Source organism: Paramacrobiotus metropolitanus, unplaced genomic scaffold (assembly GCF_019649055.1).
Source record: "Paramacrobiotus metropolitanus isolate TYO unplaced genomic scaffold, Prichtersi_v1.0 Parri_scaffold0000168, whole genome shotgun sequence".
Lineage (NCBI taxonomy): Eukaryota > Metazoa > Tardigrada > Eutardigrada > Parachela > Macrobiotidae > Paramacrobiotus > Paramacrobiotus metropolitanus.
The window spans coordinates 50,340-184,021 of NW_026570388.1; the positions used below are offsets into that span (position 1 = coordinate 50,340).

Consider the following 133,682-nt stretch of genomic DNA (forward strand, 5'->3'; position numbering starts at 1 on the left):
TATTGATGGTGGCCATGAACTGGTCATAAGTCGCCGAAGTTGACACCTCGTGCCCGTGGGGCCGAGTGCCTGGCGATGGCCGGCGCTGATGGGACTGGTCATGAGTTTTCGGGACGGCCGTTTGGCCGCGCCCTGATAAGCGGTCAGAACCCGTGTTACGGGCCCGCATGCGGTCGAAGTCGCGTTCCGCCTTCTTGTCCAACGCCGTTTGGCTAAGGATTGGCGGTTGAGTTCCTGCGCTGCTCCAGCCGGGTTGTCTGTCGCCACTGCGGTGCATATAGAGATCGTGGATCTCTATCTGTTCATGATCCCTCAGTAGGGGGATCAGATGGCGTCCATTGCGGCTGGTCATGTGGCAGTACGCATCAAAGTTGCCTCTGACCACTTCCAAGTAGAAGCAGTAGGCTCTTTCCGCTTCGTCACGGAACCCGGGCCGCAAGTGATATGCGCAGGGGAAATACTCCCGTCGAGAGTTTTCCCTCCGGCCGGACACGTCCAAACTGTTGAGTCGGCAGTCCGCGCATCCCGAGTCATACTTCTGCTGAGGAGTTAGTCCCATTCTCTGCGGTAACAGAAATGAAACATGCAGAATGCTGGTGAAGTCCGGTAGGACTGGTCCCTATGGTTATTACGCCCTATGATTTTACGTCCCTATGCATTTTACAACCCGTCCCCCCCCTATGCCCTATGCAAGTTCTATGCCGGGTCACTGGTGGTAGGACTTCCGCTTCTGCTTCTTTTTGGTGGAAGCTAGAGTGGGTGCGTCAGCAGGACGAGGGCCATAACGGTCAGGTGGGTCTTGCCGCTTTCGGTAGCGCTGCTGGGCCTCTGGCTCATCGACCGTTTGGTCGAGCCAGCCTTCGCGCAACATCTTCTTGACGACATGTCTGACGTCCTCGAAGATGTGGAATAAGCCTATGGTCCGGCCGTCGCCCGAGGCGTATTCCGTTCCATCTACTAGTTGCGGGTGGTGCGCCATGTAGTAAAGCTGATAATGGCCCAGCAGTTGGTTGGCAATTTCTCCACGAGTGAGGCCAAGTGGGTACGGTGTGGTGGTCAGTACCGTGAGAACAGCGTTACGCCATTCCCAGTATCCTTGAGGGGCTGCGTCACGATTTTCCGGTGGGAACGTGTAGAAGATGTCGCCGTTGGGCATATGGGTCCGCAGGATCACTCCCTCATTGTACGCCATTTGGACGTACTGCCTCACTTTGGATTTGGAGAGCCATGGGCCCTCCCATTTCTCGATGAGCTGGAAGGCCAAGTCGCCTGTGGCGAAGGTTGTGCCCGTTTGGGACAACGCCTGTAGGGCGGCCTTCACGTATACCCATCCTTTATCCATGTTGGAGATCTTCATCTTCTTCGATGGATCTCCGCCTGGCCATTTCCTGGCCACCTTTGGTGGCGGTGGCGAAACATAGCCAATGCGTGGTTTGGCTGGGTGTGGATCTGGCAGAGTATGGCGCACTTCGCCCGAGTCCGATTCTGGGGAAAACGTGTCCCTCACTTGTCGGACAACTGGGTCGGGCGGTGCTGCGCTTCCGCTGGATTGGGCGCTTTCCATGCTGCCTTCGTGTTCTTGTTGGGCGCCCTGTGCGCCGCTCTGGTCCTCCATGATCTGGTCACCGGTAGGTGCCTGATTCTCGTCGCCTGGAGGGATTTCCACGCTATGGTCCGGTGGGACATTGATGGTCAGTTTGCCAGGGCTTTGGTCATCGTCATCAGAGTCTTCCGAGTCGGACTTCTTTGATGCCATGTCCTGGTCCTGTTCATCCTCTTCTTCATCTTCTTCTGAGTCCTCTGGGTTGGAGTCCTCAGAATCCGAGTCAGAAGGTGGCGGGGTCGGTGATTTCTTCCCGCGCCCCTTCTTGGCCGTAGTCTTTCGACTCTTCACTGAGGTGGCTGATGGGGCCGGTGAAGGAGGCCGGGACCGGCCAGCTGCGTTAGGCAGCGACACAGTGTCCCGTGGCGAGGGCCGTTGGCCTGTCGCACGCATCTGCGCCTCCTGCTGTTCCTTTCGGAAGGCGTTCTCCTCCGTGTTACCGATGGTCTCGGTGGCTTCTCTTTGGGCAAATTCTTTGGGCCAGGCAGTTTGGCCAGTTGGGTCATGTTATATGCCTCTTTGGCCCTGCCTTTCAGGTCTTTGGCCTTTGCTCCAACCGCTTTCCGTCTGCTCGAGTCCCATCTGGTGCCAATGTCGTGTGACACGTACAGAGACCGTTGGGTCTTCTGTGGGATAAATCCCGGGACGGCGAAGCGTAATGGTTCGGCGCGGAAGGCATTAGTGGTTTCCAGGTCGCCATCTCTGACCCATGCTAATATTTCGTTGATTAGCTGGTCACTGAGATCCCATGGGTTGGTCGATCCCTGATAGTAAAGGGCGTTGATTGTCCTGGCTATGTCCATCAAAGGGGAGCCTCTTGGGTCATGTAGGTACCCAATGGCTCGGCAGACCTGTTGAAAGGTGGTGTCCCTGCTACGGGAAAGTCCAGATGGCCGGTGGGCCACGTGGATTTCTGCCATGCTGGTCCAGTCACGATGTGTGCGAACCAGCAGTCCTGTGTCCAGGATGAGAGTAATCACCCGCCGCATAAAGGGTGCCGTCAGTGTGCGGTCCGCGGGCGGGAGTCCTGTGAATTCTTCGCCGTGTGCTATACGGGTGCGTAAAACACTGACGAGACACTGATAAAGATCTCGACCCGTTTCCCTTCTCATGATTCTGGCCAGTGCCACCCATTGTTCAACGTAACCCGGTGGGATTTCGATGTGGGTGGCTTCTGGTCCTGGGTCGGGAAGTTCAGCTTCATCATCCCAAGGTGATGGGAGTATGACTTCCTCCGACTGCGTATCTTCGTCAGGGAGTGGTTCGAAGTCTTCGTCCTTGTATCCTTCTGGGAGGGAAGGTTTTGGCTTGGGTTGTGCCAAAGGTTGTGATGGCCCTGGTTTGCCCGGACTGTCCGATAGGATCTGGACATCTTCGTCGCCTGACAGCCGTTTCTCAAGCTGGGCGATTTTGGCCTCACGAGTTTTCTTGGCCTTGGCCTCTTCTTTCTTTTGGCGGTTCCTTTCGGCCTCAGGGTTTACTGGTGGCCGCGATGTGTCCGCCTGACTCCCACTCGGTTGAGGGGATGTTGGACGAGAGGCCGGTTTGGCCCTCTCGGGTTTCTTGGCTTTCCTCGACTGCTTACCCCTTTGAGAGTTGGCCGAGTGAATTACTTGTGCGCCAAGTGCCAAGTCCTCTAATGTCCCAGATATGGGAAAGGATACTGGCTGGCCAAAGGGAATGTTATCCACTCTGGCTGGCATAGTGGTCAAGACTGTGGGAACAACGGCCGTTGGACCTGTTCCTGCTTGACTCTGGTCTGCTGGTGCCTTTGGTGGTGTTTTGGCCTTCGATGGTCCCGGTGTTGGCTCAGCTTGTGGCGTAACCACAACTGGCCCTGAAGGGGATATGTCCATCGGTTCTGGCTCTGGAGGCGCTTGCGTCTGAGGTGGCACCACTGTCGGTGCGTTTGACGATAGCCGTTCGGCCATCTTTGGGTCCTTCTCCGGTGAGGGGAAGAGACGTCTGCGCCTTCGGATCCAGTAGTCTGATATCATTCTGAGCACCAGCCGGCGGAGCATGTCGGTAAACATCTCGTAATCTTCCGACCTATTCTGGTCCTTAGCCTCTTGTCTCTTTCTGATGAGGTAAGGGTACTGCCGGCGGTCATTGTTCTCGGCATGGGCCACAAGGTGTCTCTGCTCCGTTGGAGTGAGCGCACTCATGGGCATCAGGGCCGAGTCAGCTTCCACCTGTTCGGTTGGAAGCTCAATGAAGGTTTTCGCCGGTTCAGGGGCCACTGGTGCTGGTGGCGGAATCCGTTCGACCGTTATGGTCATGACCGGCTGTTGAGGAGGAGGCGTGGTGTCCATCTTCTCCTTTTCCGGTGATTTGCCTGGCCGGCTCGGTGTGAACCGGGGAGGCGGTGGTTCAGGGGCCGGCATACTTGGCATGCGCGCCGGTTGTGATGTGGCGCGGCCAGGAGAAGTCCGTTTCTCGGGAGACCGGCTTTTGCGAGGGGATCTCCTCGGTAGAGGAGATTTATCCCTCACGGTCTCGTACAGGACGCGTTGGACGTCTTTGTCCAAGTCTTCTTCGTCCTCGCTGGACAGAACGCCGTAGTAGGCTGCCGGGAACTGAGGAATTTCCTCGTCACTTTGGACCTCCTCCGATGGGAGTTGGTCTTCCACTGGCTGACCTGGTCTTGGGCGTGGTTCCACTGTCCAAGCTCTCGGGTTGATGTGTGGCCCTCTGATATATATTGCGTGCTCGATGATTTCGCCAGGCAGTCTGCGCTGGCGAAGGGCCTGGCTTTTGCTTCGCATAGCCATGAGTCTGCGGATGAGGATGTTCCGTTCCTGGACCAGTAATTGACAGCTCCGGTAGGTGCGGTCAATCTCGTGTTCGGTCAAGGCTGGATCGCCGGCGCGTATCCGCTGGCGCATGTTCTCTTCCGTGAGGTTTAAGCGAAGATCAACTTCTATGATCTCGCTTACCAGTTCGTTATGCGGGTCCATCTGATACTGGCTGGTTGGGCCCGGTGGGGTCAACCGTATACGATGCCTCGTTTGAGGCTCGTCCCGCAAAGGTGCCGTTGTTCCCGATGGGATTGGCCGCTCCTCCGGTGGTGAGAGCACTTGGCCCTGTCCAGGGAACTTCTTTGGTGGTGACTTCTTCTTCTTGGTCGTTAGACCACGAAGAACCAACGTTGGTTGGCTAGTCGCAGGTTTAAGTATAGGTGGCCCAGGCCTGGTAGGGCCAGGGCGCTCCGAGTCCCCTGTTGGGCCACTCCCCGTTGGAGGAGTGGGCCTGCGGGTTGGGTTCAGCTCCAGGTCCATCGGTGGTCCTCTCCATGCTGGGAGTGACCGTTGTGAAGGTGGCTCCTCTGCCTCTGGAGGAGTCCGTTTCTTCCTTATGAACCTGGGCGACTGTGGGCCACCAGTTGTAGCTGGCGTGGCCGTTCTTTCCGGTGTGGCTGGCTTTCCTCCGGTCGATTTCCTGTCCTTTGGACGGACGACCAAAGTGCCGCCTGATGTATCGCCTTCAATTCGGTTTGGCGTGGGCGTGGTGTCAGATGAAACCGTTGGCTCATCGACTGCCATTGGACTTGCCGGTGCACCATCCGGTTGGACTGGTGCTGGCTCAGATTGGGCCTGTTTTTCCGGCGAGAGCTCGAACGTTTTGTCGAGCAAACTCACGTCCATCTCCGTGTCCTGTGGTGGAATTTCCATGCTGATATCCGCGGTAGCGGTTTCAGCAGTGTCCACAGGTTGGCTTGATGTTGGCCCAGGCACGGTTGGCGCTGGGGCCACTGTTGGGGCTTGGACCAAAGTTGGGTCCGCCGATGTTGAGGCAACTGGTGCTTGCACAGTGGTCGACGCCGTTGGCGCGGCCACTGGGTCTGGTCGCCATTCATTCACCGGGTCGAAGTCACCGGGGCGTTCCGTTGTCGACGGGCCAGGTCGTTGGACCTTCCAGTAATCTTCGACGAATGTGCGGAGCCATCTTATGGTGTGCTCCACAACAACCAACGAATCGCCGGTAGGCATCGTGTTGTTCGGTGTAAGTTCCCGGAGCAAGGCTACCCGATGGGATAAGCTTTGCTGCTGTTGAGTCAGCCGGACCGCTTCTGGGTCGAATGGGCTGAGGTCCCGTATGCGGTTGAACAGGCGACGATATATGTCCTCAGCATCTCGAATCAGGGTTCTGACCCGTATTGCCACTGGGATCGTCATCTGGAATGTGCCTGTATCCGCTCCGGTTAATCTTCGGCGCCGGGCCTCTTGTTCCTCTTCGAATTGTTGGCGAAGATTACGGCGGCCGGATTCGGTGGGTTCTGCCAGTTGGATTATACTGGCAATGGCGCCGGTTCTGGAGGTAATGGGGTTAGCCGTTGTGGCTCGCATGATGAGTTCCAGGCGCTCCGCTATTTCTGGCGGTGGCTCCAGTTGATGTGGCCTCTGTTGGGTTCGCCGGTCTGGCGCGACCGTGTGATCTGGCGGAGCCATTAGCCCTGGTACAGGGATAGGGGCGGGCATGTCCAGCCATTCGATGTCGCTTTCAGTGTCCGCATCCGATTGGAGCGGAGTGGCTGGCCGACTAAATGCTGGTCCCGCCGCAAGTGTTTCGTTAGAAACCTGCATGATGCGCCTGTATCTGTCTCTCAGTTCTTCCGCCGGTCGACGGTCTGAGGACGAGCTTAGAAGTCCGGGGTGGACTCCGCGTGTCGCCTGCCCCGGTTGGGGTGGAGGCAGCACTCGTTCGAGTGCTTGGTCGATTAGGCCACGCTGATATCTTCGGTTAAGGGAGTCGCGCGTTTGTGGTCCGGCTGTGCCGGTGTCCAATGGCTTCTCCATACAGCGCAACATGGCCTTTCGCAGCCGAATCTGGTATGCCAGGAGGCGTTGGAGTTCTGCTTCCAAGGCGACTCTTCTGCGAATGGTTGCTATGTCCGTGCCGGTAAGGCCACGAACGACTGTGCGGATTTCATCCGTTAAGGCCTCTGCCGCCTGAAGTTCGCGGTCCAAAGGCATTAAGTCCAGGTTGGCCCGTAAGTCATACGGGGATGATGCTGGTTCGCGCTGTTGCGAACCAGTGGCTACTGCTGCGTCGGTCGGCGCAGGCAGGGCCACTGATGCAGCTGAAGTTTCTCCGGTCGTGGCGGTAACCACGGCTATTGGGTTCAGCGGCTGTGGTGGCGCTGATGGCGCTGGCGGAGGGCGTGGTGGTGGTATGGCACTTCTTTGCCGGAATTCATGCGCCATCCTGTGCTGTTCCAGCTGCCATCGCATTTCGCGGGCTGCCTCCAGCAAGGCCGGACCGGTTTGGTCGTGGAACGGTAGTATTTCGTGCTGGGCCCGCCGGAATGCAATTTCGTCCTTGAGTTCGCGCGCCAAGCGTCTAAACTCATCCTGGTCCTTGATGATCCGCATGACCAAGTCACGTTGGTGAGGGTCCTGAATGTTGAATCCTCGGATCATCTGCTCCAGTTCCTTAATGGAATTCTCTACTTCCGCAAGGTTCTCTTGCAGAATGTAGAGTGGGGTTCTGCCATCGGCCAATGGTTCGTCCGGTGGCTCCGAGTGCAGTGATGGCGTTGACACCGGTTCAATCATGTCGTCGATGTCCGCAATTAGTGGTGGTGGCGGCGATGACACAGGTTCTGTCGGTGGGACAGTCTGGTCACGCCCGGCCAACACCGGGTTTGGTGCTGGCCCTGCAGTCGGGTCCGGTTCCGTAAGGCCGAGTTGGGCCGCCATTGCTGGTGGGACGTCTTCTGGCCGGTGGTATACAGTGTATACGCCATCCACAAATACCCGTAATGGGAAATCGCGCATGTCACGATTACCCGATGTGGTCGGCTGGGATGGCTGCGGCTGTTCCGTTCGGAATGCCTCCAGTCCCGGTTGTGGGGCTGGTATACTGGAGTCTGACGGTTCTTGAACCGTAGGTTCAAGTTCTTCCGTAGAAGAATCATACGGCGGTTCGCCGTATCCGCCATAACCGCCGTAGGGCGGTGGATATCCATAAGGTGGTGGCGGATATGCCCACGGTGGTGGGAATCGCCACTGGTTCTGGTCCGGCTGCGGCTGGTTCGAAGGTCCAGGCGCAGGATACGGTGGATATCCGTAGTATGGGTTGTAGTATGGGTGAGGAGGGTAGCGTGGCCTCGGCCCAGTATGGGCCGGCGGAGTCTGGACCGTTGGTCCGACTGCTACCGTAGTTGTGGCTGGCTGGTTGGCCGATTGACCACCGTACAAAATTGGTCGCGGGCCGGTTGGGCCCCGCGGCATATGTCGGACCGTTCGGCCCGACGAAGAGCTGGGCTGACTGCTGGCTGCTGCCGCATTGACCAGGAGTCCGGTGTGGTCGGAGAATGTCCCTGGTGGCCAATATTGCGGCGGGATGGCCCGAGGTGGCATGGGCTGACTCCGCGGTAGCGGTGTATCAGCCCGGGGTCCGGGTCCAACTGACATGTTGGCCAGCTGTTCAGCAGTTAAGTTAGCTCTGATATTCGGTACCTGTACACTCGGTGGCCGGTTGGACGACCGAGTGGAAGATCTGCCAGACCGGGATTCCGGTCTTGAGTAAGGATGTGATCGGCCGCTTCGGTCGGAGTCGTCAGAGCGGTCGGTGCGTCGTCGTCCTTCCATAGTTCTGTGGGGACACTGTTGCGAGACCAATTGCGCTACGTTAGACTCCTACCTAGGGTTAGTTTAGCGTTGTAGGTTAGCTACTTCTAAGCTACCTATATCAGATAAGCAACCGATCCATTAAAGTTAAGGTTAGTTAGTTAAGGTAACGGGCCTGCAGCGTTGGCTGTGACCCCTATTAAAATTTAAGGCCTATGCTTAAAGTCCTTTAAATTAGGCCAATTAAGTTATTTTAAGTCATTCTGTCCAGCCTTATCAACCGTCTTGTCCAATACGCCCGGTTGGAGCGTATTGGCCTTCTGCTTTTTGCTGGTTAAGGTTTTCTCTGATTTTTCTCGGCCCACAGTTATGCGGGTGAGAAGGTCTTTGTCTGCCTCATCATCAGCGACTCTGTCCTCTTCTAGGACCTGCTGAGCCGTAAGGGTTGCCTTCGGCTTTTTAAGGGTCTTTAGCTTTTTTGGCTTTTCAGGCAGGCTCTGACTTGGTAGACTTGGCTTAGGTTCAGGTTTGTCAGGTGCGGCCGTTGGTTTATCGGGTCCCGCGGGTACTGACTCTGGGTCAATGACGGCTAATGGCTGGTTCTGGAGTTTGGTCAAGGCTGGCGTTTCGAAGTCCGGTTTGGCCTTCCGAGGCCGGCCACGGCCACGTTTCGGGGCCGGTTCTTCAGGTTGTGGTTCGGGCCCTTTAAGGCCAGGTATCTTCAGAGTCTTTTGCTGCTCTTCCACGAGTTTCTTGGAAGGGCCCTTTCCGGGCTTTTGCTTCTTCAGCAGCTTCTCCAGTTTGGTGGTTGCACCTTCCGACTCTGTGGGTTCAGGTTCTGCGTCGCCACCCTTCTTCTTGGTTGAACGGGTGATTCGGCGACTTGGGCCGTCCGGGTTTAGGTACGGCTTCAAACGGTCGACACATACGGTGAGTTCTTCACCGGTGTCTCGCTCTCGGATCCAGTAAGTGTTTGGCTTAGGAATTCCGAGAATGATGTAGATGCCCTCATACTTGTTTGGATTGGTCGGGTCATCCACCATGTTCTTCAGGGTGACCAAGTCCCGCTTCTTGAACTCGGCCTGGGCCTTCTTTTTGTTGTAGATGGCCGCATCCCGTAGGAACCCTTCTTCAATGCGCGTTTTCGCGATTTCATGCGCCCGGTTCAGGCGCTGCTGCATCCTCTCGACATAACGTTCGTTAGTCGTAAAAGTTTCTGGGACGTTGGTCCCAGCGAGGACGTCTTGCGGTATGGTCATTTCCCGTCCATACAGCATGTGGTATGGCGAGAATCCAGTGGTGGCGTGAACGGCACGGTTCATGCCGGAAATCACGTAAGGTAAGGCCCGGTGCCAACGATGTTCATCGCCAGCTCCGCCAAAGCCGCGAATTCCGTCCCAGATGGTTTGCATCTGGCGTTCGACTTGGCCTTGGCCCTCCGGGTGGTAAGCGGAACCGAACGTTTGTTCGATGCCGAAGATTTTCGCCACTTTGGCGAAGGATTTTGCCGTAAAATGCGTACCCCGGTCGGAGTGCATTGTGTGTGGCATTCCATATTTGAGGACAACTTCCTCGACGAAGAACTTCTCGAACTCTTTGGCCGAGTTTGTTTTGGTCGGCCGAGCTATGGTGAACTTCGTCATCTGGTCGACCACTACGGCGATGTATCGGTATTTCTTGGTTTCCGTCACCGGTAATGGTCCTTTGAAGTCGGCGAAGACGCGGTACCAAGGCGCAACAGCGTCAGTCGGCTGCAGCTTACCGTAGGTAGCTCGCCGCGGTACTTTGCCGAAGATGCACGTCTGACATCGGTCGATGTAGTCGTGAATATCGCTGCTCATACGGTCCCAGTAGTACCTGAGCTTGGCGGCTTCAATGGTCTTGCGGTATCCAAAATGATTCCCTGTTTTTCCATCATGGAGGGACTGGATAATGTTCTTCCGCATGAAGAGTGGAATGACAAGTCTCCGTTCGAGCTTGGCATTGATTTCGGTGAGTCGGTAGAGCACACCTTTATCCATCTGATAATGTTCAGGAAGTTTGGACCTCTTGTCCATTTCGGTCTGGTGTTCCAACTCATAGACCTTCTTGGCCAGGGTTGGATCCCGATGCTGCATCCGTCGCAGTTCTTGCGCGGTGCGGTCCATTACTTTTTCTGGACATGGCGGGACTACGGGGTCCGGTTCGTCCGGTTTGGGCGCCGGAACATTGATGACCCGTATGTCCGCCGTGCTGAATTCATTCCAATCGCTGATTGCGTTACAATCAGGAAGGAGAGGCGTGTCCCAATCATTTGTGGGGTCCTCATCAGTAACCTGCAGCCTTCGCACCTTTATGATGCGGGCTGGAATCTCGTCTTTATAATCCTCGAAGTTTGGGACCTGGTCCAATTCTTCATGTGGGCCCTTGTCGTCGTCCCGTTCGAGTGGCCATCTGGACAACGCGTCGGCGTTGTCGCAGAAAGTGCCTGGCTTGTACTCAATGGTAATGTCCCTTCCCTGTAAGGCAAGGGCCCATCGAGTAAGACGAGGGTTGATGCCGGGCCGGTTAGACTCGCATCTCAGCAGGTTAGTCAGAGCTCTGTGGTCCGTCCTTACGGTGAAAGGTCTATGGTCGATGTAATGCTTGAATTTCTGGACGGCCCACACTACGGCTAGACATTCCCATTCAGTCACACCGTAGTTCTTCTCAGCTCCATGTAGGACACGACTCGCGTAGGCGATTGGCCTTGAGTCCTGGCTGAGTATGGCTCCGATGCCAGCGCCACTTGCATCACATTCGATGGTGGTCTTTTTGGTGGCATCGAATTTGGCCAATATAGGGGCTTCCGTTAGGGCCTTCTTTATGTCGTTGAACTCGGCGGTGTGGGCGTCAGTCCAGTCGTCCTTGACCGAACTTTCCTTCCGCAGGAGTTCGTACATCTTGGAGGTCTTCTGAGCGTAGCCCAGAATGAACTTCCGGTAATAGTTGGCGAGTCCAAGGAACGAGCGAAGTTGCCGCTCGGTCCTGGGCGGTTGTTTCTCGGCGATGGCCGCAACCTTCTCTGGGTCAGTGTGGACACCGTCCTTGCTGAGGATGTGTCCCAGGAATTGGAGTTTCTCCATTCCAAATTCGCATTTCGACGGTTTTATCGTGAATCTGGCATCCCGCAGGCAGATGAGCGTATTTCTGAACGCTTGCCTGAATTCGTCGAAGGTTTTGCCGAAGAATATCACGTCGTCGATGTATGCGAAGACGCCGCCTTTCTTACGTGCTGGCGCCATAATCTTGTCCATTGTCATTTGGAATGTGGCTGGCCCATTGCAGACGCCAAACGGCATTCGTTTGAACCGGTACATCCCTTCGGGTGTCACGAAGGTAGTATAGTCCATGGACGCTGGGTCCATTGGGATTTGCCAGGATTCCGGACTGACAATCTACCTTGCCGTAATAGGCGTTTCCTGCACACTGATCCAGAAGTTCGTCTGGATTGGGCAAAGGATAGTTGTTCTTCTTGGTCACCGAGTTCAGCTTTATGTAGTTAATGCAGAACCGGGTGCCCATGGTTCCGTCGCCGTTTTTCTTCGAGGCGAGGACCACTGGGAAACTCCACGCTGCCATGGACGGTTCAATGACGCCTTGGTCCAGCATTTCCTGGACGTGCTTATTGATGAACTCGCGTCCCTTCCAACTCGTTCGGGTTGGGTTCATTTTGATGGGTGCAGCGTCGCCAACTTCTATGACGTGGGTCACTCCCTTCACGTCGCCATAAGGCTTTTTGGACGTAGGGAATATGGCCCTGAGTTCCCATAAGTCCTGACGGAGTACAACGGTTTGCTCCTCGGTCAGGTGGTCGCCAAAATGTGCGTTGGCGATGTGGGCGCGGATTTCGCGTTCCACTTCAGGGTCTTCCTCTCCGGTTTGGAGGGAATTGATCCGGGCGAACTCTTCGTCCGTGGCCTCCTCATATGGCTCTACTCGGCCCATGTCCGCTCCTTTGCGGAGTATGTGGGTTTCCTTCGAGTAGTTGGAGACCAATATGGTGAAACTTCTGCCGTCATGCTGGACCGGTCCGTCAAGCATGGCCAGACTCCGTTTGGTGTCCTGGCTGCCAAGATACATGAGTTTCTGCCTTGGGTCAACGGCGAAGTCGATACTGACTTGGACCGGTGTAATGGACTCCGGTAGGAGCTCCGTTTTTACACTGGCCCGGACTTTGGCATAGTCAGTTATGGTGCGCTGTCTCTTGGGATTGTGTCCCGCTTCCTTTGGCCATGGTAGGGCGCTGGCGTTTGGTATGGACCAATCCACGCCGTCCTCTCTGATGTCTGGCTCATATATATCACTGTAGTACATATGGCCAATTCTTGCACCTTTACGGAGGACTTGGTCGCGTAGAGACTTGTTCTGGATCTGGATCCATGCGTACTCGTCCTGACGTGTTTCTACCTCCGCCTCGACCGGTAGGAGTTGGCGGTGTGGTCGTCTTAACGAGTTGAAGTGGATCGGACGCTTTGGATCCATGGTTCGGTATGTGCGGACCTTAACCCAGCAGGTTGAGTAGGCTGGTATGGTGTACCGCTTATGGACGAAGACAACTTCTTTTTCTTCTTTAAGGCCATCCATTTGCCGTTGCAGCCTGGTTCGGCGAACGGTTGGTGCTTCGGCCCGAAGTTGGCGAATGGTTGGGTCGTCTTCATCATCACTAGACTCCTCCGATGATTGGTTGTCGGAGTCAGTGTCCGGTGAGTCGCTTGAGCTTTGGACGTCCGAGTCGGTAGACTCGGGTTTATCGTCCTGCTCTGGCTTTGGCTCGCCTTTGTCCTCGTTAGAGGTTGGCTCGCCGCCGGTCACCGTTGGGGCCGGTTCAGTCAAGAGATCCGGTTCTCGGTTCTCTGGCGACTCGGTTTCGGCTTCCTGTTCTTCAGGTCCGTCCGGGTCTGCCGGTGTGGTTGGACGGTCCCTGTTAGGGAGTGGCGAGGCCGGTCGGCCTCCTGTCCACCGTTGAGCAGCACGGGTCTGGATGGCCCGTATTACCGCTTCAACGCCGTCTCCACATAGAGGACAAGTCAGTTGGACTTCCTCAGGTGAAGGGTCCTGCTTTTGGCTGGTGTCCCTCTTATGGCCTCCCTGTTCCGGGTGTGGGCCATCGTTGAAGCGCACTCTTGTCGCGATGTGCGGTGCAGCTTCTGGCAATGGTGCCGGTATGGTCCTGACGTTGGTCACGGACAAATCATACTTTGGCCATATGCTGGCGGTTACGCCAGGGTGTTGGGCCATTTTCTTGTGAAGCTGTATGATTTCGTCGAAGAGGTCAGGGCACATTCGTTTGAGTGCCTTCGGCATTTCCATGTGGTACTCCTTGTATTCCCACACCAGGGCTAGACGTTCGTCTTCCCATAATGATCCCTCTTCGTGGAGTTTGTCCATTTCTTGGGCAAACGGTCCATATTCGGCTCCGATCTGCGCCCACGTTTGTGGCACGCCTTTTTCTTCGAGCCAGCCCTCCTCTAGGGCAAGGAGTCGGTCAGCGCGGTATTGGAGGAAGTTTCGTACTCCGATGAACCATGTTTTGTATCGCTGGACCAGGTTCTCCTTAGTTTCTCTGTCAGGCACCGGTCGTTGGGCCGGTGCCTCTGGTATCGGGATAGTCTTTACTATCCCGTGATTTGGCTTGAGTATGCCAGAGCGAAATTGGTTCATGTAGCGCTCGATGGCGTTGTGGACGCGCAGTTCCCAGACGAGGCTGTCAATGGTGTCCAGGCATTCCGAACAGGTAGAAGCTCGGACAGTCGGGTCGCGAAGCCGATTTATCCTCACTTCATTGTCGGATCCCGGTGCCTCTGGTATCGGGATACACTTTACTGCGTCCCAAACGATTTCTTCGTTTGGCTTCAGAATGAAGGTGAACTTGGAGTGAGGTAATCACATCCGAGTAAAACTTGCACGTCCGATGTCGTCGGTTGGACGAAGAACGTGTGGTGGCTCTTATATCCCTGCAGTGTCACCGGTACGGTGCAGCAGTGAGAGACCACAAAGGCGGTTTGACCGCCAACACCAAGGATTTTGGTGTTCCGTCCTAATGGCTCAGTTTTGATGCCATTGGCGGTGCAGAATTGCTGGGTGATGAGGGATGTCTCCGCTCCAGTGTCCAGCATAGCGAGCGTGTGGACTGGTCCAATTTGGACTGAGTGTGTCCAGGCTCTGACGGACTTCGGTTTACGGTTCTCGTCAAGACCAACTGTCACTTCCCGCATCACCGGTATAATGGGGATTAGCGACACTGGTCCTGGGTCGTTAGAAGCATCCATGGGTGTTGGGAGCTTCTGTTGAGCGGACTCTTCCCGTTGGTGCGCTGCCGTTTCTTTTAGTGTGGAAAAGGCAACAGTTCGTGGGGTTTGTGTAGAAGTCCGTGAGTTGTTAATTGTCCGCGCTGTTGGTGCGGATCCGAGGGGTCGTCCACCGGTCTGGGGCCAGCAGGTCCGGGGACTTGACGCCTCAAGGGGTTCGGCTGTCCACTCCTCTGGTGGATCAACCTCGCTGTCCGTATTTTGTACGGACCATCCCTCCGGTGCACTGTCGGATGAGGATGATTCTGACGCCGATCCGGGGTACGTCATATTCGTGGTGCGACGTCTCGCTTTGCCACGTGGTCGGTTGGCCTGGACAATAGTCCCGGCTCCGAAGAACGACTTGGCCGCTGGTTGGACGGCTGTCGGTTTGGCCTCAACTCTAGGGCCAAATAATCCAGGCGCAACCTCTATGCGTCCTGGCATGGCCGCAACTCTAGGGCCATGTGGCTTAGTCGCTGGTTTGGCGCTAAACCTGGATCCGCCGGCGGCTGGTTTGGCGGCCGGGTCCGGATCCGGAGTTAATAGAACAAGGGGGTTAGTTATGTCCGGCGGTTTGGGTTCCGGTAATAGGTCAGGTGAGTTGCCGTTACTCCCTGACCTTAAGCGTTTCCCGCAGTTGGGCTGGCCCGGTTAGAGCCACTGCCGTTGCCGTTGGGCTTCAACTGCTGGTCGGTCAGCGGCGGTAAGGCGGTCCGTTCGGTCGCGGGTGTCTGAAATCCGCGTGGCCCGCCGCCGCTTTGACGGTTTCCGCCACCGGACCCACTTCCTGATCCGGTGGACGATCTGCGGTTGCCATTCCCCCCAGTACCACGTTGTGGTCGGGTTCTGGGTGGCACCAGGCCGAAGCGGTTGGGATTTTGTGCCCCTGTCGGGTGTCCCTTCATATACCGCTCGCGCCAATCCAGGACCCAATTCCGGTTGGGATTGTCCTGGAGGTTCCGGTTGGCGTAGCCGCATTCGCTGGTGTTGTGGTTTCCCCAGAGACAAAAGTTGCAAGTAATGGCTTTGTCCCGGGCCCACCTCTCGAACATTCGTTCGATGCGGTCGATATATATATCGTCCGATTTACGAGCCTCCGCGGAGTTTTGCGCTTGGCTTTGGCCTGGTTGGCCTCCGCTGCCTCCTTGGCTCTGGTTGTTGCGTCTGGGGCCGTTGTTGTTGCCGCCTCGCTTTCCGCTGAAGCTGGCGTTTTGGCCACCAGAGTATCCGCCTCTTGGCGTTCCGCCGCCATTCCCCTGGCTATAGCCGTAGTTAGCCCGGTTCGGGCTTTGGCCATAGCCGCCACTACCACCGTTGGGTGATGTGGACCCACGTTGTGGGTTAAGGTTCATAGCCGCGATGGCGGCGTATGATGGATCCACCTGGGGTTGTGGTGAGATCATTTGATGTGGGGGATAGTATGTCGGTGGGGTTGGTTGACGCGGTACGACTTGGGCTGGTGGCGTGGGTACGGCCGCCCGTATAACCGGGTAATCTTGGCCCGCCTTCCCGTCGTACTGTGGCTTTCCTGACGTGAACTGCCGGATGTAGTCCCGAAATTCTGTCGGGGACTTCGGCAGTCGAATGTCCAGGGCGCGGCGCAGTTCAGGCTCATGCACGTTGGTTTTGAGGAAGTGCAGAGTCATGTTGTCGTCCAAGTTGGCGCGGGCCTGGAGAGTCAGGATGTCGTCGTAGTATTGTTCCGGAGTTTCCAAACCGTGTCGATAGAAACGGTGTGTGATATCACCCAGCGCGTTAGCTTGCTGGTTGTCGTCTCCGTAACGATCCTGGAACTTCTGGAGCCATTCGTCGACCGTATAGCCGTCACCTTCCTCACGGCTGCTCTGGCCCATGTACCACTCCTTGACCGGTTTGGTCAAGGCCCCATAGATTCGGCTCATGAAGTCAGGGTCCGGCTTGTTTAAGTCGGAGGACTGCTTACAGATCCGTCGGACCTGTGCAATCCATCCCTTGACCATGGTCTTGTCGCCGTCAAAGGGTGGTATGGCGGTACGGTTGTTGGCCTTTGCTGCGGCTTTCGCGTAGCGGTCGATGGCCTCCAGGTTATTGAGTGGGGGACTGGCCCTTGGCGAAGGTGCAGGCGTTATCTGCTGTACCACCACTTGTGGTGGCGGCTGCAGTGCCTGTGACGCTGGGCCGGGGATGTATTGGATGGCTCCGTTGGAAGCCAACCATCCGTATGTCCCATTGGGTAGCTGGACCAATGTGGGCGCATTCTGGCCCTGGTTTGGCTGAGTAGCCGGTCCGGGTGGTGCCGCGGCCGTTGGGCCGGCACCGGGTGGGTGGGGCACACTTTGGCCCTGGGGCTGGCCCGAGGACACGTTCTGGCCCGGGGGCACACTTTGGCCCGGTTGTGGCTGGGCTTGGCCGGGTTGGGCTGCCGATGAGACAGGAGGGCCAGTTAGGCTTAGTTGGCCTATGAGTGGCAATTGCACCGTTGGTGTGCCACTTTGGCCTCCCATCTGTCCAAACGAGAACTTTGGGCTCGGCGGGTGTGACCCGTTTGGGTCCGCGCCAGAGGTGTGAGCCTGGCCCGAGCCAAAGTATGAGCTCGGGTTAGGGTTCAGGTTCGGATACAGTGAGCTTGACCCGAAGGATCCGTGGCTCGGCGTCTGGTTCTGAGACGGCGGCTGGTTCAGGCCAAAGCTGAATGGCCAGGTTGGCACAGACGGTTGCGTCTGTGTCGCTGGCGTCACTATGGTCGTTGGACCCATAGTGGCTGAGGTAGTTGTCGGGACCGGTTGTGGCGGCACGGTTGGTGTCGCCGTTGATGATCCCTGGTTAACGGGGCTCGAGGGCGCCGGTATGGTTGGCCCAAGAGGCGGTTGTCCCGTTGATGGCTCCGTTAGGAGGACATTAGCGTGGTAACGCTGCTGGTGATACACTGGCTGCTGGTAGAACCGTTGGTCCTGCCGCAGCGCATCGTCGACTTTGGCTTGTCGACGCTGTGTATCCGAGTCCGGAAAGGTGTGGTATGAGGGTGGTTCAGCGGACATCTCGGAATGTAAGTTCTCGAGATGTGATTTTTCCGCATCTAAGCAGGCGTTCTCCGTGCTTAGCCTTTCCAGGTCCTCGTTGAGTTCAGTTATGCGTTGGGTGGCCGTCTGGTAGTCTTTGACCAGACTGGCATTGTTGGCCTCCAGGTTGATGATCCGGTCATGTTGGCCCTGGATCACCAGTTTGGCTTGGTTGAAGGCCTGCTCCAGTTGGACAAAGTTTTGTTGTCCAATGGCGCTGTTTTGCGCCATTTGGGCCCGAGCCGTTGACTCGGTCCGGAGCTGGTCCTGGAGTGCAGCGTTCTGCTGCTGAAGTGCAGCGTTTTGCTGCTGGAGTTGCACGTTTTGTGCTTCCAAGTGGCGGGCCGTTAGGTCCCACTGTCCTCCAGGTTGGGTCGCTTGCAGCAGAGTTTGGTGGTTCTGGTGCAGCATATTGTAGCCGTTGCGCAGGGCGTCGATCTCGTCCTGCAGGTTGGCCAGATCGTCGGTTAGGCGATCGTTTTCGATTTGGAGACGGTCCGTCTCCTCATCGGTTTGGTCAATGGTAGCCCTGGCCTGCATCAAGTCGTTCTTGGCCTGGGTCAGCTCGGTCTTCGTTGAGGCGAGCAGAAATTCCAGCCCCGCCACCGCCACTTCAAGGCGATGCAAGTCCTTGTTGAGCTGGTCTCGCTCAGCATTGGGACACGGGGCCAACTTGAGTCTGGTAAACTCAAGTTGGGTCTGGGCCTGTAGGGCCGAGACACGTTTAGCCTCTGCATCCGATTTGGATGCGAGGGCCTTGTAGTGGTCGATTTCCTCCTTCATTAGCTGTTCGGCTGAGAGGGCGACTTCATTGGCGGCGACAAGCTGTTTGGTCAGGTCCCGCACTCTGGTCCTGAGGACTTCGATGTTGTCGATGTCCTCGGGCGGGGTTGCCTGGATCAGCTTGTCTGGGCTGAATGCGGCGCGGCTCATGTCCAAGGATGACCGGTTCAGGTCAATCCTCATTGTGGTCCTGGTCAGATGTCCCAGGTCCAATGGTGGAAGGTCCGGGCCCGGTTGGGTCCGGCCTGGCGCGCCGATGACGTCATTGGTCGGTGACGGCGTTGCTTGGTTCGAGCCATTGGCTTCGAACATGATTGGTGACTGACTCATGAGCGGTTGGCCCTGGTCATGTCCCTTTGGACCAGGCTTTTGGCCTTGGCCCTGCGCCTTGCGCCCACCTGTGGTCACCGTTGGTGCCTCAGGTTGGATCTGGTCCGAGCCCGGTAGGGTTGGACATGATGTCAGATCCTGGGCCACAAGGTTGGACCGGGCCAAGTTATTGGCACCAGGTCCGACTGGTGTCTTATCCTCACCTGTGGCCACCGTTGGTGCCGCAGGTTGGACTTGGCCCGGGCCAGGTGTGGCCGGTTGGTGCGCCAAGTCCTGAGGGACACTATTGGCCTGGGCCGAGTTATCAGCACCAGGTTGGCTGTCCTTCGGCGAGTTGGCCGCGGACAGCGCCTCACGCGCTTCCAGGAATGTATCGTCCATGGTGGCGTCAAGGCTTTCCCCGCTTGTGTCCAAGTCGGGCGGCAGGATTTGTTGGTCCCGCCTTTCTTTGGCCTCGACCGAACTGGTTGAGCTGGTCGAGTTTGGCTGGTCCGGGTCGGAGTCAGCCTGGCCGGCGGTGCGAAAGGTATATCGCCCCGCCGCGCCGCGCACTGAGTAGTTTTTACCCAGTGGCTTCTTGTAGTCATTGGTCTGGCGCCCGTCCATAGGACTGAACAATCTCCGTTGGAGTTGTTCATGGCTGGTGTATGGTAGCACCATGGCCAAGGCACTCTGAGTTTGGCCCATGGTAGTGGGACTTAGAAAATTTCTTGGTCTTGGTCTTTGGGTCAGGACCGGAACGTTGGCTCAGGTCCGGATCGCGGGTCGATGCTGGTCAGGCGTGCTAGAGCTCAGGTTTAGCGTTAGCTTCCTATGGCCCTATGTTACGTTACTGACCAGTGTGACGTCACGTACTTAGTGGTCTTGCAAATAGCTCTACGTCACGAGTAGCGTGCCGTGAGCAAAAATCAAAAAACAACGTGACTCATTACGAGTCTTATAACATAGGGAAGTTTCCCAAACGCTGTGATTGGTCGAATTTTATGCGGAAGTAGACCACGCTGACGTCACGCGACTTTTCGCGAAATTTCTGGCTGGACAAAATGGCGGTGTTTTTACGCCAAAAAAATTGATAAAAAATCAGAGATTAATTTTTATAAAGTAAAAATAGTCGGTTTTAGGACTACTTTTTACGAGGATTCCGAAAAAGCTATTTTTAGGCTGATCGGATCACAGGTTATTGATTTTTGAAGTTAACGGTTACCGGGAAAAATTCGAGTTCTACGAAAGTTCCACGAAAACCTACGACGCCACAGCAGGTCTTACCGGATTTTGTCGATCCAAACTGCTGCTCCGTCGTCCAATTCACCCTCTTCTACCGTGAGGGCCGCAGCGTACCCGGTGGGGCGCAATGGATTGGTCAGCAACGTACCGAACGCAGTTTTTGCGCCGGGAGCCAAGCTGCGGGGGGCCTACTTATAGGCCGCGACCCGGATCAACGCAACCCGGTGGGGTGCTTATTTGGTCAACAGCGACGTACCGAACGCAGTTTTTGCGCCGGGAGCCAAAGCTGCGGGGGGCCTACTTATAGGCCGCGACCCGTATGATTAAATCCGTCGCGTAGCAGGCTTCCAGTGAAGCCTGTATGATCAGGAAGATGAGGTCGCAGGATCACAGGACTACTTTTAGTCGCTGTGGCAGGACTACTTATAGTCGCTGCGTAGTTCGACCGAAATGTTGCCTCCACTGGGGTTCAGAGGTTCGCGGAATGAAAACCGAACGCATCTGCTACCATGTCAGATATGACACAGAAGCAGAGAGCAAAAAGGGAGCAAATATCTCTCCTTTATTGAGAATCAATAAAGCAACCCACAAAAACAGCACAGAAAAACCAATGCGGAAAAGCTGTGGTGAAAAGTGGCTGCCAGCGAGCTCGGTGGAAATCGTGATAATGCCGCGGCATGCAGCAGCTGAATCACAGCTGGTACCGCAAAGCATGGGATCGCTCGTAAGCGCTGGGCCACACCTCCAAAGTGCATAGCGAACGCTGATTGGTCAGCGTAGACAAAGTATACGCTGAGTTATCAGCGTATATGAGCGGCACGGATGGCGTAGCCATACGCGTGCGGGCGACAGAGCAAGCCACTAGAGGTGTCAACCAACTCGTGTGAGCGGTCTCTGACACTACTAAATTTTACGCAATTTGGGGTGTGTAATTTTTGTAGTTAGTTGGTTTCATAAAAATGTAGCGGAAGTATCGCCAAAGTGCGTTTTAGGGACTTCCGGTGTGTTTTTTCGGGATGAAATGCACATGATCTGCAGCATAAACATGAAACATTTGCGCGAAAAAAACTGTTTTTATTGCGTTTTAACTGCACCTAGGAAGCCATGATTCTGCGTTCATAACAGATGGAATATAATCGATACCAACACTCTACCCGGAAGATAGACAGATTCTAAAATTCAAAAAAATAATAGAAAATTTTAACGTAGCTAACACACGTTTACGGGAAAATATAATCACGGAAATCCGAGATAAATTAATTGTGTAACAAAAATCGACTATACGCCGTAAAAATCTCCGGGGAAACCTCATCAAAAAGTTATAATTAATCCATAACTGGCTTTAATTTCCAAAAAAATCCCTACTTTACTTAAATCCATCGAGTAAATGCTCGACGCAAAATACAAGGATTTCCTGCCATTATTCTTTCAGTAAGTCTTCTGCGCCCGCCGCCCTCTTCTGCTTCTTCCGCGGGTTGCTTACGCATCATCACGCGGAACTTCGAGAAATAGCTGCCGATAGTTTGACCCAGACTCTGAGGAGGTTTCCCCGGGCATTTTGCTTCGGGCAACTGACCAAGAAAGTCTGCAGAGTAACCAACTCTCAGCTGATAATAATTAGGAAATGAATATCTCTTGCATGGATTTCCTTAATTTATAAATTTGTAACATACAAACTTACGCCCAATAGCGGCAACCAACTTCGGATGCATCTTTGAAATCCCGGCGCGCGGTGAAGGCTTTTTTTCAGCCAAAAATCGCTGTACACCTTCTTCACCACCCAACAAAAATGCCGCCAGGTTGCAAGCTAAATTAGCTTTGGACTTCCAACGGCTCACTAGTGACTGGAGATGCGGATATTCAATGTACACCCCGGTATATGGAGCCAGTTCTCTTTTCTTTTCACACTGTACCAAATAAGGATACCCTGAAAACACATAATCCTGGATTTCCATGTCATAACTCAGAACTAATCAGACCGCAACAAATTACCTTTTCCTGTCGGTGGCTTTTTCGGCAGTAAATCTGTTCGGTAAAAAATTATCTTTATTCAGTAGTTTAAAACCGCTATTGGCCCAAAACAAGATTGCAGTATACAAAGTCTTTCTGTTTCGTACTTACCGCTGGAGCTGCCAGATGATGACAGAGGCTGCGGAGATCGACTGCGCCTTTTCTTATGCTTTTTGCGTTGTTTGCGTTCACGTTCTGGAATAACAAATATTACTACGAAAATAATTTAGGAAATCCCTGCTTTACCTTCGGCATGGCGCTTACGTTTTGCGCGACTTCGCTTTGAACCTGCAATACATATTTTACGAGTTAGTAACCGTAGTGTTCTCATTAATTTCTAAAAAATCGTACTTTCTTCCGAATCGCTGGATGAGGACGAACTGCTGTCCCGCTTTCTTTTCTCTAAATGACGGTCGAACGGATTATGAACTGATTTGCGAAAAACTGTGTGTAAATACTTTTATGACGGCGCTTGGCATCTTGGTCGTGTTCCTCCTTATTTGGTGGTGCAGAACTGTCATCCACATTCTTGCTTCCTGGATTGGCCGTATACACCATGATGCGTTACGTACATATTTACATTAATTACATTGTGACATTGTTTTACTAACCAGCGCTCTGTTTTTCATTCAGACTTAATCCAGGAAATCCTTGTTTTTTTTCTGCAAATGAATTAACAATGTGGTGTGTACACAAGCACATGCAAAAATGATGGATGTACTGTAGACTGTAGTGAACAGCATTACCTCCGCTCTTTAAGCTCGCTGTAGCAACCGATTGACCAAAGGCGCCAGCAGCTACGCGCTTTAAACAGAGACAGTTAACAACAGTTTAATAATTTCAAAACTCTGCTACCTCTGGAATTTTCCGCATGGAAGAGGCGGGCTCTGGAGGAACTGCTCGAATGCCACCATTGGCGACTGCCGTATTCCGTTGAAGAGCCTGCGTTTCCTTCTTGTTAGCCTCCGTTGACGTAGTCGGAGCAGACTTTTCCTACAAAATTAAAAAAAGTATTTTTACGCGGATTTCCAGAATTACCTTAATCACATAAACCTCTTACCCAACTTCTTTCCAGTTTGTCTTTTACCGAACTAGCTTGAGACACAGAATTACAAACTGCAAGGATTTCCGCGGGATATGGTCGTCCGTTATAGGACGTCAAAATACGATCGTAGTGACTAAATCCGTCCGCGGCAATGGAAAAGCGTGTTAACACATCTGGATAAATCGGGTCAACGTCGAATTCCAAAGCCGATTTTAACGCAACGATGTTGTCTCCTTGAAATCGGATGACGAGTGTTTCTAGAAAAATTGTTATTCTGTTAAATATTATTGTTTTTGGATTTCCAAGCTAGTTTTCACATCCATAAAACTTACGTTTTCTCTCCGTCAGCAGTTGGACGGCTTTTTCGAAGTTGTCGAGTGGTTCCACCGGAGACCCTTCTTTCTGCGGAATACAAAATAATTAACAATATATCAGAAGAAACATTCAAAAAGCTTCAAAAAAAACCTGGAAATCCTGGTCTTTTTCGTTTCTGCTGGGGTTCCGATTTTCCTCTGCGTCACCTAAGTGAAACTGGCAATAAAGTTAACCCGACAAAGCAAATCAATCGAAATATTAGAAATTAGTGGGACGATTCCTTTAAACAATGCTAAAAATTAAATAAATTACTTAATACCCAGTGAAAAACAGCAACATTGTATGCAATGACAAGAAACTTACTTTCCGTGGATTTCCCTGAAGAAACGTTTGCTTCTGCAACCTTTCTCAACTCTTTCATAGGAACCATCTTGGGTAGAACGGGTTTTTCAGGTGTGGGAGTGGTAGCTGGAAACTCGAAAACAATAAATCCCACAAGAAAGCAGTGCTGCCAGATCTTTTATTAAGGAATTCCATTTTTTATTATTTACTGTTTTTCAAACAAGAAACGTTCAAACATCCAAGTTTTTTACCTTTTTTGGCCTCTTTTGGCATTTCTTTGGCGGATTCATATTTTGCTGGCGGTTTTGTACGTCGGGCGGGACGCTTGACTTCAGGAACGGCCTTGAATTTTTCTGAAAATCAGATAAAGCTCAAAGTTTCGAAGGAAAGGTCGACCGAAAAGTGTCAGAATTACCAGAGTTCGACTGCTTCTTTTTCCTGCCACCAAAGGGTTGAATTTCTTGGATTTCCTGGATTTCTTGTTCGTTACCTTAATAAAAGTTCACGTTTTTCAACAATTTAAACCTTTCTTAAACATTCATTTACCATTTTTGGACATTTTCAGCTGCTAGTAAGTTAACAAAGGCGTACAGAATCATTTAACGAAGAGAAAAGTGGGAACACTTTGAGCGCTCGATGCTCAAATAACTTTCGCTTGCAACGGTTGCGCAGCTCGCAGTCCGAATGAACGCGAATGAACGCCAGATGCGCAGCATCTGAAACGTTTGAACTCGTAACCAATCATACAGAGTGGGCGACGTCCGCTGTGACGTTGTCATGTTTTTACGCTTTCCAGCGATTAAGTGCTGCGCAATGTTAATTACGGTATAGAACTTGAGTTTTTCGAGTTCTGGTTTTTTTAGTTTATCCTAAATCAACCCGACAGTGATACCTGAAATTTTACAATCATGAGTAAAAAACCAAGAGTTTTTTATAATTCGTATCTTCGTGATCCTAGTGAGCAGATAACTGCGCGTCAAAAGCGACAGATTGAGAAGAGCCGTGAAAAAACCCGTGTTGCAGCAGCGGAGAAAATTATCGATTCCTTTCTGCCTTTCGATAACTCAGGGATTTCCCAGCAAGGTGAAGACTCTTCGAGTGAGTGCGGCAGCGAATCCGACTGCGAATCCATTGCCAGTGATATTGAGACAGACGCGGAATGGACAGATAACGAACTGGGGGATGATAGTTATGCGCAAAGACTTGAAGGCGAGAGGTTAAGCGCGCCGTTGTACGAGGGATCGGCCATATCGCTCGGGGAATATGTCCATCTCCAACTGGCTTTTGCGCGACGCCATAACCTGTCTCGACAAGCCACAATCGGATTGTTTCAGAAAGACGCAAAAATCCTTCCTGTTTCTGGTCAGGATTTCCCACAGTCGTGGTTCAAACTGGCGAAACTACTTACTGGATATTTACCGGATTATCGCGTTCATTACTTCTGCTCCGAGCATAATTGTTATCTTGGATTTCCAGCTTTAGATGAAAATGAACTACAGTTTCCCACTGATCACCAGATGATTAATATCAAAGATAAGTGTGTTAAGAAAATGGCCTACTTTACCTATGTGTCAGTGGCAGAAACTCTCAAAATCTTCTTGAAAGCAAATCATCGAAAAATCCGATTCAATCCGACCGAAAATGCAGCCGGCGAAATTCGGGATTTGACAGATGGATCCATGTATCGCTGTTGCCGACAGAATTTTGGGATGGATCGCCCGTTTATTTCCTTGTCTATTCACTTAGACAATGCAACACCTCATAAAGGGAAATCCGCGAATAAGAATACCTGTTATGTTGGACAGTTTACAATCAATGAGATGAGGCGCGTCGATCGCCAGCGGCATGTTTTTCCTTTCCTGATTTATTGCGGTAAGGATAAAAATTGGTATCAAATCTATCATTCTTTCTCAGTAATCAGTGCCGTTACTTAAAATTAGGACTACCGTGTTATAACAAAAATTTCAAGTTATTTAATTCTCGGCAACATCAGTTGATGGCTAATCGTAATTGCAGGACGAAAGATGCCGCCCCGTGACACATTACTTGCTCCTTTCATTGATGAAATTAATCATCTTATGACAAATGGACTACTTTGTGAGATTCAAGGAAATCCTACATTGATCACAGTGTTTCCGGTCTTATTTCCATGCGATACTGTTGAAAGAAATCGTTTGATGGAAGTGAAAGGCCACACTGGATACTACAGTTGTACGACTTGTACTCAAAAAGGCAGCCTCTCGGGAACGCTTATATTTGAGTACAGTGACCAGCTACCTTTACGGAATCATCAAAAGCATATGGAATTAGCTTTAATGGCCGCCAACTACGACAAGAACCAGAAAAAGAAAATGGAGGATAAGTTGAAGGGTGTAAGGGGGATTTCCGTTCTGTCTGCCCTATCACTCCCAGTTGTGAATTTCCCCAGAAGTTTTACCTCGGATTTCCTTCATTTGATTTGCGAGGGCATTTATAAGACTATGCTGGAGTTTTGGATTAATAATGAATTCCTGGATATCCAAAATTCGGATTGGTCGCTTTCCCTTTGTAAGCCACACTTGTGTGTAAAAAGATTGGTTCGCTCAATAATGGACTATCACAGCCAATTTGACGGCGGTGAGTTGTTGTTTCTTCTTATGTTTTTTGGCCCAGCAGCATTTCACGGAAATTTGGATAAAAATCTGTATATACATTATCTGAAGTTGGTCCGTATCTGCCATTTTTTGTTAAGTGATTCTCTGCCAACTGCGTTGCTTTGCGCGCTTAACATAGAAGTGCATAATTTCATCAAGGATTTCCAACAGCTTTACGGAAAAGAAAAGATGGGATCGAATGTCCATCAGCTGCTCCATGTTGTAGGCCAAATGGAAGACTGGGGCCCGGCAAACCATTACTGGACGTTCCATTGTGAATCCAATATTGGATGCATCATGAGACGCTTACATGGAAGTCAGCATTTGAGTAAAGAGATCGCGAAAACATCAACTTTAGCGCTCTGTGAGACCTGCCTGGAAAGCTATTTTGGAGGCGGGAACACAAACGGACGAGACTTGTTTCTGAGTGGACTGAAAAACACGCAACAGAAAAAGGGCGCCATAATTGTGTACTCAAATGATACGGTTGCGGTTCTGAATGGCGAAATCATTAGTGAAATGTCTCTTCGAAAAAGATTTTTGGATTTCCATGATGTGGCGTTGAAATTACTGCATGAAGCGGTTGGGCAGGATGTTACCGTGATCGGGTTTTCAAAATCCTGTGTGGTCAATGCCGGCTTTACCTGCAAGGCCGCAAACACCGAAAGCTCAGATCGAAATTCGTCCTTCATTTTTACGAATGCGAAAGAGATTGTCAAAGTGGAGTGGAGTGTAGCTGCAGAAGACCATACGGGACAAGCCAGTATTTTTTTAATTGGAAAAGTGCACAATTATAACCTCTCAACGCTGTTTTTAAAAGACAGGGATTTCCCGGTTTTTTTTGAATTACTTAATGTTTCTGAGTATACTGCAGTACTTTCAACTAATGCCTTGTCTGCTGTTATGCAGTGCAGCAGCGGTGCTCGAGTTACTGTGGCCAAAATCCCTAGTTGTTTACATTTAGATCTGTGAATTCTTAAATAAATAATAACATCGAATTCAAGTATTTTATTCATTCAGCGAAAGTTTAGTTCAAATTTCTCAAGACAAAACAGGAACATTCCATGCTCATGCGAATGAGCAGTCCAAAGATCAATCACTATGTAAAAGTAATCAAACCACGAGCACTGTACAGCAGACTGCGTGACCGTTAGAACTAAAGTGTACAAACAATATCTGGACTTCCCCGGGTGGATAAAAATCTTATTTCAGTAATGCATTCATGGAAATCCACGCAAAAATGATTTCACTATCAAAAAGGTGCAGTAACGCCTATTCAAATCAATGACAAAACAATCCCCCGGAAATCCTTGAACTATTTGTAGTGAGACGCCAGTTAACACATCAATCCATGGATATCCTAGAAATAATGATTTTCGTAGTAGAGAGTCATCCGCTCTTGCCACACCTGAAATATAGCGAAATATAATACCAGAACAACACAGTGTGAAAGAAAACGTGGAGTGAAAGGTACTTACGCTTCCCCGGCTTTGCACGCTTCCGCCCGAGTGGACTGTGTTGGCGCTTTCAGTGCTTACAGCCGTGGCAGCACTGTTGCAAGACACCACTGTGGTCAAGCTGTCGGCGGACGTTTCGGTGTCAGCGGAGGTCACGCTTTCATTGGACGCCACACTTTCCGTGTCGGAATCCTCGGATTCATGGACAACCGCCTTTGAAGGGCCAGCCAAGCGCCAGGAGAAGTAAACGGAGTGGACAGGACGGCCCGGTTGGACACTTAAGATGTACTCCGTGGTCGGTGGCACAACCTGCCGGCCGTTCTTGTAAACGCCTAACATCATCGTGGAAATCCAGGGTCCTTTGGGCTTACGAAAGTTGGAGCCGATAGCGACACGGCAGTCGTAGACAGCTTTGATACTGGGGCAGACAACTCTATGCTTCCAGTAGTTCACGTTATCGAAGTCATCATCATGTCCTCCAGTCAGCCATGGCACGCCGCACTGCTCACAAGCTCGATATTCCTCCTAAAATTTTGGAAATCCATTACTATAATTAAAACATTAAAACTTCATCTACGTACGCCCTTGTGGCTGGCTTTGAAGTGAGCCAAAAACATCCATTGAGTTCCCTCGAAATCACATCCAGTGCATTTCCATACATGTGGAATTTCAGGCTATAAATAAGAAAACTGAATTTTCCCCTGTTTATTGAATAGGTAACTATCAATTAATGATAGCGTCAAAACCAATTATTAATATAACAAACATTAGTACAAATAGTTTACCATTGTGCGCGAGTCATGCAGACGCAGCTTTGTCATGCGACGAGTATCACGGAGCAGACGGTAAACGTTTCCCAAAACCGCTGAGGGAGGCCCTACAAACACCTTGCTCCCTCCCTGTGCTAGTTCTTCACACAATCGTGGATATCCCAGGCTATTAAAATTTTAATTTTTAACGTTACTTTAATTATTAAAGAACACTTATATGCGTATTACCTATCGGCGATTTTCATAGCAACCGGTCGCTGACCCAGTAAAATCAGTGGAACCAATACTGAGGCCACATGCTGTTCCACATTGTAGTAGACGGGCTTTGATGTGCCAACGAAACCTTCCAATTTTTTCCCACAATATGATTAACTTTCATCAAGTCCATGCCACGAGGACACACCATCTCTTCGTACAGGCTAATGTCAAAACCACCACGCAGCAGAAAAAGCCCGAACCGCATAACTTGAGTGTCTTTCATATCACCGCATGAAAAGACTTTGTACAGACATTCAGGGATTTCCCGGATTCGCGTGACGTCTGAATAAATGTAGCTGAAAATACACAAAACATGTATAGTACCAGGAAATCCGCGCAATTAATAGTAAACCATAATGTCAGAAATATTAACTGATACAAACTCATCAAAGTCAATGAATTTGCTACTTGCGTAAAACGTGCAGTACTGCAAAAAGAAGAAAGTCAGGTAACCAGCCTTTTCAGAACTCACTTGAAAACCACTTCCAGCAGTCGCAAGTGATACACCGTGTCGTAGAACACGGCGCTTCCTGCCTTCAACGACTCAAAGAATTTCGGAACAACCTTCTTCAGCATGTGCATCTTCAGTTGTACAGGCTCCTTCAAAACCTGGCGAATGCGCTCCTCAGCGAGATTATATGCCTTTTCCGAATTAAATACAGGATTATTCTGGAAATCCATGATTGAATGGACGTTGCGTCCTGCTTTCGCTATTCAAACGTTCAAAACAGTCTGTGACCGTCGGAAATGAAACCCCAGTATCATAATGATATAAACATTATTATTACTAATGTTTCTTACCGGATTCTTCGACATACAAGTATGCCCACGGAGACTTTTATAGTATGCTTTTTTAATGTTTAAGTATAAGTATAAGTTTAAGTATAAGTATAAGTATAAGTATATATAAGTATAAGTATAAGTTTAAGTATAAGTTTAAGTTTTAATGTTTAAGTATAAGTTTATAAGTATGCTTTTTTAATGTTTAAATTTAACTATTAAGTAGTGTACCGGCGCTTGCAGTTGCAGTTATTGTTATCGTGGTGGCTATTGCCCACGGAGACTGTAACATAGTGGAGGGAAATCCGAGTTTCACCATATCAGCGCCTGATTCGATGACGGCCCAGTTAAAGGGCAAATCCAACACTATTTATAAAAATGAATTCAATGTATAAACAAAAAATTAAACCTGGCAAATATACATACAGGGCTTTTTCACGGTGTTTGCTGACATAAACACTCGAGTAGTGCCGTAGAAACGACCGCCAGGTTCTTCACGCTCATGATCACTATCGCTATCCATCGTGCGCCAGATGTTACGACAACTGCTTTTAAAACCAGACAGTTTCAGTAAAGACCAACAATATGGGTAACTAGAACCGAAAAAATAGTAAGTTTTAACATAAAACCCGGAAATCCAAATCTACAAGAGTCGAACTTTTAAGAATCAAAAATGTAGAAATTCACCCGCGAACCAGGAACTAAAAAATGAGGTTATGCAGAACTCAAAATTCCACGTGCGGAATGATTGCGCGTATGGTGCTGTCGCCACAGGGCGGACGCAACGCTATCATGCGGGCTGTGGTTTCACATGTTTCCGCGATTATTTCTTAGTTATTTAAGTTATTTTTAGGCCTTAGTTTCTTAGATTTCTGAGGTTTTTTAGTTTTCTTAAGTTTTTTTATTTTTCTTAGGTTTTTTATTTTTTAGTCTTCTTATATTCTTTAGTTTTTTCGACTGTTGTAATAATTATTATTCTCTGACGGATGCAAGTTGCCGTCGTCAAGACTGTTTTACGGCGAATTGTCTCGTCGTCGAAATGGCCCCGCGACGAAATGTCTTGCGGTGGGATGTCCTCCCGAATAAATGTCCCGCGACGAAATGTCGCGATGCGAAATGTCCTTGCGGCGCAATGTCTGCGACTAAATGTCCTGCGACTAGTTGTCCTCGGCGAAATGTCGCGGTGCCTAATATTGTTATGGTTTTATTACAGAGACTTTGGTCATCACCGGCCAGGTTCCTAGCCTTCTTATTCATATTCAGAATTCCAGTAATCAGAATCAGAGTTTCCGAATTCAGACTCAGACTTTTAGCATTCAGAATCAGACTTTTAGCATTCAGAATCAGATTCAGACTTTCAGCGCAGGCCTTCTAATAACTATTTACGCATTGATGCAACGCTCTAGTTGGGAGACACAGCGCAGTAATGCCACCAGTCTTCTTGATTCCATCGAGTGTAACAACTCTTCCAGACTTTTTAAAAAAGCTTTAGTCTAAAAATTACTCGTACCCAATCGGTGCTGCCAGTTATTGTACACGTTTCGCCAGTTGTTGTACACATTTCGCGTTTCCTGAGCAGACAATGAAATATTGATTCCACCGTCGCCGGTAAGTCCAGCCCTTTTAAGCAGTCTTTGGTTTGGTAACATGACCGTTATATGCCGGTCTTAATTCTTTGTACTTATGGTTAGGTTAGATTTTAAAAATGAAATGGGGAATATCAAATATCATCGCTGCTAACAAATCTCTTATCATAACCCATAGATAGTATTAGACACCGAGAAGCTCAAGCAATGGTAGATTCAAAAGCACATTATTCACACATCAGCTTCATTCTTTCTTCTTATGAATATCAAAAAATCTTGGCTCTGGGAAATAGCTTCTAGTACGGATTCTTAGGAGAACAAACATAAGGAAACCAAAGAAAACAGAAATCTGCGGCAGAAGCTATGAGAAAAAATTTGCGATTTCGACAGCTGAACGGAGATGGAAATGAGGATTGTGTTTTGAGGATTAATCCTGTTTTTGTTACAAACTGGTGAAGTGACTGGCTTGAGCTAATAAAAACAAGGATTGTATTGCTGCAGCTACGATTGCGGGTCCATGCCGTCACTGAGCGCGACCGTTGTCACTCGGTTTAGCTGTTGCACATCCAGACGGGCCACGTCGGACAGCTGCCACTTCCGGTTGCGGAACGGATTGGAAAGACGCGGATCGGCACTCTGATAATTCAGCAGCACCTACCAATTCAATTTCCTTTCTAACTTTTTCCTAGGTTGGATAAATTTTTACTCATAAAATCAAACCCAAAAAATTATAAATCTTTCAATGGCCTGTTAAGATCCTAATGGTGTGTGGTTACTGCAGTACGATACAGGTAATAATGTTTACCCAAAATGCACAAAAAAACCCGCTACATATCCGGCTCACACCTTACCCGGATAATTTCCGTTTTGACTTGTTTACGGGGCTTCTTGAGCAGGCAATCGACGATCCTTTCCGCTAAATTCGGCAAAGCCGGTGGTTTTTTTAGAATCAAGTTACGCTCAACCAGCTCCCACAGCTGCGTCTCCAGCTCGGCTTCCGGCTGGGCGTTCAGGGCGTACAGCGCAATAACCGCTAGCACCGCGCCGTCCCCGATGCGGCACTGCTTCCACACGACGCGATCGCACGACGCCCATAACTCCAGCATGTCCTTGATGTCGGTTGCGAGAGTGATGTCCGGGTCAACGTCACCGCCGAACTCGCACTGGTAGAAGATCAGCGCCGGGAGGCGGACGGCCTGGCGAATGTGGCCGATCAGAACGGTGCAACGCAGACACCGAAAAGATTCCAGATGCGAGATGACCACCGTCCGCGTGCGGCTGGTGACGCATTTCAGCAGACAGGACACCACCCAGTGCATCTCCTCGTGCTGCGGACCGTCCGGGAGGTCGGCGGCGCGACCGGACACGCGGACGTCGAGGAAGTAGTCGTCGGTGGTGAGAAGATGGTTCCAAAACGAACAGACACGCCGGCAACGGATGCGCCCGATGGAGTCCAGCGACTGGAAGACTTGCACCACTAGTTCAACGTGCAGGGTTCTTAATCGTCGAATGACACCAGTTTTGCGCTTTTTATTCGGTCGATGAGGTGTCGTCATCTGATGGTCGGCCAGCGGTGGCGGATGGATGGTGTCTAGGGTACTCTTCGATGCAGTGAACACTTCATGCTGCACAAAACTAAATGTTTTTTAATGCTTAAGTTATAACTATGTGTAACAGCGAATGTTATTCAGCAACAGACATTACACACTTACCTGCCCAGATGGACACTAATTAACATGGTTTAAGTTTTCCACATTGAAAATAAAGCCAAAATCGTTATTTATGGTCTTATGGCACGGATAAAATAATTTGCCACGTGATGGTGATTTCATACCGAATTGTGATGATTTCCGCTGATATCGCAATTTTGCTGCAGACCGTCTCACGAAATTAAATAAGTACTAGACTACTAGCACTCTAGTAGGAAAATTAATACCAGTGTAAATACCACGAACTTGCAATTTGCATACCAGTGCATCAGCATCCAGGGGACTGCCAGTGCGACACTGCAAATAGAGCAGTTCCCGACTGAGCACCGTCTTGCACAGAACATCATGCTTGGCATGCAAGTTATGCTGGAAGATCTTGGCGAAAAGTGGGGATCCTGCGGACCAGTATCCATCTGGCAACGGGCAGCAGCGAATAACGAAGTGCTTCTCCCCAATCCGCCGCTGCGCCAAATCCTCCTCGGACAGTGGCACCCGCACTTGTTGGCAGAACAGCACTTCTCTGACGGTTCCGCCTGGTAACTGCACCTCCACCAATACCGAATCATCCTGGCAGTAATCTTCCAGAGCGACAATCGTTCCTGGATACCATATCCAGGCGGCGTCGGGTGCAACGCGCAGAAGTACTTGCGCGGCGTCCCCTGCATGCCAGCGCCATGGGGGTCTGTATTTTAGGTAGGGGTGGTCGGTCGCGCGGAGGCACTCGAAGATATTCCCGTATGGGATGAACTGCGAGCTGCAGCCGAAATCCACAACCAGACCGCCGTCTATCACGTTCAGCACGTGGCCGTGCTGCAGCTGGCCGTCGACCAGGACGTCCACGGCGTTCCAGGCACACACGTCGTCTTGGTACACCAACATTCCGAGGTTCGTTGTTGTTGGTTTGCTACTTGTAACTTGTTGATGAGAATCTCAGAATTCCGTCGGCTGACAGAAATATCGCCCACGGTGCAAGTTATTTCTTGATCATGCTGCTTCGTAAATCGCAAACTTTGCTACGAAAAAAAAAATTAAATTAACGCATATTAAATCTTCTGAAGTTCAAAGAAGTACTCACAGGCTCACAGCAAAGTATTTCCAACTTGCATGTTGCATTGTTGCGCAATAATTGTGATTCACTGCGGCGGTAGACACTAGGCAGGTAAAATCGGAAACCGGACTTGAAGACAGTTATTGCGGTTGCCGCATTCACCCGCACTGGTGCGGGTGCTAAGTTGGTATTTTTCTTCATCTACCACCAGATCTTCAATCTGGTAGATTTTTCAGTAGCTAGATCTGAGCTACTGTACTTGCTGTCCTTTTGCTCCCGCAGCAGAATTGCTGCGGGAGCATCTGTAGTGTATTGTGGCCGATAAAGTTTGCAGTTGTTTGTCGAGTGTTACGCATTTCCGCTTACCACGCAGTGTACAACGCTGCTCACTCAGCAGGATCGATCCCGTTTCGGTCCCCGCCCGTGGATCTCTCCCAGATCTACCATAATATTGCCTTGAGCTTCCAGCTGTAACGTTGTTGTTGTCGTTTTCGATAAAATACGAGTACATTCGAACTGTCAAAATATTGCGGAAATCTCTGATTTGGGACTTCTCCGATGTCATGCAATAGACAACAAGTTAGCAGGTATTCATTATTGCTGGCATTTCTGAGCAGAGCAAACCCTATACCTTTGTGGATGGCTTTGATTTCGGAGTAATACTAGCATTCAGTCAGAGCAGCCGACCGTACACTGAACTACGATATCAGCAAGAATGCTGGAATATCGCGGCTGGTTATTCAACTGGAACTCCGTGGACGTCCTGATTGACGGCCTGCTCCAGCACGGTGAGATTGTCAACCTGGCGGAGGGCGGTTTGATCATTGATTTCGGGTGCGCAGCGCGGCGCTCACAGTTCGTCGCATTCGGAACGGTGTTCCGCTGTCAGTCCCAACAGCAATCCTGGCAGAAACTGCAGGGGGAACTGCAGGTGCTCCTCCGCCCGCGTCTTAACGCGGCCTGGAGCTGGTACCCGGGAAACATTGCCCCCCTGCATGGTTACGACTATGACGAAGCGGCATTCGTGCAAGTGCAGCTGCCGTACGGCACCGTCGAGGGGCTGGTCGGCAGCAGGTTCGCTCAGTGCTGACGGACGGGGAGTCTAAGGAGCGCCAGCGTGTGAAGCCCAATGAGTTTGTCATCCGCGCTTGTCCGCTGCCCCTCGCCTACTGGTCGGATGCCACCGCGCAGCTCGGAGAGATGCTGAAAGTGCGAGTGAACAAACGCTACTCGGTGCTGTGCACGGCGGTGCTCAGCCAGACACTGCTCTATCTCCAGGAACAGTATGGCACTCCATTGACACCGGAGCAGTTGGTACGTAGTACGTACCGCGAGTGGCATAAACTCAAGGGTTATTCGATGCGCTAAACACGAATCTGTAGTCAGATTGCGAAAACAAATTTACCGAAAAAATTTACGAGAAAAATGGAAAACAGTACAAATATTCCATAAAAATTAAAAAGAATCTGAAAACTGATATGATATCTGAGTGATATCTTTAACAAAATTCAAAATTTGCACCAATTATTTTTAAAAATTCCAGAAATTAAAAACCTAAATGCTGATGTTTTTACAAATATTTAAAAATCCACTGAGTATTTTTCACAAATCCCGAAAATAAAAAAAATCTGAGCAACGATATTTTAAAAAAAAACATTTCGAATTATTTGCGTTCCTCTTGGCTTTTCAACCCTCCCCCCCCCCCTGCGGGGGACTGAAAGTAAAACAAAAACCAGGGGGAGGATCGAACGCTTATGTCATCCGTGATAACTGAACGATGATGGTTGTTGCAGCAGGAGGAATGTGATGAAGCTAAGCATGAGCAAATGCGGGACATGTCATTGCCGCCGCCGGCACAGCAAGCGACAGGCTGCCACGGTGCGCTGCGAACAGGCGGTAAAAAGCGCAAGGCTGCCGGGAAGCCCCGCTGTCTGCCGTTGCCGACTGAACTGCTCCTTGAGGTCTTCCAGTCGCTGGACTCCATCGAGCGCATTCGCTGCCGGCGTGTCTGCCACGCGTGGAATAGCATCCTCACCACTGCAACCTACTTTCCCGACGTCCGCGTCTCTGGCCAGGCCGGTTATTATGAGGATTTCTCCTGGGACGGGACCTACTGGATGCTGGCCTGCTTGTTCAAGTGCATTACCAGCGCCACCAAGATGGTGGTGATCAGCAATCTGGACCGCAATGGTTTTTGGCACGTGGCGGTTCCCATTAAGCGCGTCTTCAACGAACACCGGCAAATCCCGCTGGTGGTGTTGTACAAGTGCGAGCTGGACGAAGATTATGAAGGGGTCCCGGATCTAATTGAGCGTTTGGCTTACAAGGTGTGGAACTGCTCGTGTGCGAGAATGATATGGAGCGGGGGCTGCATTTACTACGACGGGCGGACCGTTGGTGTGGGCCAGCGTATGTTTACTATCCGATCGCGGGCCGACGCTGAGGTGCAGATGTGGGATCTCCTTGAGAATCTGCAGGCTGCCAAGGAACCGCTCAGTGTGCAAGCTGTGTCCGAATGGATCGCGGACTGCTTGGCCCACCAGCGTTCCACAGAGATTGGCGAAGTTTTATGGGTACGTCAGCCTAATATTCACTAAGGAAAAAAGCGTTACTTTTATTCCACCTCGACAGTTGTACTCCTGAGTCCTCCACAACCATCCTTCCCCCACAAACCGTACAAATGTACAGACTATACCACATCAAATATCCATAATCGAACAATGTGCTACTGTTTATTCGTACACGAATGGTAGTTTATAGAACGACTACTAAATGTTTGATGTTTGTAGAGGCTGAACGAGTACCAGAGTCCGGATCCGCGCCCGACTTCTCAGTATCGCGGTGTGAAGTGGACCGTGTCCAACATCGCGGATCTGGATGTCAGCAAGCTGTCCACACTGACCGTGACGGTTTTGAGCGATTCCATCAAACCCGACCCGGTCACAAATGCTGTTCAAAGGTGTCCGTGTCGTTTAGTGACGTCGGCGATGTTTTGACTTTTGCTAGTCGCCACATGTTAGAACGCAAGAGCGGTCATTCGTTTTTGTGAGAGAAACTTGTTTTGACCAGAATTTTATGTGAATTGCAATTGCTAATAAGAAATTTGGTTATGGAGAGCTTACGTGTCTTCTTGTAGCGAAAACATAAGAGTGAGTTTTGTACATGCACAAATTCCACCGTCAGGAATTCCGCCGGACTTTTGACTTTGGCCGGCAAAGGTCATACAAGGACTGCAAACAACGATATCCGTTGAATGGGTAGTTTCCGTGTTTTGAATGGTAGTGGATGACTATTCAACGCCATTATCACTCGCAACACCAATTCCGATTGTAACCCAAGGTCTGTAAACTGTTTTCCATACCACACTCTGTTTCGCTAGCGGATGACGTACTTTGGAAACATATCTATTGGTCAAAAGTGAAACAGTTGACATGCAAAAAAAATAGAATTAGCGATGTTCATAAATTTGCCTCCAAGTTCACTCTTTATACGAACGTAGGTGCTTGTGCAAACCGCCGAAAAACCGAAGATTTTTCGTTCCACGTCGAAAACAACAACTCTAGACGACCCCAGCCGAACCAGCGTTGCATTCATTTCATCCGTTATATTAATTTTCTGTTTGTATACGGTAAAACAAATTTCCGTCAGCCAATCTGAGGCTCTCGTTTTGCATGCATGGCCAGTACCGTATACCAATTTCCTGTGTTAGCGTGGTGCTTGCATCGCTGTTGCCCTTTTCCCTACCAACCAACGCTCTGGTCGACTTGCACGGCCGGGGGCTTACTCCGGTTTGTCAAGTTTCTCAAAGACGTCGCAGATCCAGGTTCTGCGCGAGCTGCTGAGTAAGGACGGCGGCTGGGAAGCCTTCGAGATTCCGTGTACGTATCACCGCGACGCCGTCCTGCACAATCTGCAGCGAAAGTATGACGGCACGATCAACTGCAGCAGACTGGTGGAGTGACGGAAGAGCGCGTGCCAGAGCCGATGTTGCGCTTTTAAGGAGCCTATGAAGGAATACCTGCGTGCACTGGCGGGACGCGGCGTGACCACCAAGGAGCAGCACATCCATCTGCGTCTGCGCGTTCAATGAGGGCGATAAGCAGGAAATGAATGACAGCATTAATCAAGCTTAACCGTTTTTCATGCAGCTTAGCGTGTTCTTTTCTATACAAGGCAAACGCCATCTCTTTCCCCTCCCTGTGGTACCGTTTATCTCTTTCCCCCGCTGCATCGCTGCCGTGTGTGAGCGCACACGTGACACATTTCATTCAGCTATTTCACATGTAAACCGGTTTTGCGGCTGCGGCAGATTACGCAACTGATCCTGGGCACAGATAAGAGCGCTGTGCCGCCTGTGAAAAGGCTGAATCAAAGCGTCACGTGTGCGCTCACACACGGCAGCGATGCAGCAGGGGAAAGAGATAAACGGTACTAAAGGGTGGGGAAAGAGATGGCGTTTGCCTTGTACTTCAAATGATTTCAACGTACTGCGCCGTGGTGCAGTGGTACTGCCTACGCGGATCTAACGACGTAGCCGTGGTTCGATTCCCCCATCGGTGCATTTTTCGGCCGTTTCTCGGTTTCCCTCGGATTGCGCCCTGCTGATAAGTGAAAGGAGTACTCGCAGTCGCAGCAAAGTGCATTTTGCTTGTTGGCAGTTGTTGCACGATATACAGCAATTTACAGATTTTTGTTACAACTTTAAGGGGGGCAGCACGTCAATTCGCCGACCTACAACTCGCTGCCCGACAATTTGCTGACCGACATGTTGCTGATTTACGCAGCTCGCTGACCGACAACTTGTTGACCGACAATTTGCTTTTCGGCTGAGTTGTTGACCGACGTTATGTTGAAACATTTTTGCTGATCGACCACTTGCTGTCAAGTTCGGGACGTTGGTTTTGAGTTTTCTTAACTTTTTGTTGTTTATTCTAGGTTTCATGGGTTTCTCAGGGTTCTTAGGTTTCTTAGGTATCTTAGGTTTCTTAGGTTTCTCCAGTCAGCAAATTGACGGCAGCAAGTTGTCGGTGTTCACAAAAAGTCGTTCAGCGAAATTTTGTTCAACGATTTGTCGTTTCAACAAACTGTCGGGTCATCATTTCGTCGGTCAGCAAAATGTCGTCAGCAAGTTGTCGGTCAGCAGGATAGTCGTCAGCGAGTTGTCGGTGTCCCACTTTAATGGGACCACTAGCAGTAGAAAGCTGGTTGGGAAAACGGGAATGGTTTGAAAAGTTTCTTTCTTTATGATGTGATATACATCGTTTTGTGTGTTTTTTTTCTAGAAAGCTTGCATACCGAAACATACTGATAGAAAACTTCAAAATGTTCAAATTAAACGCAAAAAAAATACTTTTCAAAAAGTGTTTTTCGCATTTACATGGAGTGCATTCCGTTGGACAACATTGAAGTCTCGGTATTTGTGACGTAGTGGCATGGCAACAGTGGTTGCCATTGTGGCTGTTAGATCATAGATGTGCTGCGATATTTAGTCTGCGTTTGAGCAGCTCCCTGGCTGCTAATAAATATGCGCCAGGTCGTGACAGTATTATTGTAAGCTTTCTAGAAGAAAACACAGCGATGTGTATCACATCATAAACTAAGAAACTTTCTCATTCAGCTTTTTAGTTTCCAAGTTTTTTCTGTGTTTGATAAATACCTCGGTCTAGACACAGGCCAGAGAGGATCGCGTCACACCATTGTGTACCAAAATCCTCTCTGCGTTCAGTCAAAATTGTGAAAGCATGTATCTGGCTATCGTTTTCAAACCATTCCCGTTTTCCTAAACCCGCATTCTACTGCTAGGGATCCCCTAAAACTGGCAAAATCAGGAAGCCCAACTTGAGCAGGTAGCCGTAGCACGGGGCGGCAGCCGTAGTAACAGACTGCAGTATTGGATTCCTGTTGCTGTGACGTTGTGTTGTGGTTTTCAACAAATCTGAACTGTCAAAAGAATTAAATTTTGTTATATCTGTGGTTTAGGAGTTCTCCAGTCTCGTCCAATTCGTAATTATCATTGTTAATAATTATTATTGCTTGCATTTGTGGGCAGATCAAACCTTTGTGGATTTGGTTTTAAGGGAAGTGGCCCGGTACATGGTACCAAATTCGTGTACATGCACAAAAACTACACTTTCGCGCACTCCCAAACACATTTTTGTTTCGGTTTATGACATTCTATAGCCAGAAGGTTTGTATACACTGGTGTGGAAACCGCTTGTGCGCGCAACATCCGGTTCGGGAGTTATGGCTGTTAGAAAATTCCAAAAAGTTTAAATGCATTCAGGTGTACCAAAAGTCTCATTATGGGCCGATCTCCCTCAAATTTTGCACGTAAATGCGCATGTCCATGAAGATCGTTTTTACACCGATCCAGACTTCCATGATTTTTTTCAATTTTTAAAACGAATTTTAAAATTTTTGAAATTCATTTTAAAATTTGAAAAACATGCTAGAACAGTGGATCGGTGTAAAAACATTCTTCGTGGTTATGTGCATTTACGTGCAAAATTCGAGGGAGATCGGCCCATAATGAGACTTTTGGTACGGACGGCGGAACACCGCCTACGGAGCGGTGTTCCGCCGTCCGTATGAACAGAAATCCTGGCAGAAACTACAGGGGAAACTGCAGGTGCTCTTACGCCCGCGTCCGAACGCGCCCTGGAGCTGGTATCCGGGGAAGTTGGTCCCTCTCAAGGATTTCTATTTTGAGGATGCGGCCTTCGTGCAAGTGCAGCTGCCGTATGGCACCGTCGAGGAGCTGGTCCGCTGGGAGCAGGTACGCTCCGGCTCAGTGATGACGGACGGAAAGTTTAAGGAGCGCCAGCGTGTGAAGCCCAATGAGTTTGTCATCCGCGCTTGTCCACTGCCTGTCGGGTACTGGTCGGAGGCGAGCCCGCAGCTCGTAGATATCCTGAAAGTTCGAATGAACAAACAGTACTCGATACTGTGCACGGCGGTGCTGAGCCAAACACTGCTGTATCTCCAGGAGCAATATGACACTTCACTGACAGCGGAACAGCTGGTAGGTACTGCAGAGGGCATAAATTCATAGATATGGCCGACTTCTGTACTCCTTAAATTTTTCGAGGCATGTTTTTTTGCTTGTACCCGGCCACAGTATCCTGCCGTATTGACGGTATCCTCTACGTATCCCTCATGTATCCTTATAATTTTTTGACGTCTGTTCGACAGTTGCCGTATCCCTCCGTATCTACAGTATCCTCTATGTATCCTGCTGAATGCAGGTTAAAGGATCATCAGCAACTGTAGTATCCCAACGTATCTTATCATTATCATATTATTATTATTATCGAACCAACAGTAGCCAAACACACTATAGGGAGACTTTTAAGGCTGTTGGAATTTATTTTTGGTGTTTTGAAAATTTTATACTTTTTTTTTGGTTTTTTGAAATAAAAGTTACTCATCTCACATCTGGGAATCGAACTCAGGCTATATCTGTACAGTTCAAAAGCCGAACGTGCTACCACCAGGCTATGAGCAGATTAACATAATATATAATTATTATTATCGAACCAACAGTGTCCGTCGAGTATCCAGATAACACTTACCGGTACATTATTTTGGGATGCACAAAAGGATACTGCAGAGATACGGTGGGATACTACTGTAACTAAAACAAAGTAGAAATTTGTGGAATACATAAAGGATACGCAGAGGATACTGTGGAATACGGTGGGATACTGTGGATACAAGTCATACAACCAGGCCCGTCTTTAGCTTTGTGGGAGGGGGGGGGGCGCACCTTTGTTCTCCAAAAAGATCAATGGCGCCAGTTGCGCCCGTTCCAAATTCGCCTTTTTTTAACATGTACGGTCCGACGCCAGTTGCGCCAATTGTTTTCGGAAAGAGGGGGGGGGGAGTTTAGCTAACAGACAGGAACGGGGATTACTCACTTCTCTTATGTTATTCATAAGTATTGACGGGTGTGCGTTGTTTCAGCAAGACGAATGCGATAAAGCGAAACAAGAGCTGACGAGCGGCGGCTCGTTATCGACACAGCAACGGCCAATCGGTGTGCTGCAAACAGGCGGTGAAACGCGCAAAACTGCCGGGAAGCCCCACTGTCTGCCGTTGCCGACTGAACTGCTCCTTGAGGTCTTCCAGTCGTTGGACTCCATCGAGCGCATCCGCTGTCGGCGGGTCTGTCACGTGTGGAACAGCATCCTCACCACGAAAGCTTACTTTCCCGATGTCCGCGTCTTTGGCCAGGCAGGTTATTATGAGGATTTCTCGTGGGACGGGACCTACTGGATGCTGGCCTGCTTGTTCAAGTGCCTGACCAACGCCACCAAGATGGTGGTGATCAGCGATCTGGACCGAGGCGGATTCCTGCACGTGCCGACGCCTATTAAGCGCGTCTTCAACGAACGCCGGCAGATCCCGCTCGTGGTGATGTACGAGTGCGAGCTGGACGAAGAATGTGAGGGCGTGCCGTATCTAATTGGCTGTTTGGCTCGCAAGGTCTGGGAGTGTTCGTGTGCGAGAATGATATGGAGCGGGGGCTGCATTTACTACGACAGGCGGACCGTTCTTGTGGAGCAGCATACATTTACTGTCCGATCGCGGGCCGACGCTGAGGTGCAGATGTGGGATCTCTTTGAGAACCTGCAGGCTGCTGAGAAATCATTTGATGTAAAGGCTTTGGCGGAATGGATCGCGGACTGCTTGGTCCACCAGCGTTCTAGAGAGATTGACAACGTTTTATGGGTAGGAGCCTAGTTGCTTCTCAATGTTGCAGTTGATAAACCCTGAAGCAGTACGTCAGCCAATGTAAATATTTGGCTGCTGATCTATTGGGTTGGCGATCAGCCTTAACCATGGTCCACGATGTTGGGCTGTTGGGATGAAAGGTTGGCACGACCGGCAACGGTGTGGTGGTGTGACGTAAGAACATAACAACGGAAGGTCACGGCATGTTTACTGTCAAGGGAATGAAGACAAGGGGCAAGGTTATAAGCAAGGGTTTGAGCAAGAGGCACCAATTGATGCAAGCTGTAGCAAGCTGAGTACAAGACTGAATTCTAGAAATTTATGAGGAGAACTAGCCGGTAAAGGACTGAAATTCATAGCCCGTTGGAATGATGCATCATAACTGGGTGGTCTTATCGGTGTTATAAATACTACCGCTACAATATGTAAACAGCAACAAAAGATAGTGCAGCAATGTATAGACTACAGAGGTCTATTTAGATTGGAGTATCGATAAGTAGAGTTTAACAGAACCACAACCAAATTAGTTCTGCCTTCCTTTCATTCCCACTTGCATGGCCATCGGACAGAAACACTTAAGCATTAGAATTTATTACACCGTATAGGCATAAATGTCGTCACGCAAAGTAATGTGATCATAAGGATACTGCTCATTCCTGTACAATCAAAAGCATTCTGCAGCCCATTGTCGAAAAAGCGTGCATGCATTAGTCGTAACATAGTGCCGAGCACACTAAACGATCGGGGAATGTCGGATTATTCTAGAGACTGAACGAGTACCAGAGTCCGGATCCGCGCCCGACCTCTCAGTATCGCGGTGTGAAATGGACCGTGTCTAACATCTCGGATCTGGATGTCAAAAAGCTGTCCATGCTGACTGTGGCGTTTTTGAGCGAGTGCATTAAACCCAATCGGATAGTAGCTGATAAATGCGAACTGACAGCAGCTCCATCCAGTAGGTAATGGTTTTCTGCTCCCACAGTGGAAAATAATCCTTCAGTAAAGCCTCGTAAACTTCTTCCTATCAAGTGATCCATGCTTTCAAGTTTTCTATTTTTGTTCTGATGTTTAAATTTTGAATCATTTAAAGTAGTTTCTACCTGCACAAGTTCATTGTTACCTGAATTGACCATTGCGGAATAAATAGTGTTTGATTGATGCCGATAAGGCTGGTTTTTAACTGCTAGAATTCAAACGCTAGTTGTTGGTCGCATCAGAACTGGCATATGGTTCACAACTTTATCCGATCACAAGCACAATAGAAATGCGGGCTGCAAGTTAAAGCAGCATGAGCACACTGTGCAAGTATCAAGACGTAAAATTCTAACCTCGATTTCACCAGACTTAAGCCGTTAAAACAAGGAAGTACAAGAAACCCACAAACTATGACATGCGATATGGCTAACGTAATATGTAACATCACCCTGATGAAAGTGAAATTCGCAGCAAAACAATCGTAAACAGCACGAGTGCAAGAATTCTCGCTTGAATATATTGGAGCAACTGGGAAGGAGTTCACACTGATGTATATCAGCGGAAAGCGAAGAGTGTGTCGTCGCGTACAAAGACAAGATAACGGTGTTAACGATAGCAGAATAATGTGAACACGCTGTGCAGTGCCGGTTTTGTCGGTCGAAAACATGCAAGAGATGTTTAGGGTTCATATACCTAACAGCTAACTGCAGACGTGGAGAACTTGTCCTTTTCCACTTTCTGTAATGTATTTGTTAATGATAATACAAGGTTGTTGCTCCTTGAAATGATGGAGCGTCTCCTTTAAGATACGAAACAGATGACGTGGGATACATTCAGGATACCCAATTTCCGCTCTATCTGTATGTCCTGGTTAACGTCGTTAGGTAGATCGTTATAGACAACAATTCCAAAGTCATAGTTCGTTGATAACGGATACAAAACGAGAATGTACATTCAATCTATGAGTAAAATAGAAGAGACTGTAAAAAGACCATTTACTGCTATGCCGCCTATAGGCTATTGAGAACGACATTCTTCTCAAAGAGACCCCACAGCTGTGTTCAACTGCGAGCGGCCAAAATCCGCCAACAGACCGTTGTCTATTACGTTGAGCATGTTGTCGTACTGCAGCCGGTCGTTGACGCGGACATCCACGGCGTTCCATTCCCACTCGTCGTCTTGGTACCCCAACATTCCCAAGTTCGTTGTTGTTGGTTGTTACTTGTTGGTAGAGATCACGTAGCGCGTTCCGTCGGCTACTAGATAATATCGCCCGCGGTCTACGTTATTCCTTAATCATGCTGCTTCACAAACCTCGCTACGAAGAAAATAGTAGTAACGCATACTATCGGTACATCTTCTGAAGTTCAGGAAGTACTCGCTAGAGTCGCTACAAAGAGTTACAATGCATGTGGCCTCTCTATAATTTCAAATTTGTGCTTCTGCTCAAGCAGGTAAAATCAGAAACCGAACTGGAGCAGGTAGCCGTCGCACTGGGCGGCACTACTGACTTCCGGTTGTGACGTTAATGTTGCCGCTTTTGATAAATTCGAACTGTCAAAATAATTGTGCAAATCTGTGATCCGAAGACTGGGGCTTCTCCAGGCTCGTGCATTTAGCAATTACTGTTATTAATTTTTGCTCCAGTTTCTATGCAGATCACAAACGATATACAAACTCCATTTATCTTTGTGGATTTCGTTTGGGTAAATCTAGCACGATTGGGTGAATCCATCTCCGATGAGCCGTGTAGCCTGTACGAAAAACAGACACTGAACCACTGAAGTTTCTCGCAACTGTAGAATGCTGGAATACCGAGGCAGTGTATTCGCGTGGAACGCCGTGAACGTCCTGGTTGACGGTCTCCTCCAGCACGGCAAGATCGTCAACCTGGCGGAGGGCGGCCTCATCATCGATTTTGAATGCCAAACGCAGCGCTCGCAGTTCGTCGCGTACGGGCCCGTGTTCCGCTGTGATGTCCCACCTTGCCACTGGCCTCCCCACGAGAACGTGCAGGTGCTATTGCGGCAGCACCCGGACGCGCCCTGGATTTGGTACCCGGGAAAGTCCTTCCCCTTGGATAACTACTACTTTGTCGAAGCGGCATTCGTGCAAGTGCAACTGCCGCACGGTACTGTCGAAGAAATGGTCGGCTGGGATCAAGTACGCTCAGCGCTGAGGTACCGGAGTTCTGAAGATTTGCGGCGTGTGGAGCCCAACGACTTTGTCATCCGCGCTTGTCCCTTGCCCGTCACCTACTGGTCGGATGCGAACCCGCAGCTCGAGGAGATCCTGAAATCCGCAGTCAACCGACGCTACAGGGTACTGTGTACGGCCGTGCTCAGCCAGACCCTGTTGTATCTCCAGGGCCAGTATGGCACTGCGTTGACATCTGAACAGCTGGTACGTACTCTGTACATGCATGCTTTCAATGGCGGCGAACATTCAAATTGGCTAAACTGTATGGGAAGTGGTTGGCGAATTATGGTGATCAAGGGCTTTACAGGACTGGTGGAATGGTGGTGTCAGTTTTAAGTTTTAACCTTCATGTATTCAAGAGGGGTCAGATTTACACTCTGTGATGTCCTGGTAACCCATGACTTTGTACTAGTAATTATAACCTTGACCACCGGTTTACATGTATTTAGACCTATCACAAAATCAGTCAATAAATATGCGAGCGAGAGTTCACGACACACTCAGATGTAAATTTGACAGTGGAGTCAACGAAAATTTTTTGAGTTTGTAAACCCCGTATTGCATCGATCGAATAAAAATCTATCTTAAAAAAGCTGTCCAATGCACGTTATCGCTAAGCGCATAACTTATGCGCTAAGCGATAAAACCTAAGGAACCTAGGAAACCTCCACATTTCTACTTATACGGCATAAGTATAAATGTGGAGAATTCATTTGTCTTAAGAGGGACAAATTTATAATAATTACATGAAAACCGTTGACTTTGAAGTAGACTGCCATTCGTTCGGTAATAGTTCCGCCAAAAACGAAAATACTCTCAAGTAGCATATTTTTTAGTTTATCGCATGTACTAGTAGTGAAATTTAAAATCGTGCATTTTAAACTTTAAAATTTAAAATGTCGGAAAACACACATTTTAACGCACTTGTTTTGCAAATAGTGCCTAATGCCAAATGTGGCCTCAGCTGGTGTAGCATACTGTCCTTCACAATGGTACGAAGCGGTAATTTATAAAATCGGGTTCTTGCTATAAATTAGTTCCCCTTAAGTCATGCAGTTTCATAACCACTGATTGACGTGAGTTCTTTCAGCAAGGCGAATACGATCTGGCCAAGCAAGAGCAGGCTACTGGCGGCTCATTACCGGCGCATCCGTTGACAGACTGTGAGCTGGACACAGCCAGTAAAAAGCGTGAGGTTGCCGAGGAGCTCCGCTGTCTCCCGTTGCCGACCGAACTGCTGCTAGAGGTCTTCCAGGCGCTGGACTCCATCGGGCGGATCCGCTGTCGGCGAGTCTGCCACGTGTGGAATAGCATTCTCATCAACGCAGCCTTCTTTCCCGATGTCCGCGTTTCTGGCCAAGCAGGTTATTACGAGAAGGATGGTTCCCGGAGCGGCGCCTACTGGATGCTGGCCTGCTTACTCAAGTGTCTCACCAGCGCTATCAAGATGGCGCTGATCAGCAGTCTGTACCGAAAAGGATTCGCGCTCTTGGCGGCGCCATTCAGGCGCGTGTTCAACGAATCCCGGCAAATTCCGGTGGTGGTGTGGCATAAATGCGAGCTGGACAAAGCATATGAAGGTGTCACGGACCTCATTGGCCGTTTGGCTGACAGGATGTGGAAGTGTTCCTGTGCGAGAATGATGTGGAGCAATTGCTGCATTGACTACGACGGGCGGGTCGTGACTGTGGCGCACCATACGTTTACTATCGGATCGCGGGCTGATGCTAATGTGCAGATGTGGAATCTCTTTGAGTATCTGCAGGCTGCCAAGAAGCCGTTTGATGTGCAGGCCTTGTCAGGATGGGTCGCAGACTGCTTGGCCCACCAGCGGCGCGATGAGATTGACAAAGTTGTATGGGTAAGATGCTTGTTGTACACTATTAGACGGTGACGCCGAGCTCGCTAGTAGGTGAATCGTGAATGTTTTGACGTTTACAGCACATGAACGAATATCAGAGCCCGGATCCGCGTCCGACCACGCAGTACCGCGGGGTTAAGTGGACCGTGGCGAACATTTCCGATCTCGATGTCAGCAAGCTGTCCAGGCTGACCACGGCGTTTTTGAGCGAGTTTATTAAACCCGATCGTGAGCAGGTTTAATGCAAAAATTCTGTCCCCCTATCCAGATCTTTTCGACCAAAGAGGCTCTTCATAATCCGGGAAGTGCAATGAAACCACTTCGATGGGAATGGGCAAATCATGGACTGAGCTATTCCGGGTTAGCGCGATTTGCTAACTGCTTCATCCAATTTTGCTGTTTGGCAGTCACATTAGAAAATACAGTAAGACATGAATAAAGACTCGTATGCTTCTTTTTAACAAATGGTGCGTGGTTTCAAGTGTTTGACTGGCGGATGCCGATAATGGCTGGTTTTGCGAATACTAGCATCCAATCGGTAATTGTTGGCTGAATGAACATATCTAATAAAAAAGGATTTAGCAAAGCATGCATGGGTCACTATTTTGTCCGATCACAAGCACAATAAAAAGCGGGCTACAATCTAAACTTCGAAGATTCTAAGTACAAGTACCAAGATGTACTTAAAAGAACGCTCAACAACATTTAGCTTCTAACCTCGCTTTTCATCAGAATTCATCAACGGCTCGTGGTAGACGGTAAAGTACAGAAGTACCCCTTGCCCAATTCCCAAACCAACGCATGTCTAACATGAAGCACTGAAATAATTCTTATTTTATTAAGTGCATAGGTGCAATAATTCTTATTTTATTAATTCGGGAAACTGGGAAGTAGCACGCATTTGAAACTGCACACGGGTCGCGTGAAGGGCGTTACAAAAATTGCCTAGTACCAAGATTTATTCTAACATCGGCTGGTATGGGCCACCTCACGCAGAATTTGGTTAGGTTGTCGTTTGACAACTGCATCGTCGACGGCTAGTGTATAAACTGTGTAAGTAATCGCGAAAAACACCACAATGAGGTAGAAGTACAGTATGTCAGTATTTACGCTGATTTAGCAATTTTTGTCGTGACTTTCCGTTTTCGTATTTTGTATGGGAAATGTTATACTCCCAGTGGGAAATGTTATAGTCTTGTGCGATTAATTTGAGGCTTTGACTTTGAGTGCGAGGCTTTGAGCACAAAATTTGAGCCAATCTAACTCTGTGTTCCTGGCCATTTCGAACGGCGGTCTGGGAATCCATCTGACAGTCTGTGAAGAGTCTCAAAGCTCTGTTATCTGCAGACTGCAATGCTGGTGTACGTCGACGACTGGTCCGCATGGAACGGCGTGCAGGTGTTGGTCGACGGCCAGATGCAGCACGGCCAGGTGATCAATGTGGCGGAGGGCGGCCTGATCATCGACTTTGGCTGCACCGCTCGGCGCTCGCAGTTCATCGAGTACGGGCGCATCTTCCACTACGACAGCAAGGAGATGGGTCGCTCGAAAACAGACGTACAAGTCCTCCTGCGCTACCATCCCAACGACGCCTGGACATGGTTCCCGGGACGATGGGTCCCCGCCAAGTTTGACGACTCTGCGTACGACGACTATGCAGACTTTGTCGAAGTGCAGCTGCCCCACGGCACCGTCACCGAGTTGCTTCCCAGCAAGCAACTGCGCACCGCAGATCCTCAACAGCTGCCCGTAATGCGGGATGACTTTGTTATCCGTTGCTGCCCGCTGCCGGCCGTCCGCTGGTCCGAAGAGCCGCACGGCCTCGCTCAGATGCTCAAGCGCGTACTGAGTCGACACCTACAGTGTGACGAAACACTGTGCACCACCGTGCTCAGCCAGGCAATTCTGTATCTGCAGCGTCAGACTCACACTCCGCTGACAACCGCTCTGCTGGTAAGAATGCGATTCAACTAAGGGGCTACTGTAGAAAGCGAGATCCGGAGCATAGATTCCAAGAAATAAATTAATCCAGCAAAGGGGAAGATCTTTATTGATTTGCCTCGAGGCTTCCGTGCGAAGGAGTGGGAGGCTTTTTTTACTCAATATTTTTGAACTATTTTGTTACCCTTGAGTCCTTGACGATGCATACGAGTATAATCTGTTATTCTGTTTTAATTCTTTTGACACACACTTACACTGTATGCGCGCTGTACTTGCTGTACTACGGATTTTACAATTGAATGGATTGTACCTGGATCATAAGAAACAAGCAGGAGGCACAGAACACTGTCATTCTCTCAGTTCCTCTGTAAGGCTCGGTAGCAGCCACACCCCTTGTTTTAACCACTGAATGAAAAATATCCAAATGGCTTTGTACGTATTAATCCTTGCAGGAAGAGATGTATAAACGTGGCTGCGATAGACGATGTACATCGCAGCCATTGGTCTGTCACACAGGCCCCAGCTGTAGTCCGCCTAGAAAACGGCGCAAGGTGGATGAGACGAGTTTGCCCTTGCCCGCGGAGCTTCTAGTGGAGGTCTTCCAGGCCCAGGACTCCATCGAGCGCGTCCGCTGCCGGCGTGTCTGTCCACTGTGGAACAGCCTTCTCACCACGGAATCTTACTTTACCGACGTGCGCGTCTCCGGAAAAGATGCGTATTATGGCGCAGTGCCTTTTAACGATGGCGGCATGTTCTGGTGGATGGCCGGCCTGCAGAAATGCCTGCGTCCGGCCACCATGGTGGCGGTGATCATGCATGTGGACGGCGACAGGACCCGCAACGCAGCCGAGCCGATTAATCACACATTCAGCGCCAGTCGCCGGCTGCCGACGCTGATGTTCAAGGACTGTGATTTCGGCTATACGGGTTACAACGCCCATGCTGTTATAGACTTCACTGCGGAGGAGGCCGTGCATTCGGTGTGCGAGCGCATCGTGTGGAAGCAATGCCGCATCGTCACATGCACAGACTTGGTAAGGATATTAGCAATTTCAGCTTACCTTTCAGGATCAACCTTTTTAAATAACGCAGTCTCAGTGAACATTTGCCTTGACCTTTTTCAACTGGGAAAGATGCCATCTAAGTTCAGAAATCCGCTGGTTTTGATTTTGTAATCAAGTTGTCTTAAAAAAAAGGTTGATCCGTAAACAGAAATTGCTAATATCCTTTCGAAGTCCACGGAACCACGCCCACCGATCACCATTGGGCAGCACACATTCAGCGTCCGCTCCCGGGAAGACATGGAGATGCAGCTCTTTGCTCTTGTTGAGCGGGCGTTTGTCCTGCCGCAGCCGCTACATTTGCCGACGTTGGCGGTATGGATCGCCAATGCCGTCGCTGACAACCCAGAACGTCATGTTAACATCCGAGAATACGATATTAAGATTATTTTGAATGTATGTCCGTGGTTTCTCTACGAGTACACATGAATGCAGTACGTGATGATTTGTCCATGTTGCTGCAGACGCTGAATGTCTACCAGAGTGCCGACCCTCGTCTCACCACGCAGTACCGCGACCGGAAGTGGACGGTATCCCACTTGGCCGATTTGGACGTCACAAGGCTGACCACACTAACGGCGGCGTTTTTGGCGGAGGTGCTTACACCGTGTGTAAAACCCAATCGGACTCATTGACCTTCGTTGCTGCATCCGCTGGCTTTGCGGCTAGTGCTGGGCAAATGGTGCAAAGCGGTTTCGCAGCTGCGTTACATAGATAAACAGCCATTTAACTTTAAAATTAAGAACTGGCTGATCAGCGGTAACATTGCAGATGTGCAAACCATGCCCTTTTCCGTGTTCTGCATCGTTCTTTTTTAATAACGAAATAAACTTGTTGCTCTTGGGAACGATGGAGCGTTTTTTAAGATAAAGTCAGAAATCGTCGAGACATATGACATGGGATACATTCAGGATACCCTATTCCCACTGTTCGTCTTGGTTAACATCGGTCGGCAAACCTTTACGAGCAACAACTCCAGAACAGCCCAGTTTCATATTTCGGAGATAACATAGAGATAACGAACCTAGTAACCTACGTAGTATGATTCAAATGGAGAATGAACATTCAGTCTAGAATACAAGATACTCTATTTTAGATCCTTTTATGCTGTAGGCTAAAACCTTCAACGTAAGATCCTTAGCATTCGCTTTCTGAATCTAAACAGACGGGCATCTGATTTCCCGCATCCATAACGCCTTCGAGTGCCGCTGCCGTCACTCTTGTCAGCTAGCTGCATCTATTCCGACACACACGTGACACAAATCGGTAACCGAAAGTCAACAAGTAGCCGTCGCTCTGGGCGGCAACCAAAGTAGAAGCAGTGAATTTCCAGCTGTCACGTGGTTATAGTCGTTTTCAGTGCACTCAAACTGTCAAAATAGTTTCCTAAATCTCATAATATTAGGACTACTCCAGTCGGGTGCAATTAGTAACTATCGCTTGCATTTCTGGGCAGTTCAAACCTTTGTACCTTTGTGGATTTCGTTTTGAGTTCAGGGTACAGTAGTACTAGCGCGATTGGGTGACTCCATGGTCTCCATCTGCGACAAGTCGCGCAGCCTGTAAGAAACGAAGTGCATGCACTCTTCACTAAGTTGTTTCCTCAGCAACTGTAGAATGCTGGAATACCGAGGCAGGGTATTCACGTGGAACGCCGTGGACGTCCTCGTTGACGGTCTCCTCCAGCACGGCAAGATCGTCAACCTGGCGGAGGGCGGCCTCATCATCGATTTTGAATGCATAGCGCAGCGCTCGCAGTTCGTCGCCTTCGGGCCAGTCTTCCGCTGTGATGATGAGCCCAGATACTGGGATATCCCAAAGGACGGGCAGCCGATGCAGGTGCTGTTACGCCAGCACCCGGACGCACCATGGACCTGGTACCCGGGGAAGACCGTGCCCCTGGATGGCTACTGCTTTCGGGAGGCGGCGTTCGTGCAAGTGCAACTGCCGCACGGCACCGTCGAGGAGCTGATTGGCCGGAAACAAGTGCGCCCAGCGCTGCGGGGCGGGAATTATGAGGATTTGCGCCGCGTTGCGCCCCATGACTTTGTCATCCGCGCTTGTCCACTGCCTGTCGGCTACTGGTCGGAGGCGTCTCCGCAGCTCGAAAAGATCCTGAAATCCGGAGTCAACGAACGCTACAGGGTACTGTGCACGACCGTGCTCAGCCAGACACTGTGCTATCTTCAGGGCCCCTCTGCGCCGCACCACATAACATTGACCCCTGGGCAGCTGGTAAGTCCTGCAAGTGGCAGAAATTCAATTTTGCTGCCAGCTTTTCCGTACGATTAAGGGATACTGGAAAGCCTGAGATTTGAGAAGCGCGTTCTTTTACCTTTCTCGAACAGCATTTTAGCGTAGTCGTTATTCAAGAAATTGCTACGGGCATTTTGAGCGTGTTTGCCTTCATTTACCTGTCATTTTGTCGATCCTAAGTCGAATAGACACGATGTCAGCGCGTCACGAAGTCGAGTTAGCATTTTCCTAGTCCTTCCTAGTTTTCTTCAAGGTTTCTAGATTTTTTCTTAGGTTTCTTACATTTCTGAGATTTCTTAGGTTTCTTAAGGTTTCTTAGGTTTCTTAGATTTCTTAGGTTTCTTAGATTTCTTACGTTTCTTAAGGTTATTCTTGAGTTTCCTATGCTTCTTAAGGTTTCTTAATTCCATCTAGTCGCGGTACTCTCAGCGAATAGACAGATATGAAGGCTTATATGTTTGTCATAATGATTAATGGATGGGAGTTCTTTCAGCAGGAACAATGCGATATAGCGAAGCAAGAACTAGCGAGCGACGGGTCAATATCGGCACCACTTGGCACAGGCTGCCTTGGTGCAACCTTCACAGCCCGTAAAAAGCGCAAAGTTGCCGCCAGGCGCCGATGCCTGCCGTTGCCGACTGAGCTGCTGCTCGAGGTCTTCCAGGCGCTGGATTCCATCGAGCGCTTTCGCTGTCGGCGTGTCTGCTACGTGTGGAACAGCATCCTCACCACCGCAGCCTACTTTCCCGATGCCCGTGTTTCCGCCAGTACAAATTATGATAAGAACCATTCCTGGGAGGGCATCTACTGGGTGCAGGCCTGCTTACTGAAGTGTCTCACCAACGCCACCAAAATCGCCGTGATTAGCAATTTGGACGAACGCGAACAATGTGGACGATTAGCAATGCGGCGAAGGATGCCGTGCAGGCGGTGTGCGAGCGAATGGTATGGAAGCAGTGCCGCATTATCATACGCTCATCGACAACCGCAATCGCGCAGCACGCCTTCAGCGTCCGCTCGCGGGAAGACATCGAGATGCAGATGTTCGATCTCTTCGAGCAGGCGCTGATCCTCCCGCAACCGCTGGATTTGCCGGCGCTGGCAGAATTGATCACTGAAGCCGTCGCTGACAACCGTGAATATCGTATTAATCACATTATTCGAAAGGTAAGCCTGTGAATTGTGTGGGTGAACACTAAGGTGTACACCGGCAACCATAAATCAAGTTTCGAAGCAGCTAGCCGAATAAAGCAATCGCAAAGTACGTCTGTGCTTTTGGATGGCAGAAGACCTGCGGGCTGGTTGGTGTCTCACTGGTCGCAAGTAACTGAAACATTGCCAGCATTCATATCATAAGAGGCAATGCATATCATTGAGTGTAGCGTTGCTACCAGTTTTCGTCTCCTGAGATCAGCAAGTCAATATGCATTGCGCTGCTTGCAGATTCTAAACACCTACCAGAGCGCCGATCCCCGCCCCACCACGCGGTACCGCGGTCGCCAGTGGACGGTGGAAGACTTGGCCGATTTGGATTTGACAACGCTGACCACACTGACAGTCACGATATTAGCGGATGCACTCATGTTGGGCATATCGTGTCATTTTAGTTAGAGCAGTGCTGTAGCATGTCGGCTTTGCGGTTTGTGTTGGGCAAGTGCTGAAATGGTATTGCGCCTATATGTTTAGCCTTTAGCATTATAAATTATAATCATGCTCTACAACAATTTTGTTCCGCGTTAAGAGTAACAAAATTTTTTCACAAATTCAAGTGTTCAGGAGAAGCTGAAAACAAAAGCGAGTTACACAGCAACATCTACAAACACAGGCGGGCGAATAACAGAGAAGATTTCGTCTAAATTTGCCGTCGGTGGTGCTGTTCCCATGATAGATGCTGCGTTTCCTCGCTGAATTTCGATGCTGAATCATGCTCTAGTGTATCTGTTCAGCAGAAAGGATCACACTTTCCAGTGTGATCCTTTCTGTTTTTTGTAGTTTCTACGAAACTGTAGCTACTGATTATTATAAAAATTAACCATATCGTCATTTTTAACGAGGCAACGGCGCGCTTCAAATAAGCACGTAAGTCGTCGTGCTTATTTGAAGCGCGCCGTTGACATGGGATACATTCAGGTTACTATATAGCGTACCGCTACAGACACGCTACGAAACGAGAAAGAACATTAATTTATTGTAGAAAAGAACACAAACTGGAAACCGACAGGGTGGGGAGAGAATCTTATAGTCTTCCCTGAACAAACGTGTTCTGAAGTGTTGAAATTCAGCGCGGAAATGCCGCTTCGGTTTTGGGAACTGTTCGTTGTTCAAAAGAGCTTTTTCATTTGTTCTAGCTGCTGGATATTTCAGTTTTAAATTTAAATGGCATTTGCTTGTACAAGTTGTTAAATAAAGCATTTTTCTGAACCTAAGTGCGCTGGAAGCTAATTTCCTGCATCCATAACGTCACTGAGTGCCGCCGCCGTCACTCTTGTCAGCTTTTGCACATCTAGGTAGGTCAACTCGGTCACCCGCCACTTCCGGTTCCGGTATTCAGTGGGCAGACGCGGATCCACACTCTGGTATTCCCACAGCGCCTGAAATTCAACCGTATAATCAACTCCACAAAAATACCTTTAAAAAGCAAGGCACGATGATTTCCCACCGTGATAATGTCCTTCAACGGCTGGCGGTGTTTCTTGGCGATACAGTCCGCGATCCACTCCGCCAAGGCCGGCAAATCCAGCGGTTTCTTGAGAACGAGATTCCTCTCAACGAGATCCCACAGCTGCGTCTCCAGCTGAGCTGCCGGCTGGGCGTTGAGGCCGTACTGCGCCATAACCGCCTGCACACGGTCGTCGTAGATGCGGCACTGCTTCCACACGACTCGGTCGCTGGATTCCCACAGTTTCAACATATCCTTGATGTCGGCTGCAATCGTGATTTCCCCTTGAAAGTCCCCGCCAAATTCGCACTGGTAGAAGACCAGCGCCGGGAGGCGGACGGCCTGGCGAATGTGACTGATAAGGACGGCGCAGCGCAGGCAGCGATAGCCGATGTCCAGATGGCTGATCACCACCGCCCGTGTGCGGCTGGTCACGCATTTCAGCAGACACGACACCACCCAGTGCATCTCTTCATGCTGCGGACCGTTCGGGAGGTCGGCCGCGCGACCGGATACCCGGACATCGGGGAAGTAAGCGTCGGTGGTGAGAAGGCGGTTCCATAACGAGCAGACGCGTCGACAGCGAATGCGCCCGATGGAGTCCAGCGATTGGAAAACTTGCACTAGTATTTCGGCCGGCAGATTTATTAATCGCAGAATGGTTTTGCGTTTGCATTTTTTGTTAGGTTGACGCAGAGCCGGATGGAGCGATAGGTGTGGGGCTAAGCGTGTCTTCGCTTCGGCTAATAGTATGTCCTGCAGAAATTACACATAACTGCATAAGCGGCTTCAGTCGTTATAGTAAGTACATGTATTTCTTTCCATTTCCCTTATTTACAGCCAAACTAAAACGCCGCTTAAAATTGTTAAAGAAAACCTAACAGAACTCCAAAGTTTCTCCGGTTAATTCTTGAATTTTCCGGTCCATGAAATTATGTACATTATAGAACCAGCTTGAACTTCAACCTACTTCTAGTAATACCAGTTTGTACACGTACCAGTATTTCAACTGTCAGCGGAGTGGCTGTGCGACACTGCAGATAAAGCAACGAATGACTGACAACCGAAATGCTCAACACATCGTTCTGGTCTTCCAAGTCCTGTCGGAAAAATCGTTTGACAATTTGGCATTCCTCTGACCAATATCCATCTGGCAACGGGCAGCAGCGGATAACGAAGTGCTTCTCCCCAATCCGCCGCTGCGCCAAGTCCTCCTCCGACAACGGCGCACGCACTTGTTGGCAGAGCAGCAGTTCTCTGACGGTTCCGCCTGGTAGCTGCACATCCACCAACACCGAATCATCCTGACAGTAATCGTCCAGGTCGACAAATTTCCCTGCATACCACATCCAGGCGGAACTGGGTGTAGCGCGGAGCAGTACCTGCGCATTATCGCCTGCGTGCCAGTGCCATGGAGGTTTGTACTTGAGGGCGGGGTGGTCGGTCGCGCGGGGGCACTCGAAGATGTTCCCATAGCGGATAAACTGGGTGTTGCAGCCGAAACTGATCATCAACCCTCCGTCCACCACGTTCATGACGTTGCCGTGGTGCAGCTGGCGATCGACGAGGACGTCAACGCCGTTCCACGCGCATACATCGTCTTTATATATCAACATTCTTCAGATGACTGGCAAAAATCGGGTAAACTGCTTGCTGCGTAGTGCGTTTGCCCACAAGGAGAAGTCGACCGTGGTTTGAGTTGCACCTTTTTATTAGATGCCTTTGCACAGAACGGTACTCGTAAAATATAACCACATTACGAAACGATCCACGAATGCGTATCTCAGCAGGGCGCAATCCGAGGGAAACCGAGAAACGGCTGAAAAATGCACCGATGATCGAACCCCGGCTACGTCGTTAGATCCGCGCAGGCAGTATCACTGCACCACGGCGCAAAGTGATGAAATCCTTTGAAAGACTTTGTCGCTGTATATGAGCCGCTTCTCTCCTCACAAGTACACTCTAAGAGTAATTGTAGTTTCTAAGCAAAGTGGAAATTTGAAAACCCAGAAAAAACTTAATAACGTTTAATAATCGAACAACTTGTTCAGGCAATCGTCACTTTGGGCGGCACCCAACGTCGTGCAAGTCGACGAGTATGTACAATGTACCTAACATTTTGGACTTTGTGCTGTTCTTATGGATCTTACCTATAGATTTAAAATTCTTATCAGATCGGTTATTTTCACTTGTAAGTTGTGATGATATTGAATGATTACTCTTGCCTTTAAATAAGTGAGTGTGTAATTACATACTTGCACGTCTCGACCGCATAACGAAGAATGCACCCATGCTGAGTTTGTCCCGTGCAAGACTGCGTAAATCCATTTGAGGCGTATTTTGGAGTGTGCCAGCAAATTATCGCAACCTGTTAGCCTGCAGGCAGCGACGGATGCTGCCTTACCGGGAAAATGCGTTTGCGTGGAACGCCGTGGAGGTCTTGGTTAACGGCCTGCTACAGCACGGCCACGTTATCAACGTGGTGGAGGGCGGCCTGATCATCGATTTCGGATGCGCCACGCAGCGCTCGGAGTTCGTCGCCTACGGACCCATTATCCTCAGCCATCACGAAACGCGGGAAAAACAGGACGTCGTACAGGCCCTGTGGCGGCAGCGTGCGGACGCGGCGTGGATCTGGTACCCTGGAAAAGCCATCGACTGGAATGAATTCTATTACGGCGAGGCTGAGTATGTGGAAGTGGAGCTCCCGCACGGCACCGTCACCGAGCTGGTTCCCTGGCAACAGGTGCGCCCAGTGCTGACGGACGAGGATTATGAGGAGCGTCGGGTCAAGCCAAATGACTTTGTTATCCGCTCTTGCCCGCTGCCCGCGGACTACTGGCAGGATGCGACAGCGCTGCTCGCCGGGATCCTGAAGTACGAACTGAGCTGGCGCTTCAAGGTCCTGTTAACGGTCGTGCTCAGTCAAAGACTGTTGTATCTGCAGTGGCAGTATGCATCCCCGTTGACATCTGAGCAACTGGTAAGTGCGTACGCGTCAGAAATCCGGTTTGGCATGCGCTGTATTTCCAAGAGAAATTACCTACCTGGTAGCAGCCCCACTTAAACGTAAACGTTGAAACAAAATTGAAGTAAATCGGGACGCGCCGGTTCGAACAAACAACTTTTTCCCGATTTCTTTAAACGCAACAGCAGCACCTTTCTTTAAACACAACTGTATCGCTTGGCAGAGGGGGATGTGTTTGGCTTGGGATGGCACATGCGTCGATACAGTTGCCGCTTCCCGTATTAAAGCTACTTCGTTACACGCGGGAAGTTTTTGTATTTTCAGCAAGAAAGGTGCGACGTGGCGAAGAAAAAGCAGGCGCATGGTTGCCCATCCGACTTACTGCGCTGGATACATCGTCACGGTCCGCTTGACACAGCTAGTAGAAAGCGTAAGATTTCCAACGAACGCCGCGCAAGTCTGCCGTTGGCGGCTGAGCTGCTGCAGCAGGTCTTCCAGGCACTGGACTCCATTGGACGGATCCGCTGTCGGCGTGTCTGTCACGCATGGGACCGCCTCCTCTTCACCGACACTTACTTCCCAGATGTGCGTGTCACCGGTGGCGAGGCCGCGTATGGTGATGTGGATTTCTCCGAGGACGGTGTGTACTGGGTGCTGGCCTGCTTGTTCAAGTGCCTCACCAGCGCCACCACGATGGTGGTGGTCAGCAACTTAAAATCATGCGACTGCTGGCACGTGGCCGGGCCGATTAATCGCGTATTCAGTGCCCAGCACAAAATCCCCACTGTGGTGTTCCATGGGTGTTATCTGGGGGAGGCTGATGATCGCATGCAAGAAGCCATCGAACGGTTGGCGTCATTGGCTGGGGACTGTCGGTGTGAGAGAATGGTGTGGAAGAAGTGCGGCATCTCGTACAGCAAGCAGCACATAACTGTCACGCAGCAGGCCTTCAACATCCGGTCGCAGGAGGACACTGAGATGCAGCTGTGGGAGCACTTGGAGGGCAATCTGGAGGTCGAAGAGCCACTGGATTTGCAGGCTGTATCCGCATGGATCACGGACTGCTGGGCTCAGCAGCGACACGATGAAATTGAAGAGGTGGTGAAGGTAAAACTAACTTTTGACGATTCTCCTCATAGCAGTGGATGACATGCTGGGTAACGGGTGATAATTGCAGGTGTTGAACCAGATTCAGAGTGTGGATCCCCGACCGATCTCGCAGTACCGCGGTGTGGAGTGGACGGTGTCCAACGTCTCCGATCTGGATGTTAGCAAACTGACTTCGCTGACTGCCAGGCTCTTGGTACAGTGCATGCGGCTAGCAGCTGTGTGGCGGGCAAAGGATAAAGATCCGGATAGTTGGTGATCCAAACTGCTGTAGTGTGTACTGCCATACACCCTTTTAACAATTCAATTGCACAGTCGAATCTACACTGAAACCGATAGTTTGCACTGTTCAGTGTTCAATGTTGACTCTTATCACAAATATGTACAACACGAGCGATTCCTAATTACCTGAGCACTGATAAATTACAGAAACGTGCGAGAATACGAGGACATTTGGTTGCTGTGAACATACCCTGCACGATTAGGCTGCGATGAACAGCCGGCTAAATTTATAGCCGTTTGCATTCAGACTGATATCAGTAGCGTTGCGAGCTACGGCTAACCAGCTGTTCATCGCAGCCTAATCGTGCAGGGTTTGTTCACAGCACCCAAATGTCCTCGTACCGGCGAAGATATGCGCCGGTATATCATGCATATCTGCCGGCGTATTTAGGGAGAACAAAATAATACAGGATACACGTGCTAAAAAAAACTTCTTTGGCCCGTTTGGCATTCCTACGAAATTGCTTGTCGCCTTATCTCCTGTTCCAGTGCCCTCACTATATGTAATATGTATACTGTTATACGGACTTTATTGGGTTATTCAAGTTACCATTGGTTAACCTCAAAATTACGCAATTCTCATCATTTCAACACATAGTACACTTCGTTCAGTCTCTTACCGAAACAAAAAGTTTCCTGAACACACGCATATGTACCTACAAGTAGAAACTGCTAGTAACGTCGTGTTGTGCACACTGCACAGAGATGCTGATTCGCCTTTTGCCGTTCTTTATAAACTGTTTCATGCTGCCCATGTCGATGGCTTGTAATTTATAAGTGATAGTATGATAATTACTCTAATCGTTTAATGGTTGACCAGATCAGAGTAGATGGGAATGTAGATTAACAAAAACTGGGAAGCGGCAACACAGTTGTGAAAATACCGTAACCCCAAAACCCAATTGCACCGTAGTTGTTTATTCAAAGGCCATTTTTTCTAGCCATCATGCCAGTTAATGAGAATGCTGCCTTTAATTACGTATCTGGCAGACGGTCCGATAACTCCGATTGTCCTCCGATGGCCATCGTCAGCATCGCGGCCGAGGACGCGGAGGTGGTTTTCATCCCTATCGCAGCAACCGGAACTGTTGAGGATATTTACAAAATTACGGGGGGAAAAACGAACGTCACGTCACGGTGATGGCGCTCAGAAGGGAGCTGACAGCAGCGGGAATCGTTGCTTGGATGATCAGAATCCGAACCCTGTACGGCATTATCACATGGCATACACACAGTTGTTTCAACGCGTGCTTTACGGTTCACCAGTAGAAATGGCGAATAATTGTAGTACAGTGCCTTTATCAGATGGTAAATCAACAGCGGTATAGCTCATACACTGTTTAAATGATGGTCAGCGTCAGGTGTCAGCGTTAACAACACTTTAATTTTTTGTTGCGTGTCGTAGTGTACTGGCTTTTAACGCCGCAAACGCAGATCCTTGCGAGCCGTATTAAAATCGCTTTAAAATCTGCACTTGCAATTAGTGCTTTTCTTTTCTACTTTTTTGCCTTGCTGGATATCTTCGGACGTATCCTGCCTTCCTCCATGCCACATTCCCGTGGATTCAGGATTGTCAATCGAGCGCCAAAGATCTAACAAAGTTACATTCCAGGATCGGTGAAACTTACGATTACAAACGGATCCCGGAGAGCAACAGATCTCGGAGGATAGTGCTGGATGAAATGTCGCACTACTGGATGGAACGGTTTGGCTGTACCACAGTTTTGTTCGGACGGAACCAAATATTTGGTTTGCGAGTGGTGTGGCCAAAAGCGGCGTTCGTGGCTTATTGTAGGGATCACGTGTACCGGTGTGGATAGTACGTACACCTTGTACACCTCTCTACACCCTTGTCCCTTTTCCTATGTATTTCACACTCCTACTTGTGTATTCTTTTTATACTGAAACTTGTCTGGCTTCTTAATTTTGGTAGATGCGGCTTTACGTTTGACCAATGTTGTTGCTTCTCAGCTGTGGGAGCCGATCGATAGCTAGTACATCTATATTGGTTTCACGCATTCTCGATGTCTGCGCGCATCCCGAAGTCTATATAAGTCCGTCGCTTTTATCCTAGTGCCGCGGCTAATCCATATGATCTACGCGTACGGCTTCTATTGAAAGCGCGGTGTGTAAACTACAGCGATGTGCCAGTGAAAACACGCACAACCAGAAGATCGTTAATCGTTTATTGATATTTTCGGAGAGATACAATAAAGGCAAGATGCTTGAATGAAAAACACTATATCCCGGATGGGAATACTGCGGCCAAAACAAACACGAGAGCAATTGGATCAGTCAGGGATTTATTCCTGGCTGAGAGACCATTTCGCAGATGATGAAAATCAACCCACGGCTTGGCATTTATGCCTGGCCAAAATCAAACACCGAGTCTGCCCGCTTCCGTTTCTGGGTCAGGTACTATTGTACTATTGTAAGGCCAGCCCCTGTTGCGCCCACTTCAGTAGTGGCAGCTGCCTGCATCAGTCCTGCTTCCGGTGTGGGCCGTGTGGCAGTCCAACACTCTCTTTCAGTCTTTCCTGCATTAAGCGTTGACTGAAAAAGTTTGCTGCTAGTGCTGTCATACTGTTTTCAGTTGTTATGGTTTACGATTTACGAAATACAAAATTCTCGGATTAAGTAACTACTTTCATATCTGGGCAGATGTCCTTATTAATTCGACATACGTTTCGCTTTAGTACGAACTTACTACGAAAGGAGCAACTAGCTAGTAATATGTGAATTCATCTGGCATTCTGCGAAGAGTCCCGGCGCCTGAAAGTTGTAAACAAACCTCACTTACACTAGGCGTCTGTGGAATGCTGCTTTACCGAGACTATGCGTACTTCTGGAATTCGGTGGACGTCCTGGTCGACGGCCGCCTGCAGCACGGTGAGATCGTCAACCTGGCGGAGGGCGGCCTGATCATTGATTTCGGGTGCGCCGGGCAGCGCTCGCAGTTCGTCGCATTCGGAACGGTGTTCCGCTGCCTGTCCCGCTCCTGGGGCGAAGCACGCGGGGATGCAGTGCAGGTTCTGCTGCGCCCGCACCCGGACGCGCCATGGACCTGGTTTCCGGGGAAGACGGGTCCCTTTGCGGCCTTTGGTTTTGGGGAGACAACCTTCGTGCAAGTGCAACTGCCGCACGGCACCGTCGAAGAACTGGTCCGCTGGAAGCAAGTACGCCCAGCGTTGACGGACGGGGATTATGAGGAGCACCTGCGGGTGGTCCCTAATGAGTTTGTCATTCGCGCATGTCCGTTGCTCGTCGCCTACAACCTGCAGCTCGGAGAGATCCTGAAAGCTGGATTCAGCCAACGCTACCGGGTATTGTGCACGTCCCTGCTCAGCCAGACATTGCTCTATCTTCAGCGCCAGGATGACACTCCTTTGACAGCTAAGCAAGTGGTGAGTAGCATAGTAGGTCTAGTTTAGTTTAGTTTAGTTTAGTTTAGTTTAGTTTAGTTTAGTTTAGTTTAGTTTAGTTTAGTTTAGTTTAGTTTAGTTTAGTTTAGTTTAGTTTAGTTTAGTTTAGTTTAGTTTAGTTTAGTTTAGTTTAGTTTAGTTTAATTTCTCAATGAGCAGACAAAACCCCGAGGCACTCAAAGCCTGATCACTAGGCTCAACTGCTGATCACCGAATCGTAGCCATTGACGAATACGCTGTTTTTCAGCAAAAGGAATGCGATCTGGCGATGGAAGAGCAGGCGAGAGCCTGTTCACTGCCATCACGGCAGGTGTACACAGTTAACAAGAAGCGGACAGTTGACCGTCTGCCGGTGCCGGCTGAGCTGCTGGTGGAGATCTTCCGGTCGCTGGATTCTGTCCAGCGCGTTCGCTGTCGACGTGTATGTCACGTGTGGAATGCCCTTCTCACCAACGCGGCATATTTTCCCGATGTGCGCGTCTCCGGTGGCGATGCGGATTATGGTCCGCAGATGTTCCCCACCGACGGCGTGTACTGGGTGTTAGAGTGCTTGTTCAAGTGCCTCACCAGCGCCACTAGGATGATGGTTATTACCAGTCTGCCCACCTACAGTCTCCGGCACCTGGCGGCGCCCATCAACCGCGTATTCAACGCCGGCCGCAAACTTCCTCTTCTAGTGTTATTTCAGTGCGTTCTGGGTGATGAAAATGAATACGCCAATGCTGTCCTGGACGATGTAGCGCGCCTGGCAGGGACGTGGTCGTGTGAGAGGGTGCTGTGGAAGAAGTGTCGCATCTTATCCTACCTGCAAAGCGCATCTGTAGCGCAGCATGTGTTTAGCATCCGGTCGCGGGAGGACGTCGTGGTGCAGCTGTGGGACTGCTTCGAGGAACATCAGACTGTCCAGGAGCCGCTGGATTTGCCGGCCGTGGCAAAATGGATCGCGGACTCTTTAGCCCACCAGCGGGATTATCAGATTCAAGGCATTTTATGGGTAAAACTCTTGTTGTTCACTATCAATAGGTGGGGCTAAACTCGCATAGAAATTCTGAAAAAACCGAACTCACAACCTCTTTACTCTATGGTTGAGAGATGCACCACTAGGCTATCGGCATAGCATGCAAATTGTATTGAAAGGTCTTATCGACCGAATCCAAAGGGAGAACCTTTCTCTCTGACAGTGGCACCGAGCGGGTTCAGTGAATGGCGATGTTTGACTTTTACAGGAGCTGAATCACTGCCAGAGTCCGGATCCGCGCCCGACTACTCACTACCGCGGGGTGAAGTGGACGGTGTCCAACATCTCGGATCTGGATGCCAGCAAACTGACCACGCTGACTGTGACGTTTTTGAACGAGTGCATGAAGCATTCTCAAGAGCCTCTACCACTTACGATTGGCGATTAACCCCATATATTGTACGAACTTGCTGTTTTACGCCACCCACTATTATTAACTTATTCTTGTTGTTTATGTGCCGTTCGAAGTAGCCAACTGTCGAGCGGATCAAAATATTTAGTAAATGCAGATTTAGTAAATATTTAGTAAATGCAGATTGATCAAAGCATTGTTGGCTGTTGTGTCTGATCACAAAACAAGAATCGGACTGGAATATCGTAAGACAATCACTGTTGGACGTCAAACAAAATCCGATCTGCTTCATTCAACCGCTAGCGGATGCCTGTATAATAAGAAAGTACTCCTTACCTGTATGGCAAATCCACAGGCTATCAAATGAATAATATGGGAGAAAAATTCCCGGTATAACCTCTCCAGTCACAAACCTCTCCGCGAAAGATTTGTGACTGTACAGGCAACCCTCGCTCAGGGGAGTTTTTGCGTCAGAGAATTGGTATCGAGATTCAGAGAGGAAATGCAGTATCAGTTCTCGGTACTTTTAGTGACGTGGTTGAGAAGGAAGATGTGTATTTTGCCTTTAAATTAGATGAACGGCAATGATGTCAATGATTGTTTCTCTTGTTACTTTTGTAATACGCGATGTAAAGGCAGGCTACAGGAAAAAAAGCTTGTACACCTCTCCAGGAAACTGAGCCGGGCTTAGTATTGTTTTAATATCTCGAAAGAACTAGGAAGCAGTATACAGTCGTTAAAAACCGCATCCGTTATAACAAGAAAACTAAATGCATGTGAAAAATCGGTATCTGACCATGGGTGAGAGCCGCAAACACATATTCACAGTACTAAGAGTAGAGGCAAGAAGAGCGTTGCCGTGGTTCAGAGCCATCCCGGGCTCCCAGCCACACTGGTAAGTTGATGCACATCCAACTGGGACACTTCCTGCACCCGCCACAACTCATCGTCATTCTTTGCTCCGAAGATTTCCGTGATTTTTTTGCGGTGTTCCTCTTGACCACGTGTGCACAAAGACGACTACGCAATTATGTACGTATAATCATTAGGATTCTTAATAACAAGCTATTCGACCAGTTGCAGGAGCAGAAAACAGCAAAAATGGCCACCTGTCCGTGTTCCGCGACGTCAATTTTAATGTGACTGTATAAGTGTCATAGGGTACTGATGGCATGTTAGGCACTGAAGTGATCGCTCACTGTCGTGTTCAATAAGTGTAAATCGAAGGGACTTCCCAGCCTATCACATATTCCACTCCGCTGTGTATTGACCGGGGGTTTGGAAAAGGCGACTGGTCTTTGACCGGCACCAAGAGAACTGCCACGTTGCACTGTTCTATGAGATCGGCTTCATCCGTGGACCCATACGGCTTGCGGTACTGGTCGAAGGTCATCGTAAACGCGACTAATGGTGTTGCACCAGGTGATTGTCCTTCAGCCAGCCAACCGTAGTGGGAAAAGCCAAATGGATTTGTGAAATTTGTTAGAGCTTCAGCACGAAATCTCAAAACCTAAAACACAAATAACAAAATCTTAAAATGCCTCTATTACGCAACTCAAATGCACAGATACGATGAGATAGTCAAAAAGTTTTACACGCTGTAGCGCGCTAACGAGCGTCGAATTCATTCGCGTATGAATACATGAACGAATACTTACTACTACGCTTTTAATACAGTCCGCCGAGACAAGCTGCTGGATAAAGTCTTCGAGCGGATCCCTGCATACTACAACTTCGTTCGTTCAGCTTATGGCGAAGCCACAACTTTGTTTTGCATTTCCCCCAGTAGTGGCGTCACCATACCGTCCGCCAGTGGTGTGCAGCAGGGGGATCCCTGCGCACCGATGTATTATGGTTTACTAACGCAAGATGTCTCTTCACAGAGCCAGGCCGATATCAACCTCTGGTATTTAGACGACGGTGTTTCGGCTGGTGATCCGGAAGCTGTGAAAGATACCCTGGTGAATATCAAAGGAGCAGCCGCCACAGTAGGCTTGCAGCTGAACACAGCGAAATGCGAACTATACATGCACGGCGGAACCCCCGAAGAGCGTCAGGCCGTAGTTCAGACATTCCTCAACGCTGCACCGGATATTCGGATATCGAAGCCGGAAGAACTGGAACTACTGTGCTCACCATTACTGAATGAAGCTATCGCGGGCGCGTTGATGAAAAAGGTCGGTCAAGCTCAAGTGCTTGCCGACCAGCTGGGTATATTGCCTTCACATCAGGGGCTGTTTTTGCTTAAGAACTGCTTGTCGCTGCCGAAATTGTTGTATCTTCTTAGAACGTCACCGTGCTGGCAGTGTCCGGATGAGCTGAAGAGATTTGATGACGTCATCCGGGAGAAAGCGGAACAGCTTACCAACGTAGCAATGTCTAGTTCAGTCTGGAAGCAAGCCTCGTTACCCACGAAATTTGGGGGCCTGGGATTGATTAACGCAGCGGACGTCGCGCTCGCCGCTTACGCCTCATCGGTTCACGGAGCGACCGGAATGGTGTGCAGCATTACCGGCGACGCCACCATAAGGGACAGGTGTAATCAATTAACGGAAGCATGGACAAATCGCTTCTCCATGGAGCCCCCGCGTACGGAAAGCCGCTGTCTCCAATCGGTTTGGACAACACTGCAGCACTCCCAGACAGCGACCCGCATGATGGATAACGCCGACGTATTTACCTCTGCCCGCCTGTTGGCTGCATCCTCACCGGAGTCGCGTGCCTGGTTATCTGCTTTACCCGTTTCAGTTTTCGGAAATTTATTGGAAGACGCACACTTGCGCATTGCCGTGGCACGGCGGCTGGGAGCTCCAGTCTGTGAGAAGCATGTTTGCCGGTGCGGTAGTACTGTAGACAGTCTTGGACTTCACGGATTGGTATGCAAGTTAGCGAAAGGGAGACACGGTGTCCACGCAGTCTTGAACGAAGCAATGAAGCGTGCACTGAGTTCGGCAAAAGTGCCATCGTCCCTTGAACCGGCGGGTTTAGACAGAGGCGATGGAAAACGGCCCGACGGTGTGACAGCATTCCCTTGGAAAAATGGAAAGCCGCTAGTATGGGATGTAACCGTGGCGGACACATTTGCCCAAACGTACATCGCCCAGACGTCCAGGGTGCCGGGAAGTGCAGCGGAAATACGCGAAAACCGGAAGTTAGGAAAGTACAGCGGGCTGGCAGACCGTTATACCGTTCAACCGCTGGCGTTCGAAACTACAGGCACATTCGGACCACTGACGAAGAAATTCTTCAAAGAGCTGTCGAGAAAGATTATTGACAGTACAGGCAATCCCCGCTCAGGAGAGTTTTTGCGCCAAAAAATTGGTATTGAGATTCAGCGAGGAAATGCGGTGTCTGTTCTCGGTACATTCGGCGACACGGTGGAGAGGGAAGATGTGTACTTTGCATTTCATTTAGCGGAACGAAAATGATGTTATGGTTTTTGTTAACTGATATTCTTGTATTACATTGTCCAATACGAACCTCATTAAATAGTGGTCTTTACTAATGAGTAGTATACGCAAAAAAAAAACTAAATTCGGCACTCGTTAGCGTGCATGCGTGTGCCGAAGCATAAGGCTGCTGTAAAATAGGTTGAACCTGCCACGTCAAGCTCATAAAATTCAGTAAAAGCCGGTTATTCGTCGCAATGGTACAGAAGCGTTCAGAAATGCTACGAGCAATCTTGTAATAAAAACTAATAATTACTGATGCCGGTGGTATCGTGATGATGTAATTAGTTTGTATCGGAGAAACCTTTCAACTTTCGTAAACTATTTTAGCATCGCGCCGCCTGTGATTCGCTGCCTTTGATGCCAAAGAGATTGCAGAGGCTGCAGTCATGGCGCGATTACGCTAAACATATTTAAAATTTCCTAATGTAAAATTTCTGAAAATACGCTGTACACAAACATTTAGGCTAAAAAAGTTTTATCTTTTTTTAGCCTAAATGGACCTAACTGGGATAATCCACTCATTCCACCCCCCAGGAAAGTAGTGATCCCATTGAGCAGCGGCATCCGAAGGGGGAGAATCAAATACCGACACTGCCGATCGATTCCCGTATGTCGGTGGTCCTTGCCAGTGCGCTGTGGCATCCGTTGTCGAGTAATCCCATATGATTCTAGGGATACCTAAGTGAGGAGTCGTTAAGAGCAGCAGCAGTGTGGCAGTAACTTCGTCGGCTCGGTCCATCGCCTCGAACACCGGATAACCCCATGCGGTGTAACGGTCGCTGTGGGTAACCTCGTGGTGTTCGTAGGCGAGAATTTTAAACTGACCAAATGTCAGGCGCGTTTCGTAGAAAAGATAACTCCTAAATAAGAACGTCATGTTCAAAACTCCCAGGGTGGAGTTGCCAAAGCTGAACCCGGCTTCATTGTCGTAACCGTTGGACAGAATCGAGCGGGTATGAGCGGCCAATCGCGGACTGAAATAGGTCAGGTCAGGCTCTGGCGTACTGAAATCTGGTTCTGCTGCTTCGCTGCGGATCTCAAAATAAACAAACATGTTCTCCATGAGAGAACTGTTGCTTGAAGACGATTTCTCTTCAATGGCCGCTCGTAACTGATCAATGTTAGATAAACTGGCGGACATCACCGATATCCCAACAACTCCGTACTGTCCCAAGCTGACAATGAAGTCCGCTATCTAGAATAACGAGTGAGCACTACTTGCTGCATTACACTTCTTTTTGCGTCGACACTTTAACCAATGTACTGTCGGTAAAAACACTACGGACGTCGCACCTGCTGCTTCACTTCGTCCTTCGTCAAGTCTAGTTTAAGTACCGGCGCATCAGAAAAGGTGTACGGCGTGGTAGGATGGCATTCGGCGGCAGTATTGCCATCCTGGGTGGATGAGCAGACTTCGCTGCTGGTGATCAGGGTACGAACTAGTTTATTCCCATTCACTCTGCAATACACAAGTCTTCACAATTAAGCAGCTAGTCTGACAATTTGTTTTTTGCACTCGAACAACACGAACGCTTCCAGAACATTCATTTGTACTTGGAAAGTTATTCTCACTTATTTCAGACTTACTTCATTGATCGCTGCTCTTCATTGACGAAATACCACACCCTGTTACTATCCCGCCCCAGTCCGGCATCCACTGCGACCAGATGATTAAGGACGACTTCGGCGTAGATGGAAATGCCGGAGCGATTGCATGTTGCAGTCGTTTCGCGGAATTCCTCGGCTGAGCCCGACCGGGTTCGGCCAATATAGAGACCGGTCGGTTGGTAGCGCTCCCACCAGGGCCGCTTCACCCTGCGATCCCGCAGCGGCTAGTCGATAATGCGGTGCGGCTGTGGTGTGCTGACCTTAAAAAGCAGGGTATGATTGATTTGCTGGCAGCGCGAGTTTCGGTCAACAACATTCACTGTATTTCCCTAATTAAAATGGTGCACAAGTTATTTATGTAGCTGAATTGTTATTTAATAATGCAGCTTAGTTCCCTTAGATGAAGTCATGGAGTCAACAATTTTTTTCAATGCAGTTTCTGGTTTAATGCTTAGTTTCACCTGCAAAACCACCATTCCGGATACACTTTGCAGATGCTCGGAACACAAGCGAGCGACATCTTTCCACGACCATTGGAACAACTGAATAATGGGACGGTAATCGTCCGACTGCCGCTGGAATCGTACGGCAAAAGCATGTGCTATGAGCAGCACGCAGAACACTCCGAAAGACAGAGATACATTCTGCATGTTGAGTGTCACAAGCCGGATCGTATTACCATAAGAGCGGCGGCCAGGGGGTACTGTGAAGTTTCATGTAGACGCTGTCATAGGCTGGGTTGTGCAGGCCTACTCTTTTGAAATGAAATTTGAATTTCAGTTCCTCTGAAATGCTATCTGGCCACGCTTCCGATAACTACCAACAATACTATATGAATAAAAAGATGCATCTATAGATCTCCTGCTTTCAACACAGCCCATAATCATATTACCAAGTACCAACACTAGAGTTCTAAGTCGGCCGTGTCGTGTTTGATTTACGCACATTCTTATCAGCAAGACAATAATGTCAAGATTCCAGGCTGTTGCATACAGCGTCAGAATTATCTGTGTTGGAATAACGTGCTGCTGAGCCAGATAATTCTGTGTTATGTACTGCAAATGGGCTGGTTATTTTGAGTTTGCTTTCCTAATCTGCATGGAGGCTTAATATCCGGTTGAAATAACTTATTGAAGTAGATAGTGCAGTACACGCGAAACTCCGGAAACATACGGTACACGTTTTGTTATCAGCACCTGGACAAATTTCCACATTTCTTTAATTATTAATGTACATTACATTGCGTATTACTTGTATACACCTAAACAAAGGCACAAAAATAGTGCGATGCAATGTGCGCAGAACAGAGCCAGGAATCAAAACTCAACATAAAAGACGTTAGAAACATCGCTATTCCGGCTTTTATTGCTTATCAGTTATGACCGAAGATTTAATAACGCTATCAGTGTTTGAAAGAAAGATATAATGATTACTGCTTACGTATCGGTACTGGAAACATATTCTCAACTCGGCTGCAGTTTACCGATAGAAAGTGCATAGCTAGTGATTTGCTACTCAGCGACTACTCGCTAGTGTGAAACAGGGATAATTCGAAATCTTCGGGCAAGCATGAAATTTATCCACTGCTAAATTTATCTGTGGCTATTGATTTTAATATTATTTGTATAATCTGGATGCGGTTATCTGGTACTTGCTAGGCTTGATAAAACATGCGAAATCAATTTTCTTTAGCAGATGACGGGCAGATTTGTCCTGGTTTGCGGCTTATTTGCGCGAAACAAGACCAGTGATCACTGGGATTTTACGACAAATGACTCTAGTGTGTCCTGCGCAATTCGGAAAGTTCTGATCTGGCTTTTTCGAGGATATTGTCCTCCCGCTAGATACGCATCCCGGCATGCGCGTTCGCCATCTTTGCATTTCTCCGGCGCTCTTGTTTTTCGGTATGTTTTCGATTTCATTAACGAAACGCTGGTCAAAATAAAAATTCTTCGGCTAAACTGTCACATTACAGCGGCGGTGAAAGACAACTTGAAAGTATAATTATCAAAAGCAGTTCGTTAAAATTATTGCGAGCACTTACAGTACTTGTCTTTACGAAGCAGACAGCTGCCACATATTATTATGACATTTATTATTGTCATTATCACTCTTATCTGCGCGTTTCTTTTATCGTCATTCGTCTTCCGCAATGCCCTAACATTGACCGTTCTATCTTGCCGATCCAATCGAGTACAGCCATTTATGGCTATTTTGTCAGTGGATTATCTGTCGTTTACGACGTGAACTTAATTCACGTTACTGCACGCTTAGGCTCACAATGACATTTTTCTCATCTTTACGATCTGCTTTCTCTGTTGAATTTTACTCAGTATCTTACTCTGCTCAGTCTTTTAGGCGTTGCAGTTGTCTCCCTTCATCGTCCAGTGGTATCCAGTCAAGAACAAGCGTTAGCGGAACCTGAGCTTCCAACAGGATGCTATAACTACACACAGTCCTGCGATATGGGAACCGAAGACCAGCTGGGCGATTCCAGTGCCGTCATACTGGCATGCTCGCGAGAGCCGGCGACTAGGTTTACGTGGTACCGCCGTAACTACAACAATACGGGCATTTATAGTGGCTTCAGTCTCTACCAGTTCGATTTAACGGAAGAGCCCAGCGGTTTCGATGGAGAAAACTGTACGCGCTGGTCAGAACGATTTTGTTACTTGCTATTTAAAGGGCACCTTTCCTCCCTAGGGGGCGTGGTTGCTGTGTCCCTTTGTACCTTTAACCCAGACTCCAACATTTCAACTTCGGAGGCTACAGTATTCGATCGGGCTGCGGTAATGACAACGGCAAAAGTTCATCAGGAACCTGGAGGATCTATCGTGCTTTCGTACTGGTATCGCCATTCTCTCGGGGCACCTAATATAACTAGTCCCTACGGCGAAATCTTCCTCTATGTGTACATCGATTATTACGATACACTGGATAATATGCTAGATGTGCGAGTCTTGCGAGAATTTTGGGTGGGCGGGAGTTACGTAATGTTGTCCGGATACGAGTTCCGGTCGGCTGCTTTCTGCAGTTCCACCGTAACAGGGGACATGGTTGTGGGAAAACCTTCAGTAGTCACAGTAAGTCTCCGGATAAGTGGCATTATGTGGAATTGAATATCTCGGAGGGCGGCATTTATACGCCGGATTGGGACGACGCCGAACTTCTCCATTTGTCTGAGCTTGTTAGTTTCACCTTCCTAACGTACCATTCTGGTCAGTGCCAATCTGATCAACCCGGTGTGAAAACTGTCGCGCTGGACAACATCCGGATTGAAGCTAGTTAGTGAAACTTCGATACTTGAGAAGCTGCTTTCTGCTAAATAGTATAATAATTAACGTATTACCCGGGATTCATGTATGTTCTACATGCTAGTACATTTCGAAAATTCGTATTGGTTAACTTGCTCTTGCTCTACGGTATTTCGACGATTTTCGCATTCCAGAAAGTTTCAGAATATGAATTCGAATACCAGACACCAGATACGTGCATAATCCTCTGCGCTGTTCAAATTTAGAAGTCTTGATAAATCTTTTATTAATCGCGTGTATAAGCCTGCAGAAAAACGACGCTTAATCATTGTACAACAGATTTTTATGCTTTGTCACGACTCACGAGGAACAACGCAGAGAATACCGTCTCTAGTGTGCGGTACCCAAATTCGTATTGTATAACTGTCCAGAAGGCGAAAAATATGAATTAAGCATACATTAGTTGTCTTTCTTTAGCGCACTGCTCAGAATCAACCCACACCACAGCAAGCACCACGACAGATGCCACAACTGCACCGCAGACAGCAAGATACTCGACATCATCTACGAGTAGGCATTAGCCTATTTCAGATTGCATACGGTAGAGGCTCCGTACATAAAAGAGTACGGCTTCAGACAAGCAGTACGTTGGCAGGATGAAGACTGCTTCAGATCTTTGTGCGGTTACACTTTGGTCACGTAGAGCAACGAAAAAATTACTTATTCGAGTCGAGTGCGCACGAGGACGTGACCAACCTTCTAACGGTCCGGGGGTCTGAGTGTTCAAAAAAGATCCACTGGCAGCATAAGCTGGCCTGCCATTCACTCATGTGTCTGAGCCGTTGCAAGAATCCGCTTAAGCCAGACAGTTTTTACGCGTCACCGCACGATGCTAGGTTACAGCTGCTAACGTCGCAAACGGACGTAAAACAACCCGGAACCGAAGGTTCCACATGGAACCGGAGCCGAAACTAACACAAACCGTGCAATCTGAAATAGGCTATTCATTTCTGCACACGAGCAGCCACTTTTCCCAATTCGTAGAGGACTTGTGATTGCTGTAGTTTTTCCCACAATCGTGTCCCCTCTTACGGTGGAACTACAGAAAACCGACCGGAACTCGTATCCGGACAACATTACGTACTATACCCAGTCGCCACAAAACGTGCTCAACGTAATTCAGAGTGCTGTTGTGAATAACTCTCTCCATCTAAATTTCAACGATATTCTGGACACCGCCGGCTTCTTTCAAGCGTTTTCTCACGAAGGAACACCGGCAGATCTACCTGAAGGTGCACAGAAAGATGCCGTCGACACGCTATTGCAAATCACTGGGCAGATTTTCAGCGCGGAAGAAACCGGGAAACTGGAAGCACCGGCAACTAGCAGCGATGGATACGATGCAGCCGCGACGATCTACGAGGCACTGGAAAACATGTACAACAGCCTACCACCGAACGAAGAGCCATATGTGTTCAGTAACTCCTTATCTGTGGCATACGTCAGTGCTGTGCTCATCAACGGTTCTTCCCAGTTTGAAGACTTTAATCTGACGACAAAAATGGAAACTAGGGGGTTCAGCCGAGAGACGGGGATTACAGCTGCCGCGGACGACAGTACCGCATCAGTAGCTAGTATTAGTTTTAAAACGAGCGCGCTTCAAGAAGCCTTCGAAGAATTAAGTAAGTTATTGGTAGCTAAAAGCCAGTGGAAGATTTAATTACATCAGTAAAGAAGCAAACCGTTTTCAGGGCAAACTGCGAACGCAACGATAATGACCTTTTACAGAACAAACAGCGAATACCACACCAGTAAAGTTTGCCTTTTCCTTGTCGGCGATGCCGTCATTCAAATTCGCCAGGTTCGTTCCCACGAATGAACTGAACGAAAGGTCAAGTCCGATAGTTTTACTAGCCTCATTGGGTGTGAGTCTCAAGAAAAAGGATATAATCACCATTCGACACAATGTGGACAGTCTGTTTGACGTAAGCAAAAGTACCGGTCAAATATAGGTAAATTGTTTTATAATCTTACAGCAAACGCCTTTGCTTGCAGCACCCATCTGGAGCAAGAAGACAACACCAGTGCATCTTCCTGAACTATACGTCCAAGCACTGGTCGGGAGACGGTTGTCGAATGACGGCTAAACATGTTCAATGGGACAACTCCACCGTGGAATGCACCTGCGACCATTTAACGCCGTTTTCGCTGTTGCTGACTCTGTGTGGTAGTCTATCCAGATCCTTCATCCCGAAGGATCAACCGCTTACGCTGGATTTAGCCGTGGTGACCACAGCGACGACCCTCGTGGCGATGGTCTGCTGTGGCCTTGCTCTGATAATCATCATGTACGCGCCACCATTTTAATCCGTTTAAAACTGTACTCTAAGGTTTGGCTGCACTTAGGGTGAAAATCTGGCATGGACTCGTGGTTTTCGACGACGTCAACTTTGTTCGGATGGGGTTGTGGATAGCGCTCTTCGGCATGTACCTCTTCACCATCTTCTCACAACTGATGGTCTACGCCCCCAAACTGTGTGGACAGCAATTCTGTTTAGCCAACGGAATTTTGGTGCACTGGTTTACACTGATGAGCGTTGGGTGGACCGTAGTGCAGACGGTTGATATCTTGCGAATCCTGCTTTTCCCGTTTAAGCGCGATGTGAAGAGACAAAGTACCAGAGACAAAAAGCACGTTGGATTCAGAATCAAAACTTGGGTGGCTGCAACGTGTGAGTTGTCGTTTTTGTTTTCTGAGATCAGCTTGCCGGCTCCTGCTGAAAGCAGTCTGACTACACAAAGTTTTGGTCTGTGCTCTAAAAGTTCGAGTTTAGAAAAAAAATTTTGTTTTGTACTGACAACGCAGAATGTTTTCTAGAGTTAAAAATGTTGCTAGATTTTTTACTTCTTATTTTTCTTTGGCTTCAGTGGGTTTTCCGGTTTCTGGAATTTTCTAAGCTTCTCAGGCTTTCTCACGTTTCTTAGATATTTTTAATTTATTAGGTTTATGAACTCTGAAATGTATGCGTAAATTTATGTTTAATATAGTCGTACATCGTCTTGCAGTTATCCCCGGTTTGTTTCCGTTCCTGGCCTCTGTGCCATATTTTTTTGATCATCAAACCGCAATTCATTCTCTTGGAGGCTACGGTTACGGAGATCACGAAAAATGGTACAGTATTTTATTGAATAATAGTTACATCACTTACATGTTTCACTAAAACGCGCGCAAGGCCTTCTTAAAAAAAACAGGTGCTGGTTGAACGCGGAACAAACCTGGATTCCTTGGGTGACCTTTATCATACCTTTATCCGCGGCAGGTATGGTGAATGTGGCGGTGGTGATATTATACGTACGCGAGGAAATAAGTGAGTTAGCGTTGACTGCAACGCACAATAACGACGTCCTAAACATTTCAATGCTCTGCTTCTTGTTAGAAAAAAAGAAACGTGGGAAGCAGTTTTCCATCCCCGAGGACAGTAGCAGGAATGCAGGCGATCGGGTCAAGCACCGAGTTCGACAAGTAATGATCAACACCGGGCTGATGGGATTGATCTGGTTGTATGTGTGGTTGGCGCTCTTTTCCTGCTTTTCCACGCTACCGAAGCTGCAGTACGTCTTCGTCTTGCTGCTGACGGTGGCGTGTGGATCGCAGGCGGTGTACGTTATTATCTTCCAAGGGATACTTGGGGACAAGAGTTCCAAGAGCACTAACAGCAGTACCAGCAGCAGCCAGACATATGTCACTGCTCGGGTGTAATTTTAGACCGAAGCTGTTTGGACCGTAATCGAATTCAATCAATATCGTTTTGTAAAGGTTGTGGTAAATTGTGTCATTCTCTCTGATTACATTACGAACCGATCACTGGTGTTATGTTTTTTTATCTACCTGTACGCTAGCTCTTCAGAATTGTAAAGGGTAACGGTTACTCCCTTGGAATTACACATACGTGCGTACGTAAAATCACTGTTTTCGGAGTTCCAAGAGTAAAATTTAATAAGCATTGCTTATTTATTTGAATTTGGTAAGCCCTTTGGTTGTTTTTTTCCGATTTATTTCAAAATAGACTGCGGATACCGGCTTATGGTAAGAATGTTCAACTTATTAGCAAACGAAACCAGGCTCGACATCGCCTCCTGAGACGAGTGCGACGGTTTATTCGACTACTGACTGCCTGCAGCAAGCTGGTGTTCGGAGTCGACGGGTTACGTGTGCGTCTGGACCGCCTTACGGAATGCATGTGCGTAATGCGCTGTAAGGCTTTTGACCGGATACCGGATTTTGACCTTTCGTGTAATTCAAATTCGTCCCATCACTTCGCATTCCCATCACTCAACACATCCTGTTATCCCAAGTCGGCATGATTGTGATAACGTGTGATGACAACCCTATCTGCAACCAGTTGATCGCGGTCGCGCAGCAGATCTTTCGCGACCGCTTAGCGGGTGGATGTGCAGAGACAGCGTTAGGCTTTTTGAGTAGACGCAATGAACACGTTCTAGAGTCCCCGTCCTCGTCCCAGCTCACTCTACCGCGGGTGAAAGTGGACGGCGTTCGGCTTGACCCAGGTGTACGTAACGGCTCGGAGTTCGGAAAACACAGTTGGCGGCGTATCTAGCGAAGGCACTTGCCCGTCCACTCCTCTCTTTCAAAATCCCTCTTATGCATTCCAATTTCCACAATGTCCACTGTCTAACGCTTGGCGTTGCGTTAAGTGCCGATCAGAGGTTGTTGTTGAACTTCGGTTAAGTTACAGTGTGCGTGAACTTGTGCAACTGTAAAGTGAGCGTGGAATAATTAAAAGTTTCTTTAGCGCGTGCTGACGCCCACATGGGGAACAGTCGATATGGTCAGTGGTCACGTATCATTAGCAGGAAAGGACTGGTAACCTAACGTTTGACGTGATCACTCTAGCAGTCTTGCCTACATAGAAGAGCAGTAGCGTGCCCCAAAATATGGGTTTCTATGTTCTATATGATCTGGAAAAATACCAGATCGCTATTGATGAGATAGGAACCTGAGAACATCTTCTAAATGCGACAACAGAATCTGTGCAACTATGGTAAGCAATAGCCCAGCAGTGATTCCTGCATGCAGTAGTGATGAACAAGCCGACCGTTGTTGCACAGTCGGTTCCCAGTCCTTTCAGCCACATCTAGGCCATTCTAGGGTGCAGCTATACAGTCAGTTTGCTGTCCATCTTTAAAGTATACATATAGGTAACTGAAGTGCAGTAAGAGTTTCCCTGCATCGTCGTCGCGTATCTTTCTGTTGTTGTTACTCATAAGTACGACTAATGTACGGTACAAGTAAATCAAGCATGTGTTAGGCACGGACAAGCATCAGACATCAGACACGTTGCATTTCTTTTCATACTGTAAACTGTAAACAAACAGGCACGATTTAAATCCACCTGCTAAAATTGGATACCAAACACAACAAGAACGCTCGCTAAAGAATCAGTACTAATCAATGCAGGATGGAGAAGAGCAGTGTTTGGCCAAAAACGCTGCAGTCAGAAAGGTCAGCTTAGTGACATCCACGTCGCCGAGGTGGGCTAGCGTCCACACTCGGTCGCGGTAGTGCGTGGTGGGGCGCGGATCATCGCTTTGATAGCCTTGCAAACCCTACACATTCGTCAGCGGTCCCAATTAGGATCTATACTGAAATGCAATGAGCACAACCTACTAGAAGAATCCTGCGGCTGTTATTAGTTTCACGATCGGATGCAGCAATCATTTTCGCCAAGGCCGCTCCATCCACCGGCTTCGCCAGAACGAGATTCTTCTCGAATATATCCCACAGCTGCATCTCCAGCGTCTCTCGGGACTGGCCGCTGAACACGTGATAGGACATGGTGACTTTCAAATACCCATCGGACATGCGGCATTGCACGCCCATCACCTTGTCGGACGGACACTTCATGGCTACGTTGGCCACGAAATCAACGACGTCCGTGAGACTATTCAGAGAATTTTTGATTTTTCGGATGATGTACAAATCACGTACGTGCGTATTGCTCGGCCCGTAGCACACAGCGTCTGACCTGTTTTCTGCGTAAGTCGCAAACAATTTGCAGTCATAAACAAAAGCCTTACCTTTCGAGTAATAATCTTTCTCGGGATGGGCTAACAAATTTGAAGCAGGTAGATTTCGCAGCTGAACACTTTTACCGGCTACACCACGTGAAAATACAGCAGCAGCAGCTACACGGTGGTTCTAAATTTGCAACTTGTTTGCAATTTTGTACATCCGTATAGGCATATCAGAGTAAAGTGCACGAAATATTACGGTATGCACGAAAGGAAAATTTAAAACTTAGTTTTGCTGTGCTTTTAACTGAATCCTATGAGTGTCCATTTCGTGGGCAGCTTATACTTTTCACTACTATAGACGGCTGTATAGGCGCTTTTCCCACGGTGTGACCCCGTGGGAACCGGCTGCCGTGACCTTTGTTCTGTCGATAGCCGGCATGAATTACCGGCTGACATACACAAGAACCTAATAATTATAGCGTTCGTAATTAGTGGCACACTGTAATAAACAAAAATTAATATTCTTGTAAAGTAATTTATAGTTTATTTTCAAAAAACCTCACTGTAATCGTAGATTTGTCAACTAGGTATCAGCAACCTAAAATACATATATTACTACACTAATGTCAAAAACGACATTTAATTAAATAATAATATCTTTGTAATAGCGCAATTCCACACATTTCTTCGCCATCTATGCTGCGCTTACAGCGGCTGTACCGGCTGATTAATATGCCGCAAAACAGTAAAAAAGTGTAACATACCATCTGGCCATGCAAGATACAGTTCAGTGCTTCCGGACGGCTTCACTTTTGGCGGTCTCTTTGAAAATTGTGTCAAAAACAGTTACATTAATATTTATATTCATTGTGATGTTGGGGAAGAGAAGGCGGATGTGCAGCAAGCACCAGCTTAAAACTCACTGCAGGCTTATCACTTTGTCATTTCAAACTGCTACACACACAACGCCAATTTTCAGTCAGTTACTACGAAGAATCGCAGTCGAAATTATTTTCATCGAAATTATTTTCATCAAGCGGAAATCCTTCTAACGTCGGATATTATGGCTGATACTATTCAAGGTGAGACTTAATTAAATTAGCATTATGTGATAATTAAACGAAGCACCATTGGAATATAAAATGTTTATTAATAAAGATTTTGTTATGTTAAGAATTTTTTTAAATTAATTAAACTTCCGAATTATTTACTAGAATTATTTATTGAAAATCTGTATATAGAACTGAATTAAATTTTTATTACTTTTGTAAAATAAAATATGAAATGCGCTGCAACGATTACCAAATACGTTGTGCGAATGCTGCAACGCCCACCTGTTATGCCGGCCTGGTACAACCCGGCTGCCTCTGGGCAGCGGGAGTGCGGATTCTGCCTGGACGTGTCGGGGCAAAGGTCTTCCCGTGGATTATGTCACCAGTCCATCGGTCTACCGCAGCCTGCTTCGCGTATGTGCACCTGGAAAACTGGACATCGGGTTTACACGTTACGCAGGACTAAGACAGTCATGGGTGAAAATATGGCATATTCCGGATGGAGGTGTCAGAGAAATGCGTGTGCGTCGCACAGGTTAGTCAGTGACTGCGGCTAATTGGGAAAGATTGAACGATATATTTTTTCGGCTAAAGATTTTTCAAAGTGAGTGCTACTTGTACAACACTGCTGTATCCATTAGTCCATGTGCGTTAGCTACTGGTATGTGCAGAAAGCACGCATACATCTATACCGCTAAAGCGCTTTCGCAATTGCCATTGGCTAACCAGTGCTACTTGTATAGGTGTATGCGTGATTCGAACACATACAAGAAGCCAACGCACATGCACTAGTATATTTCTAATCGGATGTTACAATAAGAACGACATCCAATCGCGGAGCACATTCTGTAACCAGCCGGTGGTGATTCATGGTTGAGTGCAAATGTGCGGGTCTGTAGTCAAGCAGCATGAATGCATGAGTGCGTGCAGGTAAAAGCAAACAATTTGCACGGACCGGAATTACACGTGAACGACTTGCTGTTGTTCGTAATGTACATGGTACTTTACTGATGCAAAAATAAGGCTGTACTGTTTTGACCTTTTAGGGAATCGTATGGGATGTTGGGCGCAGAGATGCTGTGAGGGCAATCGACTGTCACCGGGATGTGGTCTGCTCAACGGGTTTTAATTTCACGGATAGCCTGTTTGGTACCACATGTCGCGATCTGCAGGTTGGTTGCCTCCTTCAGTGAAATTTTGTTAAAATGTGATCAGCGGCATGTTTTTTCACGGTTATTTATTTGGGTTAAACGATTGTCCATAACGAGTTGCGAACATGTTTTTTTCGTTTTAACTTTAACGAGTAAAATTTTTACGTTCATGTTTGCATAACTTGGTGCTGCGAGACGTTGTTATTACGAAATTTCGTATATGTTTGTCGAATGGCTGCAGATTAATGAATTGACCCATGTGAATACTCCGCCGATGCTGATGCCGGATGATTTCAATGCCAACGAAAAATCAAAATTGATCGACAGTACTTTAACAAGTAAGTGGGGCTGTAATGTTTCCGGTCTGAAGCCCGAATTCCCATTCCGCATAGTTATACATTTTGTCGTCGGAACCCCAACGAAGTGGGGATTATGCGGAAGTAGAGAGTAAAGCCGGCAAGTATTTTACTTCTTAATCAAGTTGCCTTGTCCGTCAACTGTCCCCGCGGAGACTGCGGCTGACGAAAGTCGTTTATGCCATTTTTCACATGGTGCTGTGGCCGTTATGGAAATTAGAATTAGAAAACTCTTTATTTCCCTCTTGCGCTGCTGGTACGTGTTGGCCAGATAATTGGAAATTTCCGCTTTGCCGATAATCTTGCATTGCTTTACGCACATGGAATTCCGTTAAGAAAGATTTTGATATGACTTATATGTCGGTATCTACAACAGTGATAGGGTTGCAGAACTATAGCCAGAATTTTGGTCAACTTTTAACGTACTTTAATTTTAAACTTGCTACTAAATCAAAAAACTTGCGAAGAAAATCGTTCCTTTTGTTCTGCTAATTTTGATGTTGTGGTAAAATGCATACATTCTTGATAGCGTAGTGTGGTATGCGTGCTGCGTTATGCGTTTGGTTTTTCATTGTTTACTCATCTGATTTTAGGGATAACATGCCCAGTCACTCCAAAGTTAAGGAATACTGTCCGTTGGTATTTCGTAATTTGCGGGAGCGTTTCCGCGACACGGACAGTCAATACATGGTAAAGTATGCTGCGTCCCTGGATGTCAATGGGATTTCCTGTGCGACTAACGGTTGCCGTCTTGTGTATGCAGCTGTCCCTTACTGGATCTGAGCCGGTCATGAAGGAGGATAGTGTATCAACGTACTATCACGGGCGATTAGCGTTTTATTATTAAAACCCTAACGCGGGAGGAAGTGGAAGAGATGCATCATATTATCAAACATTGCCATGAGGTACGAAAATTACATCAAAATTTTGCTCTTTTGGATTTTTTACTGCTAACCTGGTTTACTTTAACCACGTTGTTACTGATGAAGAAATATGGAGTTGGATTAACTTTTAGAAATCGTTCTTCAAACTAAAGAATATCTCAGCTGTTCTCATAATAATAACGCGAAATGCTAATATCCAAACTGTTCCGATAAAATAACGCCGGCATTTTTATGGACCATTTATTTTATTATACGTTCTGCCTTTTGGTGCATGTTGCGTGTAATACGATACACATAGAGGAGCATTAAATACGGGGCATTTTCCTCATGCGAAATGTTCCAATATTTGTAACGGTTTTATTTTTGTTTGATTTTGTAGTTAGCCTAAAGTGACTGCCGACTTCAAAAATATGAATTTGTTTACATATCGTACGTACTTGTACAGACAGTAAATTGTATAAAAAAAAACTTGTACACCCGTGATGCATTACTTGCAGGTGACTACTGAATGAAGATATGGAGTTTGTACAGTTTCATTCTACCGGTTGACTGACACCTCGAGTGCGGGAACCGGGACAGGATAAACAGCCCTCCACATCCGGCGCCCCCTTGTCATTGTCCTGACTGGTGATGTCGGCCGTTCACCTCAACAACCGCTACCGTGGCTGGGTGATCTGTGCGCCATGGATCTGACTGACCTCCCACGAACGGATTGCTTCGAGTCACGTCACCACACCACACCGCTTCTTCCTTGGCCCCCTCCCTGTGACCCACCTCGCTCCCCCCCCCTCCCCTCTTTCTCTGACCCCCTCTCTCCATTGCTTTTCATATAAATTAACGAAAATATAGAATACTGTAGTTAATGTTAGAAGAGATATCGGTACAATAGGTGTAAGTTAGAAGAGATATCGGTACAATAGTGGAAAATTTTACTCGGTCATTTAGTGTACATTGTTCTTTGTTTTCCAGGTATCAATGGCGCTGAGCCAGCGGTGGCGGAAGCACTTAATGCGTTGGTAGACGCAGTGGTTGAGGTAAGCATTGGCTCCTTGCAGAGTCGTTGCATTTATATACTTAGCGATTCTCTTGTTTCACAGGATGTGCCCGACGCGCCTGGAAACCAAGCAGCAGCAAGTCAACCAGCGCCAGGCCAGGTCGAACAGGAGGCTGGACCTGGAGACGAACTGGCTGTGGGCGGCGCAGTAGCGTTGAATGCTATTGGAGCGAAAGCCGCTGTAGGTTTCGCTGCATTTTATGCTAAAAAAAATTAGATAATTGAATTTGTTTATTAGGGTGAAGCTGTGGTGCATGCGCCCGACCAGGCGGTTGCGTCCGGAAGTGGTGTGGTCCCGGAACGCGGAAACATCCGTGCGCGCCGACGCGATGATTCGGAAGACCCTGAAACAAGTATCATCGTAAAACGCCGCAAGGTGGGTATGCAGTCTTCATTGTTTCAGTTTTTATATACTAAGAGTTTCTCAATGTTTCAGCGGGTCATTAACCAAGTTCACGCACCGATCAAGTTCGACTATGCGTGCAAGGAGCTAAGGCGCGTGAAGCGTGATGGGCGCTATATGGTATTGGTGGCATGGGAGGGCCGTTACGCTATCCGTACCACAGAAGTACTGGACCAGAGGGATCCAAACCTGCAGAGGCTCATCCGACCCCTGGATGGTCCGATTACGGTGCTGCCAAAGCGTTCACAAACCGGGGTCTGCAATTTCAAAGTGGAGGGCTACGCAGTCATCAACGACACCATGATGGCTGTGGGACGGTTCACTAGCCTGTCTCTGATGGAGGCATGGGAGACGGATCACGTCAAGGAACTGCCTGTCTTGGAGGACGATGGATGGAACGTTGGTGGCTTCGACAGCGAGTAAAGCCGAGCGGGAATTCGCATGCGCTTTAATGAATGCTTAACACTGCTGTGGTGTTTATGTGCAATCTTTTACATGTTAAGAGCCACGCAACTGCTTTGCATGATGCTTTTCGTATTGTGTTTAACCTATCTCGATGTAACTGCTCTGCTTTACGCTTTGATTAAGAAAATGTGTAGTAATTATATTTGCAGTACAGCAAGTAAATCTTTTCAATGCAGCCGTCTACAAATCAACCAAGTAATTGAGTACAAGAAATATAGAGCCGCTCTCAGCGGCGCATCGCAAGTAATGTTGGGAAAATTGTTTCAATTTTTTCGATTTATTTGTGCTGCGCCGCGGGCTATGCGCTCATGGATCAAGAGTAATTAACGGTAAGCTTCAATGTGCTGCGATCATTCTACTATCACTCAGAAGAACCATTGAGACTCTCAGCGGTGCAACGCAACTAATGCAATCAAAGTCTATCAATTGTGATTGTTTAGTTGAGTTTCACCTCGGAGTGGCTCCTTTGCAGCAACTAAGTGAAATCTTTGTCGATAAATTGCTGTAAGTTCAACCTCAATGATGCGGCGCAACTATCGCAACCAAAGCTAATCAGCTTTGGATGTTTAGTTGAGCTTCATCTTGGGCAGCAGTGTATGATAGTGAGCTGCACCACGGAACTCTTGGTTCATTGATCAATTGCAAGTGGGGGCAATCTTAATGGGCAATTTGGATAATGTTTGACGTTCTTTGGATTCTTTGTTGGTCTTCTCCAAGGTGCAGCCCAACTATGCATTTAAAGCTTATCCGCTTTGACTGTTTAACTGGGCTGTACCTTGGAGCGGCTTTGGAAAGAAATTACAAAAAAGTAAGCGGGAGATTTGTAAGCAACTATTTAAGCAAGTGGAAGCAAGTGTGTTTCAGGTGCAGTCCTTATTAAGCCCAGCGTCATGGAAACTCGTGTGAAGATCAACACAAACGTGTGCTTACTGTTAGTAGTCATTTTGTGCGGATTCCTGTTATTAACATCTTTAGACTCCATCACCATTACAGAACTTCAATAATACAAGTAAGTTTATTCCTTATGCCCAGACGGCAAAGTATGATAGTCACCTACAATCCGACGCTTGTCGTAAACGAGACGCAAGCGCTTAGACAATTCAGTAATTCGAATTTCTAATTCTTTTTTATCTTTTTTAAAAGTAAAAGGATAGTGCACCTCCAGGTGCTCGTTAGGAGCGTGTAGAAGTTTGCAGAAATTTTCAAAATTTAAATCCTTCTTTGACCGTCCGTTCAAAGAGAATCCTTTTACTTTAACGACTTGCTTTTCGTCATTCGTAATATAGGAATAACATTTTGGTCCCAAACAAACAATTTCTTTGATAAACTGGCCAGGTTTCATTTCACTGGATAGTTGTCCTAAACAGCTGCCAGTGGGAAGCATGGGCTTTCCTTGGCGTGCTGTATAAATGATAAAATCTGAAAAAAGCTTTGTTTACTAATGAAACACAGATATAATAGATTATGTACCGGTATCGAAATAAATCAGTTCTTCCTGCACCGCAGTCATAGCCTCCAGCAGTTGTAGTCGCGCCCAAGCGGTGGTAAAGGCAGCCAAAACGACATTTGTTTTCTTATTTGTGGTTAGGTATTCTTGCTTAACAGAGTAAGTTAGCTGGAGAACATCTTCGGAAAATAAATCGATGGTTTTCACCTAGAATAATCAAAATGTAAACAAAATTTCGTACCACTAGAACAATTTTAACCTCGTATTTTCCAGAGAGAAGATAATGATGGAATTCCGTAATATCCTTAACGAAAGCGGTACTAGTCCGCTCGTCCTGCATGCCGAGGCGTCCCCAAAAACTGCGGAAATATTCTGTTTGCGTAGGAAAAAATTTAAAAACAACATGACCAGACCTATTTAGACAAAGTTTGGCAAAGGTACGCATGCCCGGATTCTTTTCGATTTTATCCATTTCCAGCCAAATGCCTTCTTTTTCAGCAAAATCCCGGATGTACTGCTGCTTCTCTTCCGGTGTTTTAACAGGAGCCGGGGAAGCCACTGGCTTCAGTTTTTAACTTTAAAAAAACATCTATGTAATCGGCAAAAAAGCCTTTCCTGGCTTTCCTGGTAGTCTTATTCACGCTTATTCCTGGTATACTTATTCACGCTGAAACGGAGGTACTGTTTTTGTTGCATGTTTGGGCATAAAAATATAATACCTTGGATACAAACTAATAAAGTCCACGTATCTGCAACAATAAGAGTGAGGTTAGAACCATTTTTTTTTTGAACTGAATATTTTCTTTACTCGATTGTGTCCGTATCCACCACTTTTTGGTACAGAATTGTTGCGTTCGTCCGTCCTAAATAAAATCCGTTGTATGCAAGCAGTTTAACAAATTTTTCTCGCACACCTCCATAAAATGCATGCCGAGGATTCAGCGGCTCCTTAAAGGGGACAGCTGAGACAAACTCTGCGAAAAGCAGGTCTTCTCGTAGCCGCTGGTCGAACTCATGTTCCCAGCAGGTCACGACCGTAAGACCCATCCGTTCCAAAGCGGCTACGCGTCGCGCAGTCTGCTGATATAGTGCGTCCATAGTGATGCCGATCAAAGGGTGCTGGGAGTCGGGAACGGTGTGTATCTTGCAGCCTGTGCAACAGCAAAAGAAATGCGGAGTAATCGGGAATTACGAAAAAACAACTTACCGTGCCAGAAGCATTCAAAAAATTCGTATGCCGTATGTGTCACAGCGCAGTAGGCATCCAAATAGAAGCGGCCCCACTTGTATTCCCTCTCCAACTCAATGGCATTGTCTTCTTCAATGGAAGCTAGCCATTGGAGAGCCTTCTTGGTTTGCCTCTTGGCGGGCTGATACCCTTGCGGTGGGATAAGAGTTATCAAGTTTTCGGGGAGTAACCGGCACCGCCAAAAGAAGCTACACATCCCCGCAATGGTTAGAGCCGAGGAAAATGGACACAGACCATCAGTTATTTCTCCGAATAAAGCACGGAGCTGCTGGCAGCACAGGCGTAGAACTTGTACGTCTTGTACACAGTAAGCGATAAATTCCTCATTAAAATTGAACTGATTTTTCTTTTTGCGTCGGTCTTTGCGGTAAAATTTCATGAAACTTTTTCGATCTTTCTTCAACATTTCCGAGTATCCGTACAATTCGCGGTCGGGGAACGGTATGATCTCACCCCAGTTATCCTTTTGGTTCAGTTGATGAGGAAATTTTCCCCTTCTCTTGCGGCACGCCAAAAGAGCGAGCCCAAGCATCGAGGCTCATGGGAACATAGTTTAGCGAGTCTCGAAACCGGATTTTGAGGCGGGGAATGTCCATCTGCAAAAGTGGCATCCTTTGAACGTAGTTTTGGGGACCATACCGTTGCGCAGTAGATAATTGAGGATAAAATAGCCGTCAAAACTCCTGTAAAAGAGAGAGAGTTAAGACATGCCACGAATAATGTGCAGGAAGCTTACCGAAAATTGTGCGCAATGATGTAGTGGTTTTCGTGGCATTCGTCAAACAAAAACTCGCATAAATCGGCGGTGATATCCGTTGCACCTATCGCTTCCGGTTCTTCCGGAAATATCGTTGTATTGCCTTCGTCGTCTTGTACCACAGCGAGGTTGGGGATGAACCGATTAGTTATAGAACAGTAGTAAGTTTCAAAGTCAAAGTACAGAAATTTTGCCTGGCGCTGCAGCTGCTTCTCCCGCTCGCTCACAACTTCCGGTTTCATGTAGCAGACATGGTTGAGCGGCAGTACGTGCAGCAGGCAGGTGCTGCAGTATATTTCACCGCACTGGTGAGGATTGTCGGGTTTTCGGTTAGCCAAAGAGACAAAGCGGTCACACTCTGAACAAATGAAAACCTTTTCGCAAATGCCCAGGCGCTTATGGGCTTCGAAACACGATGCTCCACTGAATGTGCGGTTGCATCCGTCGCATTTGCGGGGATCATCAAGGCAGGCAAAGCAGTCCTGACGCAAACAAAGTTGGCAAGTGGACTCACACCGATGCTGGTGCCGTTTCTCATAACCCTTATTGCAAAAGAAGCACCAGTAACTTTTTGAATACCACGCTGGCAAGCTGGTGAGCACATCAAAATGCTCATTATGATGTAACAAGATTAGCGGCTTGAGCCCCGCCTCATAGCCGGAAGTGTAAACAATGCTATTGAGCTGTTCAACGCCGACCACAATGATAGTGTAACCAGGTAAAACGGCTGAAAATTCCGTCAGATCGCTGATGGCGTAACGGCGTTCTGGAAGCCCAGCTTTTTGAATTAGTTTACGCGCGTGTTTTGCCTGAGCATCATTGTTGCCAGCCGTATGCCGCGCTTTGCGTAAGCGGTTATATAATGTGATTTTATCGTCAGCTAAAGCTTTGGCCACGCAGAGTGCACGTGCCATACAGAGCTGGTCATGATTACGGATATGCACCACGCAACGCTTCCTTTCAATCTGTTTTCTTAATAATTTCGACATTTTTTCCGTTATCAAGCACATTCCCCCATTAGCCACTTCGGAATGTTGCAGCAATATTTCAAAACTTTTATCTAAGCAAAAATTATCGGCACTCTGTAGACTCTGTAGACGGCGAATAAGAAGAGCCTCGCGGGGTGACGGTGATGAAATCTTCAATGGGCGCTGGTTCAGGGTCCATGGCAGCGCTGCATACGGAGATAGCTGCAGGCTAACGGCAAATGCTCAAAGCGAACTTGCATCAGAAACGGTAGAGAATGGTCGACTGCAAAGCGAACCCAACCACTGGGATCCAGTTGTGTGGTGCTGTGTGTCTTAAATTCCATGATTGGCTGGTTGGTGGAGCGATCGCGGTATGCACGAATCCAGATTTCTGCGGCCATCTGGACCCACCCTCTTTCTTCAAAGCCGCGAATATTCAAGCGGCTCTTGCTGTTGTACAAGGTACTCGGATAAATTCCACCGTAAGCCTGCAGGCGGTCAATGCACTGGGCAAGCGTCTCCAGATCGGTGACGAAAAACCCTTCACGGTTGGTGCCGCGCGTATTGGTCAGAGCGACGCTGTTGACTGGACCGTTGGTGTAGAAAGCAATAACCGCCTGCCGGTCCCGTTTGTACGCAAATTCTTGTCCGTTAAACGGATACAGCATGCCGTACGAGAGGTTCAGTTTCGCGCAGTCATTAGTGAAGATGTAACCCCTTACTGCCAAATCGTATTTCAGATTGGTGCGGTGCATAGCGGAAGCTATAATTAAAGAAAATTTATTAAGATCTTCGCAGCATTCGAGAAGCCAGTACCTGTTTGCATGACATCAAACAAATCAAACGCTTGATTACGAGGAGCAGCCATAGTTAAACAAAAAACACATTCAAACGATCCTTAATGGGGCGACGACAAACGGGGCAATTATCACGCAGAGACAGTGAACATTCGTGACAAGTAGCAAAATGCTGACAGGGCTGGAAAACAACTACTCGTAGACGATTCTTGCACACCGTACAGCCGACCATGTTTTGTAGGGTAGTCACTTCTTCCGGTAGGCGGGCTGATTGGGCGTCCGTCAAGCGGACCGCTTTGGCGCCTTCATACATCTGCCATTCATTGACTGCGGTTTCCAATTGTTCCCGGTAGACAATCTTAGTGGTATTGTTGCGTAAGACCGTTTTCACCAAAGACTTTGTGACGCCGTTTGCCGCCGCACTCGTGGCACGTTCTCCGCCAACGATCCACTGAGTGAGCGTGCGTGAACCTTGAGAAAACGGAAAACACACGGTTAGTCAAGCGGCAAACCGATTGTTTTTCCATGTTCTCACCCGCTAAACCGCCACCGGCAGCCATTGCTTTGCCGCTGCTTTTCCGCATCAGTACGTTGTGAACAAAGCGCTGGCCGAAAGTGTTCAGAACAAAGGGACAATCGGGTTGCCGTTGAATGTGCTGAATCAATGGGCTGTGCAGTTCCTTTTCGCTCCACGACATCTCCAGGCCGCAGCAGAAGCACTGCACCATCCATACACGTTGACTGGCCAGTGGCGGCGAAGCTCCTGCAAAGACAACAGGCACGCACCACTAAGACAGGGGACCGCGGCGCGCGCAGCGCGCCGGTCCCCTGCCTTAGTGGGTTGGGGGGTTTATGCAGTGTGGCTTGTGGAGGTCACTAGGGGCCCCCGCCGTTGCTTCCCAAGTTACTGACTTACCCAGTGGATGAAGGCCAATGTTTACGAAACCGGCATCCGCTAAAACTAGCGAATAAATTTCCAACTTTTTCGGCCATCGGCTCAAAAAGCTTTCCACCCGCGACTGTAAAGTGCTGTATTCTTTCTGGAAATGGCGAGGATCGGTGGGGAAAAACTCCAGCTGGTCCAGAAAGCCTTTATCCGTTGATAAACCAGTAAGGTTATGCATGCGATTATATAGGCACGCTTTGTGTCCGGTGGCTAACGCAACGTGATCCAGTGTCTCTGGGTTGTCACAGCAGGCTACCATGCGGTCGCACTGGAAACACAGGATGGTGTGGTCGATTCCGCTGCAGTAAAAGTTGTTCATGGCCATCCAACGGCGCAGGGGAATGTTGACAGAGCATCCCCGAAAAGTAGCTTCCCGGTTCGCTACGGTATTAGGATAACGGGAATCCACGCTCTTGATTGACGCCTCCTTCTCATCGGCGCATTGATAATATTCCATCATGTTGTCTTCCGCCAGTAAGACAAAGCTACTTTCTTCGGAGGCCATTACGGCGTTTATGGTAAGACAATACGTGTTGTTTTTTCAAATTATTTATAGGATCCGCGTCGCTTCACTGACGCTGAAATTTGCATTGAATAGCGTTCTTTGGTGGCGGCGGCGGCGACGGCGGCTGCGGCACACTTCTTCTGTGATTGGCACGTTTTCTGTATAAATTTACATAAACCGTGTTGCATCACAGCAGAATTGCGCGCTAATTGGATGACAGCAGCAGCCGACACAGGCACCGCCTACCAGGGCCGTATAAAAGGTAGTGCTGAACGCCGTTGTTTGTTTCACTTGCTACTTTTTTTAGTGGATGTTTTGGTTTGCGCTAGAAAATGTCTCGCAACTGGACTCCTAATCCCAAGTTTGCCAACTTTCGTCGTGGAAAGAGGCCTTCATGTTCGGTGAATGGCCTGTGTGTAAGATTGCTGGTCAAAAGTTTTTGGCTGTCTGCCTGGATGCCGAAACGCGCCATGAGCTAGAATTCGTCTTGGGAGAATTTGACGAGAAAAAGCCAGGGGAGTGGACGCGCAGTGGCAAGTCCATCAAGCTGTCCAACGCCCAGTTTACGCGTCTGGCCGGCCTGATCTACAACGGGTATGTGGACTATGTGCGGGATTCGCGTAACAAGGACGCCCTGAATCGTTTGAGTCCGCTGCACCAGCTCGGAGAAGATGTCTTTTTTGTGGAGTGAATACAACGAAGCCCCGTGCGCCAATGTTCGTAAGTTCAACAAGCTGACTAATGGTGACTACTATCCTGACCCGCAGGGTGTCACCATGGCGATGACGACATACGAAGCCTTTCGTACGCTGTTGAAGAATGGCGATTTGTTGGAGCTGGTCAAGACCGTCTGGGAAACGAAGCGCAACAAGGACCTGGATCAGGTTTTGCCTCTGGTCACTGCCAACATGCTGGAACTGGAAACCACCCTGCCATTCATCCTGTGGCACATGTTTACCAACAGCGAACAGCAAAAGTGCCCCCGTTGCGCCCAACTGCGCCTCTTGTGCCGTGAACCGGTCCATCGTGAAGGTTCCCACACATGCCAGTACGGCGAGAAGACGTTGAGTTTGACCGAAGAAACGAAAAGCCAAATTGTTCGTGACTTGGAATTTGAGAAGAAACTGCAAGGTATGTTGCTGTTGTTGAAGCCGTTTGGTGAAGCGACCAGCTTCTTAGATTGCATGCGCTTTGATGTGGCCAATTACTTGGAAAAATCGGCACCGCGTCTCTGGGAAGCAGCCATTGAATTTGGTAAGAAGGACCTGGCGGGACCGAAATTGGTTGTGGACACTCCGGCTCCGGTCGTGCCGCAAAACGCATTTGTGGGGGAGCTGCCAAAATGGGCTCGCGAACCACCGAAGGAAGTCACCATCAAGAAACGCAAGAAGGAAGTGCCGGCGCCAACACCAGCAACGGCTGAGACCGCAGAGTCTCCATCGGCTTCGGATGCCGGCTCCGACGATGCTAATTTTCCCTTCTTTTGGTAAGACATCACTTTCTTTATTCGTGCAAGGCACCAACAAAGTTTGTGTTTGTCTTACAGATTCCGCCTTCCTGGGTCCTTATAATTCCGCTATTCTTGGTGAGTTTATTTTCTTTGCTAACTTTTACTGGACAAAATCTGACAAACGTTTTCTTTTTATAGCATTTTTATTGCTCTTTGGACCAACATGTCGGTATCGTGGATGCTTGTGCTTATTTTAAAATAATGATTAACGTATTGGCAGACCATAATGTCGTTGGCTTCTGTGTTATTAGTAAATAATTGCATAATTTGGCTAAATGATTCACCATTTGCTCGCCTTAGTATAAAAAAAAGAACCATTTGTCCGCATGTTGCTGATAAAAATGATTGTAACTGCAATGGTTGCTGAAGAATATTAATATTGGAACAAAACTTGCGAATATTCTCGTGATAAGATGCTAACTTTGATCCAAAAGAATCAAACACTTCTAAAACATCAGAGTTTTCTTGATAAAACCCAATCCAGTGGGTTCCCGGTAGCGATTTCCCATCAGTATTGCACACATAGGAAGCCGGCAGGTCCGATGCCGTTCTTTCGGGCAAAGTATCCGCGGCAAAAACACCTTTGAAGCCCTGGGCAGTAATCCAGTTGCTGCTGAGAGCACTCCGCAGTTCGGATGTGTTCATGATGTAAAATCTGGGACAAAAACAAAAGTGCATGACACGTTGTCATTTTTCACAGTTGCTCAATCTTACCGGCAATTAAATTGCGATGCTGGTTAAATTCCACCAAATTATCCATTACCAGCATAGTGCACATCATCACCGTATCAGATAGTGGCTTGGCAAAAGCCACACGAACGGCCAAGTTTCCTTGCCGTATCAGCGTCATTGCGCCCTTAATAAACACAGAATCTTTAACTAACGCTTTGGAAACAGTACGTTTTCATGCTTACTCTTCCAGTGTGTTCAGGGGTAAGGTCAAAGCCAAATATGGTAAAACCTTGCTGATATCCGATGCGACTGAATGGCATATGACCATAGCTACTGTTTTTTCTTCCTAGTGTGTCCATTAGTCCATTGTAGCATTCTAGCGAGCGTCCATTAACAAAGTCCGGTTGATACGGTTTTGCTGGATAGCTCTGTCCGTCCACTTCCACGGCAATAGCCGTGATTGAGAAATTTTCGAAATTGAAGGGATTCTTATCTTGCGATCCATGAAAAGAAGCGTTAGAAACAAAGCCAATAAACATAACTTTGGGAATCTGCAACACCCATTTGTCTTATACGAAATTACCGACTTTGTTTTAATTGTACTCACTTGTCCGATATGGAGGTTGGCCACAACCGTAGACTGAGTGCTTTTTGTTATATCGTGCACCCGCATCAGTGTTCGTTCAATGTGATATTTGGCCGTTTTTGTTCCCAACATTTGTGTAATGGCTGTGAGATAGTCCGGAGTAGGTATATAGCGTTTCAAGTATAAGCACGGATTTCGTAGAAACGTCCGATACTCGTATTCCGGCGTTCCTTGGGTTGCAGTGGTCTTATCGCCGGTAGGAGCAGCATAGGTTTGCAAATGAAATTCAGGTTTACTCATGATAAATTTGATTCCCATGCTTACGCCCGGCAAAAGAGGTTTGTCTTGCATCGTTATATCGGTAAACAGCCGTCCAGATAGTTCAACCCACCCGTTATTGGTAAACAGGTCTTTTCTTCGCTGCGCGCCATTGTTGTTCACCGGTGAGTTGAGATATCCAGACGTGTCCAAATAAAAGCCTCCAGTGGTTAGATTAGTATTCATTGTTTCCGTTGTACAACCCAACAACGTCTCCAGATATGCGCGGTAGGCATAGTGAGTAGTGCAGTCAGAAATTAGACGGTTTCCTATGGTGACCTGTACGCTTTGAAATAAAGAGTGTACCAAATTGTTGACAGGCACCACTCGGTCAGTCGCTTCAATTAGCGTCCAACTCTTTTCGTCTTCCGCTGGTTTTTTTCGCTTAATGCACACTTGCAACTCGATGCTCATATCGCATAAGCTGATAAGACCAACGGCCGTCGGCGGGATGAAAAAGTTGATATCTCCGCTACCCATGTCTTCCGTGACCGCTGCCGTTGGCTGTATTCTCTCTTCCTCCGTTTTCCATCGGTCCGTGTATGAAGCGGGCACCATAAACAAATGGTTCTCGGCCAGCATGGCCGGCTCGCTGTGCTCCAGAATAAACGCCATGGCAGCTGCTGATAATGATGTTGCAGCCGGCACGCCTTTAATGCTTAAAACGCATCAGGATAGCTGTACGGCGCTATGCGTCTCAATTTTTTTACAGAAACCTTACTACGCTGTAGTCCTCGTGGCTTTTTCTTACGCCGTCTGCCTTGTCCAGCCTGCTCTGGGGCAGATGTGTCCAAAACTTTGTCGAGTTTGGCAGCCACTGCTTTAGTTGCTTCGGCGACCGCGGTTTTTCCCGCTTCAGTCAAATGTGGTTGTGCTGCCGCTAACGCGGCACGAGCGTGAGGGGCTGCTGATCGAATAATGGGTGCTGCAAATCTTGCCACTTTGGAGAATATCGTACGCAAGAAAGCTGGCAGCATGAAACCAGCTCCGTTTTGCATAGCCGCTCCTCGATAGCGACCAAGCGGACCATGGCCAACCTGGTTCTGCTCCAACATATCCATAAACAGGCCCGGATCGGGGACGAACTCCTTTAGCTGCATTTTCTCAGTAGTACCGCGCTGGCCGGAAGTGTAGTTTTACTAGGGTTTTACCGGTTTGAAATGGTTCGTTCTCACCAACTTCGTTGCAAACAGTTATATTGATGGACTGAATATGCGCTTGCAGCACCGGTACGTAGTGGATATTATCAAAAGTTTCCGTGACCACTTCAAATGGCTTTCCTTTAATAGCTATCACACGCAATACTTGCGCCATGGAGTCCCCAAATAGCCGTAGTCGCAAACGTCCGAATAGATGTACATCAGCTGCTTACCCAGCTGAAAATTTATTGGTTTAGGTGCATGGAATAGATAAGGAAACTTGTCCTCAACACTGTCGCCCGCTTCTGATGTAGTGGCTACTGCCTCAGAATGGATGACTGACCAAAAGGCAAACGCATGATCCTCTGAAAAGTTTGGAGATTTTTCTCCTTTAAGAGTGGGATAAGCCAGCGTTTCGACAGGAGTAATAACGTTCCGCAAGAACCCCAGCATTGTTTTTAACAGTCCTGAACTCTCTGGAAATTCCAACCATACGCGTAGGTTTCGAAACGCCATTTTAATACGTCGCTCTTCGTGGTCCTTGACAAGCACGAATGCTGGCACCATGACCCTTGATTTGGTTTCCATCAGCGGGATCTGTTCGCGAATGATGGTCATTACATCGCCGTAATTATACTGTCCCGGGGGGTACTTTGATGGAAACGGTCTGAATTTCGGTTTCGGTGTCCAAAGCTCTTGCACCCGGTTCATTGTTGATGTTGACAAATTTGCTGACTAATTTTGCACCTTTCTGTTGGACAATATGGCATAGTAATTCTTGTTCTCTGGGGACATTGTAAATCGAATTCATGTAAACCACCTCCGCAATTCCAACCTCCCATTTTCCCGTAATACTGATGGCGCTTTTTAATCTGGTGGTCCATTCCGCAGCATTGTTATTGGGATGCTGGGCCAGCGAAGAATCCGAAACAAGGGTAACATAAAAAAGGCTTATCCTGGGCTGCCATCGCTGCACAAGGCTAGTTCAGGCTCGTAAAATTTTCCTTTAATTACCTCACCGGCTAGGTCCTGGACCTCGTACACTGGTTCTGGTATGTGCCGTATAACACGCTGCACCTTAAATACTTCACGAGAAAAATTTGCTTCGTAGCCTTTCTTAAACACGGACTTGTCTACAGCAATTCGTACGCTATCGCCTACTTTAAACTTTGGTGGACGTTGTGGTGAGTTCAACAGCATATCGCGGTAGAGCGTGTTAAAAACTTCAAGAGAATTACTGTCGTCAACGTCCGCCGGTGCTTTTCCGTGAGCCGAAGTGGGTACTTGGTTGATTGCGTTAATAATGTCTTGCAGTACGTCATAGTATTTATGGCTTTTGCGTACTTCAAACAGCCGCCATAGGCGATTTTTTATGGTACGAATCGCACGCTCCGCCATAGCGCACTTAATGTCGCTATTTTCTGAAGAAAACATGTGGATTTTTCGTTGTTTTAGTAAGCTTTTCACTTCCGAATTATAAAACTCTTTTCCTACAATAATCAAAGTAATCTGGTCATGTAATAGAATAATGAGTACAAAAAGACACTAGAGTACCTTTGTCGAATTGTATTCTTTCCAAAGCAGGATAGCCATATCGATCGAGAATCTTTTCAAGCGCTGCTGCCACTTTGATTCCGCATTTGTTAAGCACCGGTTCGCACGCCATTTTTCGTGAGAAACAATCAATTGCTACCACGATAAACTTGAAATGCTTGTTTTCCTTGCTGTATTTTGAAACATCCATCAGGTCCACCTGAAGCTGGACGCCTTTGTCCAGTACCACGATGGGATTTCTTTTGAATTTGTAACGTCTTGGCTTATGTAGTGTGTAGGCATCCAAGCTTTCCAAAACCTGCTGTGCCTCTTTCCGGCTTGGATGAGGAGGGCTGCAATAACGCTGGAGCCGACATAGACCGCCTAGGCTGGCAACGTGCTGGGGATCGGAATACATCTGTTGTAGCGTCTTTTCGTTCTTTTTCATCCTCTTCGTCTTGACAACAAGATGAAAAACAGTTTAGTCGCATATTTTCTCCAACATGCACAGATATGGGAGCGCAGGGATTCATTTCACCATTGAATCCAACCGCTGCCCACTTGATTTTCCGCTTTTTGTTTTGCGACGTTTCCAGCAGCACTTCGGGGTCGCAGTTCTCGGGGAATCTTGGTATAAAGACGTTTTGTTCGCTTCTTTTTTTCCTTTACCGGTGATACTGTTTGAAAGCTCGGGAACGATGCAAAGTCTACCTTCTGCTTGGGGGCAGGTTCTGGTTGCTGCAACGGTACTTGTGGCGGGGGTACTGCCAAGGTGGGATCAGGACCCGCATTAGGTCGCAAAGCTAAATACCTTTCCAGGGTTTTACTCAGCATATCAGCCTTTTGCCACTGACTTAAATCTTTGCGTTGTAAAATATTCGAAGTAATTGAATCCAGGGACAAAATTTCAAAAGCTTCGGCTGGCTCCTGATTGAAGAAAAGTCAGGTGGGCTTGGCTGTGGTAAAGCACCGGTTGGTTTAATCATTTCTTTTGGCACAAGATACCGTACTTCCCATTGCTAGCTATTGAGTTAAGACGTTGGCAACAACGGAGGCTAAGATAGGTAACACTGCAGCCAAAAATCCTCCCTTTTGCAATAAAATATCTTTTTTAGCTTTCATAGGATGACGGCGTAAAGCAAGAAGCTTTAAGGGCTTACGCCAACGTTTGCACACAGTTAACCGCTGCGGAGTTAGCTGGGCTGTCCCTTTCACACAGTTTAGCGCAACCTCTGAGAAAGCCTTCAAATGCTTGCGATTGCAAAAACTGATCAGCTGGCGACGCTGTGCTGGTTTGAGTGACCTTAGTGTAATCAATAAAGGTGCTAAAGAATTCACGTTAGCGGACATTTTTGGGCAGTGTGGATTTTGAAGGGTCCAAATATAAACGTTGCACCTCACCTGGTAGGATATGCGACCGCAGTCTTAAATACCCTGGCGAATCCGTTCGCAAGTCGATAACCAGAGGTTGATATGGCTCTTCGGTTGCTTTAGCGTAGGCTGCAGATAAATATGGAAGTCCCATCTGATTGGATAAAATTTTAACCTGATTCACATCGCGCACATTGCGAAATAACAGAATGTATTGACTGTTTAAATGTATGTCTCTGCTAGATTTTCCTTGCTTAAAAAGATTGTTGACAACGTAAATCACTGTCAAATTTTATGGTGTATACCTTGGGTAAAAAGTTTACTTCCACTTTTGCTCTCAACAATGCTTGTTGCCAAATCATCTAAAATTAATAATTTAGGCTCGCTCCCAGCGAAAAAGTGATCGTTTTCCAAAATTTCTGTTACACCGTGAGTGAATTCTATTGATGGCACTTTGTTTTGCAAGAGTTCGTAATCTTTCTGCCACTCAGTGGTGCATAAACGATTCGAGCAAATTTAACATCAAACATATCATCGCGATTGATTAGCAGTTTGGTGATGTAACGACTCTTCCCAACCTGCGAGGCACCGACCACTACGATACCAGCAGGAGTGCGCAAACGAGTTTCAAAATCGACTATGGGAAATGCCATTTGTAAACTGTATTTAAGGAATCGATCACACAGCAGACAAAAAACAGTTAAAATGGACGCAGTAGTTGAATTATTCTCTGTAACCACCAACGGGTCCACCTATATTGAGCGATTATCCGTTTCTTGTTGCGCTTGTCGACATGTGCAGTCCTATAAACTGCAAATACCTAAATGTCTGCATGCCTGGAATTGGAACGCGCCTTTGATACCAGGTGCCCATTATAAAGCCGCGGACGAGAATTACAAGGCACAGTTGTCCAGTGTTTTTGATGACATTGTGGAAACTTTTACGGGACGTTACAATTTGGATGACATTGGATGCCCACCCTATGATCACCTTTCCACTAAACCACACACACTTTTTAACAGAGCTGTGGCTTTCACAGACTGGCTAGTCAAGCATGATAACGAACATAGTAGCGACAGCGAATCTGAATCAGATGCTAGACCTGGATTATATTGATATCATGGATGACATGGTCGAATACCGTCCACAGAAATTTTCGGGACTCCTAATGCGCAGGTATAAACCTTATCCATCTCACTGCCAGATCTACAGCAATGGTAAAATCACCGTTAATGGCGCAAATACGATACGGAAGGCTCGCAATTTGGCACATCGTTACTGCAAAGCGATCCAGGATCTTGGGTTTAAAGGTGTTACAGTGTCGCAGTTTCAGATTGTGAATATTGTTGCGTCCGTTAATTTACAGCGTAAACTGAACCTTGAAATGCTTTATGAAAAACTGCCGATTTCATACATGAAACTGTATAATCCAGAACGATTCCCAGGTTTAAGCATGCGTGTGGCTTCTTGTACCGCTGTTCTTTTTCACTCTGGTAAAGTCAATTTGCTTGGTGCGAAGACCGAAGCTATGCTTAATGCAGCGGAACAAGAGCTGTTGGAAGTAGTTAATAAATACAATCCTGTTTCTCTTGGTTAAGTAAGATGTATGAAGGCTGTTGTATAAGTGAATAAAGATAGTAAGCGCCGTGGTCGAATGGTAAGGGAACTAAACTGCAGAGAAGCAGTCGAGTTGAAATGTGTAGCGACTGCTTCTCTGCAGTTTAGCTCCCGCGTTCCATTCCCCTAAAGCCCCCTTTTTTATAACCATTCCCGACGGTGCACACTATTTCTTCCAGTAGAAAATTGGATCCGTAGCCGAATGGTTTGGGGCTGAAATATAATAATAATGCAGTTGGGTAGATATAACACACTAACTGCGTTCTTATTATTCAGCCCCCACGTTCAAATCCGCTACGTATTTCTTTTCGTTGTAGAAAAATATATAGACGTGTTTAATTATTTTTTAGGTTAAATAATTTTAATAACATATTAATATATTATTTATTTATTATATTAATTTTGAAAGAAATTTAAAATATATCCAACGGTGAGTCATTCGCCGAAAGGTCACGCTTTGGCGAAAGGTCATTCTCACGGGTGTGACCGTGGGAAAAGCGCCTATATAGCCGTCTATAGTAGTTACCTCCCGCGCCGGGCTGGCATCCGTTCTGTTTTCCCGGCGGAGCGTAGTAGAAAAACTCCAGGAGGAAGATAGGAAACTGCACAACATGGACGTACGCCACCACGCTTAAACATAATAAAACCGCCAACTTTATATTGTGGCGCTGCCGGTACGATACCGGGTAAGTGATGGCCCATAAACGGTTAATCGCAATCAGAACATGCACTAACACCGGGATCTGACTGATAACAAACTGGATGTACATGTATGTGACGCATAATTCCTGTCCGCCGGGATACACTCCGTTGAGACTGTTGAGCAGGGCGATCGGGCGCGCGGCCATTACCGGAATGTTGCCAATACAGATAGCGATAAGGTAGATGGTGAAGGAGGTCACCCGCATCCACGGGGTGAGCTGCAACAGAAGCACCGCGATATTAAGAATGCAGGATACGCACAACGTGGATGTGGTCACCATGAGCACCGGTGTCCATCCTGGTGTAGGTGCCCTGACAGTAGAGATGGCTACCGGTGCGCTGTCATTGGTTATATTCCAAACGTTCATTGTCTGCGAGTAGTGTACTCTGCGCTGAATTAATTTTTCGCAAACACTGTATATCGTGCCAGCAGGCCGTGCCGTGGAAAGCGGCTTGTTGTAATGTTCTTTATCCGCTTGACATGTGTACGTGCGATTCCCGCATCCGGCCCGGATGCCGCGTTTAATTTGTATCAATTCACCGAACACTTGCGGAAGCAGTGCAAGACAATATCCCACCATGCAAAGCCGGCAGGTGGTTATTGAGAACAGCACAGGGTAAAATCTGTTAGAGTAACAGTTTGTCAACACGAATTATCGGGGCTGAATGTGATCGCTCCAGCGTACGCTGAGGGCAACCTGTCACGTTCGCAAGTTACCATCAAGAAAGAGGACTGAACAAGTAACAACGCAGTGCAGGGAATTTAACACGAATTTAACATTGTTTAGTTTGGTAACTGGTCTTTACCCACTTGGCTTGTGTTCAGGTGAATGCTGTCCTACGCGGCACAAATCTAAATCTCTTTACAGAGGATCCAGGCGCCGCTATCTGTGTTTTAATTAGACTCGGCAAATCTCATCAGATGCATATTAAATTTATAGGTAGATATCGACCGCCATTATTTAATCAAATTTGTCTTTACTTGCGAGTGGCTCTTCTTTGGATTTGCTGTAAGAATACTTGCTTTTCAGGGAGAAATTGCCTAATGCGTCAGCGTTATTATTAACGCCGGTGAATTAGCAGGGCATTTCGGAAATGAAAGATTAACGAGATGAAATTCAGGTTGCTCTTGCTTCTCAGCACTGAGGCAGAACTTTACTACAAAATAATGTGCAAAACCAGTCGGATTACTTACGGACAGTAGTTAACATGGCCTGGACCTTTCGTGTCATTAGTCTACCAAGAAAACGTAAATATTTGGCGCGTGAACTATTTAGCACGTGTTAGTATCAGTTACAAGCGTGGTGAGTTTGCATTTTGGAAATTAAAGCATTAATTGGTTACTGCGAAGGAATTATGCTGAAAGGAATTATGTGGATGCTGCTGCAATATACAGAGTACAGTAGCTGTAAACGTTATTGGAAGTAGCTGCAAACGTTATTGGAAGAGCTTTTTAACTCAAATTGCCATTTGAGCGCTTCCGAGGTTTAGAAGGATGAAAGGTCACCAAAGCCTTTGAGATATTACTGCGATCTTCCAGTCCAAGAAGAGAAATTTAAAAAATTCAAAATCAAAGTGGCTCAGTTTATTGGACACATAGATTGGCCCGTATGTAGGATCAACAGTTGAGAACAGTCTGGTCAGCTTCTGCTAAATGTACAGTTTGTAGTTGTACTATATGTGTCCTAACGACAGGCTAGTGATGAAGGGACTTACAGCATGGTCAATCAGTTAGGCAACGTTATTTTTGCTTTGTACTTGAACCTGTGGCATTTGTACCCCGAACACGAAACGCCCTCTGGTGCGCTAAATGGGTATAAAATAGGTATACCGGTCTCACATGATGTTATTACAACTACAGAGGAATTGGCAACTACAGAGTACAAGCATAATTTTTCTATGTATTAAAACAGGCAAAAAAGTTTTTTTTTGTAAAAAAGTGGCAAAATGCATGAGTGCTGTCAGAAAAAAAAACTATTCCAGCGCTAATTTAATTAAGTGTGCTTCCATTAGCAGCCAAGATGCCGGTCAAGGCGGTAGCGATTTGCAATGCAGCCGCTTGGCATTCGGAGGTATTGTCGTTGTTTGTCACCACAGCCTGGATGCGCACCATGGATTTGTACAGATTTACGACGTTGGACAGCCAGGGCTGCGATTCATAGTTGTCATTTTGGTGAGCTTGACCGGCTTGTACCAAATTAGTCAATGCTGCTCCCAGTTTTTGGAGGATAAACTGATATTTGGCTGCGAAAGAACAATCAAATAAGTTTACTGTCAGCTGTAATAAAACGCGGTGTAATAAAAATATGTGTTGTGCACTTACGTTAAATAAAAGAATTCCATACAAAATTGCCTAGAGTGGCGCTGCGATGAGTAAAATTCAATACCCACCAGAAACCGATAAAAAAATATCATTGATTAATTTTACAGGTTGTTTACCTTCACCGGTAAGGGAATCACATGCCCCGGGGATAATGTCGCTGGCATGTCCTAACCCCAGTTGAATGTCGTTGGACAGGCTCGTTGCCAGCTGCAGACAAGCCGGTCCTGTAATATCGGCGTTATTTGCCAGACCCAGGAGCTGCAGGTTGTCGCGATTCAGAGCCAATAAACCACCGAGGAAAAGCCCGGAGCTGTTATTAATGGGGACGTTGGGGTTGGATTTGGCCACGTTGTTCACTTCCACTTCCGACACAGATAAATCCGCCAATAACTGCTGATACAGAGCTGCAAACATAAGTAAACCGAACTTTTAGAGAAAATTTAGAAGATATGTCTAAACCAAAAACCAACCCACCTTCGCCAGTTAAATTAGGATACGTTTTCGGTGCCGCGTTACATGTTGCTGAACTACCAGACCCGGATTGAGCAGACACGCTGGCCACAATCGCTGCTACTATAAAGAAACTGCTTGCAATCATGGTTCTAACTATTAGCACGTTCGTGGTCAGAAATATAAATCGATGTTCGAAAAAAGCCGCTAATTTTATGCAGTTGCTTATTGTTGGCTGACTTTTATTGTGTTCTAGTTTACGTCTGGGCTCAGCTGCGGTTAGATGATTCGCGCTAATGGTTTATGATGACACTTGTTACTTGATAGTTTGTTGAAGTGCATGAAGTAACTGAAGCACGTTGACCACTTGCGAAACCAGCCACCGGCGGCGCATGTCTGCGTAAGAAGCAGAGCAATATTATTACAGGTATCCAAGCTATAACAGTTGCACAACCATTCATTCAGTCCTTTATTTTATATGTAATTATGTATCTGTATACATGTCTTAAAATGATTTACTGACGTGAGGTGTACTTCGCAGAGACCTTTACTGCTTGATGACTGCGCAGTTTAATACAGTATGTAATATACCCTAGTTAATGTGTATGTTTGTTGATCGGAAATGCATCGAAAACCAAGGCCGACCAGGGAAAATTAATAATGTTACTGTTATGGGCGGTGCTTTAAAACGCCAATGGAAAAGTTTAGCCTTTAAGCCAGTTGACGATGAAGCAATAGCATAACCTTATATGGCACGTTTCCCTGCTGGTAGAATTCTACAGAAACTTTCGCATTATGTAATTAGTGATTATACTGTAATTAACGCAACGTCTTAGTGGTTTATGGTCTTATACATGTTATTAACTGAATGTTAACAACTTTGAACTTGTATTAAACGTGCAATATGTAAAACGAAACGACTCATGACTATCGGAGCTCCATCTTACAAGACGAATTCAATATTATTAGTATGCATCAATTTGTAGTAATATTATCTCCATCACGTCAGCTGCTCCACAGCGATTACATATCCGGTTTCAGCATTTCACGTAACAACTATCGCTAGCACAATAAACACATGTTTTTCCCTTATTTATTTTTTGCAGATAATGATCGGCTTTTCGGAGCCGAAATACCAAAAGGTACATGCTCCTGGTTTAAACTCATAATCCGACTGATTTCATGCATTTTTTGAAAGAGTTACATAACATCATCACATTCATTTAAATAACTGTTGTAGTGTCAGTAACATTATCGTGATAAAAGTTGCAGAATACAGGAGAATTAAGTCCAGAAAACTCGTTGTAAATGCACCGACATCATCACAATACATAGTTTGTTCTTTAACTAATCGAGCTTCCATTGGCCTGCAGGATGCCCTTCAATGCGTCAGCGATCTGCTTGGCAGCCGCTGTGCATTCGTAGCTCTGGTCGTTGTTGTTGGCCGCAGCTGTCACACGCTGCATGGACTTGTACAGGTTGACAACGACTGACAGCCATTGTCCCTGATTCGCGTCGTTCTGGTGGGCCTGGCCAGCTGTGGTCAGACTTTGCAGAGCGGCTCCGAGTTTTTGCAGCACATACTGATTTTTAGCTGTAAAAGGAAACCGTTTAAAAGTGCACTACCGCGCTCACTGTACAATTCCTTTTAACACTAAGGTTCTGATTGAACAGCACTTATTATTTTTGTAGTGTTCGTACTTTACTAATTTTTAGTAACACTTTAGAAGGCTTATGTTTGGTTCAATCCTTTTTGCAAATTAATGAAAATTCTTTACACAATCATAGCAGCATGTCATCACAACGTATTGTACCTTCGCCAGTGAGAGAATCACACGAGCCCGGAATGATATCGGCGGCGTGGGCCTGCACGTTCTTAATATCCCCTCCCAGACCCTGGATTAAGGTTAAGCAGTCAGCACCCGAAACGTTGCCTCCATTGGTCAGCGCCTGCAGCTTAAGGTTGTCGCGGTTAACAGCCAACAGAACCTGGAGGAAAAAGTTAGAGCTGCCGGCGACCGGCACATTGACGATGGTCACACCGGCATTCTGCTTGGCAATGCCGTTAATTTCCACTTCAGAGAGGGCCAAATCCGCCAGCAACTGCTTGTACAGATCTACAAAACTGGGCGGTGTTTAATACTGTTAAACATACAAATTAACTTAGCACGTAAACACCACGTTGCATACTCGTACAAGCTTATCCCGTAATTTTTATCGCATCGACACAGCGACACCTACAGATTCAAGTTAAATACGTACTGTGTCCTGCGAAAGAAATTACCGGACGGGGTAGTAGCCATGCAGGGCTATTTCAGCACGAGCAAAGACTTTACACTTACAGAGCCCAAGAAAATAAAAAAGGCAGCGCGCAAACGTACCTTCACCAGTCAGGCTATAGACCTTCGGTGCCGCATTACACGTTGCACTTGAAGAAGTCGAAGAAGGAGTTGCTGCAGGAGTAGCTGCAGGAGTTGCTGCAGGAGTAGCAGCAGGAGTTGCTGCAGGAGTTGCAGCTGGCGTTGCAGCTGGCGTTGCAGCTGGCGTTGCAGCTGGCGTTGCAGCTGGCGTTGCAGCGGGCGTTGCAGCGGGCGTTGCAGCGGGCGTTGCAGCGGGCGTAGCAGCGGGCGTTGCAGCGGGCGTAGCAGCAGGAGTTGCAGCAGGAGTTGCAGCAGGAGTTGCAGCAGGAGTTGCAGCAGGAGTTGGCATAGGAGTTGCAGAAGGTGTACCGTAGGAACCGTAGGCTTGGGCTTGAACGTAGCCGCTGCTCAAAACTGTTAACGCTGCTACAAAAAGAATCACCGCCATGGTGGCTGTTATGTTAGTATTGCTGTACTTGCGTAAAAAAACTTACTATTCTACAGAAGTGCTTTGGTTTTTACCTGGGATGTATCGAATTCTTATATAGCGATGCGTTATGCTTATTTTCGTTAACATGTTTTCGGGCGGTCCGCGTTGAAGGGTCACGGTTTGTGGTCTGATAAATGACTACACGTATGTAGAGCGTTGAACATGTTACATGTGCAATACCCGCCATCAACGAAATATTAAAATTAATTAATAAGGTCACGTTGGCGCATACGTATTGCTATTTCGAAAAACATTAAGGTCAAGCACCTCAAGGTACAACAATCTGTGATATCAAATGACTGCAGTGAGGTGCACATTGGTTGATTGATTGCAGCAAAAAGACATCCTTGTCTGTAAGTACCGCAGCGCTTGTATGTTAGAAGCGTAACAGCGGCGTCTAAATCTTCGTACTCTACCACAGGCATGCCGTATTTGCCGTGTCATTGTGCATGTTGCTATGCCGGCGACAGTAATATTTTTTAACCACGGAACCACTTGTCAAAAAAACCCAGACGAATACGCGGTAATTCTCATGCGCCCTGAAGCCTTTTTTGGGCCTTTTTGTTTGTGTAGTGTGTTCGATATACGGAACGTAAACAAAATTCCATCACTACCTAAGCTATCGAGGCCAAAGTTGTCATTTGTCGGCGCCACCGCGTTAACGACAATTACGCGCCGCTAATGAAGTAAGAAGCTGTTTGTGGTACATACGGGGTCAGTCGATGCTACATTATGGCAAGCTCGGTATAAAATGATTGAAGACCTCATGCAGTAAATTTTCTTCCACGCGGTAGCATAATCGACCGGTTGGTGTACAGTAAAACCTGGTAACAAAATACACCGACGGTTCCGCAAATCCCATATTTATTATCCAGGTGTATTTAATTTACAGAACTGCCCCCAGGGGTAGTAAAAATTTTCGCCCCCTCCCCAGTTAATAAAGCAGAACTATTACATATGTGCAATATGTAAGCTTATTGGCTATTGCTTCAGTAAAGTAATATTAGAATATGCACTGTGCCCATCGCTAACAACTGAACAAAAAACTTACAGTTTTACATAAAAGGAATCTAGCGTCTGTTGCTTTGCTTTCGCTGCATAAGCCAGCTTTTTCGTCGCAACCTCTCTAGCTAAAATGTCCTGCGCTTTATGCACAAAATCGGAACAAGCAGAATTATTTCTTATCGTAAACAACCGCATCTATAATTTCAAGTTTTTTCTACAAAGTCAAATCATTACGCTTTCGTTTATCCATGATAGTTAATTTTTTACAGTACTAAACTCAAACACTGGCAGTGGCAACACACTGTGTTTCATCTGCTTGACGTAGCCAAGTTCTGCATGCCACTTACACGTACAACTGATTTTAACGCGGATGTTAAATTGTAAGCGAATTTCCTATCCTGGGATCCGGTATGCTGGGATATTGCAGACTTTTCGTGCGGTAAATGAGGTTTGAAGAGTGCCGGCATGGCCGGAAGTGCGCAATTACAGCTGAGTATCTTACTTTGCGGTACAGATTGCTCACTGCCGGCACCTTCCGCCTGTGCCCGGTCCCTTCGCCCCCCCAAACAAGCCCCTTTCCGGTAGAAGTTCGGGTTAGTGAGCGCGTCAGGCCGGATGTAACGATCAACGCAGTCGCTTTTCCATCGTCCGGCTCGCTTTATCTCCTCCTTCGGCAGCGCTTGAGCGGCCGCTTCAGTTACCGCTCCGATGCGGAAGCTGTGTGTACTGAAGCGCAGGCGGTCGGGGTGGGCATCCAGGAGAGACTTCAGGGATCGATCTACTCGCTCCGTGTGAGATAGCGACCATCGGCATAGCGGTAGAAAGGTTTTGTCATTCCCCCTTGCATCTCCCGCTGCCGGTGGTAAGCTTCGATAGCGCGGACAGGGCACACTGAGCGGTTAGTTGCGGTGAGCTCGATCTTTGTGCCTGCTGCGCACTGGTCCGATTTCGTCCGTTTCAGTGAGACTATCACACGCGCGCCCGTCAACTGTACGTCGTTGCATGTCAGGGTTGATGCCGCATCGAACAAGCTGGACGTCTTGCTTACCAGCTCACTGACTCGCATGAACCCAAAGAAAGCCATGCAGAACGCGCTCCATAGCATCACGGCCTCTTCAGTGTTATCGTGCTCTGCCAGTCGCGTTTTGAGCATGCGCATCACGTTCAGCGTAATCGGTAGACGTTGATCAGGCGTCGGCCCTTAAGCCGCTTGTATCCGTTAACCGCCCGCACGACCAGGTCGTCGGCTGTTGGGTTAGGCAACGCTGCTTCTCGATGATGATTGTGGATCGCCGCCAAATACACTTTGCATGTCCGATAAGCTGCCTTGTCCTCGAAAAGCTGCGCGACAAACGCAGCGACCGTCGCCGGAGCTGCTGGGAGCGGTGTTAGGCGATTGGCAAGGCAAAATGCTTGAAACGGCTCAACGAAGAATCGTATGTCGTTCGGGAGGATGAGGAAATGTTTGCGCCGAGGAGGCGCTGCAGAGTCGGGTTTGGTCGTAAGACTCCTGCAGGCTCGAAAATGTCCGGACATGGTGTAGGCGACTGCGACGCCTGAGGGGCCAGCTTTCGGAACCGCTCCGTCTGAAAACGAGATAAGGCATCAGCTATTCCGTTATCAACGCCGCGAACGTGTTTCAAGGTTAGGTGAAATTATTATCTGCCGCCGCCCGCGTCAAGCGCCGCATAAGATCAAGGACGCCCGGGCTGCTGGAGCAGGCGTGCCCATGCCTCCACAGCGCCGGCGTTGTCAGTATGGAAAATGATTTTTCGTCGCCACAAATTCCGCCCCCAAACAATAGCCGCGAGGAGGATGGGAACCATCTCCAGGTACTCAATTGATGGCGGGCGTTGCAGGATCCACTTTGGCCACCTAAGCTGGAACCATTCGTTTTGATAAAGGCTCCCAGACCAAGCGTGGCGGATGCGTCTGTATAAAGGTGCAGTACGTCAGAGGTGGTCCAGTCCGGGTCCAGGAAGAGGGCCGTGCCGTTCCATTGTGGCAGAAATGTTCTCCACCAATCCAGGTCACTGTGAAAGTCGTCGGTGAGAGTGATAGTGGAACGTCCATGGAAGGCGGAAAGCAGCATTATCATTCGCCTCGTGAACAGCCGACTGGATGGTACGCATTTTGAGGCAAAAGACAATGTACCGATCAGACTTTGCAGCTCGTTAGTGGTACAGGATTCCCTTCCGACCCAATTCTTGAGGGTTTCCATTATGTCTAGCTGCTTATTGTTGGGCAGGCTGAGAGTCTGCGCCACCGAGTCAAGCACTATGCCGAGGAATGTCAGCCGAGTGGCGGGGCCCTCTGTTTTGTCCAGAGCTAATGGCACCCCAAGCTCGCTGCACACTGCCTCCATAGACTGCATGAGCAGACTGCACTCGATCGTCCGAGGTTTGCCAACGAAAAAGAAATCATCTACGTAGTGTAGCAAGGTAACTAGCCGTGCTCTCTTTCCCACACACCAGTGAACAGCAAGGGAGAAGAATTCGAAGATATAAGGTGAAGAGCGGCAACCGAACGGTAGCACTATGTCGAAAAAGTACTCACCGCTAATCTTGAACCCCAGCAGGTTCCAGTCGGCGCGTCTGACGGGAATGAGGCGAAACGCGGACTTGATGTCCATCTTGGCCATCACTGCGCCTTTGCCGGCGGTCACGACTAGGCGTACAGCATCGTCGACTGAACAGTACTGCAAGGGCATTTCATCGCCCCTTATGTAGTCGTTGATGCTGTTTCCGTACGGTTGGGAAAGGTCCATTATAGTCCGATGGCCCCGTCTTTTTTTTGGACGGCAGCCCAGCGCGTTAACGACGAAGTGAGGCAGCGGAGGAGCAGAGAATGGTCCGACGGTATGACCCAGCGAAACCTCCTTTCTTATGCTTTGCAGGAGCGCGTCGTGGTGAATTCGTGCGGACTGTGAATTACTTGTGGACCGGCTTTGTTGCGGTCCTGTATACCGAATATCAGCTCCGGTACGCAAGGTGTTGAGGATGAACTGACGGAGATCTTTATCGGGGTGATCCGTGAGCAGCCTGGCAAAAGCGTCGGCACGCAGGGGCGTCCAAGCGCTTGCCGGAACTCTCGACGGCTCAGCGACTTCCGGCTTTGCACTGGGGTGCTTTGTGGTCCTTTTCCCGGCAGTGCTCGCAGACGTGAAGGCGCCGATGTTTGCATGGTTCGGTGCAGTGGCCGTAGTTATGATTGCGGCAGATTTCGCCCCCCGCTGCTGGGGCGGGACGAAAGGGCGGTACGTAACCGGCCTGGCCGCGGCGTGGCTGCTTGCACTGGGCGATAAAGTGCCCAGCTCTCCGCAGTTCCGGCATTTGTCCGTGGAGGCTGCTATCTTCTTCAATCTACTCTCTGGGTCACTGTCGCTGGCAGCCTCCTCTGGCACGGCGTTTTGGATATAATCGGCGTAAGTGTCGTCATGCTGGCGGGCCCACATGTCAATTTCATGAGGGTGGCTGGTCATGAGCGATCTGAATTGCCGGTCATACTCGAGCCAATGGGCGGTCGGAACCCCCCGGTCGACGTATGCCGCAATCAGATCTTGATACTTAGCCAGGGCCGTAGCTAGCTCCGGCACGATTGTGACGCGGTATGCCAGGAACACGGAAAAGGCGCGGATCCAGGAGGTGAAGGAGTCAACGACTACGCGCACTTCGTTTGGCTTTAACACGACGTGTCCTCTTGACATTACCAGCTTGGAGCCTCCATGCTTCGGTTTTTCCACCCGGTTTTTTGGTAGCAAGCAATCAAAATCGACGTACCGCGTTGGGTCCGCAAGTCGCCGGCGAACCCTGCTGGGGACCGCTGGCAGGTGCTTCGCCCGATCGAGCAGAGCGTTTCGAGCGGACGATGATGCGCGGTATCCGCTTCGTTGATTTCCGCAGGGATGCGGACCCAGACGGTCGAAAATCGGCGGGCGGGCGGGTGAGCGGCTGTGAGACGAGGAGCGGCTCCTAGAACTGCTGCTCTTACCTCTTCGTCGGCGATGCGCGCGTCCGCTGCTTCCTCTGCTGTGATGCACATCCCTTTTCCGTCCGGGTGCGACTCAATCTGGATGACAGATGCAGTTGCTGGAGAGATAGGCCGGGAACCCCAAGCTCCTGGTTGCCAGCGGTGTGACAATATCCAGGAGCTGTTGGATTTGTCGCTGCTGTTGGTCCTGTCGCACCATCACGGTTTGCAAATCGGGTGCCGGTGGATCCACAACTACGACTTTCGACCTGATTGTAGGAGCAGGTGACTGGGATCGGTCGCGCTCGGCTGGGACGCATCCTGGATTGGGGAGCCCGGCCTCCTCTGGTGCCGCCGCCAGAGCGCGTTTTTCTCGGGCTCAGGTTTCGGTTAGGCTTTTCTTTGGTGGCATTATGCAGAATGCTTCTGATCACCGTAAATTAAAGACACGAAGGGTATTGCTGGAAGATTTTAGCGAGATTCCAGAAATTCGAACGTAACAGCATGAATGTAGCCGAAAACACGAATGCGAGTAAGCTGTAACGCGCGAAAGGCAAAATGCACACGGCACCATGCTGCCGGTGCCGGGATTAACAGGGAAACAACTGTACAGGAATTCGTAAATTGCGCCAATTTAACATTAGCTAAGTTACACTTAACTTTCATTTTCGTTGTATTTTGTTTGTCTTGGCCAGACTGTATGTAGCCAGCAGGTTCTTACATATGGGTATTTCGCATCCGGTTAAGAACAAAAGTGTATGTAAGCCTATTATACAGGTGTATGCACTGTACAGGATCCCCCCTATGTTATAGTCTACGGGATGCGCCGGTTCCAGTTTCAGCGTATTTACTTCCAGGTGTATTTGTTTACCAGGTGTATGTAGAGACAGGTTTTACTGTACCACGAAAGCGGCACTCTTGTCGTGTTTTGGTGTATAGTAATCCTGTAACCGCAGTTATTGTAGAAACGGCTGCCAACTTTCCAATCAAAAGTAAATCAGATTATTAGTTCGATGGAAATAATTTGGAGACATTCTTAAATCAGGTGCCCTGTTGGCATTTTGTTCTTGGAAAACTTTATATACCCGGTGCATTTCTCACATTCAAATAAGCTGCTACTGTTAGCAAGCATTTTGTTATATCGAGCATGTCTCATCGAGAAATTATTTGCACAACGTGGCACTATTACTATATGTTGAAACTGGCATACATTAGTTATGAAGTGCATTGGTAATTAGTTTCCTCCAGGCAAAAAAAATGCAACTGGTTGGGTGCAGTAGCAACCGTGTCTTTACACGACTTGCAATTTTTCGTAAATAAACTCTTCGGCACAACTTGTGCGGACTGCAACAGTAAAGAAAATTTCACTGCAGCCTCGCTCCAGGCCTGTTAAAGCCCGCCAACGCGCCTTTTGCTAGTAAACCTATGTTCAGTTTCAATTAGCATTCTGCGAGTTATAAAAAAGTACCACAATATACACAGGCAAATCCACATCCTGGATTTGCCATAAGTTCTTTACGCTACATTTTTAACTTTGCTTTTGATATTCTACTATCTTTTGATATTCTTTGCTTGCTTTGCCTTCATCTTAGGGAGCCTTTATTTACGTACCTTACATTTGTGAAAAGAAATCTGTTGACTGTGGAGGCACAATATGGATGACAGCCTCTTGTCATAGATAGTTGTATGTGTTATGACGCATGGTTGCACGGTAGTACTCGTAAGTCGTAATAAACAATAACAATGCAATTGACCTCTAATAATCAATCATGGAAACACACACGACATTAGTCATGCTGCTAGATGCTTCACCAAGTATCTGGTTTTGTTATAACTGAGAAGTCAACACTTAAAAGAGGTTTTCAGTAATTAGAATAGAAAAATTAGCGGTATTTTGAGAAAAGTTGTTGGGAAATAGCGTTAACTTTGCAACCTCCGGCGAGTAACTAATAGGCAGTTATAGACTATTACAGATATTTTATTTACAAACCGAGGTACACATGTATCAATAAACGAAAACCATTACAAGCAAGCGAAAGAGCTACACTTTGTAACATATGGAGTTCATTTAGCTTTTCCGCTTTGCCAATTGTACCCAGTACTGATGCCGCATTGCCTCGCTGTATCTCGAATGAGAGTCGCTGTCGGAGAAATTCGTGCGAGCGCTTTTTTCCGGAATGGTCCCGCAGACGCTTTCCTAGCACCTTGATAAGGGCGATATAGACTTGAAATATTACGGTAGTTTATCATTAGCGGCTATCACCACAAAATCAGTTTACAGTTAGGTTTAAAATTACCTTTGATGTGCACGCATGACGGCAACTGTCTGTCCGGGAGGAAGCTCAAAATACAGACAGTTTACACGCTCACTTCTACAAATAAAACAGAAAGCATTAAATTTACAACAAAAACACTTCTTCAATGCTTTCTTGATACGGAATTGTGCCCAAACTGTAGTAGTAGTTAAAGTAGTCGTTAAAGGACGTTACCATCACGAATCACGATCGATGCGCTGCAATAAGCACCGCCTTGTGAGCGCTGCTGTTCCTTTTTAGTACTCTTAAAAAATACGCACAGAGGAGTCAGTTTAACAAATTAATACGTGCACATGCAGTTGACGACCTGTTCAAGTAGGCAAGAGGATCGAAGTCATAAAACCATACAAGCATTGCTTTTTGGAATCACTGGGATGCCCAGTATTCAATTTTGTTTTGGAATATCACACTGGAATTGTATGCGGTCGCTCGTATGGTGTGTTGTATAACTTCAGTCCATACGAGGACCGTTGGGTGCCATGAACATACCCTGCAGGATTAGATCCAACTTGATGCAGTTATGCCGATTCTAAAAAAAGGTCAGCATGCGCTGTTGCTCATTTCAATTACTCGTACATTTTGGAAGCGTTAGGTCTCTTTCGGTGTTCGAGTTTTTAAAATTCTGCGGAAGCAACGATTAAATAGCATGCAGGAATGTTATAGGCAGGCTTTAATTCTGTCGAAGGTATAACTATTCGAAATGCCGCACAATGTCCACACCCGAAAGAAACGGAATCTCGTTTAACAGTGGCGCACCTCCACCTCATTGTCTCATACATGCGGATTATTTCGAGAAATTATTTTAGTCTCAAGCTTATCAGCCACATTAACGGATCAAAAATCATTTGCAGATTGTACAATATGGTGATTGCGCTGAATCCCCACACAGGCATCCGAAATCCCAAGAACAACGCACTCCAGTAAACGTCCGCCGGCATCCAGCAGAAAAACACCGAAATCGCGGTAGATGTCAGAACGACAAAGGGCTTTACTTGGCGCTTTCTTATGCTAGACGCTATCGCTTTCAGGTTTCTTGCACCTGGTGCGCTCTCCCCCAAGTGATCGGAAGCGACATCATTTGTCTGGGGATAAATTAACCGTTTTCTCTTCCACCGTAGAATAACGATATAGAAGTAGATCCCGATAACCAGAATGAGCGGTACAAAGCGGTGTACGACGATATCCACAGCTCTCCACTGCATCAGCACACCGGCCGCTAGTTGACACACTGTGCGGCGTTCCGGTGGATTGTAGTAGAAAAACTCCAGCAAGAACATGGGAAACTGAACGACATGAACGTAGACCAGAACAGACAAACAAAACAAGCATGTCTTTTTGCGACGGTTAAGGTAGTTGTCGCGGTACGACGGGGAACAGTTGACCATCCGCAGACGATCAACAGCAATGAGGACGTGGAGCAAGACCGGCACTTGGCTGACGACGAACTGCACGTAATTGTACAGGACACACACCAAATAACCGCCCGGAAAGATCCCGTTGACGGCAGCCATGAGGCCCAGCGGACGAATGGTAATGACGTATACAATGTGCCCAAGAGATATGGCTATCAGGTACAGGGTGAAGGAGGTGATGCGCGTGCGCGGTAGGAGTTGTATTATCAGCATACCCAGGTTCAAAACGAAGGAGATACAAGAGATGGTGGCTATCGTAATCAGCAACGGGGTCCAGGCTGGATAGTCCGTTGACGAGTGGGTTATGTTGAAGTTACTGGTGTTCGCATGATTCAGTGAAATCGTAGAGTTGGCTGTTTTGTTCATCCTGGTTAAAGGAATTCAAGTGGGCCAGAAACGCGTCTACAGCTAAATTTTTCTTGCCGTGCACGAGTTCCCAGTTTACGGTATCAAGACCAAACCGGACCGGTCCAGAAAGAGGATCTTTATAATATTATGTAAGTACTTCTATTGGCAGTTGTCCGCGGCTTTCATTGTGCTAATGTCTAATCTCTGTACACTCTGGAGTCTGTACTAATGGTGTCTACACTCTAAACTCTGGAATAAACGAGTATGACTGTAAATCAAACTGACAGAAAATGGTTAATTAATCTTTTGAGATGTGGTTGATGCGCTTATACACGTGACGTTTTTATAGCATTCAGAATCTTAAGAAGAAGGAGGAGTACATATTCAGCACGCGAGACATATTTAATACCGTGAAATCCAAATTAAACACTCCCTCTGATTGAGTAGGTACCTGTGCACGTGCACTAAATGTTTCCTCTCAAGACATTTGTGGATTCAAGCAGTACGTGTATGTTTTCATTTTCTTGTTAAACTTCTATTATATTTCGCTGATGTACACTTCTGAATATTTGCAACTGTAAATGTTTTGTGAGAGTGTTAACCTGGCTCGTTATACCGGTAGACAATTCGACCTACCTCAAATAGCTTCAGATGCAAACCAGCAGGGTGTGATATGGCTACACTTCTACCGGTTTCTCTTGCTCGAGCCTTTTCTGTACCATTCAGCTAAAAGTAAATAAGTACTACTGACTGGTGAGTAGTTATGTACTAGAGCCCTGCACGAGCAGCAAAGTGCTGCTCAAATCGCTCGTTTTGCTTTTTTTAAACTTCCTGCTCGCTCAGCTCGCTCGCGCCCAAACCGCCGCTCGCTCGTCGCTCGTTTTCCAATTTTTATTCGCTTCCGCTCGCTCAACTCGCTCGTAATTTTATTTTGGCAAATCGGCTCGCTCTTGAGATCGGCAAAAATTTACGTATCAATTTTTTTGCACGAATTAATTATACCAAACTTTTCACCAACACAAAAAATCAGTACATAAGTGTAATTGGATGTTCAGAGACAATCACTTATATCTGCATACTGGTAGTCCGTTTCATTAGTTTTCATTTTTTTGCTAATACATTTCTATAATTTTCAACTGGATGTAGTTTTCTTAATTTAGCCTGAAATAAATACATATAATAGAATGCTCAAAAATTAAAATGCACCTGTCTTAGGAATCATTCAACTGATTCATAAACCCGTCAATTAATGTTTTTGTTGGCTACGAGTACAAAATATCAAAATTTAGTCCAGAGTCCCAACCGGTCTGAGAAAGTTAGTAAATAAATCTCTTCGCGCGAAGCGCGAAGGTGACGGTGGTTTAAGATCGTTTTCAGGTCGGTCAATGTAATTTTGTACTAGAAACTTCTGCAGTTCGCACAATGTCAGCCTGTAGGCTCGCGATCGCTCGCACCCGACCATCCCGCTCGCTCGGCTCGCTCGCAGTTTTTTTCTATTGCTCAGCTCGTTCGCAAATTCGCAAAACGACGCCTGCTCGCTCGTGCAGGGCTCTAGTAGTTACTATATTTTATCGCTGCAGGAGACACCCTGCTGCTTGCAGTATTGGAAACCAGCATCTGTATCATCACAGGACGAGAAATTACTAGTATTTAAATAATTATTTATGTGACAGTCGTATCAGGGCGGTGCCCGGGCGCTCGGCTCTGAGCTCACGTCGGTCTCGGATTGGACCGCCGATTCGGAGCTGTCGAGCCGCTCTCGTGGAGCCGATCTCCATTCATCGGATTCCACCGATTCATTACGACGGATTGGCCTCAGTGAAAGATTTCTAGATTTCACTTCGGTGTTTTCTGCTTTGTTTTTCACTGATGTTTTGCTCACGATGATTGATGTTTTTGTTTCGATCTAATAAAATACGATTTTATTCGATCTTGTGATTTCATCGTCGATCCTCGCTCACAGAGACGTATCGCTCAGAATCGCACTCCTTTCAGCGGGCTTATGACTCAGCCCTTCTGACATTGGTTGGTTTTGGGTTTTTTCCTGTCTGGGCATTTGCACGCTTTTGCACGGCCTGCAGCACAGCTGTGCTGGCTGCAGGATCCGTTTTTTGGCAGTTGGTTTTTGGCTGGCGCGGAAGGCGCGATGTGTGTTCAGATTTCGGCATTAAAAGCCTACATCCGGGTTTGCTTTGTTCCGCCGTCGATGGTCGGTGCGCGCTTAGCCAGCGCCACCTGACAGTCGGCTCTCGAACACCCGATAGTCTCCGGATTGAGATGATTAAAGCGGTAGTAGTACACGAGCGAGCAAGCAAGCATGATAGCTGTACTTCAATCAAGCCGTTACGGCTACTGACATTAGCGAAATGTGTAACAAGAGTTAAGATATTGATATACCGACACAAACGTCTCGAAAGGAAGCGTTTAGTACCGACTCAGTATCAGCGAAGGATACAAAGTTCATTTTAAAAAGGGTGCCTAATACGGATTACACGGTATTAAGTCTGTGATTAATTATTGAAAGCGAGCATAAACTTTGCTCTTGGGATGCTGAATGTTAAGCCAAAGGCCATTTCAGGTCAAACGCTTTCTTCTGCCGAAATATTCACAATTTACACAGACATGTCCGTTCTGGTTCCAAGTTTAGTTTAGTTTCCTTCTTAATGGTTGTTCCAACTAATTTCCTGGAAAAGGACCAATCGATATTCGTTTTCCAACCGTTTTCTCCAACTTGATCCCTTTACAGAATTTCTGGGGACACAACTGCCAATTACTGTAAGGTGTCTATTCAATACTAGTTCGGTGATCAGTTTGGTCTTTGGAAAATTACTTTTGTCTAATTAATTCACTGGTGAACACCTCTGTAATTTAGCTTAATCTCGAAGTGCCTCTGGCTACACCTATTGGCAAATTAATTATATCAAGCAAAGTCAGATGATTCACGCTGGTGAGCACCGCTGCCTCCCTCTTTTTGCGTTGGATTTGGTCGAGGACCTGGTAACGCTGGACAGAATAGAAAATGAGGAAACTGTATTTGCAATAATGCTGATGTCATGCCCTCTTGCTAATGCCCTATTGCTAAACTAGCGTCAGCCTTTTCAATAACCACAGATTTTAAAAATGTTGATTGCGATGCTACACAGGATGATCACAATTACCGATTTTGACTTTTTTAGAATGCTGCTTAATCGAGGCAAAACCAAATGCTCTCTCTTCCAGTGAAGCTCAAATTAAACATAAATTATCTGTGGTATATTTGCATATCACGAGATTATTGGCATATCGTGAAAGTCACGATACAAACGACGACTTAGCAACTGTGCGTTATTTCCTGTTGCTGTGTCTTTAGATGTTGTACTTCTCATTTAGTTGTCGTCTTGTACTAGTCGTAAAACGGTAATACTTATTAAAGTATTAGCCCGTACTTGGAGACATCACATTATCACAACAGGAATGGACTCAAAGAAGTTGTATATGTACAGCGGAAACTGTATGCTACAAACGTAGATGAAGTTCTGCCGATAGATCTAGTTATTTCTTGTGAACCTTGGTTAAAGGACATTCTTTGGACCTGCATGTTTCAAAATTTGGATCTCCAGCACGGACAGCAAATTTTCGGCTGGCCCGGCTGAGTGGCTTTCAATCAGAATGACCCTGGCCTGTAATTCAACGATTCTAGTAGACCATACAAACAAACATCAGTACATGGAATATAACCCGTCCCCCAACGGCACAACCGGGCTGGATACCGCTGCTGATTACGATAGCCGGTATCTCCTGTATCTCCATCATCCTGAACCTGGGTATGCCTTTAATCCAAGCCCTACCGCGCACTCGCATCACCTCATTCACGGTGTACCTGATAGCTATATCTTTTGAGCACATTGTCTACGTCATTACCACTCGCCCGTTGGGCCTCATGGCAGCCGTTAGCGGGTCTTCCCGGGTGGCTATTTTGTGTGTGTCCTGTACAACTACGTGCAGTTTGTCGTCAGTCAAGTGCCGGTGTTACTGCACGTCCTCATTGCTGTTGATCGTCTGCGGGCGGTAAATTGTTTGCCATCGTACCGCGGCAGTCATGTTAACCGTCGCAAAATACCATGCTTGTTATGTTTATCTGTTCTGGTCTACGTTCATGTCGTGCAGTTTCCCATGTTCTTGCTGGAGTTTTTCTATTACAGTCCACTGAAACGTCGGAAAGTATGTCTGCTGGCGGCCGGTGTACTGATACAATGGAGAGCCGTGGATATCGTCATACATCGCTTTATACCACTGCTCCTGGTTATCGGCATCTATATCGGTATCGCTATTCAGCGATGGAAGAAGAAACGCCTAATTGATAACCGGAGTAATCCTGCTGCCTCCAATAACTCACGTTTTATGGTAAGCGCACCAACGCTACGAAGACGGAAGAGAACAGAGTCGGCTGTAAAAAAGCGACAAGTGAAGCCCTTCATTGTGCTGACGTCCACCGCCATTTCGGTATTTTTTTGTTGGTCACCAGCGGATGTTTACTGGAGTCTGTTGTTCTTGGGACTGAGGCTGCCTTCGTGGTGGTACAGCGCAGTGACCGTGTTATACAATCTGCAAATAATTTTTAATCCTTTAATGTGGCTGATCAGCTTAAGATTAAAGTAATGTCGTGACATAATTTTTTCCGGAAGAGTTTATAATTTTTGTATCATGCGCTGACATCCGCGGCTATCGTTGTGTTATTTCACGCATAGGTATTTTTGTGTCTTGATAAAACGACTGCGATGCATAACTGCCGGTGTTCGTAAATTCTTTGTTTGCAGTTCATAACCCTGCTTGTTAGGAAGCAGCCGCAGCTGCAAAATTGCAGATCGTGACGTTGTTACCGTTCCTTGAGGTGGATTAGAAATCCTAGCTCCAACCTTTAAAGCTAATTGTGCCTCCAATAATGGCATATTCAAAATGCCAGACCTGGAGGAACCCCGATACTGGTAAATACAGATTCTGTACTTGCAAAAGTTTTACCAACATACGCACAAAACTAATTAACACCTTCAACAGGTGCAAGTGTTTTCAGCAAATTTCTCCAGCACAAATCACCTGACTCCGCTATACGATACATCCAGCGAATTAAAATTGTTTAAAATTGCTGTCACATGGATACATACAACGAATTGCAACTGTTTAAAATTTCTGTTATATGTTCTAAGAAAAATCGAGATCGTTATTTAATGCGATTGTTCGGCGCGTCAGCTGAGGATATCACGAGAAAGCGGATAGTGCAACATTTTCCAATAAACGGAAGTAATTACACTGGTGGACCCCGCAGGAAATTCTTAGATACGCAATTTTACCAAGAAACTGCGCCATTGCAAAATTGGATAATTTAATTTTGTAATTGCTGTTCAAGAATACCACAAGGTATAATTAAAAATATTGATCAGACAGACAGTGAGCTGAGTTTTTATAGCATCGACAAAGATAAAACGTTTGTAGCCTACAAAAGTACGAACAGGATTGAATCAATTTTCCTGCTGGAGCTCGTTGGACAGTCATTTAATTTTTTGCCACGACTACGTAAAACTTTGTACCGTTTCCGGGAACCTGCTTATTTTGTAATAATTCTTCTGTGAGCGATTTTTTATTGCGTAGTTCAACTACTTATTAGTAGAACATCAATTTCCTTAGTAAGTGTCCATCGCACTGTGTACAATCATAATTCCGCCAACAGCACTACCAGAATTTGATCGTGCAACGGATAATTAAAGAGAATGGAAGCCGGCTTTAATACCACTGTCCTCCGTAATACGACATCATCTGCCCACGCTCAACAGACATATCGCGGTTGGACGCCTATACTGATTATACAACTGCTGCTGGCCTGCGCTTCCGTGGTACTCAATTTAGCGATGCTGATCGTGCAGTTCCTACCCCAGACGCAAGTGACAGCCTTTACCATATATTTAGTCGCCATCGCCATTGGTCACATCGTGGTACAACTTGTCACCAAACCGTTTAGTTTAATCAACTACGTCACCGGGAGAGTTCCCGGTGGTCAATCACTGTGCGCTTTCTACGTCTATTTCCAGTTCGTCTTCAGTATGATTCCGGTACTGCTACACGTCTTGATCGCCATCAACCGTCTGTGGGCCGTCACGTATCCGGTGTCGTACAATCAGCGACATAATAAAAAGACGGCCAGTCTGTTATGCTTGGGCGTTGTGGCCTACGTCCATGTGGTGCCGCTGGCCGTCTTCATGCTGGAATTTTTCTACTTTGGCCCAACCGATAAGTTTACCAGCTGCCAACCGGGGGCGGGCGGTATAATCGAATGGCGACGCGCTGATTTTGTTCTGCATCGGGTAATTCCGCTAGCACTGGTCATCGGCGTCTATATCTACGTGATGGCGAAACGCTGGACAAAACGACGAATTGGTGGACAAATCGAAGGCAACCGGTCAACGGATCACAATTCTTCCAACAAGCCGGTTGCCGGTGGACATCCAGCGTCAACGGAGCTGCAGAGTTCAGTGGTTCGACGACGCAAAGTGAAACCATATATAGTGTTAACGGTGACCTCGATTAGCGTGCTGATGTGCTGGGTGCCGTCAGATGTGTACTGGGCGCTGGTGTACCTCTACATGACCCCGCCCACCTGGGTGCATACTGTAACATCGACCATGTATTCCGTTCAAACGGTATTCGACCCTTTAATGTGGCTGTTCAGCATGCGATAAAATTAATTATGTCTACTTTATTATAAATTGAAGCACTCTACTTTGTTTTAACTAAAAAGCGGATATTTAATTAGTACCTAATTATTTAGTTCCTGGCTCGGGTAGTTTTGGTACCGTATTAAAGAATGGTTTGCCGGGTAACTTGTAATGCTGCTTATTGCGCATATCACAATGAAGGATGCAGCGAAAGTTAAACGATTATTTTCGGCAGTTATAAAGAGCTGCTACGCATAAATGGAAACTCGAGTAGATTTCCGATGCGCCATTCAATTACTTATTTGATTAGGAATTTATTGACTTTAGCAGCGCATTATCTTCCCGGGGGTGCAGTTATCATATATTCTCTAAGAACATGTTATTGCTGTTCATGGAAACAGGAAAGTAGAAAAAAATTCATTTAATCACAGTTCACATGGATCTCAATAAGGTACCGTCCGTCTGTTAATTCCAACAGACAGCAATGCTGCGAACTGTTAAGTCGTGTGATTGCTTTTTCCATGAAAAATCGGTAAAAACCATACAGTATTGAAATCGGAAAAGCTATTAAGTTTGAAATAATTGGAAATGACATTTTCATTACGTATCTGTTGTATGTCGCTGTTAGGCGCCGAAAAACAGTAAACCAGGCCTGCCGTACTTAAACGCGCTTTCTAGCAAGCAGAGATCATATTTATTATTGTTGTAAGCGTGCAGGTATGCGCTTGTAGCCTTTCCCTTTAAATACTAAATCAACAAACAGTGTGAGGCATCGATAAGTAGCCTGTATACAGGTTTTAGATTTTTAGCAGCGGTAACTCCCATAATCAAATTATTCTTTTAACGTTGCCAGTTACACAGCTGGGTATGTATTGCCGGCATTTATAGCTTTGTCTCCATACGGTCATAAGACTCATAACAATGGCAGCGATGAACAACACCAGTATAATTGTGCATAACGCAACGTTATTTTTAACGCAAGCCGCTCCGCAAGGCTGGTCTCCGCTGGTCATCACACAGCTGTTATTAGCCTGTGCCGGTGTCGCACTGAATGGCATGATGTTGGTCCTGCAGTGCCTTCCACAGACGCAGGTGACATCGTTCACAATATACCTGATCTTCATCTCCATCGGCCATATCGTCGTTCTACTGACCATGCGACCCATCGGTATGACGAATTCTGTGACGGGAATGTGGCCTGGTGGTTCAACGGTCTGTGTCATTTACGGGTACGGTGGATTTGTGGCCCAAACGGTTCCGGCTTTGATACACGTCCTGATCTCAGTCAACCGCTTTTGGGCGGTTACGTATCCGGTCTCGTATAGTCACCAGCACACGAAGAAGACGGCTCTCTTGCTGTGCCTCGGCGTCGTGGCGTACGTTCACGTAATTCACTTTCCTCTTTTTCTGGTGGAATTTTTTTATTACATTCCACCAGGAAAATCCAAGGCCTGTCAGCAAGTTTCGGCGGGTGGTATCATTGCATGGCGACGCGCTGATTTTGTCCTTCACCGAGTGCTTCCTCTTCTAATCATTCTCGGAACGTACGTTTATGTGATCATAAAGCGATGGAAAAAGCAGAGGGTTGGGAATCAGCAGATTGAAAAGAATCCATCCGCGGAGCAGAATACCACCTCCACTACACGAGCGACCACAGGAGACAGTGCTCGGCAAAGAGCACGAGCACCGCCACCACAGCGGTTAGGAAACCGGCGCCGGCGAGTGAAACCATATTTAGTGCTGACCTTAACATCCATTACCGTTTTCGTCTGCTGGATTCCGCCGGATGTCTACTGGGCAATGACGTACATGAGCGCTCGACCACCGTGGTGGGTGGCCACATTAATAGGGACATTGTTTTCCGTCCAAATGGTATTTGATCCTTTGATGTGGCTCTTTAGTATGCGATAGAATGTCACGTTACAATTCTACTGTATTTTTGGTTGTGCTCCTTTAATTCTGATGCAAAGTGGTCTGTATACGGTTGACCATCAAATTTAAGCTGCGGCTGTAATAAGAGCTTGCAAATATGTCTTTATTGAATATGAAATGAAATGCAAAGGTTTCGGTTACGCTGTAAAGTCACTGCCATCGGTAGTTTGATTTAATCTTTGTTCGTTTGTTTTCTTAACTTTTAAAGTTTGTACTTACGTTAGAAAGCGCACAGTGTCTGATCGCTGTTCTGGTGACGTAGTTCTTAAGCCGAAGTTCCGAACGGTTTGGTGACAATCTGCATCACGATGCGCTGTGTCGCGATTTCGACCAGGTATATGATGCGCTTTTGGTAGGAACTACACGATCAGCATCGCTGGACTTAGCACCACAAGCGCACAAGGCAAGAGCAGTTGTATGATCCCAACTAGCTGGTGGTTGGGAAACATATCAGCACCGACCGAGCCCCGTTATCGCTCCCCGTTGGTTTTGGGTTTGTAGAATTGAAGAAGTGTAACGGAACGCTTTTCTTGTCTACAAGACAAATTTTTGGTCCTGACGAAGGTTTAATTGCAGCATCTCACGGCGCCCGATGCAAATTATGTAGAACATGCAGGCGCCTTACCATGCACGTATTGAACTTCGCTACTTACCGTCGTTTCACGAAGAATGTTGCTTGAATATCGGCATCGATAACACAGAATTATATTCTTTGCACGAGCAAAGTATTTATAGTTTGAAAGCACAAATGATACTTTTGGCTGACAATGAAATAGAAGCTCTATGTTCTAATGGTACTCGTAAAACTAACACTAACTACATAATTACGTAACTAGCATAAAAATCGGGAAACTGCAGAGTGCGTACAGATACAGTGAACTGCAATTTGGAGTTAGCGCATCTGTCCGTGTATATGGCGAATGGCGTTATCGGTTGTGACGTTTACTGAAAACTGCATTGCCTATGAGGTCACACATTTTGCTTTTACAACCCTCTCTTGAACAAGCAGAAGTAGAACAGACGAAAACAGCCAATACAAAAGTAGTACTCGTGAATTTCTAGATGCTCTCGACGGTCTGCCTTTGTCGACTGTTTATAATACAGCTAAAAGTCTTTCCCGTCAATAACTGTCCTTAATTACCTTCGGTTACACTAAGCTTCTACGACGCAATTGCTGTTTCGGAAAAAAATGCGGATCATTTTAGCAATCACCAGTAATTACTTTTTTCCATCAGAAAAGGTTCCTCTCTTTGCTTTCCAGTAACGGTAGCAGCTGATGCACCAGTCGTACAAAATGACGCTCTCAGCTTTAACATGTGATGTGAAGTTTAAGCGAACTAAATTAATTAGTCACCTGAAGAAATTTTATATGGTCTAATCTAATTATTGAGTCAGGAAGAGTAACGCTAAAATCGAGTTCAACCTCAGAACGCCGGAGACGGTGAATCATGCCGTTAACATGCCATGACGTCTGCGACTGTCATTGGTATTTAAAGTGTTTACTGGTTTTAGATACTGTATCTACTGTATTTACCGCTACGTAAATACGCACATCCTTTTATTTGCATTTATGTCTACCTTGAACGCGGACAATGTAAGATCCATTCATAGCCCGCTGTAGTAGTGGGTCATACATCACCGGCTTATAATCAGAGTTTGTTGGCACTGGAAAATAACTGGCACCGCCATCGCTGTTCCAGTTAAGATATCCGGCGTTATAATAACTTAACTGATGATTCTGTGACAGGATAACACGTTGAACACAAGAAATAGCAATAAAACAATGCCAGTATAATTTCACAAACGTATAACGATTTCCCATCCTGATATTGATGTACTGGTACATTTACTGCGTATGGCTTGTAGCTGGATGATCAAACCCCGCAAAAATTAGCAAAATTCTTACTGGACGCAATTGAACGCCACATTAGTGCGATGGCGTTGCGGTTCAAAGAACCAGGTTCAAAACACAAGCGATCATTTACATTTCTGTACAAAAAAGAGGTACGAGCATGACCTTTGACACATTGCGGAGACCGATCGACTGTGAATCGTCAGTGCCACCATGGAATACGACTGATCTTTAATGCGATTACGCCTCCGGAATGATGCATTTACATACTGACACATGTTCGTAATGCTGAATTAAACATTAGCATTAAGCCCAAATATTACTTACTCTGTATATTATATGTACAGTACTAGTACATCAGCTGCAGCTATAATTACATTATATTACACAAAAGATACTACACAAAAACTCATGAATTATTATGTTTATTAGTTAATATATGATAATCATATTTGATTTGTTGATATTGTTTTCGTGACGCTGTCCACTACTCTGTATACTCAAGCTTAATAAAGATTTATACTCGTATAATCATTTGTCTGTATCCAGTTATGAAGTAAAATTGTTGGACTGACGCTTGATACTTGATAGTTGCTGGGCACGGTTTTGCTCGACTTAATCGTTTCTTATATTCAGTGTTATTCGCTGCATAGTTACTGGAATGCTTATTACTCGTACTTACGTATAACTGTATAAGTAAACCCGCGCAGGCGTATTGTTTATAACTTTACTTTTATTAGTGTAAACCCGCGCAGGCGTATTGTTATGTGTAATGGCAGATGCATAATGGCAGATGGAGAGACTGTATAAGTTAACCACTAGCATAATCTGTAGTTTGTGTGAAAACATTTTTACGACTCAGATACATGACCTGCATCCGTAATTTTGTATGAGTACGTGCATGACACATTACAAGTTTCAGTTGACAAAAAAACAGGGTTGCGCTTATGTTGTGTGCATTTCTGAAATTATTATGAGTCTTTGTTGAAGTTGCTTCTGTGAAGCAATCTGTTTAATTCTACTGTTCGTTGCTGTGTTGCTAAATGCAGTCATTGCCGCGCTTATCTCAAGAATCAATGTATTACTTGAACACGCCTGTGCACGAAATTTTAAAAATTTATAAATAATTTTGGAAAGGAAAACATTTATTGTATCACCAGTTTGTGTTATTAATATCATGCAACGGTGCCGCTCCGTTTTTTGCTTGCACCGAATACAAAAACGTTTCCGCTAAGATGTACAATGTCTTCCCCGCCCAGGCAATATTGGCCACTGGTCCGGCGGACGGAATGACGATGGTGTCGATATACACTCCTCCCGGGGTGTACACGCGGACTCCATTGCTGACGGTCACGTAAATGTTGCCCTTCTCGTCCACTTTGACCGTATCCGGCACACCGACGCCGGTGCCCGTGGAAATGGGATCCATCTCGGTCAACACGGGAACACCCTTGCTGCCTTTGGACATGGCGAAGACGTGCATGACAATGGGAACGGTCGGGTCCGTTGAACCGTTGCCGATTTGGAATCCTAGTCGTTGATAAAAATTGTCAATCCTACGTGCATGTGTGGCCCATTGTATCGGGGGCGCTTAAGAGAAATATTGACATGTATTGAAAAAGTCTTGTACCTGAGTTGGCGACATACAACCGAGATCCGTCGGCGGACGGCGAAAGCCCATTTGGCCGGTAGTTCGAGGGAAAAAACCAAATGCGTGTGACATTCAAACTTCGTCTGTCGGCGAAATAAACAGCAGGCGGCATGGTGTTCTCGGGACGGAAGTTTTGATAGTATCCATATGGTGGATCGGTGAAAAAGTAGCCATCGTACTGGTCGCTTAAAACAACATCGTTTGGACTGCTAAAATCTGGGTTTGGATCTGCGGTCCCGAAAGGCCGCACAATTTGCAAAGGCTGCAAAGGGGGCAAAAAGGTAAGTTATATCCTACCTACCCATGAACAGCATGTCACTTACGATTTTTGTAGCCACGAGTGTTTCGATATTCAGCCTCATCAATGATCCCGGCGTCGAGTTATACCCTTGCGAACAATAGACAATTTCCTTCAGATTAATGCGTGCACCTCCATTAGCCATCAGAATCGGGGGATTGGTTGTCACTGTGACCGGCGTGGCATTGGGCGTGGTCACATTCAGTTTGGAAATGCGGATGTTCTGTCCACCGCTGCTGTCGGTAAAACGGTTGGACGAGAAGTAGAGCTCATTGGTCGTCTCCACAAACACCGGTCCTTCGTGGAATATCGCCTCGGTTGACTGTGATACTTGCTTAAATGTACTCATATCTACAATGTCCGATAAGGACATTGCCGTGTTTCCGGCATAGTTTTGCGCGACAGACAGGCTGACGTGCACCAGAAAGGTAAATATTTTCCAGAACATTGTCGCTGTTGGAAGGAGCAGAAAAGATGTATCGTCGAGGCTTTGCTTGAATATGTACAACGTCTAGTTTTTGTGCATGACGGTATCAATATCAACGTCTAGTTAATGATATACTGGGTATATAAACAGGTTTTTCAAGCTAACTTTGCAGAAGCTGATATTGCTGAAATATAATGCCGATCCTTGTTCAAAGCGTATTATTGAACGAACAAGGTGCGGTGTCGGTGTACGCGAAAGGTTTTTGTCTGTAGAGTGCCATTTAAGCGATGGTCTGTTTCCACAAGCGGTGATTTATTTTCTTATTGTGGCATAAACGTCGATTTGATAACTCTATTTGTACTTGCACAACAGATTGCTACAACCGCATTATGCCATCATTGGGTTTGTAATAATTTGTTTGGTGTCGTAAAAGCACTTTAAGGTACGAGTACATTATGCAGCCACCCAGTTTTTAAAACCCCCCGGTCAGACGCTGCTTCGGAAAACCGTTACAACAGTACGATTTGCCGAGAATCCAGTTGCTATCATGCTCTATTATCCGCTCTAACTGAAATACCCAGACCAAGTACGGTATTTACGTACCCAGACCAAGTAAGTACGAATGAAGATGTACGAGTATTTTGTCCCCTTTCAATCGATTTTCACAAAACATGATAAAACGAGAAAATCATTATTCACGAATTGCCATTTTAACCACCAAAAACACGTGTTTACTCTCTTCTATGCCTTCGATACTGCCAAGAACAGACACTACAATCATTCCTCTTTGAATTTCAGCACTTGATATAAAACCATCTAAATACCGATCTACAGTACAAGGAATACGTACACAATAATAACATACGGGTAGACTTAAATTTTATTAAATTCACAGAATAAAAAGCAGCTTAATAAATCTATCACCTGAAACGTTCAGGTAAATGGACTACATGTCTCTAATATGAAACATACGCAAAAGAAACCGGGAGTGGAATAATAAACAGGCCCATAACATAAATCACCTGATCTGTGTCCGACCTAACCTATCTTCAACTACCAAACGACATGCGGGCAATTGATCATCAGCTTTTAAATAGAATTAGCTAAGCTAATTCCGGTTAACGCAGCGGAGGCGATCGCAAGGCTGGACGACTTGGTTGACCAGTGTTCAGCCAAGAAAACCCATTAGGGTGTGTCTTGGGATGCATATCCCGATGCTGTATAAGCAATGCAGTTTCGGTTGTGGATGTTTCATGTGTAGTGATTGTGCATTTCTGTTAGTGCATTTTCAGTTCCTGTTGTGTTGGAGTAAAGGTTGTTCTCGTGTAACAAGTTGTTCTTCCCTCCCGCCCACCCTCTTTGGAGAGGAGAGGGGGGGTTGTTTTAGCAAGGACGGCGGGGCCGGTTGCGCCGGTGTCCCGTGTTCCGGTGCTAGTGTCTTCACCCAATGCCCAAATAAAATTGAATCGTTACGCGCTGCTGTTGTTCCTACCGTACTAGACTGCGTTAAGAGCCCATTATTCACTATTGCAGTACTCCTATATATTGCTCTTACACGCCACGCGAGAACACCAAGGTCGGCTCGGAATTTACTTCCTTTGGGCAGTTATGCCGAACATGGCCGGAACCGGCCCCAAGCCATCACAAACACAAAAAAACGAAGAAAAAAATTTTACGCAGCAAGTGACACATATTAGCGTTTAACATTTCCAAATTTATACCAATTCAAACACTCATACATAACTGTAACAGAGAGACCACTAGAAAGGGGGTGTGCCGTGTGTCGCAAGCAATACCCGGATTCCTGCGTCCCTCTGCATCCAATCCGTACAAGACTGCCGATTTTGCTGCTTGCCAGAAGACGTTTCTGTTTTTATGGTTTTTGCGTGACAAACAATCAAACACTAGATAAATCATAAATATCGAGAAACTTGACAGTAACGGTTTGTGTACTTCGAAATCACGAGAGCAGTGTCACGTTTTTAATGCGAAAAACGAATAGAGATCGAGTATTCTCTTGAAAATCAACATTGTTTGCCATCCAGCAGGTGGTTTGTACTCTGAAAAACAATACTCCGATTACATTTTTAATCTCCGCTTTGACACTGACCTTACTGACTTGTCGAGCAAGTTCGTAAGGGGCACATGCCAGTATGACGAAGTCAGACGGATGTTTACAAACTGATTGAATTATTAGACAAATTTCAAAGGGAGACTGCACCCACAGTATGACATAGTTTAGCAGTGGTCGAGAAATTTAGTTACAGACGTAGTCTTGTGACGGAGCACGTCTACAGTAAAATGACCTTTGTAAAAGACAGAAGAGAGAACGGACCCTCGAATCGAATCTTTCACTTTGCAATATGACACCCAAAATAATATTTTGACAGCACATGTTACAGCTACTAACTGCAATCATAGAATGACTGCATAGGTTCCGTAACATTAGGTCGAAGAACGTTCGTATTTCCAAATTCCACGGTTTTCCGGCACAAAAGTTTTAAAGCTCCTCAAGCCGGAGCTTTTGTTTAGATTCATTTTATTAGCACGCGTACAACTCGGCAGTTTTCTATTACGTCATATATGGCTTTTTTTAACAACACCACGGCTCAGAACGCCAGCCAGCCGGCCGCTGCACAACTGGGCTGGACACCGTTACTGCTGGCATCCACAACCATCTCCTGTGCGTCCTTCACCTGCAACGCCATCATGCTGCTTCTCCAGTTCCTACCGCAGACACTGGTCACATCTTTCACCATCTACCTCATCGCCATCTCCATCGGGAATATTTTATGGCTGGTCGGCGTGCGGCCGCTCGCTGTTTACAGCTCGATTACGGGCGTATGGCCTGGAGGTCACGGCGTGTGTGCAACGTACACGTATTTCCAGTTCGTTATCAGTCAAATACCCGTACTCATCCATGTCCTCATCTCTCTCAACCGTCTCTGGGCAGTCAGCTATCCCGCATCGTACCGGCAGTTCCATCATAAAAGATGGCAGTTCTACTTTGTCTAGCAACTGTGGCATACGTCCACGTCGTGCATTTTACCATGTTTTTACTTGAGTTCTTTCACTACAGTCCAGCTGTTAAACCGAGTGGTTGCCAGCCGGGTGCCGGAGGGATACTCAACTGGCGACGGGTCGACATCATCATCCATCGCATCATTCCTCTTTTTCTGGTTTTGGGTATCTATATCCATATAATCTTTAAACGCTGGATGAAGAAACACGAGCAACAGGCTGTAAATCCAGCGTCCAGCCAAAATGCTACAGCTAGTACCAAAGCTGCGGGAGAAGCCGGTGGTCTAGAAAGGTTAGCAGGGATCATGCAAGCAGGACGACGTCGTTCGCTAATCAAGCGGCGTCAAGTGAAGCCCTTCATTATCCTGACTGCTACGTCAATAACGGTTTTCATTTGCTGGGTCCCGTCGGATGTTTACTGGGCACTGATTTATCTGAACTTTCGACTGCCCTATTGGGTATTTAATATAACATCGACGTTGTACTCTCTGCAAATGTTTTTTGACCCCATAATGTGGCTGATCAGTCTACGATAACAGTACCCCGTGCATTTTACTCGAAAAGATGTTTTATTGGGTTATTCAAATCAACGTTGGTTAAACACAAGATCACTTAAGCACTGGTTAAACGCCAGATCACGCAGTACAAGTATTTCTTTTCCGCATATAATACACTTCGTCCAAGACTCCAAACTCTTACCGCTACAGAACGTTTCGTGAACGCAAGCAGCATTGCCTTGCATTAAAGCGACATTAAACATATTTATAGATTAGGTGCATTTTTTAAAGTTGAATAATGTATTGTCTTAATGATTTGTCAATTTCGAATAGCAAGAGTTTTTCTTGTGAAATAAATACAATAGATCACACGTTAATGGAGATTTTGTCCATGAAAACATGTTCTTGAAATGGGTCGATTTAAATGATCAAAGAGGTAGAACGCGCTATACGTTATGGACACCCTACCGGACTCTGACGGCATATCCGAAGTGATTTTGGTGTAACTTTGAATGTCATTTGCTGTTACCGCATACGATAATTGGCATGCCGCAGTTTATGGTAATGCAAAATTTTCTAACATTGTCTGTGGGGTGCCAAGTACAGATATAACGCAACCATTTCAGGAATCAGCACCCCCAGACTTTCTATCTGGAACAATAATAGCGACACCGAATGTGTTTTGAGCATGCCGCTCTTAATTTGTGAAAGACTAATCATGTACGTAATTTAATCGACTGCTCCTTCTGCCTTTGGTTCAGATCAATCGGGGATGAAATTCGTTAATCGTTAATAAGAACTAAAGATGCTGCTAACGTTCAAAGACATCGTGCAATCAAAAATGATCAAAAATCAGTGCTTAGAACCTAAGTAGGGTAAGTAATTAAACCGTAAGCGAAGTGGAAACAAGTTCTCGATCTCATATTGTAGTGGGCTACTGGGCTTAGTGGGCTAAATGGGCTACCTGCTCTGATTCGAATTAAATTAAAATTAAATTAAATTAAATTAGTAATGTCTAAACACGATGCTTCAAAATTTACGCGTATACGGCGTATTTAATTAATAAATTGCACACATTTCGAATTGCAATACAATGAATTATGCAAGCAAAAGCAGTTAAAAAGCCAATATCACAATATCATGGGCGACACGCTTTTAAGGTGTGGCTAACAAAGCCTGGACCAACGTAATGCATCTTAATGTAAATTTACTGGCGCTTCGACCTAACCTTTAAACGCTTAATTTTTCGTTTTCGGCATTACCATAGGATAGTTTTGGGATAATCAGGGGCGCTGAAGAGAACTAAGTGGTATTACCCAAGCTCTTTTACTTCAGGCTTAAAAGCCACATAAGCGGGTCAAAAATTGTTTGCAGAGCCGTCAGAATAATGCTGAGGTTGAAGGCCCAGAAAGGCATTTGGATGCCGGCGTAGAGCATTGCCCAGTAGATATCGGCGGGAAGCCAGCAAACCAGCACGCTAAGCGTCGTCATCGTCAGGACCAGAAACGGTTTGACCTTTCTTTGCCGAGCATGCTTCCTTCTCAGTCGGCGCGACCTCACTCCCTCCATGGCACTTGCCTTCGTCTCGCTGCCACTAACTCCTTGGCTCGTTCCAGCGTTGCTATCATTATTAACCGCCCGCCTGTTCTTCCAGCGCGTCACTGTCATGTAAATATAAATCCCGATCACCAGCAGCAGCGGAATAAACCGGTGCAGAACGATATCCGCGCGCCGCCACTCCAGAATGCCTCCCGCGCCGGGTTGGCAGTTGTTGTGTCGGCCGGGCGGACTGTAGTAGAAGAATTCCAGCAAGAAGAGGGGGAAGTGCACAAAATGGACATAGGCTACCGTTCCTAGACACAGTAACGCCGCCGTCTTTTGGCTGTGGTGTCGCCGGTACGAGTGAGGATACTGGAAGGCCCATAGACGGTTCACCGAGATGAGGACGTGCAGGAATACCGGGATCTGCGTGATGACAAACTGCACGTACACGTACAGGATACATACGGGTTGGCCGCCGGGCCAGGCGCCCCGGAGAGTGTTAATTACGGCGATGACCCGCATCACGGCCAAACCGGGAAGATTACTGATGCAGATGAAAATCAGGTAAATGGTGAAGGAGGTTAAGCGCATTCGCGGTGACAGTTGTAGCAGCAGTATACCTAT

General features: G+C 47.4%; 21 protein-coding genes across 31 annotated transcripts in view; 10 read left to right on the forward strand and 11 right to left on the reverse strand.

Moving 5' to 3' along the window:
* Positions 1-8,423: 8,423 nt before the first annotated feature.
* On the reverse strand, positions 8,424-9,218 carry LOC129600257 (proteoglycan 4-like). The gene has a single exon (XM_055498722.1). It carries the CDS (start codon positions 9,216-9,218, stop codon positions 8,424-8,426), a length of 795 nt encoding a protein of 264 aa, XP_055354697.1.
* Positions 9,219-20,966: 11,748 nt separating this feature from the next.
* On the reverse strand, positions 20,967-24,204 carry LOC129600246 (uncharacterized). Its single transcript, XM_055498708.1, has 17 exons — positions 24,120-24,204; positions 23,989-24,063; positions 23,825-23,926; positions 23,595-23,699; positions 23,382-23,437; positions 23,249-23,318; positions 22,932-23,173; positions 22,727-22,864; positions 22,618-22,675; positions 22,483-22,533; positions 22,330-22,407; positions 22,223-22,273; positions 22,118-22,159; positions 21,983-22,066; positions 21,854-21,886; positions 21,543-21,788; positions 20,967-21,446 (listed from the first exon to the last, which is right to left on the reverse strand). Exons 1-17 carry the CDS (start codon positions 24,130-24,132, stop codon positions 21,232-21,234), a joined length of 1,659 nt encoding a protein of 552 aa, XP_055354683.1. The 5' UTR covers positions 24,133-24,204; the 3' UTR covers positions 20,967-21,231.
* A 3,098-nt stretch (positions 24,205-27,302) lies between these two features.
* Positions 27,303-30,153, reverse strand: LOC129600252 (uncharacterized). The gene is made up of 8 exons (XM_055498717.1): positions 29,898-30,153; positions 29,703-29,837; positions 29,164-29,401; positions 28,662-28,987; positions 28,449-28,599; positions 28,245-28,337; positions 27,685-28,188; positions 27,303-27,614 (listed from the first exon to the last, which is right to left on the reverse strand). The coding sequence occupies exons 4-8, from the start codon at positions 28,676-28,678 to the stop codon at positions 27,567-27,569; spliced, it is 813 nt and encodes a 270-aa protein (XP_055354692.1). The 5' UTR covers positions 28,679-28,987; positions 29,164-29,401; positions 29,703-29,837; positions 29,898-30,153; the 3' UTR covers positions 27,303-27,566.
* Positions 30,154-31,285: 1,132 nt separating this feature from the next.
* On the reverse strand, positions 31,286-33,881 carry LOC129600250 (uncharacterized). The gene is made up of 4 exons (XM_055498714.1): positions 33,842-33,881; positions 33,028-33,779; positions 31,909-32,682; positions 31,286-31,711 (listed from the first exon to the last, which is right to left on the reverse strand). The coding sequence occupies exons 2-4, from the start codon at positions 33,643-33,645 to the stop codon at positions 31,559-31,561; spliced, it is 1,545 nt and encodes a 514-aa protein (XP_055354689.1). The 5' UTR covers positions 33,646-33,779; positions 33,842-33,881; the 3' UTR covers positions 31,286-31,558.
* Positions 33,882-34,997: 1,116 nt separating this feature from the next.
* Positions 34,998-36,875, forward strand: LOC129600236 (uncharacterized). 2 transcript variants are annotated; one of them, XM_055498696.1, is made up of 3 exons: positions 34,998-35,128; positions 35,608-36,387; positions 36,604-36,875. In XM_055498696.1, exons 1-3 carry the CDS (start codon positions 35,015-35,017, stop codon positions 36,808-36,810), a joined length of 1,101 nt encoding a protein of 366 aa, XP_055354671.1. In that variant the 5' UTR covers positions 34,998-35,014; the 3' UTR covers positions 36,811-36,875. The 2 variants fall into 2 exon arrangements, with proteins under 2 accessions (XP_055354671.1, XP_055354672.1); XM_055498697.1 differs by having other exon boundaries at positions 35,004-35,128; positions 35,611-36,387.
* A 2,517-nt stretch (positions 36,876-39,392) lies between these two features.
* Positions 39,393-43,680, forward strand: LOC129600243 (uncharacterized). 5 transcript variants are annotated; one of them, XM_055498703.1, is made up of 5 exons: positions 39,393-39,660; positions 39,892-40,001; positions 40,422-40,835; positions 41,777-42,544; positions 43,313-43,680. In XM_055498703.1, the coding sequence occupies exons 2-5, from the start codon at positions 39,981-39,983 to the stop codon at positions 43,508-43,510; spliced, it is 1,401 nt and encodes a 466-aa protein (XP_055354678.1). In that variant the 5' UTR covers positions 39,393-39,660; positions 39,892-39,980; the 3' UTR covers positions 43,511-43,680. The 5 variants fall into 5 exon arrangements, with proteins under 5 accessions (XP_055354678.1, XP_055354680.1, XP_055354681.1 ...); XM_055498705.1 differs by lacking the exon at positions 39,892-40,001 and having other exon boundaries at positions 40,410-40,835; XM_055498706.1 differs by lacking the exon at positions 39,892-40,001.
* Positions 43,681-45,120: 1,440 nt separating this feature from the next.
* On the forward strand, positions 45,121-47,965 carry LOC129600254 (uncharacterized). Its single transcript, XM_055498719.1, has 3 exons — positions 45,121-45,925; positions 46,812-47,582; positions 47,663-47,965. The coding sequence occupies exons 1-3, from the start codon at positions 45,326-45,328 to the stop codon at positions 47,822-47,824; spliced, it is 1,533 nt and encodes a 510-aa protein (XP_055354694.1). The 5' UTR covers positions 45,121-45,325; the 3' UTR covers positions 47,825-47,965.
* Positions 47,966-48,609: 644 nt separating this feature from the next.
* LOC129600251 (uncharacterized) lies at positions 48,610-51,455 on the forward strand. The gene is made up of 4 exons (XM_055498715.1): positions 48,610-49,535; positions 49,976-50,557; positions 50,759-50,980; positions 51,049-51,455. Exons 1-4 carry the CDS (start codon positions 48,936-48,938, stop codon positions 51,217-51,219), a joined length of 1,575 nt encoding a protein of 524 aa, XP_055354690.1. The 5' UTR covers positions 48,610-48,935; the 3' UTR covers positions 51,220-51,455.
* A 609-nt stretch (positions 51,456-52,064) lies between these two features.
* Positions 52,065-54,451, forward strand: LOC129600260 (uncharacterized). The gene is made up of 4 exons (XM_055498724.1): positions 52,065-52,819; positions 53,334-53,855; positions 53,903-54,007; positions 54,284-54,451. Exons 1-4 carry the CDS (start codon positions 52,163-52,165, stop codon positions 54,449-54,451), a joined length of 1,452 nt encoding a protein of 483 aa, XP_055354699.1. The 5' UTR covers positions 52,065-52,162.
* An 827-nt stretch (positions 54,452-55,278) lies between these two features.
* On the reverse strand, positions 55,279-57,115 carry LOC129600261 (uncharacterized). Its single transcript, XM_055498725.1, has 3 exons — positions 56,498-57,115; positions 55,500-56,255; positions 55,279-55,431 (listed from the first exon to the last, which is right to left on the reverse strand). The coding sequence occupies exons 1-3, from the start codon at positions 57,113-57,115 to the stop codon at positions 55,279-55,281; spliced, it is 1,527 nt and encodes a 508-aa protein (XP_055354700.1).
* Positions 57,116-57,702: 587 nt separating this feature from the next.
* Positions 57,703-60,017, forward strand: LOC129600241 (uncharacterized). Its single transcript, XM_055498700.1, has 3 exons — positions 57,703-58,482; positions 58,792-59,574; positions 59,645-60,017. The coding sequence occupies exons 1-3, from the start codon at positions 57,892-57,894 to the stop codon at positions 59,831-59,833; spliced, it is 1,563 nt and encodes a 520-aa protein (XP_055354675.1). The 5' UTR covers positions 57,703-57,891; the 3' UTR covers positions 59,834-60,017.
* Positions 60,018-62,672: 2,655 nt separating this feature from the next.
* On the forward strand, positions 62,673-64,744 carry LOC129600262 (uncharacterized). Its single transcript, XM_055498726.1, has 3 exons — positions 62,673-63,260; positions 63,526-64,272; positions 64,505-64,744. The coding sequence occupies exons 1-3, from the start codon at positions 62,673-62,675 to the stop codon at positions 64,682-64,684; spliced, it is 1,515 nt and encodes a 504-aa protein (XP_055354701.1). The 3' UTR covers positions 64,685-64,744.
* Positions 64,745-64,887: 143 nt separating this feature from the next.
* LOC129600235 (uncharacterized) lies at positions 64,888-70,571 on the reverse strand. 2 transcript variants are annotated; one of them, XM_055498695.1, is made up of 5 exons: positions 70,170-70,571; positions 69,688-69,968; positions 69,394-69,559; positions 68,606-69,295; positions 64,888-64,958 (listed from the first exon to the last, which is right to left on the reverse strand). In XM_055498695.1, exons 2-5 carry the CDS (start codon positions 69,690-69,692, stop codon positions 64,941-64,943), a joined length of 879 nt encoding a protein of 292 aa, XP_055354670.1. In that variant the 5' UTR covers positions 69,693-69,968; positions 70,170-70,571; the 3' UTR covers positions 64,888-64,940. The 2 variants fall into 2 exon arrangements, with proteins under 2 accessions (XP_055354670.1, XP_055354669.1); XM_055498694.1 differs by lacking the exon at positions 64,888-64,958 and adding an exon at positions 65,340-66,158.
* A 585-nt stretch (positions 70,572-71,156) lies between these two features.
* On the forward strand, positions 71,157-76,962 carry LOC129600234 (adhesion G protein-coupled receptor L2-like). Of its 4 annotated transcripts, none has more exons than XM_055498692.1 (10): positions 71,157-71,612; positions 72,067-72,351; positions 72,412-72,683; positions 74,116-74,644; positions 74,751-74,947; positions 75,018-75,310; positions 75,369-75,694; positions 76,029-76,134; positions 76,215-76,282; positions 76,400-76,962. In XM_055498692.1, the coding sequence occupies exons 1-10, from the start codon at positions 71,567-71,569 to the stop codon at positions 76,720-76,722; spliced, it is 2,445 nt and encodes an 814-aa protein (XP_055354667.1). In that variant the 5' UTR covers positions 71,157-71,566; the 3' UTR covers positions 76,723-76,962. The 4 variants fall into 4 exon arrangements, with proteins under 4 accessions (XP_055354667.1, XP_055354665.1, XP_055354666.1 ...); XM_055498690.1 differs by having other exon boundaries at positions 71,158-71,612; positions 76,215-76,330; XM_055498691.1 differs by having other exon boundaries at positions 71,158-71,612; positions 74,146-74,644; positions 76,215-76,330.
* Positions 76,963-79,961: 2,999 nt separating this feature from the next.
* LOC129600253 (uncharacterized) lies at positions 79,962-84,523 on the forward strand. Its single transcript, XM_055498718.1, has 5 exons — positions 79,962-80,080; positions 83,411-83,475; positions 83,539-83,676; positions 83,734-83,871; positions 83,932-84,523. Exons 1-5 carry the CDS (start codon positions 80,062-80,064, stop codon positions 84,319-84,321), a joined length of 750 nt encoding a protein of 249 aa, XP_055354693.1. The 5' UTR covers positions 79,962-80,061; the 3' UTR covers positions 84,322-84,523.
* An 8,540-nt stretch (positions 84,524-93,063) lies between these two features.
* LOC129600255 (uncharacterized protein F54H12.2-like) lies at positions 93,064-94,462 on the reverse strand. Its single transcript, XM_055498720.1, has 4 exons — positions 93,822-94,462; positions 93,457-93,765; positions 93,257-93,398; positions 93,064-93,197 (listed from the first exon to the last, which is right to left on the reverse strand). The coding sequence occupies exons 1-4, from the start codon at positions 94,302-94,304 to the stop codon at positions 93,184-93,186; spliced, it is 948 nt and encodes a 315-aa protein (XP_055354695.1). The 5' UTR covers positions 94,305-94,462; the 3' UTR covers positions 93,064-93,183.
* Positions 94,463-102,220: 7,758 nt separating this feature from the next.
* On the reverse strand, positions 102,221-103,451 carry LOC129600249 (uncharacterized). Of its 2 annotated transcripts, XM_055498713.1 has the most exons (4): positions 103,278-103,451; positions 102,920-103,207; positions 102,804-102,844; positions 102,616-102,724 (listed from the first exon to the last, which is right to left on the reverse strand). In XM_055498713.1, exons 1-3 carry the CDS (start codon positions 103,399-103,401, stop codon positions 102,834-102,836), a joined length of 423 nt encoding a protein of 140 aa, XP_055354688.1. In that variant the 5' UTR covers positions 103,402-103,451; the 3' UTR covers positions 102,616-102,724; positions 102,804-102,833. The 2 variants fall into 2 exon arrangements, with proteins under 2 accessions (XP_055354687.1, XP_055354688.1); XM_055498712.1 differs by lacking the exon at positions 102,804-102,844 and having other exon boundaries at positions 102,221-102,724.
* Positions 103,452-104,345: 894 nt separating this feature from the next.
* On the reverse strand, positions 104,346-106,109 carry LOC129600242 (alpha-amylase-like). Its single transcript, XM_055498701.1, has 3 exons — positions 105,635-106,109; positions 105,068-105,370; positions 104,346-104,847 (listed from the first exon to the last, which is right to left on the reverse strand). The coding sequence occupies exons 1-3, from the start codon at positions 106,059-106,061 to the stop codon at positions 104,597-104,599; spliced, it is 981 nt and encodes a 326-aa protein (XP_055354676.1). The 5' UTR covers positions 106,062-106,109; the 3' UTR covers positions 104,346-104,596.
* A 14,787-nt stretch (positions 106,110-120,896) lies between these two features.
* Positions 120,897-121,862, forward strand: LOC129600263 (5-hydroxytryptamine receptor 1B-like). Its single transcript, XM_055498728.1, has one exon. The coding sequence runs from the start codon at positions 120,897-120,899 to the stop codon at positions 121,860-121,862; it is 966 nt and encodes a 321-aa protein (XP_055354703.1).
* A 4,850-nt stretch (positions 121,863-126,712) lies between these two features.
* LOC129600247 (uncharacterized) lies at positions 126,713-128,099 on the reverse strand. The gene is made up of 3 exons (XM_055498710.1): positions 127,597-128,099; positions 127,253-127,535; positions 126,713-127,152 (listed from the first exon to the last, which is right to left on the reverse strand). Exons 1-3 carry the CDS (start codon positions 128,017-128,019, stop codon positions 126,776-126,778), a joined length of 1,083 nt encoding a protein of 360 aa, XP_055354685.1. The 5' UTR covers positions 128,020-128,099; the 3' UTR covers positions 126,713-126,775.
* A 4,743-nt stretch (positions 128,100-132,842) lies between these two features.
* LOC129600264 (uncharacterized) overlaps positions 132,843-133,682 on the reverse strand; it is a 966-nt gene continuing 126 nt past the window's right edge. Inside the window, exon 1 of the mRNA XM_055498729.1 lies at positions 132,843-133,682. This exon is cut by the window's right edge and continues 126 nt beyond it. Coding sequence (XP_055354704.1) covers positions 132,843-133,682 — 840 coding nt within the window.

What these genes read in the sequence shown, in the direction of transcription:
- LOC129600261 (XM_055498725.1), bottom strand. Translation starts at nt 57,115, where the DNA reads ATGTTGATATATAAAGACGATGTATGCGCGTGGAACGGCGTTGACGTC. An exon ending in CGCTGACAGTTGAAATACTG is followed by an intron (nt 56,256 to 56,497) that starts GTACGTGTACAA and finishes TAATTTCTGCAG; the next exon opens with GACATACTATTAGCCGAAGC. An exon ending in CGTTGAAGGACATTATCACG is followed by an intron (nt 55,432 to 55,499) that starts GTGGGAAATCAT and finishes GTTGAATTTCAG; the next exon opens with GCGCTGTGGGAATACCAGAG.
- LOC129600255 (XM_055498720.1), bottom strand. Translation starts at nt 94,304, where the DNA reads ATGAATACTAATCTAACCACTGGAGGCTTTTATTTGGACACGTCTGGA. An exon ending in CCAACCTCCATATCGGACAA is followed by an intron (nt 93,766 to 93,821) that starts GTGAGTACAATT and finishes TGGGTGTTGCAG; the next exon opens with ATTCCCAAAGTTATGTTTAT. An exon ending in CCCCTGAACACACTGGAAGA is followed by an intron (nt 93,399 to 93,456) that starts GTAAGCATGAAA and finishes GTGTTTATTAAG; the next exon opens with GGCGCAATGACGCTGATACG.
- LOC129600234 (XM_055498690.1), top strand. Translation starts at nt 71,567, where the DNA reads ATGCGCGTTCGCCATCTTTGCATTTCTCCGGCGCTCTTGTTTTTCG. An exon ending in AACTTGGGTGGCTGCAACGT is followed by an intron (nt 75,695 to 76,028) that starts GTGAGTTGTCGT and finishes ATCGTCTTGCAG; the next exon opens with TTATCCCCGGTTTGTTTCCG. An exon ending in ATACGTACGCGAGGAAATAA is followed by an intron (nt 76,331 to 76,399) that starts GTGAGTTAGCGT and finishes GCTTCTTGTTAG; the next exon opens with AAAAAAAGAAACGTGGGAAG.
- LOC129600254 (XM_055498719.1), top strand. Translation starts at nt 45,326, where the DNA reads ATGCTGGAATACCGAGGCAGTGTATTCGCGTGGAACGCCGTGAACGTC. An exon ending in CGTTGACATCTGAACAGCTG is followed by an intron (nt 45,926 to 46,811) that starts GTACGTACTCTG and finishes GAGTTCTTTCAG; the next exon opens with CAAGGCGAATACGATCTGGC. An exon ending in AGATTGACAAAGTTGTATGG is followed by an intron (nt 47,583 to 47,662) that starts GTAAGATGCTTG and finishes TGACGTTTACAG; the next exon opens with CACATGAACGAATATCAGAG.
- LOC129600247 (XM_055498710.1), bottom strand. Translation starts at nt 128,019, where the DNA reads ATGTTCTGGAAAATATTTACCTTTCTGGTGCACGTCAGCCTGTCTGTC. An exon ending in CACTCGTGGCTACAAAAATC is followed by an intron (nt 127,536 to 127,596) that starts GTAAGTGACATG and finishes CCCCCTTTGCAG; the next exon opens with CCTTTGCAAATTGTGCGGCC. An exon ending in GTTGTATGTCGCCAACTCAG is followed by an intron (nt 127,153 to 127,252) that starts GTACAAGACTTT and finishes ATCAACGACTAG; the next exon opens with GATTCCAAATCGGCAACGGT.
- LOC129600262 (XM_055498726.1), top strand. Translation starts at nt 62,673, where the DNA reads ATGCTGCTTTACCGAGACTATGCGTACTTCTGGAATTCGGTGGACGTC. An exon ending in CTTTGACAGCTAAGCAAGTG is followed by an intron (nt 63,261 to 63,525) that starts GTGAGTAGCATA and finishes GCTGTTTTTCAG; the next exon opens with CAAAAGGAATGCGATCTGGC. An exon ending in AGATTCAAGGCATTTTATGG is followed by an intron (nt 64,273 to 64,504) that starts GTAAAACTCTTG and finishes TGACTTTTACAG; the next exon opens with GAGCTGAATCACTGCCAGAG.
- LOC129600235 (XM_055498694.1), bottom strand. An exon ending in AGGACGAAGTGAAGCAGCAG is followed by an intron (nt 69,296 to 69,393) that starts GTGCGACGTCCG and finishes TCGTTATTCTAG; the next exon opens with ATAGCGGACTTCATTGTCAG. An exon ending in GGAATGAGTGGATTATCCCA is followed by an intron (nt 66,159 to 68,605) that starts GTTAGGTCCATT and finishes TTTGTGTTTTAG; the next exon opens with GTTTTGAGATTTCGTGCTGA.
- LOC129600251 (XM_055498715.1), top strand. Translation starts at nt 48,936, where the DNA reads ATGCTGGTGTACGTCGACGACTGGTCCGCATGGAACGGCGTGCAGGTG. An exon ending in TCGTCACATGCACAGACTTG is followed by an intron (nt 50,558 to 50,758) that starts GTAAGGATATTA and finishes ATCCTTTCGAAG; the next exon opens with TCCACGGAACCACGCCCACC. An exon ending in ATATTAAGATTATTTTGAAT is followed by an intron (nt 50,981 to 51,048) that starts GTATGTCCGTGG and finishes ATGTTGCTGCAG; the next exon opens with ACGCTGAATGTCTACCAGAG.
- LOC129600241 (XM_055498700.1), top strand. Translation starts at nt 57,892, where the DNA reads ATGCTGCCTTACCGGGAAAATGCGTTTGCGTGGAACGCCGTGGAGGTC. An exon ending in CGTTGACATCTGAGCAACTG is followed by an intron (nt 58,483 to 58,791) that starts GTAAGTGCGTAC and finishes TTGTATTTTCAG; the next exon opens with CAAGAAAGGTGCGACGTGGC. An exon ending in AAATTGAAGAGGTGGTGAAG is followed by an intron (nt 59,575 to 59,644) that starts GTAAAACTAACT and finishes TGATAATTGCAG; the next exon opens with GTGTTGAACCAGATTCAGAG.
- LOC129600257 (XM_055498722.1), bottom strand. Translation starts at nt 9,218, where the DNA reads ATGGTGGATGACCCGACCAATCCAAACAAGTATGAGGGCATCTACATC.
- LOC129600250 (XM_055498714.1), bottom strand. Translation starts at nt 33,645, where the DNA reads ATGTTGGTGTACCAAGACGACGTGTGTGCCTGGAACGCCGTGGACGTC. An exon ending in CCCTGGATGCTGATGCACTG is followed by an intron (nt 32,683 to 33,027) that starts GTATGCAAATTG and finishes AGTTTTGTGCAG; the next exon opens with CATGAAGTGTTCACTGCATC. An exon ending in TCAAAACGGAAATTATCCGG is followed by an intron (nt 31,712 to 31,908) that starts GTAAGGTGTGAG and finishes TTGAATTGGTAG; the next exon opens with GTGCTGCTGAATTATCAGAG.
- LOC129600246 (XM_055498708.1), bottom strand. An exon ending in CCATGCGGAAAATTCCAGAG is followed by an intron (nt 22,676 to 22,726) that starts GTAGCAGAGTTT and finishes CTCTGTTTAAAG; the next exon opens with CGCGTAGCTGCTGGCGCCTT. An exon ending in GAATGAAAAACAGAGCGCTG is followed by an intron (nt 22,408 to 22,482) that starts GTTAGTAAAACA and finishes CGGCCAATCCAG; the next exon opens with GAAGCAAGAATGTGGATGAC.
- LOC129600236 (XM_055498696.1), top strand. Translation starts at nt 35,015, where the DNA reads ATGCTGAAAGTGCGAGTGAACAAACGCTACTCGGTGCTGTGCACGGCG. An exon ending in CATTGACACCGGAGCAGTTG is followed by an intron (nt 35,129 to 35,607) that starts GTACGTAGTACG and finishes TGGTTGTTGCAG; the next exon opens with CAGGAGGAATGTGATGAAGC. An exon ending in AGATTGGCGAAGTTTTATGG is followed by an intron (nt 36,388 to 36,603) that starts GTACGTCAGCCT and finishes TGATGTTTGTAG; the next exon opens with AGGCTGAACGAGTACCAGAG.
- LOC129600252 (XM_055498717.1), bottom strand. An exon ending in TCAAAGCCAGCCACAAGGGC is followed by an intron (nt 28,189 to 28,244) that starts GTACGTAGATGA and finishes CCAAAATTTTAG; the next exon opens with GAGGAATATCGAGCTTGTGA. An exon ending in GCGTGCAAAGCCGGGGAAGC is followed by an intron (nt 27,615 to 27,684) that starts GTAAGTACCTTT and finishes GCTATATTTCAG; the next exon opens with GTGTGGCAAGAGCGGATGAC.
- LOC129600260 (XM_055498724.1), top strand. Translation starts at nt 52,163, where the DNA reads ATGCACTCTTCACTAAGTTGTTTCCTCAGCAACTGTAGAATGCTGGAA. An exon ending in GCAGCACGCCTTCAGCGTCC is followed by an intron (nt 53,856 to 53,902) that starts GCTCGCGGGAAG and finishes CTCTTCGAGCAG; the next exon opens with GCGCTGATCCTCCCGCAACC. An exon ending in TTAATCACATTATTCGAAAG is followed by an intron (nt 54,008 to 54,283) that starts GTAAGCCTGTGA and finishes CGCTGCTTGCAG; the next exon opens with ATTCTAAACACCTACCAGAG.
- LOC129600243 (XM_055498703.1), top strand. Translation starts at nt 39,981, where the DNA reads ATGACATTCTATAGCCAGAAG. An exon ending in CACTGACAGCGGAACAGCTG is followed by an intron (nt 40,836 to 41,776) that starts GTAGGTACTGCA and finishes GCGTTGTTTCAG; the next exon opens with CAAGACGAATGCGATAAAGC. An exon ending in AGATTGACAACGTTTTATGG is followed by an intron (nt 42,545 to 43,312) that starts GTAGGAGCCTAG and finishes GGATTATTCTAG; the next exon opens with AGACTGAACGAGTACCAGAG.
- LOC129600263 (XM_055498728.1), top strand. Translation starts at nt 120,897, where the DNA reads ATGGAAGCCGGCTTTAATACCACTGTCCTCCGTAATACGACATCATCT.
- LOC129600249 (XM_055498712.1), bottom strand. Translation starts at nt 103,401, where the DNA reads ATGATTGCAAGCAGTTTCTTTATAGTAGCAGCGATTGTGGCCAGCGTG. An exon ending in TCCTAATTTAACTGGCGAAG is followed by an intron (nt 103,208 to 103,277) that starts GTGGGTTGGTTT and finishes TTATGTTTGCAG; the next exon opens with CTCTGTATCAGCAGTTATTG. An exon ending in TGATTCCCTTACCGGTGAAG is followed by an intron (nt 102,725 to 102,919) that starts GTAAACAACCTG and finishes GTTCTTTCGCAG; the next exon opens with CCAAATATCAGTTTATCCTC.
- LOC129600242 (XM_055498701.1), bottom strand. Translation starts at nt 106,061, where the DNA reads ATGGCGGTGATTCTTTTTGTAGCAGCGTTAACAGTTTTGAGCAGCGGC. An exon ending in CTATAGCCTGACTGGTGAAG is followed by an intron (nt 105,371 to 105,634) that starts GTACGTTTGCGC and finishes CCAGTTTTGTAG; the next exon opens with ATCTGTACAAGCAGTTGCTG. An exon ending in TGATTCTCTCACTGGCGAAG is followed by an intron (nt 104,848 to 105,067) that starts GTACAATACGTT and finishes TTCCTTTTACAG; the next exon opens with CTAAAAATCAGTATGTGCTG.
- LOC129600253 (XM_055498718.1), top strand. An exon ending in CTATTGGAGCGAAAGCCGCT is followed by an intron (nt 83,677 to 83,733) that starts GTAGGTTTCGCT and finishes TTTGTTTATTAG; the next exon opens with GGTGAAGCTGTGGTGCATGC. An exon ending in TCATCGTAAAACGCCGCAAG is followed by an intron (nt 83,872 to 83,931) that starts GTGGGTATGCAG and finishes TCAATGTTTCAG; the next exon opens with CGGGTCATTAACCAAGTTCA.